Source organism: Phallusia mammillata, chromosome 2 (assembly GCF_965637545.1).
Source record: "Phallusia mammillata chromosome 2, kaPhaMamm4.hap1.1, whole genome shotgun sequence".
Lineage (NCBI taxonomy): Eukaryota > Metazoa > Chordata > Ascidiacea > Phlebobranchia > Ascidiidae > Phallusia > Phallusia mammillata.
In genome coordinates this window covers 7,542,329-7,683,623 of record NC_137253.1, presented here as the reverse complement: position 1 = coordinate 7,683,623, position 141,295 = coordinate 7,542,329, and the positions used below count along the sequence as shown (strand labels likewise).

General features: G+C 36.9%; 14 protein-coding genes across 15 annotated transcripts; 7 read left to right on the top strand and 7 right to left on the bottom strand.

Moving 5' to 3' along the window:
• Positions 1-9,396: 9,396 nt before the first annotated feature.
• Positions 9,397-14,060, bottom strand: LOC145214264 (leucine-rich repeat-containing protein 61-like). 2 transcript variants are annotated; one of them, XM_080082761.1, is made up of 6 exons: positions 13,995-14,060; positions 12,071-12,313; positions 11,462-11,674; positions 11,112-11,180; positions 10,681-10,737; positions 9,397-9,989 (listed from the first exon to the last, which is right to left on the bottom strand). In XM_080082761.1, the coding sequence occupies exons 1-6, from the start codon at positions 14,020-14,022 to the stop codon at positions 9,784-9,786; spliced, it is 816 nt and encodes a 271-aa protein (XP_079938887.1). In that variant the 5' UTR covers positions 14,023-14,060; the 3' UTR covers positions 9,397-9,783. The 2 variants fall into 2 exon arrangements, with proteins under 2 accessions (XP_079938887.1, XP_079938888.1); XM_080082762.1 differs by lacking the exon at positions 10,681-10,737.
• On the bottom strand, positions 14,061-17,983 carry LOC145214263 (transcription initiation factor TFIID subunit 2-like). Its single transcript, XM_080082760.1, has one exon. It carries the CDS (start codon positions 17,893-17,895, stop codon positions 14,401-14,403), a length of 3,495 nt encoding a protein of 1,164 aa, XP_079938886.1. The 5' UTR covers positions 17,896-17,983; the 3' UTR covers positions 14,061-14,400.
• Positions 17,984-19,306: 1,323 nt separating this feature from the next.
• On the top strand, positions 19,307-23,436 carry LOC145212903 (beta-1,3-glucan-binding protein-like). The gene is made up of 9 exons (XM_080081148.1): positions 19,307-19,362; positions 19,813-20,039; positions 20,367-20,524; positions 20,918-21,022; positions 21,230-21,288; positions 21,614-21,731; positions 22,248-22,455; positions 23,145-23,284; positions 23,355-23,436. The coding sequence occupies exons 1-9, from the start codon at positions 19,308-19,310 to the stop codon at positions 23,434-23,436; spliced, it is 1,152 nt and encodes a 383-aa protein (XP_079937274.1). The 5' UTR covers position 19,307.
• Positions 23,437-24,690: 1,254 nt separating this feature from the next.
• LOC145212902 (beta-1,3-glucan-binding protein-like) lies at positions 24,691-33,009 on the bottom strand. The gene is made up of 14 exons (XM_080081147.1): positions 32,929-33,009; positions 32,085-32,258; positions 29,853-29,982; positions 29,149-29,250; positions 28,529-28,654; positions 28,134-28,262; positions 27,509-27,771; positions 26,957-27,114; positions 26,563-26,667; positions 26,313-26,371; positions 25,879-25,996; positions 25,194-25,401; positions 24,842-24,981; positions 24,691-24,772 (listed from the first exon to the last, which is right to left on the bottom strand). The coding sequence occupies exons 1-14, from the start codon at positions 33,007-33,009 to the stop codon at positions 24,691-24,693; spliced, it is 1,875 nt and encodes a 624-aa protein (XP_079937273.1).
• Positions 33,010-41,671: 8,662 nt separating this feature from the next.
• LOC145213695 (ribosome biogenesis protein NOP53-like) lies at positions 41,672-43,173 on the top strand. Its single transcript, XM_080082062.1, has one exon. The coding sequence runs from the start codon at positions 41,692-41,694 to the stop codon at positions 42,982-42,984; it is 1,293 nt and encodes a 430-aa protein (XP_079938188.1). The 5' UTR covers positions 41,672-41,691; the 3' UTR covers positions 42,985-43,173.
• LOC145213694 (alpha-1,6-mannosyl-glycoprotein 2-beta-N-acetylglucosaminyltransferase-like) lies at positions 43,158-45,692 on the top strand. The gene has a single exon (XM_080082061.1). The coding sequence runs from the start codon at positions 43,224-43,226 to the stop codon at positions 44,550-44,552; it is 1,329 nt and encodes a 442-aa protein (XP_079938187.1). The 5' UTR covers positions 43,158-43,223; the 3' UTR covers positions 44,553-45,692.
• Positions 45,693-46,284: 592 nt separating this feature from the next.
• LOC145213696 (ER membrane protein complex subunit 10-like) lies at positions 46,285-48,756 on the bottom strand. The gene is made up of 6 exons (XM_080082063.1): positions 48,740-48,756; positions 48,373-48,559; positions 47,829-48,043; positions 47,036-47,205; positions 46,875-46,968; positions 46,285-46,498 (listed from the first exon to the last, which is right to left on the bottom strand). The coding sequence occupies exons 2-6, from the start codon at positions 48,476-48,478 to the stop codon at positions 46,433-46,435; spliced, it is 651 nt and encodes a 216-aa protein (XP_079938189.1). The 5' UTR covers positions 48,479-48,559; positions 48,740-48,756; the 3' UTR covers positions 46,285-46,432.
• Positions 48,757-49,211: 455 nt separating this feature from the next.
• LOC145213697 (glutamine amidotransferase-like class 1 domain-containing protein 1) lies at positions 49,212-51,216 on the bottom strand. Its single transcript, XM_080082064.1, has 5 exons — positions 51,049-51,216; positions 50,731-50,807; positions 50,267-50,480; positions 49,746-49,934; positions 49,212-49,686 (listed from the first exon to the last, which is right to left on the bottom strand). The coding sequence occupies exons 1-5, from the start codon at positions 51,098-51,100 to the stop codon at positions 49,571-49,573; spliced, it is 648 nt and encodes a 215-aa protein (XP_079938190.1). The 5' UTR covers positions 51,101-51,216; the 3' UTR covers positions 49,212-49,570.
• A 501-nt stretch (positions 51,217-51,717) lies between these two features.
• LOC145212546 (calcium uptake protein 1, mitochondrial-like) lies at positions 51,718-62,171 on the bottom strand. The gene is made up of 8 exons (XM_080080707.1): positions 61,727-62,171; positions 61,356-61,550; positions 61,147-61,296; positions 57,496-57,652; positions 55,668-55,786; positions 55,245-55,376; positions 54,523-54,690; positions 51,718-52,560 (listed from the first exon to the last, which is right to left on the bottom strand). The coding sequence occupies exons 1-8, from the start codon at positions 62,003-62,005 to the stop codon at positions 52,318-52,320; spliced, it is 1,443 nt and encodes a 480-aa protein (XP_079936833.1). The 5' UTR covers positions 62,006-62,171; the 3' UTR covers positions 51,718-52,317.
• A 1,114-nt stretch (positions 62,172-63,285) lies between these two features.
• Positions 63,286-73,667, top strand: LOC145212545 (flotillin-2-like). Its single transcript, XM_080080706.1, has 10 exons — positions 63,286-63,430; positions 63,720-63,801; positions 64,175-64,265; positions 64,805-64,928; positions 65,398-65,630; positions 66,117-66,236; positions 66,835-67,049; positions 71,241-71,424; positions 71,938-72,087; positions 72,669-73,667. Exons 1-10 carry the CDS (start codon positions 63,382-63,384, stop codon positions 72,696-72,698), a joined length of 1,278 nt encoding a protein of 425 aa, XP_079936832.1. The 5' UTR covers positions 63,286-63,381; the 3' UTR covers positions 72,699-73,667.
• Positions 73,668-73,932: 265 nt separating this feature from the next.
• LOC145213472 (sperm-associated antigen 17-like) lies at positions 73,933-111,950 on the bottom strand. The gene is made up of 44 exons (XM_080081758.1): positions 111,798-111,950; positions 111,556-111,696; positions 110,987-111,212; positions 110,194-110,325; positions 109,186-109,368; positions 108,590-108,777; positions 108,040-108,226; positions 107,295-107,473; positions 106,719-106,856; positions 106,306-106,499; positions 105,255-105,475; positions 103,926-104,006; positions 103,075-103,202; positions 102,220-102,374; positions 101,223-101,410; positions 100,474-100,725; positions 99,118-99,250; positions 98,804-98,907; positions 98,158-98,331; positions 97,629-97,793; positions 96,703-96,920; positions 95,947-96,091; positions 88,806-88,987; positions 87,830-87,989; positions 87,417-87,534; positions 86,589-86,730; positions 86,037-86,184; positions 85,373-85,512; positions 84,968-85,237; positions 84,356-84,483; positions 83,518-83,657; positions 83,067-83,187; positions 82,830-82,984; positions 82,014-82,174; positions 80,710-80,912; positions 80,363-80,568; positions 78,856-79,041; positions 78,412-78,516; positions 77,357-77,562; positions 76,726-76,842; positions 76,440-76,580; positions 75,643-75,787; positions 74,098-74,240; positions 73,933-74,036 (listed from the first exon to the last, which is right to left on the bottom strand). Exons 1-43 carry the CDS (start codon positions 111,879-111,881, stop codon positions 74,101-74,103), a joined length of 6,930 nt encoding a protein of 2,309 aa, XP_079937884.1. The 5' UTR covers positions 111,882-111,950; the 3' UTR covers positions 73,933-74,036; positions 74,098-74,100.
• Positions 90,175-92,036, top strand: LOC145213473 (uncharacterized). The gene is made up of 2 exons (XM_080081759.1): positions 90,175-90,389; positions 90,813-92,036. Exons 1-2 carry the CDS (start codon positions 90,218-90,220, stop codon positions 91,871-91,873), a joined length of 1,233 nt encoding a protein of 410 aa, XP_079937885.1. The 5' UTR covers positions 90,175-90,217; the 3' UTR covers positions 91,874-92,036.
• Positions 93,440-95,560, top strand: LOC145213474 (uncharacterized). Its single transcript, XM_080081760.1, has 4 exons — positions 93,440-93,722; positions 94,012-94,139; positions 94,456-94,636; positions 94,926-95,560. The coding sequence occupies exons 1-4, from the start codon at positions 93,588-93,590 to the stop codon at positions 95,442-95,444; spliced, it is 963 nt and encodes a 320-aa protein (XP_079937886.1). The 5' UTR covers positions 93,440-93,587; the 3' UTR covers positions 95,445-95,560.
• Positions 111,951-112,436: 486 nt separating the features above from the next.
• Positions 112,437-140,701, top strand: LOC145213427 (cytosolic carboxypeptidase 1-like). The gene is made up of 25 exons (XM_080081697.1): positions 112,437-113,256; positions 114,349-114,464; positions 115,035-115,096; positions 115,444-115,645; positions 116,232-116,372; positions 118,044-118,140; positions 118,479-118,519; positions 120,735-120,884; positions 123,814-123,888; positions 125,417-125,590; positions 126,682-126,809; positions 127,291-127,404; positions 127,870-128,136; positions 128,571-128,736; positions 129,440-129,520; positions 130,126-130,288; positions 130,778-131,243; positions 131,865-132,021; positions 132,588-132,820; positions 133,113-133,278; positions 133,904-134,132; positions 134,959-135,080; positions 135,285-135,421; positions 135,883-136,187; positions 136,894-140,701. Exons 1-25 carry the CDS (start codon positions 113,216-113,218, stop codon positions 137,501-137,503), a joined length of 4,443 nt encoding a protein of 1,480 aa, XP_079937823.1. The 5' UTR covers positions 112,437-113,215; the 3' UTR covers positions 137,504-140,701.
• The last annotated feature ends 594 nt before the right edge of the window (positions 140,702-141,295 follow it).

The window sequence follows — 141,295 nt, the reverse complement described above, 5'->3', positions numbered from 1 at the left end:
GAAAGTTGTCTGCACAAAAGTTACAAACTACTGAGGTATTTGTTTTTGCCGCGACGCCCCAAGTAAGTCGGCCAGTCATGCCACGACCTCATAGATGGAAAAACAGATTAAATAGTCAAGACAGATCAAGACTACAAATCGCTGATCAATCGAGGAAACAAAATTCTGCAATCGGTCAACTGCCCACTGCTGCGGTGGAATTGGAAACTAAAAATTCTCTCAAGCAACCGACAAAAGAAAAAGACACATTAACGCCAAAGATTGGAAACGAGAATCAATCGAGTTGGCCCATTGCACAGCTGTCAGTTGTAGATTCCAAACCTCAGGCTAAAGAACCTAAATCAACTGTTCCTCTTGAAGATAGAGTCCTTGCAAATAAGCACATAGACGAGAAACCTACTAAAGATGTCGAAAAGGCATCGCAAGGCAAAGTCGAGAAAGATTCTCTAATTCAATCAATGGACGTTACTCCGGAGCAAGATCAAAATGGCACACTGAAAGATGCTTCCGACAGCAAAAAGCCTAAACGTAAAAAACGAAAGCGATTTAGGATTAATTGCTGTGTATCGTAAACGGATTCAACGGAACTTGTTCGTCACAGGCTGCCTTGACGAGTTAGAAGGCTCTGACCCGATTCAACTGGATTTTTTTCAAACACTACAATTTCCAAACAAGGAAAAAATGATTTTTCTTGTTGTATTACTATCTCACCACTGCTGTTTTGCTCTTTTTTTTCCTTTTTGCATCATTTTTTATCCTGTGTCTTTGTATCGTAATAAAAAATACACTCGGGCTTTTTTTGTAGAAATTCTTGTTACTATTTGACTGAGATCCATAATATGCGCAGTATTTATTCGAATCCAATTCGCATAACTTCTGACTCTTGTTGCTAGATGTCATTTGTAATGCTAAATAACTTGACAACATGTCAAATGTAGTGCTAAAAAATGATAAATTGGCAACAGTGCTGTGGAATCATTATTTCTCAAGAGTTAACGGTATCACGTACGCAAGATATTGTTGATATTTTAGGTTAAGAGTTGATGTCTTTTACAGACTTGGAATTCACAAAACGAAAAGGAAATTAAATACACTGACGGCCGTGCGCAAGTGAAACGGTGCAGCACCGTGCGGTGAAACCCCGTTTCACTGAAAATAGAAATCTGGAAGAACCCAATCTCGTCATAATTCGTCGTCCGTAGAGATGGCAAGTTGAAATCGCGCGGCGGAACTCGGCAGATGCGCGCAATAACCGGCTTTTCACTAAACTTAATGGTAACACAGTTCTGACATCACAATACGAGCATCTTGTTTCAGGATTGCCTTGATTCCGTATTTTTAGTAACTTCATAGAAACATGAAGTAATTAGTTTTTGCTGCCTACGAACAATTCACACAATGTTCTTTGTTCCGTCAAAAAAGATACAAAACCCTAGTTACAAACGTACAGTGTTTTTCTATTTAGCAAAAAAAATGCTACTTATAAGCGACAAAAGATCCGTAAAGTTTGACGAAAACGAATATTTCTATACTTCAAAGGACCTTCGTCGAACCCCTGAATCAGCGTTGCCGAATCCCTGGAGTTCCCAGGTTAAGAACCACTGCTCTAATGCCAGTACTTAACACACAACAAACTGATGCTTGCAAACATTTGTCAGCCAAAATTTGTCATAAATGCGGCAATGTGACGTCACACTGCCTCCTACCTAATAATCGGTTTCATGGTAACTTTTAACTTTTTGAGTATTTTTCTGAAAATGGAAATAAAAACCAGACGTGCATTTATATGCTCTGTCAAAATGGCGAATTTATATCCGTATTGGACAAAATGTGGCAACGAGGAGGGCATTTTTATACCTGTACCTACAGTGCGGTTAGAGAAAGAGAGGTAAGAGATAGCAGAAAGTGTGTTGTTGGGTAATGTATGCATTAATCTGCAACTGTGCTTTTTACAGGTGTCTTGACCTAAGAGTTTGGTCCTTATCGATGCAGGTAATCAAGGGTTGATGACATATCTTACTAATTCGTTAACTGAGAGTACAAAAACTATAGGCCTACCCACTCGTTAATGTTTTCAAATGAATTTTAATCATGCCAGTTGGGATTGTATAATACATAACTAACTAACCCATGTAATTTCCCATATAGGATCTTGGATCAGATGTAAATCGAATTTTCAACTTTCCTGTTTCGCTCAACTCCACTATAGGTATGTTTTCTTAAGAAGATTTACAAAACACTTACTTCGTAGTATGCCAAAATTTAGTATTTCACTTTGTTACATAGAAACCAATTTGGAGGATCCAACAAACGCAGTTGGGCGTAGTCCTTTATCCTCTCCCGAAAAGAAAAACATAAAAGGTACAACACAGTTAGAAAAATATTCTCAGAAATAAGAAGCAGATCCCTAAACTAACATTTATATTTATATTTGATTATTATAATAATTTAACTCGAAAAACAATGTTTCTCAACAGGTTGCATCATAGCGAGTCATAATCAAGGAAGCTGGTTCTTGACACAGACGGTTGACAGAAGATATATAAAGTTGCACCCGAGAGATGTAGTGCTGTTCCAAACAGGGCGTCCAATTCGCCCGCTTTCAGCCCACATCGAATCCGGTCTTTACGGGAAAGAGATTGCAGCAGTTTGGAAAATAATTTTCAAAGCTCGAATATCTTCTGTAGTAAAACCGGAATGGATGCAAAATATGTATTCAGTTCTTTCAAATGACACGGGATGGACGCGGGTCAATTACTTACTCAGTAGCAATCAAACGCAGTTCATTATCGGTCTCACAGCTGTTATTGTAAGGGATTCGACTACCCAAACCCCGCGATTGAAGCCTCAAGGGGATAAACTTCAACAAAGTGAAGTTGTTCAAGTTACTGCTATACCCTTACCAAGCAAACCGTATCGAAGGGTTCTAAGGTGGCCTGATCCCTGGAAGCCATACGCTGCTACGACTAAAACATCCACCAGCTTGAGAACAGAAATACAATGTGTTCCAGAATGCCCTGTGCACAACCAATCTACAATCGTTGACCCAGATGTATTAAGAGGTGCAACCTTAGTGACATGGGGCAAACCACAGTTGTCTGAACGTGGACAAACTCATAGAGGACCACCGATACGCTGTGATCAAGATACAGCTTCGGCGCCCTCTGCTGTTATTTCCACCTACATTCGCCCTATTGTCAAGTTTACGAAACAATTTAACCTAAACAGATTTCAAGATATTCCACGTTCCGTCTTACCACTGGCAGAAAACGTCAAAGTGCGGAATTCCAGCACACAAACTCCACCACCAAAACCACGCAGACGAAAGTTGTCTGCACAAAAGTTACAAACTACTGAGGTATTTGTTTTTGCCGCGACGCCCCAAGTAAGTCGGCCAGTCATGCCACGACCTCATAGATGGAAAAACAGATTAAATAGTCAAGACAGATCAAGACTACAAATCGCTGATCAATCGAGGAAACAAAATTCTGCAATCGGTCAACTGCCCACTGCTGCGGTGGAATTGGAAACTAAAAATTCTCTCAAGCAACCGACAAAAGAAAAAGACACATTAACGCCAAAGATTGGAAACGAGAATCAATCGAGTTGGCCCATTGCACAGCTGTCAGTTGTAGATTCCAAACCTCAGGCTAAAGAACCTAAATCAACTGTTCCTCTTGAAGATAGAGTCCTTGCAAATAAGCACATAGACGAGAAACCTACTAAAGATGTCGAAAAGGCATCGCAAGGCAAAGTCGAGAAAGATTCTCTAATTCAATCAATGGACGTTACTCCGGAGCAAGATCAAAATGGCACACTGAAAGATGCTTCCGACAGCAAAAAGCCTAAACGTAAAAAACGAAAGCGATTTAGGATTAATTGCTGTGTATCGTAAACGGATTCAACGGAACTTGTTCGTCACAGGCTGCCTTGACGAGTTAGAAGGCTCTGACCCGATTCAACTGGATTTTTTTCAAACACTACAATTTCCAAACAAGGAAAAAATGATTTTTCTTGTTGTATTACTATCTCACCACTGCTGTTTTGCTCTTTTTTTTCCTTTTTGCATCATTTTTTATCCTGTGTCTTTGTATCGTAATAAAAAATACACTCGGGCTTTTTTTGTAGAAATTCTTGTTACTATTTGACTGAGATCCATAATATGCGCAGTATTTATTCGAATCCAATTCGCATAACTTCTGACTCTTGTTGCTAGATGTCATTTGTAATGCTAAATAACTTGACAACATGTCAAATGTAGTGCTAAAAAATGATAAATTGGCAACAGTGCTGTGGAATCATTATTTCTCAAGAGTTAACGGTATCACGTACGCAAGATATTGTTGATATTTTAGGTTAAGAGTTGATGTCTTTTACAGACTTGGAATTCACAAAACGAAAAGGAAATTAAATACACTGACGGCCGTGCGCAAGTGAAACGGTGCAGCACCGTGCGGTGAAACCCCGTTTCACTGAAAATAGAAATCTGGAAGAACCCAATCTCGTCATAATTCGTCGTCCGTAGAGATGGCAAGTTGAAATCGCGCGGCGGAACTCGGCAGATGCGCGCAATAACCGGCTTTTCACTAAACTTAATGGTAACACAGTTCTGACATCACAATACGAGCATCTTGTTTCAGGATTGCCTTGATTCCGTATTTTTAGTAACTTCATAGAAACATGAAGTAATTAGTTTTTGCTGCCTACGAACAATTCACACAATGTTCTTTGTTCCGTCAAAAAAGATACAAAACCCTAGTTACAAACGTACAGTGTTTTTCTATTTAGCAAAAAAAATGCTACTTATAAGCGACAAAAGATCCGTAAAGTTTGACGAAAACGAATATTTCTATACTTCAAAGGACCTTCGTCGAACCCCTGAATCAGCGTTGCCGAATCCCTGGAGTTCCCAGGTTAAGAACCACTGCTCTAATGCCAGTACTTAACACACAACAAACTGATGCTTGCAAACATTTGTCAGCCAAAATTTGTCATAAATGCGGCAATGTGACGTCACACTGCCTCCTACCCAATAATCGGTTTCATTATTGTTTGTCCAGTGTTTTTGAATCGTAATAAAAAATACACTTAGGCTTTTTGTGTTGAAATTATTGTTAATAGTTGAATGAGATCCATAATATGCGCAGTATTGATTCGCATCCAATTCGCATAACTTCTGACTCTTTTTGCTAGATGTCATTTGTAATGCTAAATAACTTGACAACATGTCAAATGTAGTGCTAAAAATGGTAAATTGGCAACAGTGCTGTGGAATCATTATGTTTTAAGAGTTAATGGTATTACTTACATACGGTATTGTTGATATTTTAGGTAAAGAGTTGATGTCTTTTAAGGTAATAGAATAAACTGATAGAACATGTCATGCCATGTGGTTACGTAGGGACTAGGACATAAAAAATACACACTAAAGTTCGTTTCTGGTTCAGTCATCGATTAAAACAGGACCGAAACAGATGTGAAAACGAAATGGGATACGGTCATGCAATATACAACAAATTTCACCATTAGTGACACAACTCGTATTACAACATGTTCACAGGTAAAAATAGTACGCTCGTTATGATAGCAGTAGCTATGTTTGACCCAAACGCGCTGACTAATTTTGTAAATTTAAAACAAGTACAGGCAAATTTTAATCACGGACTAGTGGTGAAACTATATTAGTTTAAGTAGTGCAGAGTAGTGTTAAGATTTTGACATTAATTGATAACTTTGTTTCAAGTTTATAGAGTTCTTCTGGCAATTGTATTTTTCTATGACGTATCGACGTCCTACACAGGACGCCTTCATCAGGCTAAATAACACTGAATGCGCGAAGCCGTAGTACAATGCACGATAAATAGCTTATATAAAACCTGGCTAAAGCTTACACACAACTTTGTTTGTTATAGAAGGGCAATTCCTGGTCTTGAACATTTGTATAAGTCAGTGCCCGTCAATTTATAATTTACGGCTTCCTTACAAGAGTTCTGCCGCTCGAAATGTTAAAGATTATGTTAGAAGTTGAGCACTAACTATAATCACGGTTAATTTATTGCAGATTAAAGCCTGTTAAAAACAAGTGTTGTGAAAACGCTGAAAGCCACCTTATAATGAATGGCAATTTCACCACAACCTTCTTCACCACAGAAGAAACAAATATCACTTCTGATGGGTTTGGCTCTCGTCTTTACGAAAGAATCATGATTCCACCTCTGCTACTCGCATCCCTCTATATTTGTTCATGTTCTTTGATTTATCAACAACGAGGTAATGAAAGGACGGATGTTCTGAAACTAACCAACCGTCTTGTATCAACAGCAGCTTGCTTGTCCTTCTTTGGCTCCGTTGTCATTGCAGTGGACACATTCCCTTTCAAAGTTAACTGGCGTTGGTGTGTAGGATCCAACATCCTGAGAAACGTATTTCTGGCTGCTGGTAAAATAACAGTGTTTACTGTGCTTTGGCTCCGACAAGCAACCCTGAACAATTCCATCACTTTCAACAGCAAGTTTATGAAACGCGCCATCGTTGTTATCAGATATGTAACCTTGATTTTAGTGGTAGTCAGCCAGGTGACTTTCCTTATTGTGACAATTTTTCGAGGGAAAGCTGCGACCATCCGGGGATGCGAATTTACTGGCCAATCTATGTTGACTCCCGTGGCCATTTCCAAATTTATATTCACTTTGAGTCAGGTTAGCGCCTTGGGTCTTTCCATTGCCCCCCTGACATTGCGAATCAGAGATCAACAAGTGCGCAAAACCATTGTACGAATCAGTGTGAGCACAGCAGCAGTTTTTATTTCTGATATTATTTTTCTTAATGTTGTGTCGTTGTTTTGGAAACAAATTGGCCACTGGGCGTCTCTTGAGTTTTTTCCTCTCATTTACCATTACATTCAGGTTTTTCACGTTTTGTGCTTAATTTTGACTTTCCGCGACTATCACATGCGTTTATATCCCTTGCATGCAAATAACAAGGTAGCAAATAAAGATAATTCAACTCCAACAACTGATAGCCACCGAAATATTTCAAATCCTGTCGTAACAAAAAGTTATATTTTAACTGACAATGTGGAAACGAGTGACAAAAATTCAGTCTATCTAGAAGAAATATCGTAAATGTATTGCAAAAGGAAACAAAATATCAGTGAAATAGGTCTACAAATGATTATTGACCGGGGCCCGAACTTATTACACTCAGACGATGGACACTAATTTAATGGAGCAAGGTTTTAGACCTTACATTGCATAAAAGTTTTTTTTGTTTTTTACGGTTGCATTGCACACATTTTGGGTTGTTTTTTGTGCTGTATCGTTTGTTTCTCATATTTGATGCCATTTGTGGAAATGTGTTATCACCTGTTTCGTCCGTTTGCAACAAAAAAAAACCTATAAATAATACATTTTGTAAAAATAGAATAAAAAAGATTAGTCGTAACGTATAACAAAGCAATCGATTAATTCGCTTAAATGTTCATGCTGTATGAGGTACAAACTAACCAAATCCAATTCAATTTAGACATATTTTTAATTTTGACTCAATTTAATTGGGAAAAAAGTGGGGTTGTGAAAAAAATACACCACCGAAAAATAAATAAATTATAATATGCAAACTGTCCAAATTTAATCTTATTTGGACATTGGTTACATATTACAAGTTGTTGGCAAGTTGCCAAGCAAATTTTAAGTTGGCAAGTTGCGTAATTACCCGGAGTTTTTATATCTCAACTAATTAAATATCAACCGTAATGGTCCAACATACAATTCATACTTTAACCTGTTAACACCACCTTATTCGGGACATTTTTAAGTAGGCTACACATGCCACTGAAGTAGAGTAGCTTTACTAAACACGGAACTGCCAGTGATGTAAACAAAACGTGACAACCGCAAACCATAAGAGTGGCGTTGAAAAAAACGACATGGACTTCAAGCAAGAGGACAAACTTTTGTAGCAATTTTATTTTAATATATAACACTACAGTTTGTCTCGAAAACGTTGTTTTTAAGTTGTTCTGGATTGGTGACATCAAAGTTAATTGGCACCAAAACTTTATTTAACTTATTTAGGTTATGGTGTTAAACAAAGCAGAGAACCTACAAAAGACCAAACCTTTGATCGATAAACAAATAAAAAACTGGAATATTCTTGTGAAAACCCACCTAAAACCGGATTTTTCTTCAATTTTTGACGACCAAAAATCGAAAAAAAAACAGAAAGGATATATAGCCTTAGGAAAGGTTCTAGTCCAAAATCCGGAAAACAAAGGAAAATCCTCGAGTTTTTCTAAAAATTTGGTATGCTCCTCTTTAACGAAGTGAAACTCGCAGCAACAACTTATCACCTCAATAACTTGCGGATAATGGTTTAAAGTTTAAACTTTAAACCAGTTACAATAAGCGAAACACTTTACACAAAGTGTTTGAGTATTGGGAAAGTAGATATACTAAAATTCTGCAGGTTAAACAAATCAATGCACGTGCGCTAAAAACGTTTTATTTCTAACATCAGGTGGCAAGGAGGGACGGTCAATGTAAACGACAGGTAACGCACGAGAGTACCTCAAACACAGCCTCTTTTTCAACCAGGTGCTTTCCAAGAAGCCATTTCAACTACAATGTAATTTGCTTAGCTGCCAAAAGCGTTTACGAGAAAATCTGCGCAACACTTGTCCATTTGAGCAACACATAATCACAACACAGCGTTGTAAGTTCGGGCTTGAATAAATTTTAAATTTAATTAGCTAGTTCCTGACCTAATGTGTAACAGCCCTAAAACGCCTTGTTCAAGTTCAATTGTCTATTGTGTTTGTTGCCTTGGTCTTTCCTGAGGCTTTAATGTATAGGCCTGTCAATCAAACTTTCGGGCCCAAACTGGTTTCCCAAAAACGATTTAGGTTCGGGCTCCAATTTCAGGCACGTTTAAAACTTATGTTCTAAATTTTGGTTTTAGTTTCAGAGGCTAAAACCAGTTAAAAATAAAACAATCTAAAATAAGTTTTCCATTTCGTCCTAAACAGTAAGGAAAAATTAAAGTCTTCAGCCTATTATTTTAAAATTAGGATCAACAATGTATGTTCCCATTTTAGGCTTGGTTATGCGGTAAAGCAACTGACTCAAAAGCTCGCACAAGAAAAGTTTGTCAAAAACCTGTACTGGAAGCGTAAAGAGCGCAGTTAATAGGAATTAAGTTTTTAGGTAGATTTTATTGTTATTATTGTAAAACCTCGCCCCAGCCCCTATAGCTGTCAGCAGTTTTACACAAATTGCTTTTGAAATATTCGCGAAAGCTCTTTGCGCCACCCAACGGAATTTAGCAAATTTGTCTGTTGTGATTTCTTGTGTTAGTACAATTCCTGATTATGTTTGAAAGTTTGGCAAAATGCAGAAACCGACTAAAACCAGTTTAAACCGGCTTCACTGTTTTCTTTCTGATCGTAGCAAAGTGTAAGTTTTCAAAACGTGCAACATTCTCGTACTAAAACAGAGTAAAACGTAGAATCACAGTGAAAGCAAAAAACGAACAATACGCAAATAAATTTCGCAAAGATAGATCTCCCTAAAGGCGTAAAAATATAAAATAGAGGTTTTATGCAATTAAGATATTATATATGAAGATAAAAAATAGTACAAACAGATTTAAGATCAATTGCAAAAAATACAAATCAATTCATAGTTGTTAAAAATCTTTCAAAGCCTTTTTAACCAATTTTAATCACACATGTACTAACCTAACAAACCATTATTTATAAAAGAGTATTAAACATTTTTTACACTTTCATGCATTCGTATTTTCAACTCGTTTGAATCGCTCTAGCCTCAAAGCAGCCTGGTCCACGACCCGCTTGCAGTCTTTCACCAATTCGGAAAATGCTTGAGACGACTCATCGGCGCCCACTGGCGGCTCTTTGATTGCGAAGTATCCTGGTTTTATCCATGGTTCTGCTAGGGGGCGATGAGCAACGGGACCGAACGTGCGTCCAGCTGTATAATACGTTGTGTGGTTATTAATTAAAAACTACGTAGTACAATAACTTAATCTAGATGAACCTTTTCATTGTTGAGATTATAATTTTTCATCCCTTTTAAAAATAAAAAATATTTAAAAAAAATATTATAGATACAAACTATAACGACATGTAACTAAAAAATGATCATCCTACTTCCCCTCTCAAAAAATTCAATTTGTCCCTAGGTTTAGAATCACTGTATTTAACCAAAGATCTATCAACTTTTTGACATTGAAACGCAGAAATTTAGCACAAGTAGAAAACTGGAATGAAATTTCAAACTTAAGTTGTTAGTTGTTTAAATTGTGATTTCCAAAAATTCACATATTATTCTAACATAAAAAAGACGTAATCGAAATGTATATATTACAGTTAAACACTTTTGGTCTGATTGCTAGTTTGCCATTACCAGTATAGCAAACACAAACATACAAACACCACAGTACTACAAACAAAAATAAAACAGGTATTTTGAAATCATACCACCCGTGATCAAGGCAAACTAGAAATCTTAAAATAATCACTTCATTTGAATACTATATTCCATACACAGCACATAAAAACACTTTTTTCAGTGAAAGAAATAAAGGAGCTACCAAAAAATTGTTTTCGAAGGAAATTGATTGGCAACATAAAACTTGAACACACCAAAGCAAATGTCTTACCATCCGTTGTTTCTGCAGCACAATTATCACATGGGCATGCATCACTGTGACGCAATGCTGCACAATCATTGCAAGAAATAAAGTACCTCATATTTTTGTCATTTTACTGTACATATGGTCATGTATATATGTTTGCTTGAATTTTATACGGTAAATGTTAGATCTTGGTTATGCTTCTAAATAGTTTTTAGCTTTGTCCTATTCTTTAGGAAGTCTGTACGTGAAATCCAAAGAATAACACACTTAAATTTTGTAGTGGAATTTACAAGTTACACATAAAGATGGACGTAATTGCTGTTACTTAAAATATTTATGATTACCAGTATCGGTAGAGTATAAGTGTAGCAATTAGCTAACTTAGTACTGCAGGTATCGATATATATATACCATATGTGGGTTGGGAAATTAAAAATAAAACTAAGAAAACTTACATTCAATTTGTTCGTCAAGTTCACAGCACATCTTGTATAATTCACTTCCTCTGCCATTCACTCTTTCACCTACAAAACAAAAACTACTTTTCAAGTGTAGGAATTCAATCAAATTAGGGTGGTTTAGTATTTGTTGAATATGGTGGATTCTAAAACAGCATTAAAGCCAAACTCTTAGGATAATGTCAGCTAACAATTTTTAGGAATGCATTTATGTAATAGAATGTTGTGTGAAAAAACTTAAAGAAATGTGAACAAATATAATAAACTTGTGTCTATGCCCACTTCCAAAAAATAATTAAAGGAAACATTATAGATCAGTTCTAGAAAATAAAGATTGATATTCATACCATCAAACACTATCAGTGAAGGTAGAAGTTGAAGTACAGACTTGTGATAGTTTTGCATCTTGCAGATAGGATTGGTCAGTTTGTTGATGTTATCGTTAAGTCTGAGTTGTTTTAGTGATAACAATCCCATGAGACATTTGATTCGCTCAGTGTTTGAAAGGAGATTACCAGCTGCTGAAAGCTCTTCAAGACTCTCCGAACCAGCAAGGCAGTCTGAAACATTGTAAAAATTAATTGTAGTTCCAAAATAGAGTAAAATGAGTTTACAGGACAGCACGCAAACAATAATCCCAAATAACAAGCAATTTTTCTTTAAATGTCGCATATACATAAAGTGTTCTTTTTTTAGTTAGTTAGTAGTAAAACATAAAAAAATGTAAAAATGTTTTTAGCTTTTTTGTTTTTAATTGGAAATTAGGCTTTTGTATAAGTTATAAACTAAAAATCCTATTTATAATGACCAATATTGCTAAATAGGTTTGTGGTAATGTTGAAAAAAGTTATTTACTTTAATTGTCCCATAGCTTAGAAATAAAAAAAATGTGGTTAGTTTTATTGTTTTAACTTATTAGACTTCAAGTTATGAATAAAAAACTTATGTACATGTACCAATATTTGTGATTTGGTTTGCAGTGATATTGAGAAAAGTAATCGATTTTAATTGTCCGATGGCTTCAATATTTGAAAGTCGATTGTGTGAAATATCTAATCGGGTAATGTTCTTGGATTCGCGAAGCACTGAGATGTCGAAAAGGTCCATGTTTGACAGTTTAAGGAAATGGACACTTTCAATATCAAATTCACCAGCGTACTGCAGCAATTTTCTGCGAGAAATCCTTCCTTCACCATCACCTAAAAACATTTGGTGCCTGAAGTTTTGCCTAGAAGGATTTTAATACCATAGGGCAGGGGTGCACAACCTTTTCTCTATAACGGTCGCGTTGCAGGTCATTATTTCAATTTCTAACTTGGTGCATAGGTTTACCTGAACAGAGCTAATTGATTATGACATCATAATCTGCATTGTGATGATTGCTGTGGCTGTTTTTTCTCATTGTTTGCACAGAATAAGCGGATAAAAAAGCCTGGTGCATATGGTTACCACAGGCTGGTAACCATGGGCGGATCTAGACGGGGGTGTTTGGTGTTATGACACCCCCCTCAGAAAATTGGTAAAATTTGCCGAACTCCCATTTTAAAAAAGTTGTGCGTAAATTGAATAGACCAAACATTTCGTTTACCGCTGCATGATTACAGAGAGTCATTATTTTAAAGCCTTGCGCCTCTATCGTTTTGTATTGGGTGTGACAAGTCTATTGTGACGTAACAAGGGTTTTATGAAGGACGCGGAAGTCAAAAGTGCTGACTGCACTAAATGGAATGTATTAAATTGTTTTCGCAGTTAAACAATATTAAATCCGACTAAACTGATTTAAAACGTTCAATGCTAAATAGTTTATGACCCACCAAACACGTAGTTGTTTGTCACCAATATTCGATTGGTGTACTTTGAACCATGTTGTTAAGGTACATGTAATTGGTAACTTGTCAATGCTTGGCATTATTTATGCCTTGCATAGTAACCAATTTTGTTGCATTTCTTAACTTTGCGCAACTTTAAATGTGAACCATCCTTTCAAAAAAGCGTTCAGTCCTTCAAATGTTTTTTGAGAAACTGGCGTATTTTGGTTGCCTGACAGTCACGTTTATCATGCAACAGCCGTTTTGCTGAGTAAGCTAGATAGTGGAGCCGTAATTGGAAATTTTAACGATTTTGCAAAAAATCAATAGTTGTTTTTCTTTTTTTGTCTTTTGGTTAACAGGTAATAAGAGATATGCTGCTCGCCTTTGCGGCATGACGAAGTTGCAATTTAGGTTGAGGTCTTGTACTTTCTGGTTTGGACTTGCTTGCAATTCTGGACAAAGTACTCTGCCGCTTAACGCGAAACGCGTTGAATTTTTTGTAGCAAACATCAGAACAGAGCGACTTCAAAGGTGCATCGGGCTAATAATACTCAGGTCTCAAAACGTGGATACGATTAAACAGCAAATTCCGGGTTTAGTACCCGAATTGTATCATACAACGTCAGTATCGCATCAGGCAATTTCGCAACTAATTGTTGGACACCCCCCTCAATTTTTTTCTAGATCCGCCCCTGCTGGTAACCATCTCGCGAATCATCTGTTTACAGCAGTATGAAAATCAAAATATTTAGCTAAATAGTTTTAGTTGTGTCATGGCCGCCAGTACATGTATTTTAGCATACATGGTCCTGACCGCACAAACTTGTCTCAGCGGCCACATGCGACCTGACCGCCGCAGGTTGTGCACCCCTGCCACAGGGTTACCCTACAAGCCTATGTTGGATAAAAATATGTTAAAAAAACATTTCATACCTTTAAAGCAAGAAAAATACTTCTTACATTGATAACCAGTTTACCAGAGCCATGAATAAAAAGTGTGTATAAATTAAAGATATAGTGTGAAATTATATTTTGTGATGAGATTTTTTGAGAAAACCATTATGCTTACCTGAAGCATCTTCACTTTTTGATGTCATTTTATCAACAAAACGAAATTTTTAGTAAATTCTTACAACTAGAAAAAAAGTCAGTTTTTAGGTGGAAAACAATGGGTACTGGAACATCACAATATACATCCCCAAAATACTTCAACAGCAGTTAATCATATTGAAAACGAATTTGAATAGGCAGTGTTCACACTATCACTTTGGAAAACGAATACATATATAACATTTTAGTCAACAAAGTGAAAAAAATTTTCACTATTTTTAAAATTTTAGCAAAGTTAAATTTTAAATTTTAGCAAAGTCATCCTGGTTTTACCAAACAACAAGAAAAAGAAAAACTGTGACATACCATGAATTGGAACCAAAATACACTGTTTTTATCAACAATAGCAAAAACAATGTTCACACTTAGTCAAAGTTAAGGGGAGAATTCACAGATGCAAAGGGTGAGTTTACTGAGCTGGCAGGAGTTGCCGGGGACGACCAATCGCTGTCGCCACGGTGACGATGCTTGTGCTTATGTTTGTGCTTGCGCTTTTTCTTTTTGTCTTTGCTTCCAGTCAAAGGCTGTGGCATTTGAATTGTGTCCTGTTTCATAACTGGAGTCGGCCCATGCGAAAAGTCCTCGTGTAAATGACTAGGTGGCGAGTTCCAAGATCCTGAGTGCTCCTGAGCTCCACCAGGTGTGGAAGGTCGTGAAGGCATGTCAACATGAGATAGTGAAAGCAGGCTTTGAGCAGCTAAAACGTCATCTGTATCTAACACACTGTGGCTGCGTGATGTGCTGCCAAACTTGATCTTCATTTTAAGTTTTGAAGGCTGCTCTGCGGACTGAGATGTTACAACAGGCATTGATGTTGGTCGTTTGAGTTTACTGGTCCCAGGAGAGTCAACATAATCATAAGGACGCTTTTCTGGCCTTTCATTGGCAGGGTTTATTTGTGTTTTACCCTTTTTCAGATTTACCACAACCCCATACTGTGGAGCAGGAAGACAGTTGGGTCTACTTTTTCCAAAGAGTGTGTAATACAAGTCAACTGCTTCACATCGCAGCTTAGGGTCATAAAATGTTTCATGGTTTACATAATTCCACAATTTTTCAACAAGATTGGACTTGTTCAAAGGTGATTTTGAGTCCTTGGTAAATGGTGGGTTCCTTACTAATGCATTCAATATGCCAATCTTAATTTCTGATACAGAATCATGAATTGCTAGATCCAGCAGCCAATATAATTCATCACTGTTTAAAGTCACCTTGATTAAATCAACAAGGCACTCAACTGCAACTAGCCTGACGTCACGGAAAAAGCCATGCACTGCATAGCTCTTAAAGATTTCAAAATCAGCTGGGAGATGGCCATTGCGCTGCATGTTCCTGATTGCTCGTAGACAACTAACAGTAATGGTGTGACGATATGAAGGCAAGTGCTTCTCCAGATTCAAAAAACGTGTAACCTCATCAATGATTGCTCTTACATCAGCTGAAAGCGATTCAGCAGTTATTTTCTGTTCAGCGGAAACTGTCACCGCTGGTGTAATGGTGTTACTGAGCGATGTCACTAATGCAGCTCGATAGTAGTTATCCGAATACTTGTTGTTTGAATTGTCGTTAAACTTGACGAGATCCAAAAGGTACTGCAGAATCTCCTTAGGACAAACTGCATTCATGTTTCTAAGCATCGACATGGCAACTGGAAGGTTTTTCTGAATAAAATACTGCTGAAAGTTGCTGAAGTTGTTCATTCGCACAATTGGTGGTGAAGTCTCACAGCAGAAGAACCTGGTAAAAATGTTCAGCATTGCAGGGGGACCAGTCCATGTGCTAACCAAAGCATTAGCAATTTTTGCAAGGCACATACAGGCTTCAATGCGGACTTTGTAGTAGTATAGCTTGTTCTCAATGATATCAGTCAAGGCAGTGCTCGTAGGTATGGAAGGTAACAGCTGTAATACTTTCAGCGCTTCAGATTGGCCGATAACATCGCGTTCAAAGCGGACTTGATACTGCCACATGTAATCTGGTTGCTGAAACTGAACAATTCGAGGCATGGTTACATCTGGGTCAATTCTAATCCATAGAACAGGAGATTCCGGGTCCATTGCATTGATATCAATGTCAGCTTCATCCCCATTAAGGAGTGGTATCTTTTTTCGTTTGTTTCTTCGACTTTTTGAGTGACAAGGCAAGTCGTGTTTGGTTGTGTTCTCTTCAATTTGAATTGTATGGTTAAAAGATCCATCAAGTTCTTGTACCCGAACCATTAAAGGCCCAACATACTTTTGTGTGCCTTTACCAAGCAAATCCTGTTTGATATCTAGCTCTACAGCATTGCGTTTTCGATTAAAGACAAAACTGCCACGAAAGCACACGATCCCACCTTTCTTTACCCACTGGTCTGTCAAATTTGAAATATCCTTTCCAGAAACCGAATACGTTGATTTAAGAAAACCAGCAGTAGACAATAACATGGTTGACCACGAGGAACTTAGAACTTTTTGCTGGGCTGAAGTATTAGCCAATGACAGAAGCTTGTTAAAAGCTTGCAAGAGCAGTTGTGCACCGATTCGGTTTTCGATTTGCCTCATAACAAGATGTGCCTTGCATCTGAGCATCTTGTAGTGCTGCAGTGACATAGTGTGGGGATGTTGGTGAGGAAAATGCCTTGTAAATGAAGATTCTTTTATATTGTGATGTAGGATAACAGAACCATATGTGGTTTCATATTGACATAGTTTTTCCACTTCACTAGCAATCCAGTGTCGGTATTCGCTATTTCCAAAAGTGCTTCTTAACCACAGGCCATATAGATAACCAGATATACCAGCTGGGACCCAGTAATCATTCCAGGATTCTCGAGCCATGAAACATCCAAAGAACTGTTCAGCCAGCGCCCTAGCCATGTGCTTTCTAGTAATTGGTGTCTGATCCAATACAATTTTACTGTAAAGCAAATTCACACTGAACAGGCCAACAGAGGCATAAGGTATTGCCTCCTGATATGCCTCACTGACAAAAACTTGCTTGTAGCATGAATAAGGAAACCTAAAACTGAGAACCTCTTCAAAGAACTCAATGATTTCATGACAGGTTTCAGTTGTATGCTCCAGCAATGGCATAAGTTTCGGCAAACAAAAGTGTGTTACTTCATGCATATGAGGGTCCACAAGAATTTCAAAAGGTCCAACAGCCAAAGTGATGTTTGGTGCAGCTGTTGGAATGCTTAGAATGTAGTGAAATGTCTTGCGCTTTCGATCTGGAGTAAAAACTGTTTCCACAAGATCACCACAAGATACAGCAGTCATTGTCTCATCGACTGTAAACTCTAATTTCCAAGTGCACGGCTCTGAATAGGTATCGATGCATGGAAACCATAAGCGTGCAGAGTTTTCATGTCGGTATGTAAACAAATGAGCACCAGTTTCTTTGTATGAGCCTTCACCTTTCGGTACAACAAAATGAATTCCGCCCTTTGGGTCTTCGAGAGTAAAATCCATGCTTACACAAATCGGCTTTTGGTCTTTTACAGTTTTATGCACCTCCGAGGGCAGTTTTATTGTCACCTCACCATGGTAACCAGAATCTTGGTCCACACTCTCTACTGCTGTCAAGTGGCAGGAGCTTAAAAACTCCAGGTTTCTTGATTTTGGGTCACGCTGTGTAAGATCTAGTGATGGATCTTGGTACTGAAATGATGCTTCATGTCCGTCCACACAAACACGATGAATCCTTGCCTGCTTGCAGTTCACTTTTACTGACTTCATGTCCCCTTTTCTTGGTTGTAGCATCAATTCAACACATCCCATCAGCGCTTTTCTTTGAAAGTTGATTGAAGTAATGCATAACAGCTGGTGGCTAAGCTTAAATGGACGTTGGAAATCGTTTTTCTTCCCCTTTCTGTCCATTTTCTCACACAGTGTTGTTCAATTCTTAAAAACAACCATGTAAAGATTTACACCTAGTTCATTGTTTTCTGAATAAAAAACAAATTGATAAACTCAACATTAAAGGAGCAAATGTTTTACTGGTATACTGGTACATATGGGTAGTTATTTTTTTATCTGGGTTTGAAGAAATTGACTTGTCAGTTTTGTTGCTAAAGCTGCTTTTCTCAAGTCTGCAATTTATTGTCTATTCTAGTTGTAGCAGCATTATTGTTGAAATGAATGATGTTCTTCAAAAAAAGCATACAAACTCATGTATTGTAAATTGAAATGAATGCTGACAATAATAAAATATAAGAACAATTTCATTTCAAAATTTCAGATCTTTTTTAGTTTGGAAATATTGGGAATTGGGATTCTTGACCGGCTTCTTTCTGATCACACTTCACGATTTCAAGAACATGTGCACAACTGCGATTTTTGAACACTTATCATTTTCGGCACAGATTTTGGACAAACCTATTTGACAAATCTCCTAAAACTGTTTTCTTACGAGTGTATTGTGTGCCACACGCTTAAACCCTATGCTCAATCTCAATTTAGTTAAATACAAAATTACAAACATGAATAAAAGTGAAAAAAAACTTGCAACTTGCAAAAAATGGAAATGCCGGCAACACATGACTCATTGGATTTTTAAAATTTTTTTCATAGAAATCAGTTTTTTATGCGTTACGCGTTTTATGCGAAAATTTACCGTGAGCGTGCAATGAAGGATAATGGCTCCAAATTACTGGTCAAGACAGGTGCAGTTTTGTAGACGTGACTTGGCAATTATTTAAACTTTGCAAGTAAAGTTCATACATCTAATTCGGTAGGCCCCGTTAGTAGTTTCTCTTCAAGTTGCAAACAGACACAACAATAGACAAACATAGACAAGAATATATCAACGTCAATCATAGGCAATGTTTGTTTTTTATTAGCAACGTATCATATTATGACGGTCTTGTAGCGTGACTGAGCACTGTTTTAACTTTGTCATGGTATAGCCACATTAAATATTGCCTTATCTAATGACGTACATCGACAGGTGCCATCTTTCCCATTTATCAAGTAACTGTAATATATTGGCTATATAATCCACCTTCAACAGACTACAACTAGGTAATAGAAACAAAGGTAATAAAAAACTATGAACGGAAAAGCCAATTATAGTTATGTCTTAAATATGGGGTATAGTTTTTTAGCTTAGCTAATTGTTGTTTGACGTTGATTTTAAATTTACTTTTTTTAGAATTGGTTATCTTTGGACTGAGGCAAAAATGTAAAGACGTTTCTATTTAGCACTTTTTTGTTGTGCTTATTCGAGATAAAATCAATTTTATGCCACCTTTTCAGGTTATTTTGATTAGTTTTGGTTACAGATCTACACCATGAACTTCACACTGCTGCTGTCAATCCTGTATTGCCTTGCAGCAACATGCTCAGGTATTTTTGACGATATTTCTTTACTAAACCAAGTACTACGCTTTTATTTGTGATATTTTGAAGAGACGTACTCAATACAAATATGCTTTAGTTACTTTGAAAAGACACGGCTTAAGAAATGCTTCTTTTTATTCTTTATAGTTTAAAGACCCTTTCGCAAAGTACGATTTTAGAAAAACACAAAGTTTAACATCGGTGTTTTTAAGAACAATATCAAATAAACTTGTAAAATTAGCAAAACCGAATCTTTTTTTCATTGGGTTCGAACCCTGGACGCTCCCGGGGACGAATCCCGATCAAGTTATTTTTATGTCTGTATATGGGTCAGGTGTGCCGGACCATTAGGGTAATGTTTTTATGTCTGTATATGGGTCAGGCGCCCTGGAACATTCGGCCAAGTTCCTTCCCCGGATGAATCTATTAGAAACAAACAAATATTACAATTATCAGGCGCTCCATCTAGTGGGTGCTCCTCCTATCCCTGCGATAGCTCCGTGTGTGATATGAAAGTAGCCCCATGCAATGGGCTCATCTTCGAAGAGACCTGGGACGATTTTGACTTGGAACGCTGGCAACACGAGCTCACTATGTCTGGAGGTGGAAACTGGGAATTTCAGATTTACACCAACAACAGGAGCAACAGTTACGTCAGGGATAACACTCTGTTCATTAAACCGGTTAGTTGCGACATGTGGTAATCGGATTTGGAGTGAAATTTTGTCATAAAATTAAGGACGGTTTCAGCTTAAGGATAAATATTCATTTTCAAGTTAAAGATTACTCGATTCACGAAAGATTTTTTACATTAGGTTCGTTTTCTCAAATTATTCGAACAAAACTGCTTTCAACGCAATAAAAGTACATTATGGAATGTCACAAGATAAAGCGGCTACCCAATAGAGTTTAGGCGTAACTTATTGACTTTTCTGACGCAGGTATATTTTGACACTGTTAATCTTAAATGTGACTGCACCACTATGTCAAATCTGTAAACATTTCCTCAGACACTGACCGCTGACCAATACGGGGAGTCGTTCTTGTCATCTGGAACAGTCGATCTTTGGGGCGGTTCACCGGCCGATCTCTGCACAGCCAACTCTTTCTGGGGATGCATGAGAACTGGAAGTGGGTCCAACTACCTCAATCCAGCCAAATCGGCAAGGTAATGACCTAAAACCAGTGGTGGGATTCAGCCGGTTCGCACTGATTCTATAGAACCGTTTCACGAAATTTTATGAGATCAGCGAACAGATAAGAATTACTGGTTACTCCCAATGGACTTTTTGTAACAGAAACGGCTGAAAAATATGACTTTGTGATAGAACCGACTGACAAAAAATTTGAATCCCACCACTGACAAAAACGTTTGGGCATTGCAACGAAAACGAAAATGGCACAATTAAGTCAACATTTGTAATAAATCACAAATAAGATGCTGTACGATTTACTTAGCATTGTGAAATTCCTTACAATTTGTTTCCGTTTAAGACCCCCTGGCTTATGGTATTCGTGTTAGCGGGGTCTGTCGTGTAATTTTACTTTCGTTTTCATACAGAATTCGCACAGTGAACTCGTTCAGCTTCAAGTACGGCCGTGTTGACGTTGAAGCCAAAATGCCGACAGGGGATTGGCTCTGGCCCGCAATCTGGATGCTTCCCAAGTGAGCAAAACAAATACTAACTATAAAGTTGCAAATTATACAACCGTTGGAAAATCAGATAAAACCAAACAATGTAAAGAATAACTTACTGTATTGTCAAATGTTATTTTCCGTAGCTGATTCTTTGCAAGTTTTGAATTTGTTTTATATATTGCCTATTAGTTTTAAGTGAAAAGGTAATTATTATTGTTTCTCTGTACATTTTAGAACCAACCAATACGGACAATGGCCAGCATCTGGTGAATTTGACATCCTTGAATCAAGAGGTAACATTTTTTACCTAACAGACCATCATTAAGCTGTGAATAAAGACAAGTGAAAAAATCACAATCGTGCAGAAGTTTCGTACTTTCTCATTTGTACAGAGATGGTGCAAACTTCTGGCACATAAACTTTGTCTCAAAATAACGCTAAATTCGTACCGCCGCCTAAAATGCAATGGCTTACAGAATATTTGGTGCTGGGTTTTAGTTTTGGGATGGGGCTGTATATCCTGCTCATTATGGCTAAGTTTAAACAGCTGGTGTTCAAAAAGATACAAACTAAACGAGAACACTGTAATAAATGCACTAATGTTCTGTTTTGTTATAGGCAACTCCAACCTCAAGGACAGCTCAGGTGTTTCGCATGGAAATGACGCAATGGGATCCACAATGCACTGGGGCCCGTACTGGCCATTGAACGGTTACACCAAGACCACTTCCGAGTAGTGAGTTCACTTAACACATTATGCCTGTAGTTTATCTAAATGCTAAGTGAACATACGAATAAATTGACAAGCACTAAACAGTTTTTTTTTATTTAGTTTCTTGACCTATTCACTCCAACTTTCACGTTTTTTACATGATAAGAAATCCATGAAAACAATTTATTGTATGACAAAGACACTTCTATTATTTTTCTCTAACTTACAGAAAGATAAAAGAAATTTTATGATGTCGTCCACATATTTGGATCGAAACACAAACTTACATATGAATTGTATATACCCATTTTGATGCTTTGCAATACTGTCCATCCTTTGCCAAAGCATTTCAAATTTAAAAATTGGTTATTATGGTAATATTATAATGTACGGTGCGCCAAACTTACTCTTTTGTGAGCTCTTGTCACTTAATGATACAGCTATAGCGCGTTTAGTCACGATACCCCAAGTTGACGACACGCTTTTACATAGTTAACGTAACCTACTAACCCTGTTAACGTAATCTACTACCCGTTTTAGCCATGGAACTCTCGCCAGCGAGTTCCACAAATACTCTGTTGACTGGAACCAGGACTCCGTTACCTTTTACGTTGATGATGTCGAGATCATGAAGGTCGATCCTGGTGAGGATGGTTTCTGGGGGTTCGGTGATTTTGATTCTCAGGCCCCTGGTGCATTTAACCCATGGGAAAATACAAACAACAAACTGACGCCCTTTGATCAAGAGGTAATTAGGTGTTTTATGAATTTTGCATTGGCAAATGTTAGTCATTACAGCAGAGTTGTAAGATTCGGGCTGGGCTTTTCGAGCCGGGTTCGGGTTCGGGCCGGTTTCTTTAAACAAACGGGCCTGATTTGGGCCTGACTTTACACTCTGTGTCAGTATGTTTTTGCAAAAAAATTAATTAGCTAAGAAACCGGTTGCTGGACCTGATCTAATGTCAGACAGCCCTAAAACGCCTTGTTCAAGACCAACTGTATATTATTGTTTAATGTATTTATTGTCTTGGTCTTTTCCGAGGCTTCAATGTATATGCCTGTCAATCAAACTTTCGGGCCTAACCGGGTTTCTTAAAATCGACATGAATGGGGCCGGGTTCGTACTTTCGGGTTCGGGCTCCATCACAGTGACATATCTGTACATTTTTATTACAGTCTTTTTTATTACAACCATACAAAAATTGCTTTAATCGCCTTTCAAAAAAGTTTGAAGTCACAGCAGAAATATGAAGTCACGGAAGTAAACGTTATGATCTAATTGTCATCTAAAAAATATAAAATTCCCTTTTTGACAGTAATTACTCACGGGTTAAGATATTTATAACAAAACCGGTTAAAAATAAAAACGCATTAAATTTATTTGTTACGATTATCAGAATTGAAAAGTTTGTCTCACTACCTTGGCATTTTTTGTAGTTTTACTTGATTATCAACTTGGCTGTCGGAGGCACAAACGGTTTCTTCCCAGATGAATGGATAAATGGGAACGGGGCAAAACCATGGAACAACGCATCACCAACAGCTATGAAGGACTTCTGGGATGGAAAGGACTCATGGTACATTGATTTGATTTGTTACAAAAACTTCATTTTTATGTTTTGGTAACCTGAAAATTTTTGTTTGCAGGTATCCAACATGGCAACCTGATGTAAACAATGGTGAAAACGCAGCTCTTCAAGTGAAGACCATTCGCGTTTGGGCAAACTAATCGCCGTAATAAAAGCGAAACCTGCCTAAAAGTTGTCATTTTTGACGATACAGTTGCAACAGAGACAGACGCTAAACACTATGGCATATAGCCCGAGAAAGTTAAACAGCGTATAAAGCATGAGCATGAATTAGATTTCTTTGCGAAAAGAAAAAAGAGCTGCATGGCACCAAAGAAGAAATATCTTCCAGTTTAAAAAAACGATTTATTTGGTCGCAACATTTTTACAACAACTCAACTGAAAAGATTTTTGGAACTTACCTTTACCTAATATAATTCATAGCCGAGAAATTAGCAACCAATTCTCCTACCGTGTTCTTTATTTTCACGAAAGTAACTATAATCCCAAACCGTAACTATTCAGCATTCTCGCATACCCTATAAACATCTCACCCTTCTGGTTGGAAACATTGATCTGAAGCTCAATCAAAGCAAAATAGGTTTAAATAGTTTAAACGAACTGCAACATTTTTTGTTGTTTCACACCGTACTTTTTTCACAGCGGCTATTTTCTTGTTTTTACGAGTCGATTTTTTTCCAGAGCAGGCTAATTGTAAGAATCTAAACCACAAGCCTGAATCTAAATGTTTGTTGAAAAAAAAGCCCGAATTAGCCCCAAAAGTTATTAAAAACACGACAAACATGATGCCGAGTGTAAATTTAAACCCGATTTAATCCCGTTGTATTTAAAATCAATCCCGAATTCGGCGCTAAAAGGGCCTTCAGAGTTGCAACTCTGCTTTCCAACCATAAAATAAAATGGAATTGGATACACAAATCCACCTCCCAAAAACACCTGCATCACAAACTTATTTTAGTCTGAGACATCGATATAACACTATCTGCTATACGATGCTCCCCTAGAGGCCCCAATATCGCCCATGTTAAAGAACCCTGCTTCAGGGGACACCTTTCTCTTGGAATTTAAAAAAATCACATTATCGATTTTACGTGTTGTTTTTCAAAAATTAAATAAAAATAATTTAGGAATTGTCATCATTACAAGTGCTTGGATTTGTTGCCACATTTTTAAAGGTTTTTCAGGTTTCTTCAATTGATAACGCGTTAGGAGTATTTGAAGATGTTTGGTGTGCTGATAAAAACTTGCTACATAGAGGGTCAACAGTTGCAAAGACTCCAGCTAATAAACACGCGACTTTTCTGAATTTTTGCAATAGAAATTATTTTGAGAATCAACTGATTCTTGTATGACAAATAACAACTTTCAGGCTGGTTTCGCTTTTATTACGGCGATTAGTTTGCCCAAACGCGAATGGTCTTCACTTGAAGAGCTGCGTTTTCACCATTGTTTACATCAGGTTGCCATGTTGGATACCTGTAAACAAAAATTTCCCGGTCACAAAAGCAATGAAAACACTTTTTTAAGAGAATAAAGTATTCATGCCATGAGTTCTTTCCATTCCAAAAGTCTCTCATAGCTGTTGGTGAAGCGTTGTTCCATGGTTTTGCCCCGTTGCCATTTATCCATTCATCTGGGAAGAAACCGTTTGTACCTCCGACAGCCAAGTTGATAATCAAGTAAAACTACAAAGAAAATAATGGCACAGGTAGTGAGGCAAATTAATCATAATTCTTTAATGCTCAAATTACCAGCTAAAACGAATATTCAAACCGGTTTTGTTCGAAATTGAAAAAAAAACATTTCGATACACTTTGGAACGCATTATGTCCCTGCGATGCCCAACAGTTCTACCATTTCGTACTCTAAGGGAAGAATTTATTAACGATCTTGTTACCTCTTGATCAAATGGTGTCATTTTGTTGTTAGTGCCCTCCCACGGATTAAATGAACCTGGAGCCTCGGTATCAAAGTCACCGAACTCCCAGAAACCGGCATCACCAGGATCGACCTTTAGGATCTCATTATCGTCAATGTAAAACGCAATAGAGTCCTTCTTCCAATCAACCGAGTACTTGTGGAACTCACTGGCATAAGTACCATGTCTAAAAAGCGAAACTAGTGTAGTTAAGTCATACCTTTTGAAGGACTGTTAAAAGACGATCAATGTACAACAGAACTGTGATAGTTACATTACCACACGAGATTTGGTGGTGGAGGATATGACTTAATCAGCACCAACTATAAAATTTAAATATATTTAAATATATAAGCAATGTATATGCTACAAAATAACTAAAAGAACTTGCAACTATTTAGCAACGTTAGTGCACTAAAGAAAGACTGGTCCGAGGTACTTAAGTTATATTTTTTAAGTTTTGTTCAAAGAATCTATGAAAAGCTTGTTCAAAGAGCAAATAGTACAGTATTTGTCTATTTTTTACGAAACGTTAAAGCAGGCAATGGGATAGATATGTACTGTCACAAGTGGTCATGAGCATGACAATGACTCTAGGATAGGATATTACGAGATTCCGGACGCTGTAGGCAACTAAAATCAAATCTAAACCAAATCTACTTACTGTTCAGTGGTAGTCTTGGTGTAACCATTCAATGGCCAGTACGGGCCCCAGTGCATTGTGGATCCCATTGCGTCATTTCCGTGCGAAACACCTGAGCTGTCCTTAAGGTTGGAGTTGCCTGTGGAAAAAACAGAATACACTTTATTGAGAAAGTAACTGGCCCGTTGTGAATTTAACAGATCAATTTTCCAGGAAAACACTCAACGAGAACGAAAGGGCTTGTAAAAGTATATTCGGTACACATAAACACATTGTGTTAGCTACTTAGAAGGGTGAGTGATTTCAGAAAAATATGTTTATTAAAAATTAATGTAGAATCTTGTCGTATTTTGGCTACCAAAATTATCTCTCCTACTTGTGTTTGACCCCGTGCTAGCAACATGTAGGGCAAGAATTGTAATTTAGTTTCTTTTGGAGAAAGTTTATAACTTTACCTCTTGATTCGATGATGTCCATTTCACCAGAAGCGGGCCATTGACCGTAACGGTTGGTTCTAATAAGTACAGTGAAATATATAAACATTTTAGTTCCAAAATTTAACACATAGAATAACACACCTAAAAGTTTTTCAGTTGGTAATAGCTAAATGTAAATTTTCGAGTATTTCCTTTCGAATACCAAGTTTTCGCTTTGTCGAGTTTTTGTATCATACATCAAAACTTTGTTATTATTTATTTTGCTCACTTGGGAAGCATCCAGATTGCAGGCCAGAGCCAATCCCCTGTCGGCATTTTGGCTTCAACATCAACACGACCGTACTTGAAGCTGAACGAGTTCACTGTGCGAATTCTAAGTGAAAGAAAGGGTAAAATTACACGACTGAACCTTAAAAAAGTCTTTACAGAATTGGGCCTAAATTAGCATAAAACGGGCTGTTTTCGAGCCTGACTTGACACTCAACAACATTTTAACAACTTCTACAGGCTTGATGCGAGCTTTGTTAATACAATCGGATATTAAAATCCTAGTCATTGAGGCTTTATCAATCCATCATGTACAAAAAATTTTGGGTTTTGAATTAGGATTTTGTCAGTGAACGTTTTTGTTTTTGTTTATATCGTTAGTGTTCTCATTGCACCTTGCTGATTTGGCTGGGTTGATGTAGTTAGTGCCAGTTCCAGTTCTCATGCATCCCCAGAAAGAGTTGGCTGTGCAGAAATCGGCCGGTGTGCTTCCCCACATATCAACTGTTCCCGTTGAGAGGAAGGCCTCCCCGAAGTTGTCGGCAGTCAATGTCTAAAAATTTTGGACATCTAGCGGTAAGAGTGGTCGCGACTTATGATACTCTGAAGAAAAATTGTTTCGAAATTGCGAGAAACACTCAAAAGTAGATATGTGCTCAAACCTTTATACTCCAAACTTTTATTTTAGGTTTGAGTACCCTAACTTAAGTCATGTTCTCAAGTGACACAAGTCAGCTAAAGTCGTCTATATTTCATTTACTGAGATTGAGTGTTGTCAAACAGCAAATTCCAAATCTCACAACACACTCTTTGTTTAAATATGTTGCTTTGCAGGAGTATTAATAATTAGTAACCATACATGAAAACGAAAACTAGACTCTACCGACCATAAATGCAAAATTCAGTAGTCAAAATTTGCACTGCACCAATTGAAAAAAGAAACGTACCGGTTTAATGAACAGAGTGTTATCCCTGACATAACTGTTGCTCCTGTTGTTAGTGTACATCTGGAATTCCCAGTTTCCACCTCCAGACATAGTAAGCTCATGCTGCCATCGTTCTAAGTTGAAGGTGTCCCAAGTCTCTTCAAATATGAGTCCGTTGCATGGAGCTTGGTTCATGTCACATACGGAACTATCGCATGGATAGGAGGAGCACCCATCAACGATAACTGTTCCTCCTCCGCTTCCAGTACCTCCTCCAGTTCCTCCTTAAACATCAATCAAATTTTTGGTTGTTGTATATCTGATAAAATAATGTCCTGATAGGACTTAACGTATACCTTTGTTTGTTTGAAAAAATGGCTCAGAGTTCAAGTTATTAAATCATTGTCGAAATAAACAACACATTTGAATGCAAGTTCGGCATAGACAGCTTTACGGAGAAAATATGTTCACATGCATGAATACGCAAGTCGACCTCTTAAACTTTACAAAGTTTTTACGAGGTTTTGTTTTATAAAATCATCATTCCAATGCTCATTTTCATTCCAGCAAAGAATAAACGAGACAACCCGTCATTTTTAAACCGATATCCTTTGCGCGAGATCCCAATTAAAACAGCACGCATCACCTGACGAAGTTGTGGTAGAAGGAGTTGGTGGTTCGTTGGTTACAGGTGGTTCGGTGTCTGGTTGCTGAGTGGTTGATGGTGGTTGTGTGGTTGATGGTGGTTGTGTCGGTGGTACAGTAGTGGTGGGGTCTAACAACAAGAAAATCTTATTCAGCATTGTCAAGAGCAGTGGTTCATAACCCATGGGTAATTACCCCTATGGGTTATTTTAACATTTTGCAGATGGGGTAATTACATTGTCATAGTTTAGTTCCGTGACGTCATCCTTTTATGACGTCATGGTTGGTACTTTTAGTTTTTTGAAAAAGGGTTGTTATCAGAAATTACAATAATTTAAAGGTTAAGAGCCGTTAGTTTAGACTTTAGAGGTTTGCATTTGTAGTCAGAACTCTTACATGGTGCCACCCATATTTGGTCAGTCAAATCGTAACCTCCGCCAGAAGCGATGACGTTGATCCAGTAACTCACAGTATCACCGGGTACAAGATTCACGTTCGTGTTTTCCCAAACAAAGTAACCACCTGGACACAACATCAATGCATTGCAAACACGTTACGGTATAATTGGCACCAAACATGTGACGAAAAAAGCAATTTAAAAGGTGTTTTGGGTGGGGGGTTATAAAGGTGTGAAATACGAATGTCAAAATTTTTGTACTTGAACGATTCGTCTTGGGTTTTTGTATATGTACAAATTACTCTATTTTTTAAATCATTCATTTAGTTATGTTTTAAGGGGGCATCTTAACTTAAAAACTGAAAGGTTAATACGATTCCTTCCAACCATCATGTTTATTTTCTATTTAAAATTGGCCTTCGCTGTTAAAAAAACGACGATTGATCACCCAAACTCATGCTACTGGAAAAGTGGCACAAAAGAGCAAAGTAGTAAGCAGACCCGAGACTGTATTACAGCAAATGATGCAATACAATGCTAAAGAGCGCATTTCCTAGCAAGTGAGTTAATCATAAGCAACAATACCACAACAGGAACAATGCTTTCAATCATCCTATACCTTGTGCAGAGTTGACGTCAGCGGCATAGTCACTACCTGCTACACCAGCCAGGGGTTTATTGATGTTGTAGTGATAAGAGACTTGACTTACGCCACCGTCATCTGTTTAAAATAAATGGTTTGGGTCAAGTGTCAATTAAGCTACATTACAACTGTAGGAAGAGAAGAGATTCTCTATAGTTGACAAAATTAACTCGTTTGTGGTCTAGAGAGTAACAGACTGTATGATACAGTAGTGCAAAAATGTGATTAAAGACAAACAAGCAGATGTTCATACGAACTTAAATTATATTGGCTGTTACCAGTGGTGGGATTCAAATTTTTGTCAGCCGGTTCTATCCCAAACGTCATATTTTTTCAGCCGGTTCTGTTACAAAAGTCCATTGACAGTAACCAGTTATGCTAACCGGCTCGCTGATCTCATAAAATTTCGTGAGACGGTTCTATAGAACCGGTGCGAACCGGCTGAATCCCACCACTGACTGTATGTCTCTTTACTTTTCCGATAAAATCGATATTCAATAAAACTGTTTGTTTTATATTTATGTTCCAGTTACATTAGTTCCAATATTGTTTACTTGTTGTTTTTCAACTGTTATTATTTCAAATTTGTTTCTGTCGGTTTTGTGACCGAGGCAAGATTGGAACCACCGACCTTCCGAAATTGTAACTTACATTAAAGCTGAGGAAGTCATAAAACTCACCCGGATAAGCGAAACGAAGTCCTTGTGGCTCCATCAGCGAAATCTCTGGTTGCACGACGGTGTAACCATGACACCACGTTGCTAGGCAACACAAAAGTGACAACAACAATGTTAAGTTCATTGTGTAGACCTGCAAAAAACAACAGTTTGAACTAGAAATGTAACGAATCGGATAATTTTCGGTTCGGCCGAAATGGAATCAAATAATTTAAGGCGTCACGCGAAGTCGTACACTACGCGTTTGATATGAAAACGCGTTTGTACCGGGCGAATAGTGCAGAATACTTGTGTTTCGTCATAATTTGAGTTCTGTGGGGTTTAACATTGCCTCAGGTATGATAGCCAGCCTGCGAATGAATTGCAAAAAACGATAAACAAATGCATTATAATACATAATACTTGACGCGGTTTACTTATGGCGTAGTTTGATTGCGTGGTACCTTACTAAGCAGAAAAGACACCTTAAACGTTTTTAGTTTGTGTTCGCAAAAGATTCGGTTTTGGCCAAATCGCAACAAATTATTCAGCCGAAACCGAATCTTAGTAACATGGCCGATTCGGCTGAATAAATTCAGCAAACCGAATATTCGGTACATCTCTATTTTGAAACAAACGAAACGTATGGAATAATGGTGCTAAAATATAAATATGAAACCATAAACCAGGCGACAATATAAAACAATCTTATTGTTGAATTCACCAGAAGAAAACACCTTTCTTTAAAAAAATAGAGCTATATTATTCTTAACAAAAATTTCCTTTCCATTATGGACTTAGCCTGTTGCAGACTGGTAGAGCGGTAGACGATATAACTTGTTAGAATGGGTGGGAAATGTAGCACATGTTGTTGACGTCAGTATTAGCAACGTAATGTTTGACATGGCTTACCATGACAAAGTTTAAAAAGTACATATTCTTTATTCTTTGTTGCTTTGGACACAGAATGTATGTGCTTGAAAAACACTTAGTATGTATACACGTCATTAGCTGTCTCGTCTTTGTTTGGTTATTGCTGTGTCTGTAAGAATCGTGCAGCAAGGTGAGGTATAAAAAGCAACTAAATTGACAATATATGTTTGTGTAACCTTTAACAGACTTATGTACCATTATGTACCTGCTAAGTTACATACACCCACCCGTACATATATTCACAGCAACGCTTCAAAAACATTTTTAATTACAAAGATCCGTTCCACATATCTCTCATAATCAGGATCGACATGAAACCAAAAATAAGGACAACCGAAAAATTAACTTTTCATACGAAACGAAACAAACGTTTTCGAACGAATTTTTGCATTTCTACGAGCCTTGACATATCACATGCAATATTTGGACCAGAAAAATCTGTTCCAGCAACTCCTTGTTTATAAAGAATACTTCGTGCATCTGATGACAGCTCAGGTCTAGGTTTACTTTTACTTATAGCAGGGATTTGACTGTCATTTCACTAAGTTTATTCCTTGTAATTGTTGAAAATAAGACAAAAAAAGGACGCAAGTCAAAAATAAGGACAAATCTTAGAAATAAGGACGGTATGGCAACCCTGCTCATAATGGGCAAGGAGTTTAACGAATATATTTTACCATCATATTTACCAACAGAAATTCCCCAAAATGTACAAATCTAAAATATGTTTAGGAGTAAAAAAAATCGTTTAGACAATTTATTGTAAAACACACCGGTTTTTATCATTAAAGCGTTTGTAAAAAACCTTTTTGACATTTGTGTCAGTTAAAATGTAATTATTTTTTTCTGGAGATTAATTGATCGAATCAATAAAGCTAAAGTTTTAATCGCTTGACAAAGTGGTCCAAAAGTAGAAGTATTTTATTGCTTAGCAAAACCGTAGCATAAACCAAACCAAACAAAGAATAAACTGTTCCTGCCGGGCATAATGTAACTGCGTTTTGTATGTGTGTTTTACCGCCCTGGTTGCTTTGTGTTTTCAATTTGTGTCAATACCCTGATGAAGATGTCTTGTATGGGACATCGAAACGTCGGCATATTATAATATACAGCTGCTGGAAGAGCTAAAAATGGTGTTGATAAAATAAACAAATATAAGACGACCAAAATCACATGTTCAAAGAATCATTTTTTTTAATACACATCTTTCTACTCTTCGAAAGGGGGACGACATTTTTCTTCCAGTAAACCGTTCAATGAAATCACGAATGGCTTCTGCAAGGCTCTCTCGAAGATATAGTGGCCGTGACAAGTGCAAAGTACCTCGGTGCGGTTTACGCTACTTGACAGATCGTTGTAGGAAGCGGACGACAGGGAAGAGTCGACGAAACAAAGAGCTGTTACGTGAGATGGCTGTGTCTTTGCAGAGCTGTGGTTGGAAACAGGACACACGTATCTGATGTTGTTAGTGATCATGTACTTGTAGGGAAGTTGTGTCTGAAGTGAAAAGCTGTTTTGGGAAAGTTAGTTTTGTAAAGTTTACAAATGCTTGTCAGATGTTATATTTATCGATCACTGTTTTACAAGTAAATCTTTTTTGGCAATGTTTATTCAGTTATGAGTGCATTACACATAACATAATGCTACGTTGTACATATTCATAAAATATTGTTATAAAATCTATACTGTATAGATAAATTGATCATATTAAATGCAACTGTGGAGACAAAATGAAAATCCAACAGTGATTTTGTGCAACGTTTATTTCAACATAGCTGTACTAACGAAGTTGGCTCTGTTTTGGCAGTATAGTCATTAATAAATTAAACTGATGCGAAAAGGTAAAATTACTGAAAACAATCTATGTAAAACATACTTTAAACGTTTTTTAGAGTTTATCTACTAAATACATGTTTTTACAGGTTTAAATTTTTCAGCAAAAACAAATTGTGTTTAGTTACTTCAGTTAAACAAAATCATCAAAACATATTTCGCAGACCACCTTTTAGCTCCTGAGTTGCACTATTTGTCCACATCACATGGCATCACACATTCCGATACCAGCAGTATTCCTGAACAATTCTTTGTACAATTCCACCATAAGTGGAGTAATTCCTATCTTACAATGCATTGGACCCGGGTTCTGCTCACAAGGATCAGGACTTACTTGTGCTAATACAACATTTGCCAACTGTCCCACTTGCAGTCCCGTTGGAGCGGGATTCTTCATCACTGTAGCGATTATCATTATGTTGATTATTTGCGTCGGAAACCTGTCAATCATGACGTCAATCGTACGTGGAGGAAAATCGACGAAAAACAACATAAATTATATCCGATTTTCGATGTGTATTTCTGACTTAACAGTAGGTAAGTAGTAGGAGTACCTTTATCGCAAAATTCGTAAGTCATAGATACAGGGTCGTCATACCTTATTTTAAAGGGCAATGTCTCAGAAAAAAACTATTGTCCTTATTTCTAAGAAATGTCCTTGTTTTTGACTTGAGTCGTTTTTGTCTTATTTTCGACAATTGCAAAACGTCTATCTTCTTCCTCTAGCATCCGGTGTTTCGTAACAAACCAACGTATGTTTTTGCGCCGAGATTTTGTGGAATTATAAAAGAGAATGTGAAAAATATATGACATGTGATATGTCATGGCTCCTATAAATGCAAAGATTTGTTCGAAACGTTTGTTTTGTTTCGTATGTGAGATTTCAATTTTTCGGTAGTTTATCTTGGGGTCTATAGATACTAGAATAGGGGCCAAGGTACTTTTCCAAGGTACAACATCACTAGATTTTCGACTTGTCATCGTTTTTTTTTTATGGCTCAGTTGGTTGCTACAAATTAGGCTACGCTATATAGTACAGTAAAATTGAACAAAATCAAGGTCAGGGTAGTAAGTTTCTCCACATAACAAGTCAGCTATTTTTTATTCAGGTATAGTAATTGGGGCTGCACTCGTTCCAAACGTCTGGGCAACCTTGCATCAAACCGCGGTAGACCATGCCATAAGAACAGCATCGTCGAAGAACAAACCAACGTCGTATCTCTTCGGATTTCTATTCTCCTTCGGTTACACCAGTTCAATGTATCACCTTCTGTTGCTCAGCTCCTACCGGTTTGTGGCTATCAATTGGCCCTTGTGGTACAGGGCGAATGGGATTCGTCATTTATGGGTCTCGTTTTTGCTTATATGGAGCGTGTCACTCATGTCTGCGTGTCTTCCTGGTAAGTTGGTTTTTCCAGCATAGGCGCCGAGTTTTACAAAAATGCAAGGTGGCGGACATAAGACATGACGTCACTTTATGTGACGTCGCTAATGCGTGCAACCACAAGAACTCAAATTCAAAGTCAAACAAACTTCCTATAGAATGCAACGTTCGTCAAAATCTGTTTAGTTCGCAAAAATAATGTTTAGTTCGCAATTGCAACACGTTGCTGTGACGTTTATCTTTGGCTTAGCAACGTTTAAGAAATGTTTTGTCAAGTTTAACCATTTATTAAATCACATTGTACACAACAATGGCCCAACATTCACTGGCAGACAATTGTGTGTTAGACGTCATAAACAAAGCACTAACCAAAACAGGTTGCAGTTTTAAGGTACGTTTTGTGGCTGTATCACCAGAACGTTTGTTTTAAAGCAAAATTGTTCCTAATTTTTTTCAGATTTGACGATATTTCGTACGTTACCGCTACAAACTAACCAAAATATCCACGGTGGCCGCCACCGTGCTTTAAAAACCCAAAGTGGCGGCGCCACCCCGCCACCGCCTACTCGGCGCCTATGTCTTCCAGTGCACCTCATGACCAATAAAGCTACTAACACAGAGTAGTAAAGGTTTGCTAAATACCGATAGATGGCGTAAAGACCACATTTATTTAAACTAACCGTGATACTGGTATAGGGTTAAGAACCAAATTTAACCTAAAGAACAGGGTTTGTAGGTTGATTTTATTTTGTTGTTACTATTGTTATGAAACCTCAGACCAACCATAATGCCCCTAAGCGTCAGCATTTTCTTTGTGTACAGCATTTTTTTCACGGGGTTCGAACCTAGGACACTCCCGGGGACGAATCCCGATCAGGTTTTTATGACTGCTGTTTTACACAAATGACATTTAAAGTATTTGCGTGCGCTACCTTACCGGAATTTAGCAAACCTGTGTACTGTGAGTTTCTGCGTTAGCTCTACCCGCATAACTATGCACATAAAAATATATAAACCATTTTGGTCAAATCAGAAAACACAAAACCTAAAAGTAAGGCACCATAACTTTTAACTGATGCTACTTCAAATAAAGTTCATGAAATTCTGTGTACAAAATTATAACCTACAAATTGTTTAGAAAATCAGACCACACTATTGTTTTGCTGCTTAAATTTTTTGGCGCTTGTATACCGGAATTCACATAAGTAAAATAGCAATTGATTTGTCTGTTCCATAAGTTGAAGGGGTGTAAGAAGTGTAACTATAAACCTGCCAAAACTTTTGCAAACTTGACGAACTGTTTTTAGAGCAAACATTACCCAAAACATGTCATCTATAGTCAACCATACCACTTGTTGCGCTGTCTTTTGTTATCGGAAGGCGTGACTCCATGCGGCTCCAGACAGCACAGCAGGGGCGACCGCTTGTCCTAAAACTGTCTTTAACGCGCCTTTCCTTGCGCTCAAACTTCAAGAGCTATATAACGAACTCCTTTATTTACAATATGGCCGAGTGATGGCGCTCGAAAGTACGGCAGCACGACGAACAAGGGTCAAAAGGCGGTTTCTGCAAACATGTTCAAATTAAGACAAGGCAACAGACAGAATTTCAATGACATTACGCTTAACAAACTATTAAAGGACTGGAGTCGTTTAAATACAAGCGATCAGTTTTTAAACAGCATAATTTTCCTGTTCGTTACACAAAAAACAAACATAATTGACCAGTTAAAAAACGCATACAGACGCTGTAAGTTCCAGTCACTAATAAACACGAGGCGGTCTCCCTTACAAGAAGTGATACCAATAAACAATGCCATAGTTGTGACATCACAATCACCGATAGTGTGACAGACAATGTATCAGGTTGCACAACACTGCGTCATACACAGGAATCAAGGCTACTGGCGGGAAACACAGAAAACATAAACATATGTACAAGGCGATATAACACCACTTGTTTACCTTACAGAAGTACAATTACCAAAACATTTTTTGAAGTCATTTGAGAAGATTCATTTAGCTGTTAATATATTTTATGGGGCCTTGCAAAACATTTTTAATCCTGTTTGAATGTTTTATAGCTCTCATTGGGAAGAACGTGGTATACACTTACCACCAGGCCAACTTCTTGTATTTACCCACTCTGCATTTTAAACATCTTTCGTCTGTTGCGCTCAAAGCTCAAAAATTGGCGGCTGTTATTATTTCAACTTTCTTCATTCCATACATTCTGGTGGTAAGTAAAAAAAATAATCATTTATTTATCATAAAAATAGTCTGAAGTCTGTATTAAGAATAAACTACAAATGAATAGGCTACAACTTGAAATCGCCACTTTTAAATTTAGGAAGACATTCTAAAACAGCGGTTCCCAAACTGGGGTCCGCGGTCCTTTAGGGGTCCGTGAGGCAATTTTGTGGGGACCGCAAAGCGGTTGAAGTAATTCTATAATCTTATTTGGCGTCAGTTTGTGCCTTTAAATAAGTTTAAATCAAAGTAGAATTGAGAATCGACTGTCTCCATTGCTAAACAATGGCCTTTATTGAATGACAACTATCAAAAATGCAATTGTTCGCGCACAATTGTAATGTTTTGTCCTGTTTGTGATGTCACATGCTGTCTTTGGATGATTGTTATGCGCAAATTTTGCATAACTAAGTTAGCTAAAATAGTGCAATCAACTTTCGTTTTTATGTGATACACATTTAGGCTTAACGACCGCGAGCCCTCGAAATAATGGCAAAGGGACCGTTTTTTAAAAAATATGAAAAAGTTTGAGAACCACTGTTCTAAAACAACCTGAACTAAAAAGCACATATTTTTAACTCCTGCAACTGTGAATGCCGTACTGTTGGGGTCGGCAACCTTTCTTCTACTGCGGACCGTTTTTGAAACCGAAATTTTGTCGCGGACCGGCCCTCAAGAAGCTACAAATATTTAACAATGAAAACACATAAATTAGTTTATCATCCCTGAGATACATGGGCAAACTGTTTTAGCATTTAACCTGAAAAAATATACGGCCCGGTAACGAACTCGTCGCGGACCGGCACTGCTGTACTGTAAAAGTGTTATTGTACCGAACGTTGGAAAATGCGAGTTCCGTAGGCGTCTGATTCCCTGACCATATCGAATCAGCTATGCGGTCCAATAGCCGCGGATCGCTCAGGCAATCGCTCCAATATAAGTTGTTGGAAAACAAAACATTCCTTTGCATCGCCAAGTAATGCAAGCATGTCATCCATTAAAGCGGATGACATTTTGTCGCCCAAAGGAGGCATGTGAAGTAACCGCATGGCCCTCTGTGGGCGCGAAAACAAAAGGTTTCTACCAAACGTGTCTTGGTTGCCTCGTATTTGTCGGCGTTTGGCGGGTTTTCTATAGGTCGATAAGACCATTTGCTGTGTCCTGATCCAGAGCCGAAACGACATAATAGTACTTCGTTAGATCTCCTGTAATGCTTTTTAGAGCGAACTGTGCCTCCGCTTGCTGAAACCAAACTCGTGGCTGAGCTGTCCAAAACGTAGGTAACGTTACTGCTACAGCATTCTCTGGGTTCGTAGCTTCTGTCATATCGCAAAAATAAGGTTTTTGGACGCTTGGTGTCACCAATGTAGCGAGGTGTTTTTTCGAGGTACCAGATTTGGTTCAATCTGTCTACATCAGCGGTTCCCAAACTGGGGTCCGCGGTCCTTTAGGGGTCCGTGAGGCAATTTTGGGGGGACCGCGAAGCGGTTGAAGTAATTCTATAATCTTATTTGGCGTCAGTTTGTGCCACTAAATAAGTTTAAATCTAAGTAGAATTTAGAATCGACTGTCTCCATTGCTAAACAATTGCCTTTATTGAATGACAACTATCAAAAAATGCAATTGTTTGCGCACAATCGTAATGTTTTTTTACTGTTTGTGATGTCACATGCTGTCTTTGGATGATTGTTATGCGCAATTTTGCATAACTAGCTAAAATCCTGCAATCAACATTCGTTTGTGTGAAATACACATTTAGGCTTAAGGACCGCGAGCCCTCGAAATAATAGCAAAGGGACCGTTTTGAAAAAAATATGAAAAAGTTTGGGAACCACTGGACTACATACATAAAACACGGCTATGAAAGTTTCGGTAATTCGACTGTTTTCACAATTAGGAAAGCCACATTCAGAGTTCCACAAATTATCAAATTTGTGGTTAAAAAAATGTGGTTGTACATTCGGGTTTAATTAGACAACTCTGCGCAGGAATGTAATGCGCCACGTTGGGTTCGAATCCCGCAGCAAACACGATTTGTTACACGCTAGTTTGGAGTTTGTTTTTCAAATTAAAATAGACCTATTTGAAGTTTTCGGTATTTCTGATCAGAAACAAATTTACATTTGTAGACAACTGTCCTCGTGGTTACTGTGATACAAGTCCGCCGTCAACTTGAGAAGTCTCAGAAGAGTTTGCATGCAAACGCGAAAGGACATTTGAAGAAAGAGCTTGCGATTATCAAAACGATTGCTATGATGTTTGCAAGTTTCAGTGTAACTATATGTAAGTACAATTTTGCTGCTTTAAAGCATTATTTGTGTAATTAAAATAGAGCAATAAATAAATTTTATTTGTGTAATGATGCAAGTGCATTTATCTAAATTTTTGACCGTAAGTCATTTCGTATTGTATGTAGTGATGGGGTTTACATTTTTGTCAGCCAGTTCTATCACAAAGGCCATATTTTTTAGCCGGTTCTGTTACCAAAAGTCCATTGAGAGTAACCAGTATAGAATTGCAAGCGGGCCCGAAATCTGAGCCCGAACCCGGCCCGAACCCGAACCCGGCCCGAAAAGCCCGGCCCGACTTGCAACTCTGAACCAGTAATGCTAACCGGTTCGTTGATTTCATAAAATTTCGTGAGACGGTTCTGTAGAACCGGTGCGAACCGGCTGAATCCCATCACTGGCTGTATTTATATTGTGTAATTGGTCATGGGCATCGTCTTGCAATAAAAAAACTCTGTGTTTTGCAAAAAAACTATCAATCTATTTTACAGGTCCTCTTACTGTCTGTTTGTTCTTCCTGTATGGGCCATTGACCAATTGCAACTTCTTATCCACAGCCTCCATGATTTGTACCCTACTGGCAATGTCCAACAGGTATAGGCTACAACTTTATTTGCTCACGTTTAAAAAGGTATTGCTTGTTCAAACCCCTTTAATCTTGCCACCTTTTTTCAGTGCCGTGAATGTGATTGTGTACGGTATAAGAGAGAAATCATTTAGGAAGGTGGTTAAAGCACGCTTCAAGCGACTCAACAGAAAAAAGGAGTCAATTTTGTGACAGAAAAATATTTTTTACATTGCAATTTGATTTTTCTGCTTCAAAAAGCGTATATCGATTATGTATTTTGTGCGTTTCTTATGGGAACAAAAAAAAAAAGCAGTCTAGTGTGACAAAAAAACAACCGTTAGAGGCCAAGTAAGATAACCGTTTTGAAAGCACGAAAGATATGTGGCGCTCCACAACGTTTCAATGTTACGCAGCCATTTCCCGCTAGGTGATTGTTTTAGTACAATTGTGTCGCTATGTGTCCACCAAGCGAAGTAAACTCAATTCAATAACTGAAATTCTACTACAATTCAGCGGTTCTCAAACTGGGGTCCGCCAAGCGATTTAAGAGGGACTGCGAGGAGTCTAAGATGTGTAAAATTGACAGACTTTTTTTAAATTAGATAAACATATGAGTATTCTGTGACAAGAAGTGGCCCATTACTTCATTTTCAAGTAATAAACAAAGGCGATTGTTTGCCTACATATTGAAGAAAAATTTCCACGATAACATGCAAAAACACAGGTTGAAATAGATTGAACGGGCGTTTTTACATTGGAAAATTGCAGTAGGGCCGCCCAGCTTGCTACCAAGTGTAAATACAACCGAACCAAAAAATCCATTTGCGTGTTCAGACTAGCTTAGGGTTACCATATTTTATGACACAATCCCTGACAAAATTTATCATAGTACACAATCGCTGACAAAATTTATCATAGTTGCGTTAGCCTTTTTTGCGATCCAAACAATTTTATTACGGAATAAATTTAGAATATTTGAAAGTCACACGGACGGCGACATGAGAAAACGTTAGATATGATGCTCTGATCCTTGTCAATTAACTTTCTGCGGAGGATTCTGTTTAGTTTTACTAAACTTCTGTTTACTTTATTAGGCTAAGGTCACTACTTTTACTATCCTTGAAACAATATAAGCACATATATCAGGGGTCGTCAATCTTTTGGACCAATTTCACACAGAAAAAAACACTGGGAGCCACAAAAGCTCTTTTTAAATTTGAAATAAAATGCCGCTGTAAAAACGTTTTTATGTCTCACGACCCTTGACTTTTTGTTGTTAGTTAGTTCCTTGCATATTAGGTACACTTGACAAACCATTTTCGTCAGCAGTTAAAGCAAATGAAATTTCCCACTTTCCCACGTAGCATCGAATGCTGTGTTTTCTTGAGACGCGGATTTGTATTTGTGTATATAACGCGTATTGTTAGAGAACTAGTAACTAACAGGTATTGTGACGCGCGCACACCCACTGCAAAACGAAACAGTAACCTTGTTTGTTAACCTGCGCGCCGCCAGTTAACCTCTTTACGTTTCATGGTATAGACGCGGTTGTAGTTAAATACTAGAAACTTTTACCGTTGGTACATTCATTTTCATAGTACCGTATTTACTCGATTGTAAGCCGCGGCTTATATTGTTTTTTACCTGCCGTTTGAGCGGCTTATAATCGAGGGCGGCTTACATTTTAATTTTATACCAATATAATTTCTACACTTCAACTTTTTAACGTATTTTGGGTTCAAAACTTGTATGCAAGTACAGATTATACGTCTATATACGTTCTGTAGGGCAGGGGTCGGCAAACTTTTTTGCGCTGCGGACCGTTTTTGAAAGTGAAATTTTATTGCGGACCGGTTATTAAAAAACTACAAATATTTAGCAATAAAAACACTTAAATTAGTTTATCATCCCCGGGAAATATAGGCAAAAGTTTTATAGCATTTAACCTGAAAAATTATACGGACCTGTAACGAACTCCTCGCGGACCGGTACCGGGCCGCGGACCGGCGGTTGCCGACCACTGCTGTAGGGTACAATTATCAACGTAACTAACAAATATGAGCACATAGTTACACTATGTAATAACACAAAGATGTATTATGAAACAATAGTATCTAAATTCCAGTGTGCGGCTTACAAGCGAGGGCGGCTTACATTATTTTTTTAACACCTCAACATGCGGTTTATAATCGAGGGCGGCTTATAAACGAGGGCGGCTTACAATCGAGTAAATACGGTATATAAATATTTTTCTGTTTAATTTCGGACTTTTAAGTACATTTTAACATTTCTCCCTAAAGCAGATTTAAACACTAAATTCCCTGACATGTGAGAGAAAATCCTAACGGATGGCAACCCTAGAGCTCACTAGCAACAAATGTGCTGGCGAAAGCCGAAGAAAATTCATTGCTCACCCCTTGTTTCAAATATTTTCTAAACGAACGCGTTGGCTGATACGCATTTATCGCTGTAGCGAATTCAAAACGCATACTTTGCCTCGGGGTTTACGTGGCTTGCGTGGTTGTTTATGAATGAAAGTTTTTCTAAATAACGCGTGGTAATTGCGTTTGTAAAGACATACAGTTATTTTATCGCCTAATATTTGTTTATGTTTTTTCAATTAGTGACCCTTTATTTGAATAGAATGACTGCCCAAGATAAATCTGACAAAACGCGAAAGCCACGTTGGAGCAAAAATAAAAAACGAAATTGGAGAAGACGCATTGACATTAGCGAAGTCGAAGATGGACTTGATAAATCTCGTCTTGAGCAAAGAACTGGGGGTCTTGTAAAAAACAAAGCTAACCATGAGTTGTTTTTTATTGAGAAAAAGTCCGGAGACACTGGTTTGACGCACAGGCAACGCAGAAAAGAGAAGAGACTGACCGCTGATAAAATAATTAGACCCAATCCTGATGAAGTTCTTCCGTCTTCAAGACGCAACATTGCCAAACTCAGAAGAAAGGAAAAGCATTTAAATTTAATGACAAAATTACAAATTTATCCAAGGAAAAGAAAAACACAGGTCAATAAGAGTGTAAAAAAATCGAACGACATGGATATTTGGAGTTACAATCCTCGAGAATTAACATGCAATCTGTTTGGTAAGAATGATGTTACAGTGCATACTGAAACGATCATAGGTGAAGCTCAAGTAAAACGACCAAAACATCTGTTTTCAAAACCTGCAACTGATGCGAAAGCTGTGGAAGTTGCTCATGCTGGGGCTTCCTATAACCCAACATTTGAAGACCATCAAAATCTTTTACTCGCTGAGCATAAAAGCGAACTTGCAAAATGTCGTGAAACAGAAAGAATTGAAAGATCGGTCATGGTGGATGCATCAACTATTGCAACTGCGGAATCAAAAGAAAAAGAACTGACTGAGGGGCTTTTTATTGATGGAAATGACAGTGGTGTGCATGAAGATGAAACTGATGAGGATGATGATCTAAATAATATAAATATTTCTGTTGGCAAACCTATGACCAAAAAGCAAAGAAAAGAACTAGCTAGAAAACAAATCGAGGACAAAGAAAAATCTAAAGATTGGGCGGACAAATTACGACAAAACGAGGTTTACAGAATCAAAACTTTTCTGTCTGAAATCCAAGAAAAAGAAAGACAGATAGAGGCTAAAAAGAAAAGAAAGATGGAAAGGAAAAAGCAGCCAATGTTGTCAAGCACAAAGTTTGTAGAACCTGACCATGACTTACAACTGAGTTCGGAAATTCGAGGCTCACTAAGGCAGCTCAAACCTGAGGGCAATTTAATGGTTGACCGCTACAAGAGTTTACAAAAGCGCTGTATCATTGAACCGAAACAGCGCTTTAAGCCACCCAGGCGAAAGTACAAAGTTAAATACCAAGAAAAACGGACCTTTCGAGAGATTGAAATTTGAAACAAAAATGTCATTAAAAAATGTGCAAATTTTTTTTACTGCTTGGCAAAATCAATGTGTCACAATTTGAATTAGTAAACTTCATGAAAACAATGTAAAAAAGTTCACTGCTTTGTAAAGTCGTTTTAATGATTGATACGGTATGCTTGTTTTGGACTCTCGATTAACCCATGTTAACTTTCATTGCAGGTTTAATTTTGTGTAGTTGTTTTTTAAACACATATTGAACTATGATCTAAATGGAAACAATGGCATTTCGGCGCTCAAAGCTAAAGATTCTTGTGCTATGTGCAATAGGAATCACATTGTTTGCATTGTACCAGAGATATGGTAATTCCAATAATAGCACTGTGAGGGAAACCAAAAAGCAACAAGACAAAGTTGTCAAAGACGAAAAAATCAAAGTTCCATCACCTGTGGAAGTTGCACCTGATGATGAAATTGTGGAAAAATCAGACAATACTATGCCGTATGATAAAATGCCTGAGGAAATGAGACAATATGTTTTAAGCCAAAATTTTGTACAGGACTTTCATAATACAGAAAAATATGGGAAACATACGCAGGACAGCATTATAATTGTTGTACAAGTACATGATAGAGTGGACTTTTTTGAACAGCTTCTTGATTCATTAAAGAATGCTCGTGGTATAGAAAAAGCCACGTTGGTTTTAAGCATGGATAAGTTTACCAGGCAAAATGAAGAGGCAATCAAAAAGATTGATTTTTGTCGGTATATAAATATTTTCTTTCCTTACTCAATGCAGTTTTATCCAAAATCATTTCCAGGCGAGGATCCAAATGACTGTCAGAGGGACTGGTCAAAGGCTGAAGCTTTAAAGAGAAACTGCAATAATGCAGAATATCCAGACTTGTATGGTCATTACAGGGAGGTCAAGTTTGTGCAGATTAAACATCACTGGATGTGGAAACTTCACATGGCATTTAGTGGCATAAGAGCCTTCGCTGGCAACACAGCTCCTGTGTTACTGCTTGAAGAGGATTATTATGTTGCACCTGATGTATTGTTCTCTTTAACTGCAGCACTTGAAATAAAGGAACAAAGGTGCAGCAAATGCCAGACTATCTCGTTGGGTAACTACAATCCACCTAACTATTCAAACGAGGGAAACCACTTGGAGATTAAGTCGTGGACAAGCAGTTCACATAACATGGGAATGGTTATCACTCGAGCCTTTTACAACAAGCTGGTTGACTGCACTGACAAAATGTGTGATTACGATGACTACAATTGGGACTGGTCTTTGCAGGCAGCAGCATCAACTTGCATAGCAGATGGCCTTAAAACCATGCTGTTCAAAGCCACCCGTGTGTTTCACATCGGTTCATGTGGGACCCATCATAAAAGTGATTGTAATGCTAGGGAAGAGGCTCAAAGTGCGATTGGTCAATTTCGAAATGCTCAACTCTTTCCGGACAGCTTGCATATCGCCTTGGACAGTTCTGCAGCTGCCTCATCGCCTAAACCTAATGGTGGCTGGGGGGATTTAAGGGACCATACTTTATGCAAGCAGTACAAGAGCTTATGTGAAACAACAAGGGGATAGTAGCTTATTCAATTAAATACTTGGTTCAACCAGTGCAATTTTCTGGCCCTACTGGGTAATTTGTATTTACTCAACTTTCACTCTTCAGATATACCAATTGGTCAAGGTTACATTTACCAAGCAACCCCTTTTTTAATTATTGCACATACTTATAATTGGTTGAAGAGATTATGTGTGAACTAAATGCGCAACTGAGCATTTAATTGGGTTTTAAGCACTTGAGTTGCACGATGAACAAAGTTGACATGCCTTAGTATGTGTTTTTTTTTGCTGTAATGAGTTTATTGCCTATGTTAAGATTTTGTGGCCAGTATTCTAGTGCCTTAAATAGTTTATTTTCTGTTTATAAATGGCATAGAAAAACTTTCCATGTTATATGAACAACTTTTGACCAGGCCTTGGCGTTTTAGTATTTTTCATGACTAACAGTGGTTCTCAAACTGTGCACCCTGGAAATTGGCCAAGTGCACCCAAAAAGATTACTTTGTCAAGCATTAATAGATTAAAAAATTTTTTTTTTTGAAATCAGTGTAACTAGCTGCATGGACATATGAAATTTGATGAAAATCTGAGGGGGTGGGTTAACTGGCCTAGGCTAGGCAGTTGACATGAAATGACCCGTTATCAATGGAATTCCTCAAAAATGTGTTTGTTTTATGGGTGCGCCATGGTTTCAAAACAGTTGAGAAACACACATATAAATAATGGAATTTAAACACTGCATATGGCTCTAATACTGACAATGTTGAAATTGGAATATTTTGGTTGCTGTTAAGTCATGGCTGGTGCTCACACCGGTTGTTATAATAGATTGATGTCTTCCATTATTTGTGGTAAAAGGTATCATTGCTTTCAAAACTGTTACTCCAATCTCAACAATTTAATAATTTATTGTACTGTACCTGCAAATTAAGGGTAGTTGAATTTTACCTTTGCAGGCATTTAACAGTTTTTTACCAAAAATACAACTGGTTGAATGTGTGACGTCAGCGATTGTATTATCAACTTGTTTGTCAATAATACGTTTTTCTTGTAAATATTATATCATACCAAGTAAATTTATCTCTGTTGTATCGTACTAGGTGTGATATTATGCACCCTCGTTATCGCGTCATAATAAAAAATTCGCAATAACTGAAATTTGTTTGTCACAATGAGTAGGGTATTGTTTATTTTCAAGCAGTCCTTTTAAATACATTATACAAACCAATAAATATTCTGACTTTATACTTGACATTTGTCAAAGTTTTAAACAACAATGTGTCAAAACTAAAAAACTGTGCCAGGTTGCCTAAAACGTGGTGAGCATACAACACAGTTCGAAATTCTTAGTGCCTTTACACTTGGAATGATTAACACTTGCATACAACTGATGTACCATTGTTAAAATGCCCTTTCAGAAATATGCAAGTGTTGTGTTTCTCTCCCTGAATAACTACAGACCTTTCCAATCTTTATGGATTTTTTTTGACAACCCTTAATAATATTATGGATTTTTTTTAACAACCCTTAATAATATTACAAGTCTTGAGGTGATCTGGGTTGTCAAACCTATGCGCAGGGAGTGTTTATTGACTCCACTCTTAAAAAATTCAAATCCAAGCTGAATGTGAATTCATTGTGGGTAAAAAATATCATAACTCAGACTCCACCCTAAAAAGTGTAACTCCACTAAATCTGAAGTTTGGTGTCACAACCCTGCATGAAAGAGGGGTAATACCTCAAAATTCAATCAAAGTTTTTGTCACGTTTATTTCATATCTTTGTAAAATTGCAAAGCATTTTGAAGATCAGTTCTATGCATTAGTGACATTCCAACATCAGTTATCCACTGTTCAGAAGATCCAACTCAACAAAGGCAGAATTTGAAGTTTTGTAAGTTATTGCTGTTGTTGTGCTGCATTTGAGACCATCATGAAAAACACCACTGGAACTATGAACATCCACTGAAATAAAAAACCATGTTAGATGTTGTAAAAAGAGATCAATTAACTGCACAATAAACCTGCAAGTACAATTCCTATGAAAGCTATCAGCAGATTTCATAAATAATTCCTAAACTAAACCTTTTGTGCAAAAACTTGCATACCACATAATCTTTTAAACTGCATGATAACAAACATCTAGTTAAGTAATACATTTTTTGAAGCATTGTAATTATGTCCTCTCCAGACAAATTACATCAAATCTTTTGCTGCAACCAAAAAACTCATGCGATTATGTCACAAGCACAATGTTCGACTTAAGGTGATGTAACAATTGGTTAAGTCCAATCTATAGAACCTATAGATGATTCTGTGCAGCAATGCTAATTATACTTACATATTTTCCAAAGAATGACTGTGGTTCATTTGCTTGTTTTTCTTTTTTCCGTTTTTCCTCCTCAATTTTAGTTAAAAATCCTGCAGTGTCCGGCCTGTTTATTATAATTTTAATAATGCAATTTATGAAGCTGTAAATATTTTAAATACATTATTTCTTACGACTGAGCTTGAATAGGAACGGTCACAATCACGTTGGTGTCAAAATCAAATGTATCGTCATGCCTGCAATCGATACAAGGCACTGGTACTATACTGATAGAAATTATACTTCCCAATCCATCAGTGTGAATGTTCAATGCATGATGCAAGTCAGTACCTAACAACTGATTCTGTAGACAGAAAACAAAAACATTTCACAGTATCATATTTTATTTTTTCAAGAAACCCAGTAGGACCTGTGGCCCTGTTAAAAATGTAAATGACAATCTCGTTGGAATTTGGTACTAATTTCGGCTTTAAACAGGTCGAATAGATTAAACAAGAATCCGTAATCATTAGAAACATCACTATAGACAAATATTATGTGAAATAGTCAATTAAATTACGGAATAATGTTAAAAAGAAAATAGCTTTTAGTGGGGGTTTCTGGTGAATCCACACCCGTAGCCCCCCGGAAGAAGCTCAGGGCCCCCTTGGAGGGCCATGGGCCCTGGTTGAGAACCACTAGTCTAATGCATAGAGGTCACATTTTTGCAGGCTTTCTGTCATGCAATATTAATTCTGCAATTGTTTTTTTACAAATTTGTCCCATCTCAAATTTGTCTCAACAGTTTTTGTCATTTTTACGTTGGTCTAACACTATTTTAAAGAAAAAATAGCGCGCAACTCAATAAGGTTAATTCAAATGTATTTGCATGAAATACAAGCCAAGTAATTATCTAAAGTTGGTATAATCTCAAATTCAAATCAATTCGAAGTATAATTTGTGTGCTTTTAATAAATAGGACCTTACTGCATATGTAAAGGTTGAAACCCATGATGAATCCTCAGTTTTGCTTGAAACTTCCTGTAGTTTGGTGGACATTCGAATTTTGTACATGCCATCTTGTTTCGCTATTTTTTCCAATTCCCTTACTTCACTGGGTGAAAGTTGAACAGGGTTTTTAAATGAAGCCTCATCACCTTTCAGATTTGAAAAAAGTATTTCACCCCGCTTCTGAAATTCTCCTTTAAGAAATTATATCAAATTTGTAAGTCATTCTTTTGACAGTTATTAGGACAAAACTCCCTATTAATAGTATAAACTGTTATTTAGAACTTTATTGTTACTTACAACATACATGCTTGAGTTGCTAAATATAACATACCGGATCGGCCAAAAATATATTAAAAAACACAAAATTGTTTGTCAAAAAATAATTGAATATAATAGCATATAATAGAAGCATTTCAAAAAAGTTTTAGCCTAGTTAATTACGAACTTATTTATAAATTAAGTTATATAATTAATTACCTATTTAAAAGTTAAGTTTTTTTAAAGTTACAAGCGAACCCACCTTCTCCAAACGCATGTTCCACGATTAGGCTGTATCCGCTTTCGTGGGCTGTTGCACGAATCCAAACACAACTAACAATTACGAGTAAATAAAACACATTGCACATAATTCTACGGTTCAGTCCCGTGTTTCTAACGACGTTCCTTTACTAACTTTTCACTTGGTCAACTCACAAATTTCCGCGCTGCTGTTGTTGATGGGGAATTTTCATGTAACATAGAAATCAAGTTTCCGGTCAGTCGGTGTCTACAAAACTTGATTACCGCAGTACTGGTGTCGTATCGATATCGACATACGCCCAATATGTCATTAATTATGTACCGGTAATATATCTTACAAATAAGAAAACAATTTGACAAAAACTTACCAGATATTCCATAAAAGTACGTTAAAATTGAAACAACTACAACGTCAAACAAGGCTTATTAAACAAATGTATAAACAACAAACGTACAGGTATAACGTTGACGATAACTTAGGTACCTAGGTCTAGGTCTCAGCGTATAAAGCGCGTAGTCGGAGTTAAGTTCCGAGTAAGTCCTATTTTTGTTCCTTTGCCTTGGACTAGCAAACGCAAATATACAGTCAAGCGACAACGTGCTCCGAAACAAAAAATAAGTACTGTACGAGGAAGGCGGATACAAGAAACCGTTTTACGATTGCATAAGGGCGTGTGGTTTTAAAAAACGCAACATCTAAGTCCGCTAGACTTTCAAGGCAAGAAAAAATTGCCTTAATGTGTCTGATACGGCGCTAAAAAGAAAATACACAAAAATATAAAATACCTCATTGCTACACAATCATTAGTTTCTTCTTCGCCTCAAATGCCAGCACAGCTATGCAATATTACTGTTTATTACGAAAATGAGCATGTAAATCATAATTAGAACAATATTTGCTTTTAAAATCATTAACCATTTAACCACTAGTTGTGTTTTTTTTGATTAGTGAAAGAATTGCCAACAAATGTCTGAAAAAATAGGGTTTCCATCAAAATGTATTTATCTAGCCAATAATTTGTATTCATTAATTTCATTTTCTGGTTTTGCTACCACATGCAATTGCACAAATTATGGTAAAAGTTAGAAAATGAAATTGCATACAAATGAAGAACTTAAGAAGTTGAATCATTATACATGGAATAAAAAAATCGACAAGATGAAAATGTAAACAACACTTTACTACATTTTTAGCTTGGTCATCTTGCATTTGTGGCCAGTATAAGGTTTTGTACAGCAGTAAGTGTGGATTGGGAATTTTGTCCAGTAATCAAATGCCTGTCAACAACAACATGGACAGCTCCTGGTTCACTTGCTGTGGAAAAAAAAGTTTTTGAAAAAAACAACCAAGACACACAAAAAAAACAGTAATACCTGTATATGATGCAAAATTGTCTTTGGCAAAATCTTCAAATATGATTGGCAATGTCGAAAAATCTTTGCGCTGGATGAGTTCATAGACCGATGGGCCTGTTAAACTGTAGCCCTTGCAACACCACTCATTGTTTTCAAGTTTTCCAGCTGCAAGAACCACTGTTCCAAACCCAACTGCACAAATTGGCTCTTAAACAGAAAAAATGTCTAAATAGGGATCTTTGACACAGAAAAATGCAAATCGTAACTTTGAATAGATGGCTTATGTACAAACAAATGATTTAAAGTACAATATACAATAAACTTTGGTTAAACTGGATTTGGTTAATCCAGATCTTCACCCAATCTGGACATAATTTTTTTAGTCCAAACAGAATAAAGGTTTACTGTACATTGATGTTTGATATTATTTAAACATGTAATCTAGTTTATTTTGAGAACAAATTTTGGGATTGTAATCAATTAGCCAACAAAAACATTATTATTGACGAAAAAATGGTTTTAATTGCAGGATAACTTACTTTTATCATTAGTGAAAGCCCTTAAAATGTGTTTGACAGAATCATGCTTGACGAGGTCATACAGGGCACCAGGTGAATTTGGAATTAACAATGCATTGTACTGTGATGCTTCGACAGATTCAAGTTTCATAGGTGATGCATAACTTTTCGTCCGGAATTCAGAAACCCACCTCCGACTGTTGTCATCAACATTTACAAAATCAACTGGTATTCCCTAATAAAAAATGCAAATAGCAACTTTTAAGGTAGACAAAAACTGTTTTTTAGGGTGGACATTTCTAAATAATATATATCCAATAAAAAATATTATGCAAGATTTGAAATTTTTCTGTAAAAAGTGGAAGCAGAATACAATAAGTTATTTAAGCCTAAAATAAGCCTACATTTGGTTAGATGTTTTACAGTGTTATTAAAGCAAAAAAAAAAAACTGCAGATTTTTTGAATTTAACTTAAAGTTCCCAACCTGTGGTGTTGCTATTGACAGAGTAAATGCAGAATTTGTCAGAGTGAAGGCATGGATGAAGGACTGAGCACACACACCTGCAAAAACAGTTCCATAAAATTAATTTAAAAAAATGCAATGAACAGAAAAACACCATTTAAAGTTGAAACAAAACTATAGAATTTGGAACAAAATAATTAACAATTTTCAATCCACCACTTGTACCAAAAAGGTTTTCTTTGACAAAAATTATAAGGATCAAAGAATGAACAACAATTAATAAGGTTAATTTACAGCGGCAAAAAAAAACTTGTCAAAAGAGATCGAAAAACAACTAACCTTCTTTGTGGCTGCTGCAAATTACTAGACATGAAGGCTTTCTATCTCCCATTGCGTCGAGTGTAAAAAATATCAGTTAATAACAAATAACAAGATGAAGAAAAGACGTTACTAGTTCAGTTTTTTTGGACTAAGATTTAGGGAGAACACCGCGAAGCGAGTGCGTTTATTCAGGCGTAACAATAATGACAACTTTTTTCTGCTTTTTCCGGAGAAATATTTAATAAAATTTTCTTTTAATAAAAATGAGCAAACTCTGCCTACAAAGGCTACTTTATGTTCCACTTAAAATAGTCATAACTGTGTGTCGACTGAGGGTGCTTACGTAGACTGCAGCTGAAGCCAAATTATTTGCTATTTAATTTGCAGCCACGGCAATACAATGATGTTGAGTACATGCAACTGATTATATTTCAACAACATGGCGCTAATTGAGGCCTTTGGTACTCTTTAACAAGATAAACTATTTAAGCTACAGATTCAAAGAAGATTTGTCAATTCTCTTCACATTTTAGAAATTTAGATCGATCGACCCGCTGGTAGCAAACAGCCACCTTCCGGTTCGAATTTATCACATCCAATACCGCTATGTTTTTTCGCTTATCCAAAATAGAAAGTCACTGTCATGTAACTATAGCATATATGCTCCAGTATGAAATGACAAAGTGCCAATGGTGAGACGTTTTATTTCAAGAGTGTCAAAAGAAACACATTTAAGTGCGGAATACACATCGATAAGGACAATACAACACGAACCGACCGATAAACTATTTTGTCAAATCAAAGTGTTACAGTAGCCTATATTCTCCTAATTTAAAGTAATCCAGTAGCGTTGGTTAGGCTACTACAATTAAAACAATCTAAAAACCAAAAAATAAAACATTATTTAGGAACACTATACACGGACTTGAAAAGTAGTTTAATCACAAACATTACTGCCAAGGTAGTGGTGTATATAGAATACATCGTTCAGACGTTTCGACAATCTCTGTTGTCATCATCAGTGCATGTTTTCAAATGTTTGAATGTTCATCGTCTGAACGATGTATTCTATATACACTACTACCTTGGCAGTAATGTTTGTGATTAAAACATTATTTATATGCAACAATATATAAAACAGTCTTGCAAAAATAAAGCAGCAGCCTAAAAGCGACTACAAGACGTTTACACTACGTTACGGTATTAACAAGATGCAGATAAGCATGTATATAGGACTTCCGTTCGTATTGTGACATCACAGTAGGGTTTATGACGTAAACAATTGTATCAGTTGTCTGCGCTGTCTTTTGAATTCATCCAAGACGTTTCCTTCGCACATTTCCAAGCGGCATCAACCAATCTGAACAGTCCAGTATCTTTTGGCTTTTCAAGACCTCTCATTAGTCTGCGCTTCATGACTGCCACAAATTCTTTGTTGCTTAATGTTCCATTACCGTCATCGTCAAATGCAGTGAACACAACATCAATTGTGTGATCAGACAGTTCCTGTTTTGCAACCGTTCTAGCAACCTTCAAGAAAAAAATGCTTGTTTTTAATTAAAAGAGAATGATATGCAAACAATATGTTTTTGTCAGTGGTGGGATTCAAATTTTTTGTTAGCCGGTTCTATCACAAAAGCCATATTTTTTAGCCGGTTTTGTTACAAAAAGTCCATTGACAGTAACCAGTAATGCTAACCGGTTCGCTGATACAATTTCATGAGACGGTTCTATAGAACCGGTGCGAACCAGCTAAATCCCACAACTGTGCATAACCTATGGCCGCAGAGACGAGTTTATGCGGCTGTGAAATGTACTGGCGGCCGTGACGTAACTAAAACACTTTTGCTAAATATTTCAAAAATGCTCTAACCATTTTGTGGTGCTGAAAAGAGTATTACCAGGCTAGAAGCCATGTGCGTCAGACTTTTTGTACGCCTCTTGTGTGCAAACAATGCAAAAAAGTCACTCTTAGCGCCACAATATACATAATGACGTTACAAACAATTAAGACTGATCACCAGACTGTTCAACCCGATATGTGCATTAAGTTAGAAATCAATCTGGGCTTTTGAAGCATATATATATACATACAACTATACATATATAACCTATTGCTTTACATCAGTAATTTTGAAACAAAAAGAAACAGACATTTGGTGGTGAAATAAAGATCTGCAATGCGGGCATCATAGCAAAAAGGTTGTGCACCCTAGGTTTATTTGTAAAGCATCAATTATAAAGTTGGAAATTAAATTAAAATATGGTGAAAAAGTTAAAGGCAACCTTAACAGTTGTGGATGGCACTAAGAACTAAACATTTTGGCATCACTGGCCATGATACCCCACTTTACGCAGGTTTACTGGGTTGTTTATGTAAGTCCCAAATACTAATTGGTAGGGATGTGCCAAAATTGCAAATGTTCTGTTTGGTCGAGCACCGAGCATCTCACGTTAATGCTCGGTGCTCGGCCGAGCACGCTCGGTGCATTATGACGTCACAAAAATCCCCTTTCTACATTTTAGCTCTACAAGGCCTCTTACGTCACTAGCGGTGTATTAAGCTGTTACAGGCCTCAGAAGAACACGTTTTTCCACAATCTAATACATTTGAAAAATCATTTGTCTTTGTTCATAGACACCATTTCGAACACTAGTTACCTATGTCAGCAGGGCATGGATATGCAAATTTAACGCTCGGGTCAGTTTGTGCAACTGCTCGGCCGAGCACCGAGCAGCAAAAACAGCGATGCTCGGTACCGAGTACTCGGGTGCTGGCTCGGCTCGGCGCATCCCTACTAATTGGTTATAGAAGGAAATTTCCTTTTAAAATTAAAATTTTCTGGTGCATAAATTATGTTTTAAAAACATTCATTCAAGTTATATGTGTACACAATCACTAAAAAGATTGACATGTATTGTCATGCAAATGGCACTGAGGAAAGATCTTTTAATGGACTCTGTGGTTATTGATTTTTTAATGAATTGATTCTTTGTCGCTTAATTCGTAGGCTTTCAGTGCAACACAATGCAGCAATTACCCAAGACAGAATATATTTTGCATGAAATCTTTTCTACATAAAGCTCACACCCCTAATTATCCACATTATAAGTATGACAGCACTGACAAAAGTTCTAGGAAAAAAATGGCCACAAGTTAACAATTGTATTGTGTCTTTAGTTAACTTATGAGGTCAGACACGTTTATATAACTTTTGTCATATCTTTAAAGTGGCATGAATGGTTAACAATGAAATGGTTCATAAAAGTCGCTCAGTTGGTGTGACATATTGCCTGTGTAAAAAAACATGAATTCATAAAATTACAGAAACTAGTAACTGATTTCTGTAATAGTAAAAAAACAGCCTCTAGTATAAGTTTAATACAGCCTTAGAACCAAGGGTGATAAAATATTCAAAATGCTTAATCCATGATTACTGGCTGAAGAGTGCTACATCTTTGTGATAAATATTTAATTGACAACATTGTTACCTGTTTCATGGTATGCTTATCAATGTCTGCTCCAACCACATGGTAAAAATCAAAAGCAACATCTACATCATTGATGTGTTTTAGAAAGTGGAAAAACGCCTTTGTTTCTTCGAATGAAATTCCTTTGACTGACTCACCTTCTTCAGTATTGTAAGTTTGTTTGACTCGCTGTAAATAAAAGATCTGGTTTTAAAATGCATTTTGACATTACATCATACACACTTAGGCTCAAGCATAGGTACAGAAAACTAAAAGTACATGGTAAAATATGGTAAATGGTAAAAAACATACCATTCAGTGCACCAAACGCAACCATATTTTATGTTAATGCATGAAAAACAATGGTCAAGAAACATAACCCACTGTCTGTAGACACAAAGTGTAATGAGTGTTTGTAGACACATATTCCAACTTTTAAGGTCTGTTTTTGCCCTACTTTACCACAATTGTAATAAATTTTCTGTCATAAACATGGCAGGTTTTCTTTGAAAATCATACAAAAACTACAGGTATTGTTTGTAAAATGCTTTAAAAATTTCTACACTATTTAGTGGCAGCAGTGTATATTTGGTATCCTCAGTATAATATTCATCATAGATTTACCATGTGGAGGAAATACCTTGATAAACAATACCAAGGACTAGCGATGATGAATGATGGTGATCGAAACTCTCGTTCGTACTATTTTTTTTAATAGAGGAAGTTTAGGTTTCATCACTTGCCTTAATAATGGCCTTTTGTTTCTTTTCTCCGAGGCCTGAGTAGGCCAAAAGCATCCGCACAAATTTCGTTTCTTTGATCAATCCCGACTCATTAGGGTCAAGCTTATTAAATTCCAGTTTCAAAATGTCATCCTGTGTGCAACAAACGATATGTCATGTGTAACATATTAATGTCAAATATGACTGTTGAGTTTAAAGCAAAATAACAAAAAAGGTACTGCTACCAAATGATGCAAAATGACTTGACAAAAATGATTCAAAAACATGTGATGTTATTTTTCTAATTTTTTTAACCTACACATTTTAGCACCTTGTTTAGGGTAATACCCTATTATTGTTGGTTTGACAACAAGACTTAAACTATTAGCATGGAAAACATACATACATGAACATACATTTTATTGTGAAAAAAGGTAGTCTAACCTGCAATCGTTGTTGAAATGCAATAAACTTTTTGACGGTCAGTTTTTGTGATCCGTCCTCTCCAAAGAAATATGAAGTGATAGCAGACTTTGATTCCTTAAAGGGCTTTACAACATTGCCTAAAAATATATATAGTCAAATGGGGTAAAAAAAAATTTTGCTGAAGTTGGGGTAAAAAAAAACAATACCCTCACAGCTAAACCAAAATTTTTTTTTAAATGGTTTCTTTTTCATAGGATGTATTTATTCTCTACCATTAAAATAAGCCATAAACCATTCTCAAATTTTGTTTGTAGGCAATGTTCTGCAGGTTGAAACAACAGTAGTAAAATTCGTATGCTAAAAAGTCTTCAACAACCTTTAGAAACTTTCCTGCAGATTTTTTATTACAAGTTTGGTGTCAATGACCTTTGTTCTGTGTTGTGTCATAACTATGACCTATTAAACAAAAAAGACTCTACTTGGCTAGCTTCTAAATTTTTTCAGATATCTTGTTGTTCGTTTTTACCCCAAACGGTTCTATAGGAATGGGGTAATAAAAAACTATGTATTTTTTGCACCCCCAAAATTTTTTTTTCCCAAACATTTTCATTTGTCACCTGGAAGTTTAGAAAATAAAAAAGAAAGCCTATAAAACATGTACTTAAACCAAACTTGTATAAAATTTCTTTGGGGCCCAGTTTTGGAGAAATTTTTACCAAAAAGTATACCTGCATGGCTAAAAGTACAAATTGGGATCCAGGCCTAAAGAAAAATGCTACAAAGTAAGAAAAAGAGGTTATCAAATCATTATGTGGTAATTCAAGCTGTTTGGGGTAGAAAATTAAACTTTATTTTAATAAGGTTTTAGGTTACATGACCAGTCAGCAAGTGGGTGAGCTCTATTTAAACCTAGATGCATACCAACAAAAGACTGGTAAATGACAAAAAAGACCAAATCAAAGGCAATAAATGCAGTGCAATAAAGGTACAAAGCCATGAAAAGTCTTAGCACCAATTTGAAAGCATTTTAATAATTTACAAACAGTTTACTAACTGCTGTAAGTTTGGTTTGTAAAATTTCGAAAAAAAAGAATTTTATGTGGCTCATGTTTTTTTGGCTTATTGATTGTAACAGAGTTGTTAATGAAATTTCTGTCTTATGTTTGACTTCAAGATGGTTGATTAAGTTCATATAATTGAATTGAAGTTCCAACAGCCACTTAATTTTTTTTTAAATGGTCCTAATGTCCACTTGTTTTTTTTTACCCCGACATTGTTTTTTTTTGTACCTTTTTCGGGTTAAAAAAGAACAACAGTTTTTGTCAAATATTTTTTTTGTTTTTTAGTAAAATCAAAAACTGGTCACATAACTATAAAAGTAGTCCTATCAGCTTTATTGGGAAGAAAAACTGACCTTTTGTTGCCTAAAATAAAAGTTTGGCAACGAAGTTTCAAAAAATTGTTTTTTTTTACCCCACTTGACTATATATATTTCTTTCATGAAAAACTTGTCTACAATCGTTGTCATACAACCAATTCGTCTGTGAAAATGTGTTTTATTACTATAAACTCAAATTAAATTGGTCTTTTTATTCAACAAAAACTTATTTGCTTGATTCACTACAATATGTTGCAATAAATCATACAAAACTATTATACAAAAATATCTACCATTTGTTACACCAACCAGGTGTATGATATACATATACTTCATTAAAGAGTTCCAAAAGGGTGCAAAACAATTAAGCACATCCCATAACAATTATTTGTAAGGTAAACCATAATTAATGGGCACAATAGCATTAATCTAATAATGGCCTATTATAAACAAAGGTGGATTTGTAACCTGTAGTTTTGTGGTCTCTATGCCTCATTCCAATAGATGTTTGTGACCTTGCTGTGTTAGTGACTTGCTGAAATTCCTCTACGTCAACTTCACCATCACCATTGAGATCAAACATTTGGAAAGCAATTTCAAAGTTTCGCTGAGGCGTTGATAAAACCTGTAACAAAAAGGCAGTAGACATTAAAATGTTAATTTGCCTGTTTGTTAGATTGTCATATGTCCAGCAACACCAATACCAATTTTACACTCTTAACACAATGACAATTATATACACATTTGCAATCAATGTATGTTTTATTTTTAACAATTATTTTACATGTTTATTGCCAAAACCTTCTATTTAACACAGTGGTTCCCAAACTTTTTGAAGAATTTCTTCCTTAACAATTCAAAAAATTTCATTTCTCCCCAATTACTAAATAGTTCAATCTAAACAATACAAAGATCATTTAAAATTGCGTCTTTCATCAACTTCACTTCATGTGTTTCCAGAATTAAAGTGTCTTATTAGTAGGGTTGGCAAGCCTGTCATTTGACCGGTCAAATACGGTCAATTGACCGCACTTTATTTAAGCGGTCAAATACTCATATTGGAAGCAAATGTTGTAAATTTTTTCAAGCTTGTTTTGTGATTTAAAATTTGAATAATCTTGGTTGCAACATTTTTAATGAATTCAAATATAAAATGGTAGGGTTTACCTGATGCAAACACATGTGCTGTGGTATAAACTAAGTTTTTGTAATAGCAAAGTAGATTTATTTTGTTGAGTTTAGTATAACATGCATTTCAACTTTTTGAGTCTCCCAGTCTGTCTTTCTTTTTTTCACACAGTGTAAACTCACTGGATTTCTTTTACTGTGACATCACAAAACGGATGAATTGTGTTTGTCATGAAAGGAATGGAAGGGAGGTAATAGAATAATTGGCTTTGCAGTTTAGATTTGATTTAAACTCAGCTTTGCAGTGCAGCAACCTTTTGTCAGTAGCTTAGGAGTAAATGTTAACCGGGAAATATGGTTGTAACTTATTGGTTATTCTGAGCATTTATATTCTTTTATCTGTACAGAATTTTGTAATTGCTAAAGTTATGGGTAAGCCAAAGAACTTGATTTGGAAATTTTACAACACAATTAAAAGAGGCAGCAAAGTTAAAGCGCAGTGTCGGTTTTGTGCTAAAGAGTATGTCACCCATGTGGACAGGATGGTAAATCATTTACTGTCACAATGCAGTTCCTGTCCAACTACTGTGAAGGAAACCATTATGCAACATCAAACAGCAAAACCAGGATCTACACAAGATATAGCCAGTACTAGCAGCAATGAAATAAGTATCAATTTATGTGAAGATGAAGAAAGTGATAAGATGTCAGTGTCTTCTGAATCTGCAGCTTCATATCAAAGTAGTATCAAAGGATTTATAGATCGTATGACACCACAATTAAAACTGCATCTAGACCAATTATTTGCAAGGGCAGTGTATGCAAGTAACATACCATTTCACATTGTAGAAAATCCATATGTAAAGGAGTTTTTTGAAAAGCTAAGACCTGTGTACAGTTTACCATCTCGCAAGCTCCTGTCTGGGCATTTTTTAGATGAGGAAGCAGATAAAATAAAGAAAAAGGTTCAGGGTATTTTGCATGAGGCTGCATTTGTCTCAATTGTATCAGATGGCTGGAGTAACATGCGGAATGAGGGAATAATTAATTTCATGGTTACAACACCCAACCCTATCTTTTATTCTTTTCAAAACACTACAGAGCATCGCCATACAGCTACATATATTGCAGAACAATTCAAAAATTATACATGAGATTGGTTCTGAAAAGGTTATGTCTATTGTAACAGACAATGCAGTGAACATGAAAGCTGATTGGCATATTATAAGGGAAGAGCTTCCACATATCCAATGCTATGGATGTTCTGCACACACTTTGCAACTTTTTATACAGGATCTGGAAAATTTCACAACAGTGTCAGCCCATACTTCAAGTGTCAATAAAATTGTGAGGTTTTTCAAAAACAAGCAAGTTCCAGCAGCAATCTTCAAACAACAGTTAATGCAGCACTCTATATCTTCCACACTCAGTAGAATTTGTAACACACGTTGGGCATCTATGATAACCTGTATTCAAAATGTACAAACATGTAAAAAGGCCCTGCAATCTGCCATTGTAGAAGATGAAGTATCCAGTGTATGTTCCAAAGATGTAAGGAACAATATTTTGGATAATGATGTATTTTGGACCAAAAACGCAAAACTTTTAGAATTACTTAAGCCAATTGCAGATTCCATTTATAAACTGGAAAGTGACGTAACTACAATGTCTGATGTTAGACAAGAGTTTTTAAATATCCAAAAACACATTGATGAAGCTGTACATTCCAGTCCATTGAGATGCTTAGAAGAGGAAAATGTAAAGGCAAGAATTTTGTTCCGTAAAAATCAAGTAGTGACACCGACACACAATGCTGCATACTTACTTGACCCCAGATTTCAAGGCCAGGAGCTTACAGATGTGGAGTTTGATGAAGCATGTGATGTTATTACCTCTATTGCAAATTTCAAAGGAAGCTCATGCAATGATGAAGTAATTGCACAAATTGGAAATTTTAGAGCAAGAAGTGGCGTATTTGCCAGAAAAATAATGTGGAACGCAATTTCTTCAGTTCAAGCAAACCGCCTCAAACCTAGCTCATGGTGGAAAGGCCTTGCCCCTTCTTGTATTTTGAGTAAAGTAGCTGAAATACTACTCTCACTTGCAAGCTCTTCTGCTTGTGCTGAGCGCAACTGGTCTGTCTGGGGAAATATACACACACAAAATCGCAACAGACTTAAAACATCAACAGTTGGCAAACTGGTTGATGTATACCACAATCTTAGGCTACTTAGAAATTTCGAAGAACCAAATCCATTGTCTCCAGAGGATCCTGAGCCTGAGTCAGATACTGGTGATGACTTTGAGAATTCAGATAGTGACAAAAGTTGTGATCAGGAGTAAAAATATATATTTTTGCTGATACATTTACTTGCTGTTAAACTTCGTTAATAAACTTGTTGGCTTGACTTGGTGGTGAAAGTGATGTTTGGTGGTTGTAGTAGCAGTAAAAATGACTACTGCTAAATAGTAATGCTTGCAATATGGGTATGATTTTGTAAAGATTCTTATTGATGGACAAAAAATAATTGTTTTGTTTTACAAACCATTGTACTTGAGCTAAAATGCTCATATCTTTCATTTAAGGTTTATTTTCAACTTAAATTGCATTTTGATGGTGTGTATAGTATTTGACCGATATTTGACCTATTTGACGAGTATTTGACCGGATTTTATTTGACCGGTCAAATGCCCAACCCTACTTATTACAAACCACATAAAATTTTTATTTAATTCCTCCTCAGGTCTCAAGTTAGGAACCACAAATTTAACAAAACAAAAACACTCTTCCATAGAACTATTAGATGCAGTCAGTAGATGAGTTATTGTTTTCTAGCAATCTTTTTGTGCAAAACTTTGACCTTCTATACAAGTAGTTTTTTTGTAGACATGTAGTAAATTTCCTAACACTCATTGGAACAGTGAGTGAAATACAATATTCAGAAAACACTCCCTACAAAAAACACACACACTCAATGGTTCGACACTTACAGTTAAAAGGAAAATGTAATCACTGAAACTGATGAAGCCGCACTCTCCTAAAGCGTGAAAAATACTCTTTTCTTCTAATGAATCCATCTTTTGCATCTCTTTCAGCAGTTGAGAACCTTTTTCAATTTGGTTTGCAGACAATTTTCTGACCTTAAAAACAAAAATATTGTTGGTATAGGGTTAAAAAAACAAAAAAATACTGTTAATACCTTAAATTGATCAAGGCCCAGTTTTTCAGGTTGTTTTTCACCAGGAGTTATGGAGCGAAGAAAATCCGCTGGTGTCATATACGTTTCACTATCACCATTTTCGTACACAATTTTATAGGTAGCAAAATATCGGAAAATTTTGTCTGGTGTTGAATATGCTCTTATTCTGTTCTCATATTCAATAAACCGACGATCCTGCAAAAAAGCAAATTTATTAATGATAATGTTATAGTACAATTCTTTGTTTGTTTCTTGAAGCATATATGGATATGTTGTAAAACACAATAAATTGAAGATAAGGTCGTGTAAAACTTCATAGTAAGTTTTATATGTTAAAGAAAAACTGTAAAACAGTAATTGCAAAAAAATACCTTAAATCCGACTCTAGTTTTCTTTGGGCTTTTATCTTCCAAATCTGCTTCCACAAGTTCATCATTTGGAGCTTCATTACTATTTTCTGCAGCAGTTACTGCTTTGCAAAAAGTGACTTGCTGTAGGTTTGCCAAGCCAGAAAATACAGGCTGTTGTTTGCAAGGCTTTTGACAGTTCAAACAGCCATCTTTTGCCAACTTGTTTTCTTTTGATAAGCTTGAACAGGCATAAAACGACGAGCAAGCAGCCGTAACAGCTGCTACATTACGATAAAACATCACCAATGTATTATCCAAACAACGTTTTGCACGTTCAACTATACTTACACCATTTTAATATACACCTACAAAAATCGATACAATTTGCCAACGTTTTGCGACATGGCAGAGCGACCGTGTTTGCTCTTTCGCTATCCTGAAAAATCTATTGTAAGCTAATTTTAATTTCTTTCCATCATGCTAGCACAATAGTGACAAATGACAACATAAAAAATATTTTGCAGCTGTTTTCTATTTAGTTTTGTGTAGCGCAGGTTGTGCAGTGAAGCGACGCGTCTGAAAGTGTGTCTTGCTTGTGCCACTGCACTTGTGTACATTTTAGCTGTACAAACTGCAAGTCTGTAACCGACGTAAACACACACAAAAGCAAATGGCACTTCTCTGAACGTGGCATAATTTTGTGTATCTTGACATATACTTGCATTCTGAAGCGCATTAGGACAAGGTCCTTGTCCTAGTCGTGTGTCTTGTCGCCCTTTCCCGAAATCATGAAAAAAAAGAATTATACGATGTACAATTGTCAAAAGTATCAAGCCTAAAATGCTCGTTATGGCAGAGATTTTGTCGTGTGTTTGGAAAATATTTTACATTGAACAGGCGTGTAATAAGTTTACAGAAAGAACAAACCACACTTCTGTCATGTGCAGCAAGTTTTATTTTTGTCAGAATGGCCCAGGGCTGTTTCAAGATCAAAACAATTCACAGACAACTTCAGTAACCGACCAAGAAAAGCATGATTCAATGGAAAAGAGTCTGAAAAAATCTAAAAAAATTCCGCTCCACAATCATGCGTAACCGTCACGTGATATTTACGATGCTCCAGCCACAACCCACTTTAAATTCACTCGAACTGAAACCCATCTTAATAAATGAATTGGAGACCACGATCTGAACGTTGTGAAGATTCAGCTCTTGCAGAAAGTTTAAGTTTTGGTTCGTGCAGCTCAAATGGTTGTCATGTCATGCCCGCTGTGGCATGTGATTCGCGAAACTAATAAGTGTTTAATGTCGTTATTTTGTATGTCAGTTTGTATTGCCAGTTCAGTCCTAGGTTTTAGGATAATTGCTGTTTTGTCAACTTGTCATAAAATCGTTAAAACTGTTCAAATACTATTGCTATCAAATAACATGTTTGCTGTGTTTTGTTGTTTACCAATTACACGTTTTACGGTTTTGCTTAGTTCTAAGGCGGTTTGAGGATTTTTTTGGATATTATGTAAGCTTGTTATTGTAATGCAACTCTTAACATCTTCAAAATCGTTATGTATGTAAAACATTAAAACTTATTTATTTTGCTTGCACAGCAGCAAACTTGTTCTGTCTACTTTTATAAAGTATATATACTTCTGTGAAGATTGTTAGACTTGGAACTAAAAATGGGAAATTGTCACACAACTGGACCAAATCAGGCTTTAGTTGTTTCTGGTAATTTATTGTTTGTTCACTATAAAATATTCCCAATAATGTCCACTGATGTCATAAAAATAAAAATAAAAATTATTACAAAATTGTCTGCAGACTCTTTAATGTTACCATAATTATCAATATTTATTGCAACATTTTTTTATCACTCAACTTGCAGTATTTTTAGTTTTATGATTTAATTTCAACAAAAATACATGTAAAAAAAACATGTATACATCTAATACTTTTCTTTTTTCTGTGTACCATATATATATCAAACACATGAATTAAAAAAAGTTGTGATTTTTAGGTGGATGTTGTGGTGCTGATGGAAAGAAATATGTCATTGGAGGTTGGGCATGGGCTTGGTGCTGCGTTACTGAAGTTCAACAGTAAGAAATGCTTAAATGCTATAAACAAACACATTCTGTTCCTTTGTTTATGTTAAATATGTGTCAAAAGATACAACTGCCTACTCCGTCTTAAATTTGTCTGAAATCAATTGTTTATTGTGTGAAACTAATGGTATTTTTATGACTAAACCGTTAAAATGTAATCATTCTAAATTAAGTGTCCCAACAAAATTTCAGCTATTTGTTTAAAAAAATCCTAATTGGTCCATTTTGTGCATCTATATGTGTGCATATTATAATAGGTTTAGTTTAATATTTCCATTACATTATTTTGGATAAGTGTTTCTGTTCTGTATGGTTGCCTTTGCTTCTAATTACTTAGCAATGATATTCAATACAATGTATATTTCAGTATCTCATTGGAAGTCATGACTTTGAACCCAACTTGTGAAAATGTGGAAACTGCAGAGGGTGTCCCTCTTACTGTAACCGGAGTCGCACAGGTAACATTTGTTTTTGGTTATTCCACATTTGTTTAATGACAAAACAATCAAAGTAAATATTATTTGAAAAGGCAACACTTGGTGTATTTCTATTATTTAGGGTAGAAATATAGTTTTGTAGTATTTAACTGTGTTGTATACGTTCCTGTTCACTGTGAAAAGTTATTAGATAGTGAAAACACTTGACATATCTAATTGTTCCTATTTTACTGAAAGCTAATGAGATAGCAAAATTTTAATGGACATTCCAAGCTTTAAATCAAATATATACTGCCTATAAAAGCTACATACTGGCAGATGTAAGCAAATTAATACACAAGTGCTACACTTTACAATACCAGGTATCTAGTTTTGTGTGGTGGAAGTGAGGGGGTTCTTTCCGACAGCAGTTGTTCGTATTAAAATTTGATCCTAAAGTAACAATGAAGATGAACTTGACACTGCACATAGCTATAAAATCGGCTATTACCTTTGCGAAATACAATTGTTATATTACTACCTTGAAAGATTGCAACAAAATTTGTGTATTTCTTTTGTAGGTAAAAGTAATGACAGAAAAGGACCTGCTTTCATCAGCTTGTGAACAGTTCCTCGGCAAAACAGTCCAACAAATTGAAGACATTCTGCTGCAAACATTGGAAGGTCATCTTCGTGCAATTTTAGGTGCGAAAATATGAAGCAGTTGAAAACAAGATTCTATAAACTTACTTTTACAACTATATTTATATATAATCCTGTTACCTACCCTATTAGGTTTAGATTTCATAGTATGTTAGGCCTGTTGAAAGCATTAGACCCTAAAAATTAATCAATAACGATCCATTAGAGCAGTCTCTATGGAAATAATGTGCGAAAGTACAAAAATAATGTGTCCTAATTTCATCTAACTGGACTTTTCTGGGCAAAAAACAACAACATAAATAGTAGATAGGGCTTGTTGGTTGATAATATTAAAAAAATGTCATTTGCCTATCTAAGATGTCATCTTGTTAAACAGTTTTACCATTATCACTGAAGATGATGGCATGAGCATTAGCCAAATAGTTTGAAAAATAGAGCATGTCGCTTTTTACGTCTATTTGGGCCATTATTTTTACCATAAAGTTTTAACATTGTAATGTACATTTTAAAGGTACACTGACAGTGGAGCAGATCTATCAAGATCGTGAGACCTTTGCAAGTCTTGTCAGGGAGGTTGCATCACCAGATGTGGGCAGAATGGGGATCGAAATTCTCAGTTTCGTGATCAAGGATGTTGTTGACAAAGTGGACTACTTGAGCTCGATTGGTCGTGCACAGACTGCTCAAGTTAAACGAGATGCTAAAATTGGTGTTGCTGAATCAGAAAGGGATTCTGGCATGGTGGTATGTGCAATAAGTTTTTTTTGAACCCCTGACTTTTTTGGCTGTATCTATGGCCTATTTTTGTAAATTCTATGTAGAGAGCATAGTTATATGGGATATTTTTTTACAATTAACACTCACTACTTGTTTTACTATTAATGTAGATAAATTGGATTTTCCGTCTTTTGTATGGGCTGGTTTGGTTTGCCATAAGCGTTAGCTCAAGCATTATTTAGTGGATGTTGGTCACATCAAAAGCTAAATTGTAAAACAGTTGGGAAAAATGCGATAAATCCAAAAATATTTCATGCAAAATGGTTGACATTTTAGATTAAAACGATTGAATATACATTTTTTTAATGGGAGCATCACAATGGTGGTAAATTCAAATATAAATGCAGTGCATCTGTCTCCAGACAATTATACTGCTGCGGATGCTATTTCGTTCACACAATACAAATTCAATCCATCTGCCGTATAAGCAAGTAGTTTTTGTTTTTATTGCAGGAAGCTCGTTGTGACAGGGCACTAATGGATGTGAAATTCGATTCCGACACCAAAATAGCTGATTCTGAACGAGCGTTCAAAATGTCGCAAGCTGCTTACCAAAAGGAAGTTAACACTTCGGTAAGAAAATAGAAATATCACATCTTTGAGCATTTTTTGTCCATTTTTTTAAAAAAAGGTTGTGCTTTTGCTGGTAGTTAAGTATTGGCTGATTAATTATGGTCAATGTCTTGTCACCAGCTGCACTGAGGAAGCCTTATATGCAGGGTTGCCATACCATCCTTATTTCTAAAATTTGTCCTTTTTTGAAGGGCAATGTGTAAAAAAAATGATTGTCCTAAGTTCTATAAAATGTCCTTGTTTTGACTTGAGTCCTTATCTTGTCTTATTTTTAACAATTACAGAACTTATATCTTTTCCGCAGGCATCCAGCATTGCATAATATACATGTTTTTGCGCAAAAGTTTTGAGTCATTACAAATAAAAATGTAAAGAATTTTTTTTATTTGATATCTCATGGCTTGTATAAATGTCAGGATTTTTTTTTAAATTGTTTTTTCAGCCCCCTTATCTTTGGGTCCATGTCTATGGCAACCCTGCTTATAGGTCAAAACAGTCTGCACTGTCTTTAGCTAACTTATAAGTTTAAATGAAAAAAAGCTTCAGTGCAACTTTCATTTTTTACGCTGCAAACATATGTTTACACGATCTTGTGTAGCAAGCGGAGGCCCAGCTAGCTTACCAACTTCAGGCTGCCAAGGAAAAGCAAAAGATTAGGAAAGAAGAAATTGAGATTGAAGTTGTTCAACGCCGCAAGCAAATTGACGTGGAAGCAAAAGAAATTGAACGTAAAGATCGTGAACTGGAAGCCACCGTCAGACGACCAACAGAAGCGGAAGCATACAAAGTTAAAACACTTGCTGAAGGAAAAAGGTGATTATTGTTTTATACAATATTTTAGTATCCAAGATGCTCTTGATTAACCAAGATTTAGTGTATTTTGCAGTTTAATTTTAAAGTTTTGAAATAATTATAACATGACATGTTTTGACACTTTTTAATTACTGTCTCGATAAAAGATATTTAGCGTTACCTTATGGTGTGAGTAATATGACTAGATTGTTAGAACTGCCTAGTTCATTTTTCCATGTGAAAGCAAGTTGGCAATATGCCAGAAATCAACCCACACTTTTCCCACATCCTTGAAGCGCCCACTGAAAAAACAACTAGGCTATTTCTGAAGAGGGCTTTTACTTTGTTTGTTCTGTTCAATGATGGGCAATAAAATAGCCCACATTGACATGAAAAGTTGGTACACTTGTTAGGTATATAAATAGGTTACTTTTAGTTGAATGTATTAATATTGACATGAGGCTTTCAACATTACAGTACCTTTTTTGTACCCATTTTTGTACAACCATGTTTTTTTTCTTTTGAGGGTGCTATGTATGTATGTATGTATGTGATGTTTAACTGCAAACCTTCATCAAAAGATTAAATGGTTGGCTATCCTAATGAATGATTTTTAGTGGTAGTACCAAAATTCCGCATGGGACCGTATGTGATTACAAAGTAGGCAATGACATGAATGTGCTTTTGTTAAAATTATATTTTTGCAGACTTTTGCAAGCACTGACAGTTAGAGCTATTCAGGTTTGCAATTGAAATAACACTAGAATCTGAAATTTATCCTTGTTGGTGCTTGTATTATCACATTTCACACCATGCAGTATTCTAAGCAGTCTAACATGCGGCATTCTAAGTACTCTAACATGCAGTATTCAGTACCACCCCTTTTTAGCATTGTTTTTTATGTTTCAGTGTCTTTGTAGTATAGGGTTGCCATACGTCAGGATTTTCCCTGACATGTCAGGGAATTTAGTGTTTAAATCTGCGTCAGGGAGAAATGTTAAAATCTACTTAGAAGTCAGGAATTTTAAGAAAAAAAAATGTATATATATATACTATGAAATTAATGTACAAACGAAGAAAGTTTCTAGTAGTTAGCTACAACCGCGTCTTATATGCCTGTTTCGTTTTGCATTGTGTGTGCACGCATAACAGTACCTGTTTGTTACAGTCTAACAATACGCGTTATATATACACAAATAAAAATCTGCATTTCAAGAAAACACAGCATTCGATGCTACGTGGGAAAGTGGGAAATTTCATTTGCTGTGTACCTAATATGCAAGGAACTAACTAACAACGAAAAGTCGAATGTTGTGAGACATAAAAACGTTTTTTCAGTGGCATTTTATTTCAAATTTGAAAAGGTCTTTGTGGCTCCCGTTGTAGTGTTTTTCTGTGTAAAATTGGTCAGAATGGTTTTTAGAGCGGGAAAGGTTGGAGACCCCTGATATATGTGCTTATTGTTTTTTTTTTAGGATAGTAAGATTAACTAAACGGAAGCCTACACAGAAAGGTAATTGACAAGGATCAGAGCACCGTATCTAACGTTTTCTCATGTCGCCGTCCGTGTGACTTCCGAATATTACAAATTTATTCCGGAATATAAGTGTTTGGATTTCAAAAATGGTTAACGCAGCGGTTCTCAAACTGGGATCCGTGGACCTTTAGGTTGGTAGAGCTACTAACACCATAATGCAAATGACATCCAAAGTCGATTAGGGGGCGTAAATAGCTGAATTTTGTATTTAGCGGCTATAAATGGGTTGGGTTGGGAAATAAGTTTTTAAAATTTTTACATTAGTAACTAATTTTTTGGGTTAGTTTTATTGAATTTTAAGTGCTAATACCTTACCCCGACCCTAATAGCCCCAACTGTGAGCATTTTTTGAGATATAACGTATCGACTTTGGTTGTCATTTGCGTTATGGTGTTAGTAGCTCTACCCTTTAGGTTTAGGGTATTTTGCGGGGACCGCAAAAAGGTGGAAGTAATTCTATATTTATATTTGGCGTCAGTTTGTGCAACTGAATAAATTATGGATCCCCTTCTGTGAAGGGGACACATAATGTTTTTGTCCGTATTCTTTTTTCTGTCTAACTCTGGTTTGTTAAACGCGTTTGGTCAAGAAGGAATGCTTCAAATTTATTAAAATTTGCACAGATGTTACATATTAATCCAAATTTGATCCTCCTGAAGTTTGACCCCCAATGACCCAGCGGTTCACCCACAGGCCCCCAAAACGTAAAATTTTTAAAACGGCTGTACTGACTAAAGTACATCATCTAGGAGTTATGTGCTCTGTTGGTTGGTGCAATGTGATGTTTTCTAAAGAATTTTCTAACTTTTAACAGGATTTCCCATTTTTACCCCCTAAACCCCAAAATATTCGTTTCTGTCTAACGATGGTTTGTCAAACGCGTTTGGTCAAGAATGAGTGCTTTAAATTTATTCAAATTGACACAGATGTTAGCTATTGTTTAAAACCTGATCCTCCTAAAGTTTGACCCCAAATGACCCAGCGGTTCACCCACAAGCCCCCAAAACGTTTCATGCTTTGTTGGTTGGTGCAATGTAAGGTATTCTAAATACTTTTCTAATTTTTTATTGGATTTACCCATTTTTTACCCCTTTAACCCCGAAATAATCGTCACCCCTTAAATCCTGAAATAATCTTATTTGGTTTCAGGCCAGAAATACAAGCCCTAATGTGCTAAAATTTTAAACAATTGTTTGCAGTAGGTTACTGGTTTAGTATTCAAAAATTTGCCTTAATCGGCCAAATAATGACTTTCACAGCCCATAGTTTGTGTACACTGTCAGTCAGACAGAAGTCCCAAGGGAGTCATTCACTGGTTTACGATTAAAACGGTTTTGTGCAGAGCGGGAGTGCTCAGCTTGACGTCCGGACAGACGTTTTAAGAGACAGTCTTTTCAGTGATTAGAAATCAGCTGTTTTTGTGCAGCAATGCCATGTCGTTTTATAAGTTATCACTCGCACTTTCAGCGAACGTTTTACACCTAAGACGCAATTTAAATTCGATAAAAGTGCTTCGGTTTTGATCAACATAAAAGTGAAAAAATAAACATAATTTCTTTTTATCGCCGTGATAAATAGTCTTTAAATTCTCGTTGTCAGCTTGGCCGCCACATGACCAGAGGTCACTAAAGGTCAACTTGTAGGTATTACAAACACAGTTAAGATCGAATTTTCGTCACAACGTAGCTTCATTATTTTTGACAAATCAATACTCAAATATAAATTAGGCAAACCGGTATTGTTTTACACTAAGTCTGCTTGCTATTGAAAAAGGTTTCAAAAGAGGTTACTAAAGGTCAGTGAGAGGTTACTAAAGCTCAATGGTAGTCGTTTTGCGAAACAAAGTTAAGTAAAAAACAATTTGTTATGTATACCTGTGCAGCAAATGGCTGTTTAATTTATAGTGTCTGTAATATAACTATTAAGGTTTTGTAGGAAAATTTGTTTAAAACCCGACGTTGGACGACAATATATGGGTCGAAGCTAGAGATTAAATTGAAATATTTGTATCGTTTTTTTAAAGTTTTTGTAATTTTATGACAATAATCTAAAAATCACCGCAACATTTGTTTACCGTAAATCCGCACAAACACGCGTGTGGGGACCCATCAGTTTTTGTTTACAAAAACAATCATATGTGTAGATCAATTGATGTGTATAGTAAATTGGTAAATATCGTATAGAATATATAAAATGGAAGTATATCAGAAAGCCACTCTTCTAGTTTAAATTATAGTGAAAATGAGGATCGACGGTCTCCATTACTAAACAATAGGCTTTATTGCATGACAACCCACAAAAATGCAATTGTTGGCCCACAATTGTAATTCTTTTATCTTGTTTGTGATGTCAGATTTGGATGATTGTTGTGCTCAATTTAGCATAACTAGCTAAAATCCTGCAATGAACTTTCGTTTTTCTGAAATACACATTCAGGCTTGCCAACCGCGAGCCCTCGAAATAATGGTAAATGGACCGTTTAGAAAAAATAACAAAAATGTTTGAGAAAAACTGGGTTAATGCAAGCGAGATAAATTTTGTCAGGGATTGTGTATCATAAAATATGGCAACCCTATTGTAGTATAAAATTATGCTATTTTGAGGTCAAACTATTGGCCAACAGCTTGCATTCCTAACTTCTATTAACTTTTGAATGAACTAAAAATTCTCTTCAGAACAAAAGTAGTTGAGGCAGCTCGTGCCGATGCAGAAAGAATCAAACAAGTGGGCGGTGCAGAGGCGTCGTCTATTGAAGCTATCGGCAAAGCTGAAGCAGAAAGCATGAGACAAAAAGCAGCAGCATATAAACAATATGGAGATGCTGCCTTGATGTCACTCGTCTTGGAATCACTGCCCAAGGTATGTAACATTTTAGAAGTATTTTTTCTCTGAACAGTTTTTAAAAGTCTTGTGGATGTATGCTCCACAAAGCAACAATTAATTAACCTGTATTACTTGAAGTTTAACCCAATTTACCTACCTTGAATATTTAAGAATTGTACTGTTTTGGATGCCATTGCTAATATTTACCTTTGCTAAATATTCGAATAAAAAAATTTGCCAGTATTTACTTAAATAATTAGGGTTCCAAAAGGTATTACGGCCAACTGCTAAGGTTTTTAAATACATAATAAAAATGTTTCTGGTTTTAAACGATTTGAAAAAGATATGCATACCCACAACAATTTACAACATTCTGTCTCTTGTGTATAATAGCTTATTAGTTGTTAAAATAGTTTATAGATGGGCCTTACTACCCGAAGAATAAAAAAAAACTGAATACAAAACTTACGTTTAAAAGGTAAAAGTGAACTAATTTTTTCGATTGAGTATCTCTAAAACATATTTTTCTCATGTGGGTTGTTATTTTAGATTGCAGCAGAGGTATCTGCTCCTCTGTCAAGAGTGGATGAGATTGTTTTGCTGGGAGGCGACAATGACAGAACAACAAGCGAAGTGACAAAATTATTGGCAGAACTGCCACCAGCAGTGCAAGCTGTTACTGGGGTTGACATCTCAAAGGTAATACAGTTTTTTTACATGTTTGGATGTTGATAGGAGGGGTACTTAAATTTATGTTTTTCATGGCTAGGTTTTTGTTTTAATTTACATGGGTTTGAGGTGTTAATAGGGGTAGTTCGTAAATTTATGTTTTTGTGCCATTTAAATATCAAGCGCATACAAAAAATTTAAGTCATTCTTTCCTAAGAATTTACGTTTGGCCTTTACAGCACCATTGGTATCTATAAGCAAGCATAATGAGCATCATCAAATATAAGTGGCATATTGGTGAAACAGTACACATCAAATGTTTTAAATATCAAGAAGAAATTTGTCTTAAAAAATAGCCCAACTTTTAGTTATACATGTTAAAAAATATTGTTTAATTTTAAATTGAAAAAAGTCTTTACTTAATAACTGGTCAGCCATTTTATTAGTCTTGTTTACTTGTGCTTACTGTAGCACAAATTTATTTCCTGCTCTATATCATAACTCAAAAAATCAAACATTTTGTTTAAGAATATTAAAACATTGTAAAAGCATTCAACGCAGCTTAATAAAACATTATTCTTCAACTTTTTTAACTGGCGTTTATTTTACAGGTCTTGAAACAAATGCCTGGAGCTAAGTAGTGCTTGCACGATATTAGCTGAAATATTGCATGAATGAAGAATAACACTGCTTGGCCCTCAGTGAGTTCACATTTACCTCACTATGGCCGACAGACTAATCAAGTCTAATAATAATGCAAATATCTGGTAGTGTTGATGTTTTTGTGTATGACTTTATTTTACGGTAGATATGTGTATAAAAACCTATGTTAGTTTATTTTCATGGTTTTACAAAGTGTGAAACTGTATGAAAAATACTACTTATATTGTTAAACCCTTCATATTGCAACCATAGGGCTGTTACATAATGTCGTTTCACATATTCAGTCTTTGCAAGGAAACATAGTGTTGTTTTGTAATTGTTTGCGTCAACAATATTCCATCCAGCATTGCACTGAAAAACCTGCCTACGGTATTTGACTTTTGTTCCAATAAGCATGTGCCTAAACTCACTAATTTTTACGGCATTTAATAACTGAAAATGAAACGTTTTCTGTGTGTGTATTTTGTTGTGCCTTTCATATTGTTTAGCTACAAAAAGATATTCAACATTCTTAATCAACCATTTTTGTTGAGCAGTGTAGAATACAGTTTAAAGACTACTTAGTGGAACTGTAAATAACTGTGTTACTTTAAAACATTTTTGTCAACGTTTTTTTTCTTTTTCAGCTTTGATTCAAATAATTTGTGTTTAAAATACTCGTATTCGTGGTACCTAGCCACATAATATCAGTCTTTCCAGATTTTACCATAGAAATAGGTGTAAATGTGTTGATACATGTTTTAACCAATGCATGGTGATCCTATTTTGTCTTTTAAGCTTGTTATGGTCCATTAGCTTGTAAGTATGCAACAAAATATGGGTGCTGCAACAAGAAAGATAAAATATTGCTGTTTAAACAAAGTAGTTTGCCCTTTCTTCAGACGTGGTGTACACACTAATTCGCTAACTGTTTTTATGAAACTGTCAATAAACATGTAACCGAAATATCTCCTGGGCTATTTTAGCAGTTGTATAAACAGTGCTTACCTATCATACACCACAGGACAGATGTTGCTATTTCATTGCCATGCAAGAACTTGTAAATATAAAGTAACATATTTAGGTGAAGAAAAAAAAAATATCGAAATGGTGCTGCATAGGCAATCATACAACACTAACTTTTACAGCTATGGTAAAACCCCTAACTAGATCTATCTGTACCTGTGTACCCTGTTTGAGTAACGCTAGAATAAACTATAAAATATACATTGGTTTGACACAGCCATAAAACCTTTATTGAAAAAATAAATTCAAATACATTTTTGCAACTTCAAAACTTCATAGTAATGGAAAAAACACTTGCGAGAACACAGGACCTAAAAATACAACACAACAATTAGTGTAAAAAAGCACACTATATGTGTCCAACCTATTTACCAATTAACTTGCAGTCATTTTGATTGGTCGAACAATTCCTTCCCGGGAAGGTGGCTTGTGCGAACACAGTTTCACGCCAGGGGCTTTCCCGCCAGAAGGCATCGCTTCGGTCCTGTTGTCGTAGTCATAAGCAGTCAGGACAAGTGAGAAGCAAAAGATCAAAGTCAAGGAAATGGTTACAAAGTGCTTTTTTGTCCTTTTTGCACTATGGCCAAGACGGCCGAGTGGTTAACGCAGCCGCCTTGTGCTCGTAAGGTTGGGATTCAAGTTTCAAACTTTAGGGGAATTGCTTTACACCGGTGGAATCTTATGGGTTAAATTAAATTGATTTAAACAAGTCAAAAAATCAAACCAAATGTGATGCAATGGACTTTCATCAGCTTGGCCCAACTTCCGCAGGTACACTCTCAAACAATTCAACATTTCATTACATGCGCACTTTTCCGGGACAGTTTCTAACTTAACAAACATGGCATTTAAAATCAGTTTTTATTTTGTGAAGCAAACTGGTGCATTCCACTGAAACTTGAAAGTCACCCAGATGGTAGAGTGGTTAGCCTTATGTTCACACGGTTGTGCGTTCTAATCTTATCTTAGCGGCATAGCTCCAACCCAGTGGTTCCCGATGAACTAAATTGGAGTCGCCAGCTGCCTAATTCCAAAAAATCAAATAAAAATGATTTAATGGACTTGCAATAAAACAGACAGCTTAACGGCAGACTCATTGTGAGCATAATGCATTCAGGACTAATACGTAACAAACAAGTTTATAGAGCTCTTCTGGCAAGTATTTTTATTCCGACGTTTCGACATCCTATGCAGGTCGCCTTCACCAGGGTAAAAAAGGGACGTCGAAACGTCGGGATCAAAATACATTTGCCAGAAGAGCTCTATAAATTTGATATCATGCCTGGCAGCAATAGCCTACATACGCCATAAACAAAGCCATTCTGGGCCAGAAATGGATACCAAGTGTGTTATAAACAGGGAGTCGAACCGCTTGTCATATGGGTTCAGGTTTACTTGGTTTTGTTTTTAAGGGTTCGGGTTCGGTTCCGGTTTTTAAAAATGCATATCCGAACCGGTTTGCGGTTTTTAAACCGGTTCACATTTTTATTCGTTTAAATTTAATTCTACCCATCATCTACCTGGCCTTGTCACACTCAAAAGAATTTTGCCCGTGCACTGTTATTTTTGACATGCCCTATAAGTGTTATGTCGTGTATTCTTCAGTGCGCTGTTTTGAAAAAAATCACAAAATACAAAACAGACTGCATTTTTTACTGGTTCGGTTCCGGTTCCGGTCCAACGCCAAACAAAATATGGGGTTCAACTCCGGTTCGGGTTTTTAGAAAATCGTAATTGGCGGTTCGGGTTCGGTTCGGGTTTAATGAAATTAACCGCTCAAACGGGTTCGCGGGTTCGGGTTCAGTTCCGGTTCGACTCCCTGTTTATAAAGGCTTTACACAGTTATGTTATTGCGCAAGTTAAGTGTGCCTCAAACTTTAGGTATATCTGTGACAAGATCAAGGCATCAAAGGATATTTGCTGTGACTGGAAGATGGAGAATATCGGTTTCGGTGACGATCTCCAACATATGGTTGATCGTTCCCACACCAGAATCGCCTTCAACTCCAACAGCGATGGCGTAAATCTCAAGGTTTACCACAGTCTCCATACCTGCAGCTACCTAAATATGGAAAGCAAGTTATACGTGTCTGCTGGTCAGTTTAAATTTTAAACCATTAGAAATCAACACAAAGCATGACTATAGATACAGCGTTATATCGAATGAATTTGGTCTCCCAAGCATTGCCACATATGGCAAGACAAAGACTTGAAAAATCCACCCTGCGGTGTGATTAGAACCCACGATGGAAGCTTCGGTGCTTGTGATTCGACTTTCGACGGGGTTGCCACTGAGCCTGTGTAGCTCAGTTGGTAAAACGCGAATACCGGAATGGCTCCTGTCGTGGGTTCGAGTCCCACTGCAGGCATCAGATTACTGGTTAATATAGCGATTCCCTACTACGAAGCTGACATGTGCATCATAGGAGGTTGGCAACGGTGCTTGTGATTCGACCGAGCCTGTGTAGCTCAGTTGGTAGAACGCGAATACCGGAAAGACTCCTGTACAAAGTTCGAACCCCACCGCAGGCTAGATTTTTCTAGCCTATGCTAAGCCGCATGGGAATGCTTGGTGAACGGCAGATATATGCAAGTGTGACGTGATCGCTGGTCGGCATTGAAGCTTCAGAGCTGATTCCAGTTGTGAAGGTATGTTTATCTCAAATCATACATAAGACATTGAGATTCGACTTATGTCTATAGACGGGACGTACCGGGCCAGGGGTGTACTGAACTCGGATCCCAGTACCGGGAGGCGGTTGCTTGACCTTGAAGCGACAAAGGTCAATGCCAGTGTTCTTCAGTTTCACCGAATAGCTGTAAGTGCTTCCTTCCCGCAATACACCGAACACAACCTGAAATGCTTGCTTTTAGAGACTATTTGTTTCAACACTGATTATAATCAGTATAATTATAGAAACTAAGATTATCCAGTTTTAGGTCGTTGAGTGTGCTTCAAACAGAAACGGATTTGAAAATCTAAGATAGCTTGTTATTGACCTCTGGTGGCAAAAGTTGGAAGCCACGATCCGCAACTTTGGTGTTGCCTAGCGACAATCCACCAGCGACAGATGAAGTGTTCACTTTCCTCCGAACTGGGTCCTCCACCTCCATAAACTGCAAAATACAATACAAAACTCAAATAGTTTCGAAATCTACAACAAAAATGAGATATGGTATGAAGCCATAGACATGTCAACGTAGAAAGATGCGTCGTATGTAACACAAAGTCAACGTTGCCTTCTTATCTTGTCCTGTTTCCCTTCATTGTGGTACGCGTACTTGCTATTGAGGTTTGTCACGAAACTTCTGATAGTTCCGATAGCTGCAATGAGTCAACCTTAATGCACAATTGCGGTGCTACGTTCTTGCACGTACTTATTTAGTTGTTTTTGGCTGGGTGAAACTAAAGTACTGCAAGGATATCTGAGACCAGATATTAGTGTTATTTCAATTACAAAGCCTCACTTCAACCAGAACTGGATGACAAAATACTTGAATCCCACAACTGTCTATAACCCAATTGGGGCTTATATTTTCAGATACGGCATACCTTGTGGTACCATACGGCATTTAGTACCAATCTGTTCATTTACCAACCGAAATCAACTTAACGGAATACAATCTCTACCTTCTTATTGGGCAAGGCGCCGGGTTTGTCGCTCATAATTGAGGTGGGAAGTCTAACCCTGTCCCGGCGTGGTTGGCCAGATGCGTCGTACATAAGACTGCGGGTCAAGACCAGGTCGGACGGCTCTGTTTCCAATGGCAACACGTTGTTTTGACGACTGTTGTCGCTCGACTCTGAGCTCTGCTGAGGTGGCGTAAAGTGTGCAGCTGAAGGGGAAAAACATATTGGTTTGATTGTTGCGAAGATATCAGGGAAAAAATAGAGACATTCAAAATTGATGAACCTTAAAAAGTAAGGAAATTTTAAAGTAAAAAACACTAAATCAGTGGCTGTATTTTTGCTGCTAAGTATATCCCTTTTTTGTAGTTGTTTATGCAGGCTTACTTGGTGTTGGAATTCCACCATGGGGTCATAAGTACTAAATTCTCATGACTGCAGGAAATTTGAAAGGTAAAACACTAAATCAATCGCGTATTGCAGTCTTGAAGTAATGGCCCTGAATCGTTGCGGTCCTTACAAGGAGATTTTATTAATAAGGAAGATTTACTATCTTTAAAAGTAAATTATAGTATGATGGGCCTATCAAAGGCGTTGTCCTAAATAAAGTCTGTTTTGAGTAATGGCAAATATGGCAAAACAAAGGTTAGAAAAATCTAGCCCACGATGGGACTCGAACCCACGAAAGAAGCCTTTTAGGGGCTGAACGTTTCAGGGCTTCTCTCACCAGTGAATGTATGTTTTGAAAAAGTATGTTTTTTCTTGAGAAACATAATTTGAAACATCTGAAGTTTTTAAGGTTCAAGCGCAGTTGTTCCTGGGGGTGAAACAAATTTACGTGCTTTTTTCAATTCCTATTTGTAACACATCTTGTTGTACCCAATTTCACATTATTAAAAAAGCTCAAAAAAAAGAAAAACATTTAAAAACAATTTTCCCATTTTGGTACTAGTAAAAGTGAAAACATGACGCCAATGATGACAGATTGTTTTTATGTTTTTTTGTTGGCAGATTTATCTGATGGCATTACATAGTGCAGTTATTTTCAAACTTCTCACCTTCACGTTTTTGCGCCGACGTCGGATTTTCAGGTATAGGTGAAGGCTGATATTGTTGAGTGAGATATGGAGCATCAGATGCTGTTTTGCTCGGGGTAGGGTTGCCTTGTTGAAAAATTGTGATAATATTGATGTACGCGAGCATGTGTAGTAACTTTAGGTAAAAATCAAAACCAAACAAACTGTTTCCAAAATTCTGGGCCTAAATGAAGTGAAATTAAGGAAAAGACCCGACCCCCTTGTAATTGACCATAACCACCGCATTAATAACTACCAATAGAAACATTTTGCCATAATTTGCGGAAAACAATTGCTAAAACTATTTTCATAATCAGGTTAAACAAGTTTAAAAATAGTTTCGGAAACACTGGTATGAAACCCAACTATAAAAATACTGTATTTTTTATTTATATATATATATATTTATACATATTTTTTACTCACTCGGTCGAACGTTTCTCTGTTGAGCAGCCGCGGCGATGGGAGTGGGGTTTTCGGGTCTAACTTTAGTGGGAGTCCCCCCTCCGCTAGCATGTGCGGGAGTGGGGTTGGTGGGGCGCATCTTGGAGGGGGTGTCGGACACGATACCAGCTCCCGAGCCACGTTGGCGCGAAGAATCTGACCCAGAATCTAACCAAGAAAATTAACAATTTGAAAAAAAGCAGTCTGTGGGAACGAAGTCTACATAAAACACAAGTTGTACAATCCATTGTTACGCGATAGAGCCTCATGGAGCCATTTTGTGTCCAAAGTAATACAGCAGGTTAAAGAAAAACACATAATTTGTCTGCAATTTTGTCTAAATCTGGAGAGTTTTAACTAAAATTGATTGAACCTTTGAAGTTCTGACATTTAAGCGTAAAATTAAAAGCCAATTTGGTATTTTTCATGTAATTTTGCCCGCTTATTTTTCCTGTAAATTTTAATAATTGCATTCAGCTAACATTTTACTCTAAAACAGTGGTTCTTAACCTTTTTATAACGGCCGAACCCCTACGATATTCTTCAGCCTTAGGTCGAACCCCAAAGTTACATCCTAGGTTTTTAGCCCATTTTGTTCGGTGGGTCATAATTAGAACGTATAGTGCCAACAGTTACTGTTTGTCATTTTGTTAAATTCTGACATAATACTATAAGCAACTTGTTTCATGATTGCTTTAATTCCGGCAATTTTTAGTTTTTACCAAAATGAAGCATTGTATTTTTGGCATCTGTACACAAACATGAGAAAGATGAAGTAATAAGTGTTTTCTGCCAACAAAATTTCGTTGTGTTTCTGCTTACGAACAACGCGAACAATGCTCTTTGTTACATCAAAAATAAAACCTTAGTGCAGAGGTGCACAATCTTTTTGCTAGGACGGCCGAATCGCAGATTCTTATTTCATCAATGGCCGTCATTTACCTGCTTATTTTTGTTTTAAAATACTTGGTTTATATCATGTATTTACCATCTAATAGCGCCCAAAAAGCCCAGATTAATTTCTAGCTCGGTGCACAGATTGAGCTGCACAGCGAGGAGATCAGTCTTCAGTGTTTATGATGTCATAATCTATATTGTGATGCTTGTGGTACCTGTTTTGTTCGCATTGTTGCCACACAATAGGCGTACAAAAGTCTGACACATATGGCTATTAGGCTGGTAATACTCTTTTTACTAGAAAAATACCTTCGTCGAACCCCTGATTCGGCGTTGCCGAACCCCCGGGGTTCTATCGAACCCCGGTTAAGAACCACTGCTCTAAAATGTTAGAACCCAAAATTTCAATCAATTTGGCAAATCAAATTTTCGGTAAAGTTTCCCAGCCTGTAACGATTAGACAATATATGTGTTTTTTCTGATACCAACTGTATTAATTTGGACACAAAATGGCTCTATAATGCTCTATAGCTTAACAATGGGTTGGACAACTTGTGTTTTATATAGACTTCGTAAGAAATTATAAACTCACCTTGTTGGGGGGAAGCCCCTCGGTTGAGAAACATCTTAGCTTCGGTGCCGTCCCGCCTGGGGTCGCTAGAGAGCTGTCGAGAAGCGGCTTTCATGTCAGGAGCTTGATTGAGGAGCCAAGCTCTACCAGCTTCACTATCGAAATACTCAGGGACATCTCGGTTCTTCAAAGCTTTACGCCCTGTCTTTTCCTCTTCTATGCCGCGCCTAAGAAGATGGTATGATTTTTAACTCAGATTTTGAGAGGTTGGGTCCAGAAGGGAAATGTCCTGGTTTCATACAAGCAAAAAGCTACACTTGAAACGGCCTGATAAGAAAAAAGACGTGCAAATTTCTATGGCAACCTACCTAATTCGCTCCCAGTCGGCTTGGGTGAGTTTCTCCCTTGGCGGGGGGATTTTAGGGGGCGGCGGTGGCGCGACGGCCGCCTCGTATTTGACCTTGACCAGGAGCGAAAACTCGTTGCTGAGGCCACCAGCATCAGGGGGCGCCACAGATACTCGTTTCATTCCTGATGGTTCTGGAACCGCGTCCGGCGATCGTGGAGTCCCCTGATGTAAAACACAATTTCGTTACAACTGACAACAAAACGGGATTTCTCTTTTTTTTCTTTTTTTTTTCTAACACGGGATTTCTCCATGGAAGCTTTACAGACAAGCTGTAAGGGCTAATCAGTGCACCTTGTGACGAGAGATCGGCCGTATTGGCTAGTGTAGCCGTCCAACGGCACTCCAGTTTGTTGGGAGTAACAGGGTAAAGCCCTTTACACTACAGACTTATCATCAATTATTCAAGTAGGTAGAATTGTATTATGACGTCACATGTTAGTGACGTAACAGTCTTTAGAATTATTAGTTTTCATACAGTTATGAAATACAGACGAAACTGGCCAATCGGGATTGCAATTTAACAAGCGTTTTGTCCCGATTAACCGGTTTTCCTGATTAAGTGGATTGCATTAACCCGACTTTTTTCAGAACAAATAATATGCAGCGGTTAGCTATTAGCAAAACCGTCCCGATTAACCGTTTGTTTCTAACTAACCGACTTGCGATTAACCAGACAGTAACGGCACCCTTTGGTGACGGCACATGTTGCCATAATCTATAATGTTGTACAGAATTATTAAGTTTGTAGGCATCAGTATTAGGGATGTGCCAAAATTGCAAATGTTCTGTTTGGTCGAGCACCGAGCATCTCACGTTAATGCTCGGTGCTCGGCCGAGCACGCTCGGTGCATTATGACGTCACAAAAAATCCCCTTTCTACCTTTTAGCTCTACAAGGCCTCTTCCGTCACTAGCGGTGTATTAAGTTGTTACAGGCCTCAGAAATACACGTTTTTCCACAATCTAATACATTTGAAAAATCATTTGTTTTTGTTTATAGACACCCTTTCGAACACTAGTTACCTATGTTAGCAGGGCATGAATATGCAAATATAATGCTCGGGTCAGTTTGTGCTCGGCCGAGCACCGAGCATCAAAAATAGCGATGCTCGGTACCGAGTACTCGGGTTCTGGCTCGGCTCGGCGCATCCCTAATCAGTATGCTAGAATCCAAGACAGTGTTTCAAAAGATGGCGATCCATTACTATAACAACGATACTTTGGCATCATCAGATGTCTTCGGAAGTTAGAAAAATCCACTCACCTCGTCATCAAACTCGAGAACGAGACTGAGGAGGTCACTAGCTCTCATCTGCTCCTCATCAGTTCTTGGATCTTGTACTTGCACTGCACTCCTCTGTAACTCATGCTCGTATGCGGTTTTGCTGAATTCGATCAACTTTGTCTTTAGATGCTGCCGGATTTCTGCAAAGAAAAGTCAAGAGTAAGACATAGCTCTTTAACCTGATACTCTCAACAAACTGAGCGCAGTAAGGTGGCTAAAGTAGCCAATACGACTTATAGTTCTTGTCATCAGCTGCGATGATGAGACCTTATGAGTCAAAACTTAAATTTAAGAGCTATATAGTAAGCAAAATATTTAAGTCTCCATAAACACCTCAAAAACTTGTAAAAATTAAATTAAAAAACTTTTGAAGGTGTTTTTCAAATCGTCCTAAAGTGGGGCATTAAAAGACATTTTTTAGCTTCGCAGACATTAAACATATTTTTAGATTTGCAAAGTTTAGAAAAAATTACAAATGTTTGTTGCTTTTACTGATAACGGCTAAAAATGGTTGGTGTTTGAGAATTTTAATTCAGAAAACTTTCCATTGGATGAATAATTAAAACGAATAATTGAATTCTGGTATTTACAGACCTAAGTTTGAGACTTACGATGCAATAAAACGGTATTTGTGGTAGTCATCTTGTATACATACATAACAAACTAAGTTAAAAACCTGATTTAAAAAAAGAGATTGTGTCAGAGTTCTAAATTGAGCCAAATATCTCACTCTTAGTTAATATTATTTTACGCTTGCTCAAGCATGATTTGCTTCCAGTTAAAAGTTGTTCTTACCGTTGGACAGCGGTTCACGTTGTATGAGCTGCCTCAGTTCTAAAGCTGTTGGACAAGCAGGTGCTGGCGGAGGTACGAAAGGCAGCGGAGCGGAACCGATCGCTAAACCTTTGCCAAGTGTTGTTGCAAACGGAGGGCCCGGTTTTTTAACCTCCCTGCACAGAAAAAGGGTAGTTTTTAGAAATGAGGAAAAAGTGTATGTGTGTAACTGTCTAAGAAAGCAATGGTAAAACTCACTTTGGTGGGAAGTGTGTAAGATCCCTTGTCCTGATATTTCGTGGTACGATATTCTCCTCTTCTTTATGGAGGAGCCAAGCGTCACCACTGTTTCCATAGTGAGGCCGCATTACAGTTATACCTGTCAACCAAAAAATCATTTAAAAAAACGTTTGAAAAAACTACAAACCAATCCGTTTAATTGCATGGACATCATGAGACCTTAGACATGAGGTAAATTGGATTTGTCAGTAGTAATATATATGGAAAATAAAGCCATACAACTCTCAGCGGTAAATATTTCTTGATCAATGCACCATATATTGATAGGCTGTAATCGTGGGTTCAAGCTCACTAAATACTACGTGGTTTAGCCTACGGTTTGCACAGAAAGGCAAAGGTTTAGACTAAAACTCAGCATTTGGACATGTAAATTGCAAAGGTTCGAACAACGTGATGAGGTCGAACTCACCTATGACTTTCGAGTCTTCTGGCACTTCTTCCTTGATAACAGCGGTGGTTGGATCAAGGTGGGCATCTCCTATGTATTCCTGCACGTCCTTCAACCTCAGCAGTTCTGTCCCAGACCCGTCGCTGTTCACCACGAACATTCTGACACAAATATCGCTGGTTTAAAAAAAGGCACTTGGAAAAAGCAAGGCTACACAATTAAAAAAAATACAGTCCAATACAAGGCAATGTAGTTGTGAAACGCATAACGTTTCGCTGTAACCCCGGCTTTCATTTGTCCCTTTTTTACATTATTATTGGTTTTACCTAATTTAAGTCCATGAAAAACATAGATCTTATTTCAATAAGATACCAATGGTGCTGTAAAGGTGAAATATGCATATCTTAAAATTCTGACGACGAATCACTTAATATATTCAATAAACCCTGAAATAAAAATTGTCGAAATTTTATATTTTGCACGAATACATGTAGGCTTATATGTTCCGCATTTGGGGATAGTGTATTAAACTTTACCGAACAAGCGCTGGTAAGACACTAAACAGGTGGCTTGATTTTCATAAGTGCGAAAGTTAACTTTATAGCATTTCACATCCAAACAACGGATTTGTTCACATCAAGTCGGAACCTTGCAAGAACCTGAGACTGGAACCCAATTTAATACGTTTAAACACAAACTTGCATCTGCGCTTACAGGTTGACATTCTAATAGAAGTTTATCCCTTAGCTTGTTGTATTTTCGGAAAACTCCAAACAATTTGCGGTCACGAAATTGGCTCCGACACTTAAAATGGTTGAGAACCACTGAAGAAATATTTTTCAACTCCGGTGTACTCTACCGTGGAGGATGATGGTCCATTGGGTCAAGTCTGGACGATTTCAAGCTCGTTGATTGGTTGTCGTCCTCGTTTTGAGTTTGCGCGGGGTTACTCGGGTTCATCACACTCACTTCGCCAGTTTTCTTCACCTAAAAGTAAATGATCGTTTAATTTCCAATCAGTCAACATTTCGTACTTTTTGATTTATGGTAAGCAGATCAGTTGGTGGGCTAACTTTGAAATAGTCTCCAACATAACGGTTACTTAAAAAACTTTGGGTCACCATTTATAAAAGAAAATGGATTTCCGAAATTTGTAACGTCAGTAGTAAGAACTCCGGGCTCTGCTAAGTGCTGTATTGGTCTTAAACATTTACACTCCTACTCAAACTTTACCCCTATGCTTTGCACAACGTAACCCAAGCTTCTCTAGTGTTGCCTTTATTTGTGCTAAACTTTTATAAGCAAATCAACAAAATTGTTTTTTCAAGAAATTGTTCGGATTTTGTACAGTTTTTTTTCCTAATTTGGATATTTGACATTTACAATATGTACGCAAATAATTGTAGTTTGTCAATAATCCAAATCGTTTGCGGTAAGAAAGGACTCCAAATTTTGATCATAACATTCCCACCTGGAATACATTGCCTTCTTGGTCCACCGCTTCACAGCAAATCTCCGCATCATGTCGCATCAAATAAGATCCGAGGGATACGGGTTCAGATCCAGGCAGAGGTAGGTTCCCGTACAACGATCCTCCGTCTTCTTCTTCGCCTTCCTTCTGAGCTCCTCCCACCTCTGCGGCCGACAATGCAGCCATTATAACATCATTGTCGGGTCTGGGGGTGTAAACGACCGCTCCTTCGTTGCTTATGTCAATTCGCCCACCGTTCCAGTGCGACAACTGCAAAAACACCGGTTCAATAGCATTCGTGGTTCATGTCCTTGACCACAATGTTCTAATATATTCTTAAATTTCTTAGCCCCTCAGAGTAGTTTGTGACAATGTATTGTTCGACAAATAGAACGATTAGTATACCTGGTACGTTCCGTCGATGTTTGTGAGCAAACTCGTTCCACTACCGAAGCTTGTCAAGCACGAATCATTGTCATGACAAAACGTAACCGTTGCAAAACCGGGACATTCCACTTTAACGTACCACACAGGTCCCGATGTGCCTGCCAAGTAGAAAAATTTCCATTTTTTTTGGCTGATTTTTCTTTGCTACAGATGGTTGTAGGATTTTTAGCATGAAATGATATGTATTTTCACAACAGTGCCTCTTAGCTTTAAAGGTCTTCGAAATATACCAGATGATTTTGTTTGACAATATGTTACGTTATATTCGCGTAAAACAGTTATCTTTTTACACCAAAGGCCTATTGCAAGTACACGTGTTTAATTTAAATATTTTTAATTGGTGGTACTAATTACATGTTACCGCATGGTATACCGAACGTTATCACAAGGTAGGAAATTGTGATGGACTTGAACATGCTTTTACAAAAATTATAATTCTCCGTATTCGTGTCGGGTGACGGTTTGTAATTGAAATAATACTAGAATCTGGTCTAATTTATCCTTGTTGTGACTTGTATTCTCACATTTCACACATCATGCGGTGTTCTAAGCCATATACCGTAACATGCGGTATTTAGTACCGCCGTTTTATATGTCCTGGAATTGTTTTTGGTTGTTGTACCTTGTTCGTCTTCTTCCTCTTCTCCTTCGGATTTTCCTCTTCCGCGACAGTACCTTGTGATTCTGGTTCCGTCAATGTGATCGCAAACCGAACCACCACTGTCCGGTCGGTCCACACGAATCACTTTGTCTTCACGCGAAAACATTATCTGCAAAATTAAAAGAATGTGTATATAAGTTGAAACAAACTGTAAACTTTGCAATCGCATTTAGTCACTAAATCCACTATAATATTTTTGTCATATAATCAAACTTCTGTTAAAGTCCACGTTTTGTGTGTCCACAAACTAATTTCACTACCACTTTTCATTCCGTAAATAATTTCCGAAAAGCTAACAAAAGTTGTAATGTGCAATTTCTCGAGCTTTATGCAAGAAATGAGCCAGTTAATGTGGCAACAAAACAGTGATTCTAAACGAATTAACTTAAATGAACCACACAAGATTTTAAGAACGTCATGTTACCGACAAATGACCTCATGTTCTCTTATGTCACAAACAAATTTTGCCACCATTGGAATGCCTACTATGCAATACCCCCAAGTAATACTGACCTCTCCAGTAACGGGATCAGTGGCCACGTAACACAACAGAGGATCAAGTTCCTGTACAACACCATTTGGTTTAGTGACAGTCGATTCGCCGGAGATATAAGTCGTAAACCAAGACGCTGCTTTCTCCTGCTCCATTTCCGACCTGGAATTAACAGGACAAACATAAGACATCGAAAATTATAGCTTCACTGTTGGTGTCAACGTCTATAACAGCGGCTTCCAACCTTCATCGGCAAATTCCTCACGTAGCAATTCAAAAATATTATTCGACCCCAGATGATTAGTAGATAGCAGATGCTAAACTCATTTAAAATTTGGTGTTTTATCAACTTTAAATGTTATATTCCCAGAGCTAAAGTGTCTATTAACAACCCCATGTAAAAATTAAAGTAAATTCCCCCCCCCCCCCAAGTTTAAAAAATGCCTTCCCGTTTGGGAACCACTAGTCTAATCATTAGACTCTAATGTAATTAGGGCTGTTACCTCGGGAAATCCCGATCTCCAAATCCAGGGATTTAGGTCTCTTGATGATAAAATTTGGATCTGAATTTAGTTTTGCGCCTTTGCGGTCAACATACACATTAAGGTTTCCTAAAATGGGGTGTGAGATTCTCCAGGGGTCCACAAAAAGCCGTTTAAATAAAGAACAGAAAGGCTTAGTAGTTGTAAGTCGCGTCTGGCTTTTCGTGTCAGGTTCGGGCTTAAATTGAATAAAACGGGCTTGATTTGAATTTCCTCAACTTTCAGTCTTAATTCGGACTCTATTTTTAAAAGAATTTTAGGTTGAGGTCCGCTTTCAATTCTGAAAATCTTGCAACAAAAACTTACTTTGCACCAGCTTCAACTTCCAGCCCAGCCATGTGACCAGTGGTTGTCCCGGCAACCGAGGGTTCGGTGATCGTCGCTTCTGGGTTCGTTTTCCCGCTCGATTTTCGCCCACGTGACCCTGATGCAAAGTAATGTATAATGCAAATAGGCTGAGGTGAATATACACACTGAAGCGTTCATGCAGACTAGCGATCACGATATGCTCATTTTTAAATCATAGTGCGCCAGGTCCGTTGAAGGCGTTTTACCGAATCGAGTCGGTCTCCAAGCATTCCCAGTAGGCAATGTATAATATTGCAAAAAAGGTTTTAGGTTTTGTTGTATTTTGTGGGACAGGATAGTGGCCCTAAATCCTACTTGAAATACTATTTTAGAACGGGCTCAAGATAATTTGTCGCGTGTAGGGCTTTTACCTTTCTTGCTTCCAGCTGAGGCCGCTGTTCGCTGTTCTTCAGCAATACCCGGAGCTTGTTGACTGACAGCTGATGGAAGACTGTGTGCTGTGTTGGGCATCTTCGGGTCCAGTGGACCAAAACCAGGGTTGTAACAAACTGTGCCATTGCAAAACAACACCTGCGACATAAAGAAATCACGTGGTTTACTGATGGTGGTCAAATACATGGGTCCATTAAAACTACCCTACTGGCTTTTTTGTTGAGTCATTCAACGTCCCCTAGATGGCGTATGGCGACCGGTTTGTATATTTTACATCCTGACAACTTATCCAAATAGAGCAGTAGTTTTCGAACTGTGCGTCGCGACGCCCTGGTGCGTCGTTTCAATTTTCCAAGGGCGTCGCAGAATAGTTCCGTTTCGTGGCTTTTTGTTGTTGTATCAATAAACACAACTTTTATAATAAGTTTCCTCATTAACATTTATTTGCTGGTGCGTCGCAAGTCCTGAAAACTTTTCCAGAGGCGTCGCAAAAAAAAAGTTTCAGAACCACTGAAATAGGGGCAGGAACTTGGCCGAATGTTCCGGTGCACCTGACCCACATAAAAACCCTGATCGGGATTCGTCCCCTGGAGTGTCCTGGTTCGAACTCCGTAAAGAAAGACAACTTGTCCAAATAAACTATGTCGCTTAAACTAACCGACGGATGAATCTTTTAACAAAATCCTCATAAAGAAACATTTTTTTATTTGATCTCCCGGTATGGATGTCTTAATTTTGTCAACACCACTTTACAGCACTTTGTGTAACATTTACACTATATTTAAAATTATTGCACTCATTTTTAATCTATCTGCTATAAAAACTTTAGTTTCAATTAGCTTTACTCACAAACCTGATAACATTTGACATTATGATGCAAAGGGACACAAAAACAAGGTCAATGTTGTACAATAAGCTACAATTCCTAGACAAATTTCACAAGTTGTCACCCACCTTGGTACTTCCATCTCTCATGACTTTGACGACAGTTCCATCTGATAGAATTGTCCTTGAAACTTCATCCATAGCTGGTGTGGATCGAGCCTGTTCGGTGTTTTGTCGTCCCAATGTTTTGTAAGGATAGTTCTGCCTCACCATTAGTTTGTATTCATCCTTTGATGACTCCGGATGTAAAACTGTTCAAATTAGGAAATGGAAGAATTACTTTAGTGCACAAAACCTCCAAAAATGTTTCAATGTTTTAAAAGTAGCATTGTTGTGACTAAACTGTTTTGCTACTAGGCACAATATGTTCACAGTTTTTTATTGTAATAAACTAATAAAAGTGCAAGAAATATGAACATTGTGATGCCATCTTTCAACATTTCTCAGTAGAACCCATCTAAAAGTTTTGTTGGCATTTGATTTAACAAACACAATTGAAATGGATGACATGATCTGTAATTAATTTTAGACAAACTTATTTGGTAAATCATTAGCTTCATTACTTATTTTCATTTTTTATTTTGAGACCTTATAGGTCGAAACAGTGTGCACTGTCTGCAGCTTATCATTTATTGGCTCTATGCTTTTACATTTTTCATTTTATTCTATACAACTAAAACACAAAAATATTAATAAACACAGTTGAAAAAGTTCACAGTTGAAAAACACTTTGAAATACACTTACAACAAATAGGGTAATTACATAGCACATGGTACAAATACTCAAGATTCAAATGTGCGTTCTTGTAGGGCCCAAATAAGGAGGCTGGTGGCATTTTCAACACTTCACCACCTGTTTTGAGGGTATTGATTTCTTGAAGGGCCAGTCATTGGTTCAACAACTCCAGCTCCAAATTAAAATCAAAGCTAAGACTCCGTTGTGGAGTACCAAAGTGTGTTGAGGTTACTTCAATACAAGCACAACTTGAAACACAGAGAAAAGTTGGACTAACTTTGTGTGATTTAGTCATAGCTAAGGCGATTAGGGATATATTTTAGGAAACTTAAAAAAATAAATGACAATCATTTCATGAGAGTTTGTAGTTCATTTTTTGTGGCTTTTAAGTCTTTTTATTAGGGTTAAAAAGAATAATCTGGGCAATGAGGTCTAAATTGTAGAAATTTGGTAATAAAATGTAGATTTAATATTAGGATTAAAACAGAGATAAAGCAAGGTTGTCATAGTATAATTTTCAGTGAGTATTAAGTAGTAAATTTGACCAAACAGATGCTTTACTTTTAGTGGCATTCATTACGCAAAAAGTTTACAAATTAAAATAGCTTTTTCCAAAGGTTTATATATTTTTTTAATTTTTGTACTTGGCATATTCAAAACGTTTGTTGTACTAAACATAATTGTTTTACTTTTTCAGTTCAAAACAAAAACATGCAAACATTGCAAATGTCAATGGATAGGCGGAATGAACAAGAAAGTTTGTTGTGGAATTTTGATCTTTGTTCTGTTTAAAGTTGTTCTTTCCAAATCTGTCCACAACATTGATACCAAACTAAAAAAGTCATTACAAGAACTTGAAAGTAATTTTCTTGATACGGAAACAAGTACAAGGAAGATTCGATCAGTCGAACCAAAAAGTAATCAAAACTAGATAAAAAGTTTTTAAATACTTTTACCTTAAATCTCATTGAATTAAATTTTGGTATAAGCGAGTATTGGTTATCCAGCAGTTTTATTATAAATAATCAACGTTCCGACGTCCTATATCAGGGTAATGGCATATCTTGCAAGACAAATTTGTTATAAACTGCAGGATGAGCAATACTCGCTTATACATTATGCCTGGCAGCAATAGCTTATTTAAATTTTGGTATGTTTGATTTCACATGTAAAGGTTTTACATTTTGTTTCCATAAACAAACACATTGATATACTCATCTATCATGGTGGTGCTTTTAGACCTAAATGCATTTCTTTGGGCATTAATAAAAAGTGTGATTATATGTTTACCACCAAGCATTCGTCCACAAAATAAGTATGTTTGTTTTTGTTTTCACCAGAGACCAAGAATTTAGAGCTGACACCACAGAAACCATACACAAACAAATTGTCACCAGAAAAGCTTAATTTGGAGAATGTCTTGAATCAAGTCAAAGCAAACAGACAACCTGGTTACTATGGCAAAATCACCATCCGCCACACCTTCTACATCCAGAATGGGACACAAAATGCTACCAATGCTACTGAATCACCAACAGACACAAGCAATACAAGTTTTGCTGTCATGGAAACTGACAGTCCAACAACATTGCCTGATGTGACCACTGAATACAACACAACATATGTAACAACGTCTAAAACGACAGTTCCCGATCTTAAATCTGTTGTTACCACACATCCTGGATCAGGGGACAAACAACAATCACCCTTCTTTATTCACACAAATAGAGTAAGAGTCCTTGTCACTAAAAAGCCAAGGCCAAAGCACAAACCTACAGTAAGAAATGTACAAGAAAATGATAATAAAGCAAAGAAAGAAGATGATAATATAGAAGACCATGTCACAAGACAAGAGTATATAGCTGGTTTGGTGTCTGCTGTACAAGGGGGAATTGTTGTGACTCTCTTATTATGCATCTTATTGTTTGGAGTCTTATGTACCAGAGGTATTATCACTACAGGCCCTGCAATGCCACAACACACATCGACTATTAACCCTGAGCTGATGGCTGCAGCAATGCAGAGGAGACAAGCATGGGATAGAAATACAACTCAAAACCATAGAAATCATAGACACAGAGCTGTTGCTCCGCACAAAATGAAATCATCACGACACAGGCCAAAACATGGCCGACAGAGTAATATAAGAGAATATGCAAAACCCAATGTGCCTAAACCAGTGCCGCAAATTCGAACCATATCGAGGAACCAAGAGAAACTGTTTTTATCACCCTGTAAATCTGCCACAAGGAAGCCTTGCACTAAACAAAAGTCTGCTACTCGAACTGGCAATCAGCAGAGGAAGCAAAACAGGCTCTTGAGGCTTCTGGAAAATGTTGTGAACACCAGAGAAAGACAACAAGCTGTACGAAGACAAGCTTATGCAACTTACACTGTGTAAATTGTTTTTGATTTTGCTATTGTTTTTTTTTGTCATGTTGATTTTGAAATATTCAAATAACATTTTTGGCTATGGTGGATTTGGCTATTATTATAATATCTATTTGCTTTAAGATTTTGGGTTTAAATGCAAGAATAATACAAAATCATTATCCTTTATTACCTCGTGGAATTTTAATCATTTTAATTCTCTGTTCTAAACAAAGTAGATTGATATTTTTTTAATTCACTGCACCAAAACTGTATTCAAAAAGAAAAACTACCATAAAATATGTCTTGTTTTGTAATTTTTCTGATTTGTGCAGAGTTTTTTAATTAGCAAACTAAATGAAATATTTTAACACCCAACTTAGAGTTGGTTTTCTTAACCATAGGTCTGCAAAACATTTTTCATTAGTTTACAACCAGTTTATTACCTAAAACTTTTTTCCTCTTACAATTGCTTCATATGGTCAACAATTGTGGCCAAGATGGCCGACTGGTTTCGCAACTGCCTTATTTTCACAAGGTTGCAGGTTCTAATCCTACATTGGTTACTTGTGTTTCTTTGAGCAAGAAACTTGAGCCACAATACTGCAACCCAATGCTTCCCGATTGGTCCCAATTTTCTAAGTAAAAAAATCAAAAAAAAAATCGATCAACAGACTACTAATAAACAGCCTTGACCATGGATTCAATGTGAGCATAACACATTCAGGCGATGCCCACCCAGTGAAAATAAAAAAAGCAAACAAACAAACAAGATCATTGGCAGTTATGCTAACGCAAAGTCTCAGACACCTTTAAAGGTCGAACGCATTATAAAAATCAAGTCCTAAGAAAAAAGAATAAACTTTGGAGGAATGAGCTGGAGAGTTGTGGTTTGGCATAACTTGTCACCAGTGCTGGGGGAAAAATCAAATTCATTGACAAAAATCACTTTCCAACCCACACAGATATCTTAGTTTCAAATCCCACCTGTTCAACCGACCTTGTTGTGATTGCTGCTAATAAATTGTTGTCATCTACTTTCGTTTGTTGACACAACACCACTTAAACAAGTGCCTTGAAATGACAGACTCTTTTGAGAGTTACTTACCAACCACTTGAGATGTCAGACCAGCATGTAATACAAGTTGTTGTTGACAATGTAAATGTACTTGACAAATCTGCTTGCCACACCAGAGTAAAACACTTTTGTTTTGCAACAAAGTGCATAGTTTGAAGGTCTTCAAACCCGCTTTAGTAAAAATTCCCAAAAGCGATTGTGTGAAAATATAGAATAACTTTGATGATATTTTGGAAACAAAATTTAAAGCAAGAAATTCATTTGTGAAGAAATCTTTTTTCCTTAAATCTAAAAATTTTAAGCCAAAAATATATTGACAATATTCATCACAGGCCAACCGAAAGTTGTTGCTTTTAAGTAGTTTGAGTATCAAGTAATTGTCTCCTGTTGTGATGACAACAATGGTTGGTCAAACGGGCCGGACTTGTGTCCAAGACCCCATTTACCACGCTGAAGCCCCTTGATACCCGACAAGTGTTTACACAAGCAGCTGGACAAGCAAAACAAACTTTCTCCCTCAAGAAAGGGCGAGTAACAACAAAAAAGCTTCAAGTGAGTCACCGATGGGTGGAAGGGCTTGTATTACAAGCAAAAAGAATGTCGCTGGAAGTTTTAGGTTTGAATGATGGGGTTTAGTTAGTGAGGATATGTTAAAGACAGAATAAAGATGTCTGAAGCAAATATGGGGATAAATGTAATGTTTAGGATCTTTTTGCTGTGTGTCTTGGTTCAATGCTGTTTTGGGGATTGTTCATTTCATTGTGAAGCACTTTCTTGTCCTTGCCAATGTTACCGACATGATGTAAGTGTAATGTGTGCTTAACTTATGAGAATGTCAATTTAAACAAAAGACAGACATGTAAATTTAAACAAATATTTTTTGATAGCTCAATTCAACAAGCTGTGTCTTTATAACATAATTTATAACTAAATTTAACACATTTAACACACAAATAATGTGTTAAATTAACTTGTACATTATTTAATTTCACTAAATACAATACAAACTGTAATATTTTGCAATGATAAAGTTTTGAAATTGTATGCAACTTCGGTTTGTAATGGATTTTTGTTATTTAATGAAATTGTAGTTAAGATGCTTCAACAAAAGTTTGACAACTATTGGCAAATATCCAACCCATGAGAGCTTCAAGTATCTTGATTTTGCTTACAACAAAATTACCACACTGAAGAAACATCAGTTTCGACTTCCTTATTTGTAAGTGTTTCGTTTCTTGTACATTTCTAACAAATTTCACACTTTGATTTTAATTTTTTGCCTTAACTTGAAAATTACAATAAGTTATGCATCTATGCACTGAGCAAATTTGACATTTAAATAGGTTTAAAACTTTACCCAATTTATGAAATCAAATAAAACCAATATTTTTGCATAGTTACATACTAATTGACTAAAAAAATGTCATTTGACATCAGAAAAATATTGTGTAAGATAAATTAGTAAAAAAACAAAATTAAATATTTCATCAAAAAATTCAAATATATTTGTGTGAAAATTGTGGGTTTATTTTCAGCAAAGAAGCAACTGCCCTTCAACTTTCAGCCAACAAAATTCAAATAATAGAAGATGGTGCATTTGAAGGATTGATCCATCTGCATTCATTGTTTCTTAGTTCAAACAAAATCCAAAGCATTAATGCTGAAACTTTTCGAGGACTTAAAGCAGTGAAACGAGTTTATCTGGATAACAATGAGGTAAGAATTTATATTTATAGTTTGAATTAGTAAGCAGCCACCTTGTTCAAAAAAACGACATATCTTTGACAGTTTTTTGTGCAGAGTCATTGATTTTGAAAATTAAGTACAAATGATAGCTATACCATCAGGCATACTCCACTGTGCCCATTTCTTTTACAATTTCTGTTAAGAATGATTTGTTTAAATTTTGCAAAACAAACTTGTTATGTTTCCAATAAAGTTGTACTGATGAAATATAAACAAGCTGAAACTACCTGAAAGCTAGCTAAACATTTTTTTTTGACAGTTGAAAAGACTTCACCACCACACATTCAAGCATGTACACAAGACTTTGAAACTGCTCTACTTGCAAGAAAACCAGATTCACCACATAGATGCCTCCACATTTAACAACTTTCCTCAGCTTCGAACACTGGACTTAAGCAGCAACCATCTTAAAACCATAGATGGAAGCTTCATTAATAAACTCCCAAGTCTGGCACACATATTTTTGGCGCAAAATCGTTGGTCATGTGACAGTTCAGCCCTCTGTAGCACACTAGGCCACATTGAAGAACTAGAAAATGAAAGGAATGTTCTGCTTGACACAATGATGTGCTCATCTCCCGAGATACATGTTGGAAAAGATGCTGTTGATGTTTTGAAGACAATTGACTGCACTGATGTATTTGTAAAGCAAAGTCAAGTAAAAGACAATGGTGATAATAGTAAGGGAAATGTGAATTGGTTAAATGCTTTGCTTGTGACAGTGTGTTTGTTTTTAAGCATTATGTTTCAGTTTGTTTTGTTTCTGAAATTACAGTGAATAGTGTTTTTTAAATTTTGAAGTGAAATTTACATGTTTTTCAATTTGGAGCATTTTTGTGTGACTTGTAAGAACAGATTTTTATTCGGGTTTGCAATAAACGCTGTCTCAATAAACATGACCAAATCAAGAGAAATCAAATTGTCATTTCAATGTGTTAAATCACAATTCAAGCAGTTTAGTTGAATGAAAAAAGAATACCATTTTAGCCCTTTTATCCTTCAATGACAGTGTACCAGTTTGGTTTCCAAAAAAATGTTTAAAAATGCCATGTTCTTCAAAGTTAAAAAGTGCCCTGAAAAAAGTGTAATGAAATGTAAAATTAGGAACGGGCCTAACTGAGCTAAAACCCAAGTACTTGATACTGAGTATCACCATTTTCAATGCTTGGTGCTCTGCCGATCAATCGCATAAACCAAGCCATAGTGAGATGCTCAGTGCTTGGCCAAACAGAACACCTGTAGTTTTGGCCCATCCCTAGTTAAAATGCTGAAGAGTTTACCTGCTGAAGTTGGGTCAAGCTCATATCTCACATTCAACCCATCAGGGCATGAAATATAAAGTTGTTGGAATGACGGCATTCGTTGTCTCTTTCTCATAGCCTCTGCTGCCTCTTCAGCTTCCTGTAACTTTCTTTCAAGCTCTTCCTAAAAAAATACAAGTTGTGTTCTGCACAGTTATAGAGCCTAGATTTTATTTTTTTGGATATTTGGGGATGTAGCCATTTGCCAAAAAATCCAGTATATATAAGAAGGGAAGGGCCATACTGTCTACCTAATTCTGCAAAAAGTCCAGAGTGGTGTACCCTACATTGAGTCGCCTATGCCTACCCATTCATATTTCTTCTTTCAGACAATTTTCTACTGTGTGTAGTATTTTATATTATTACAAGTCACCAAAGACTCAGTACAAGAGATGGAGACAACATTCCCATATAACAACAGACAAAACACTGTTTGAGTCTGAAGGCATGCACCATTATTTAAGATTTATATAAATATTTCACATAAAGGGCATTATCAGTATCAAAAAACAACAAGCAGCGCTAAGGAATCCAGGATAAACAGTTAAGCATAAACAGAGTAGCAAAAAAACTGCTGGCAAGAGGTTTAATATGGACCTTCTGTTTGCACAGTCAAAATGTGAAGTAAAAGAGGCATATTATAAATTTAAAGATCTACCACTTCCATTTAATCTTTGACAAACCATTGTGGTTTAAATAAACCCAGGTTAACAATCACTGATAAAAATTACACACCTGTGCTCTTTGTTCCTCTAGTTTCTGAGCTTCTGCCTCCTTTTCAGCAGCATCACTCTTCTTCTTTCCTCCCTTGGGGCTTTTGCCTCTAGGGGACTTAGACCTGGGTGACCGCTTACCACCTTTCTTTGGGGTTTCCATACCTGGGGGGACTGGGGTGGGGGTGCTTGCTGGAGGGATTTCCCCAAGCAGTTTCATGAGCTTTGTGTTAGCTCGAGCTGCAGAAACGAAGTATTCTATTGTTGGCGAACAGATACATAATTTGGGTGATGTATGTGCATTAGAAAACCAACTTACATTGTATTAGTAAACTTCAAAACAACAACCTAGAATAAGTTTAAGCCCAGTTTGTTTATTGCGTAAAAAAAATCATGTAAACAAAACCAAAAATTGTGCTAGTCAAGTACACAATAATTTCTCTATCATTTCCCCTACTAACAAATTAATTTGCTACATATTTTGTCATATTATTTCACTTAAAACCTAGCAAAATGTATTAAATGGTTTGAACAATTGAACTTGTTAAGACTTGATGATTTTAACTGATGGCATTTAAGTTGTTTTGCATTAAATGACTGTCTGAAAAAGTTATTCTGTAGGTTAGTTCTGGCAGAAATGTGCAACATTTCTTTACCATGGTCCACCAAGATAGATTAATGGTTAGCATAACCGACCTCATGTTCACAAGGTTGTGGGTTATAATCCTCAGTCACTTGTGTTTCCATGAGCAAAAAACTTGCTCCTGACATGAGAAAGCCAAAGAGTTAAACTAAATTAAAGTCAGCAACTCAAGAAAAGCAACAAAAAATGTTTCAATTCATTGCACTAAAAAATGCATGCACCTGACAGGAGACTCATTGTCAGCATGCCACATTGTCTATTGCCCGCTCACTAAGGATAAAAACAAAATAGACAAGGACACATACTTGCAGCTTTGCAGACTCCGTCAGGTCCATATCCACTGAGCGATAAGTTCATCCCATCACACAGCGTGGCTGACCATGAACCAAACAAACTTTGACCTTCGACATGGTCACTTTCCTTCTTGCCTTGCAGCAACTCTGCACTGGTTGGTCGGTTAGAATCTGGTGCTAAACAAAGAGTTGTGGTAACGTAAAAATTCTACAAATATAAAAAATAGCAAAACAATGATACAAATAAAATTGATTTATTAAGTCAAAGCGTTTTTTGTCATGTTAAGTTTTCAGCCAACAAATCTTAGTGACATATTATGAATGCTACATTTTTTCAGTTACAAACTTTATTTGTACAATTTTGCAATAAAAAACACATAGTACAAAGTTTGCACTTTTCATTACAGAAAATGACCAGCCACTATTAGTAAAGTAGGTAAACTTCACTTCAAACAACTTTTACTCCAAAAACTTCCTGAAACCAATACTTGAAATGCATGGGTCCAAAATTCAAGCTGAAACCTTCATGTAACAATTGTACCTTTTTCTGGAGCTTCTGTTTCTGCCTTTTCAACCTGTTCCTCCGGTTTCTCCTGAGAAGGCTCCTTCAGTAGTTCATCCATCTCTGATTCTTCTGACAAATCCTTGGGGTCTATGATGTGAAGAACTAAGACGTGTCCATCTTTGTACATAGATGTCTTCACTGATACCTGACCTGCATATAAAAAATTATCTAGAATTTAGATACAAAAAACACATAAATGATAACCTGTACATTGAGAAAATAAAGTAGACAGTAAAATAGATACAAAAGCTGTAAGAAACATGACAAAATAAAGTGAAAGAATAATTGCCTATTTAAAATTTTTTTGGGAGCCTGTGGGTAACCCACGGGGTCATGAGGGGTCAAAATTAAGATCAACTTTGGATAAAAGACTAACATGTGTGAAAATTTAAAAAAGTTTAAAGCACTCTTTCGTGACCAAATGGTTGGAACAAACCAGCGTTGGACCGGGGAAAGGAAAAAAATACACATGAAAACAATATGTGAAAAGCTTGCACAACTTTTGACTGTTGAACAAAGTAAGGCAATACGATGAATATGTGGTGTCAGTTATGCAACAGTTACAAAACAACTGTGCATTCACAAATAACTTGATAAAATCCTAAGGACCGCATCTACCTACCTTGTTCATATTGAATTCTTTCGCTTTTAATTGTTCCACCATCACATGGGTAGAGAAACGACGCATTTCCGCGAATGTTTATAAGATTGTTGCCCACATCATATCTGCATGCAAACATACAAAATGTAATTGGCTACATCAACCCCTTAGATTCCACTTGGTTGCAGCAATGCCATTTGAGTTTCTTCATGAGGTAAATTAAACATACTCTGTATTTGTTTTCTGGTGCATTTCACAAAAAGTTAAAACACAACAATGTTTTGTGTAATTTGCAAAAATCTAAACTGCTACATGAAAAAAAAACAATTCTGTACCCTGTAAATGGTAACTCGGGTATCTTGGGTGCCTCTTCTGTTACTTCAGGTTTTGCAAGTCGTTCTCTACTGCTTGACCTTGATCTCGACCTTGATTTTGATTTTCTTCCAGACCTTGGCCGTTTCCCTGATCCTGCAAAAGTTAAAATACTGAATAAGAAATTCTAAAATATTTGGAAAAGGATAAATTTAACAAGTCAAACCTTACACAGACAAGGCAAGATGATACCTACACAAACAAAAACACTTCACTTGTCCTAAAACAGCAATCACCAAGATCTACACTTTTCTTGAGTCCATTTGGTGAATGACAAAGCTCAACTTATGACTTAAGTAGCAGGAAAGAATAGCAAAAAATAAGTATTAAATTTATCAGTGAAGCAATTATCTCCAATATGTGCTGCATGTGAGTCAGGCGATGGTGCTTGTGATTCAACTTTCGACGGGTTCACCATTAAGCCTGTGTAGCTCAGTTGGTAGAGCATGAACTACGGAAAGATTTCCTAGTATGAATGTATTCATCTTATTCTATCTTCTTTAATTCCACAAAATCAGTGGTTCCCAACCTTTTTAGTCCTGTGCACCCTTATAGTCGATATTCAAATCTAATTCCTCCCTTCAAATCACAGTATGCCAGGCCCATTGAAGGTGCCATACCGGATCAGCCGGTCACCAAGCATTCACCACCATATGGCAAGGTGTAGACTAGAAAAATCTAGCCTGCGGTGGAATTCGAACCCACAACAGAGTCTTTCTGGGACTCGCGCTCTACCAACTGGGCTACGCCATATAGTGGTGAATGCTTGGTGACTGGCTGATCCAGTATGGCGCCTTCAATGGGTCTGGTGTACTGTGATTTATATATGAGTGTGCCGTGATCGCTGGTCTGCATAGCTGCTTCAGGGCTGATCCCAGTTATGAATTTATGTTCATCTTAACTGATACTGGTCAATCTGGCGATCCCCTGCTACGAAGCTGACATGTGCAGCATACGAGGCAGGCAATGGTGCTTGTGATTTAACTTTTAACTTTTGGCAGGTTCATTGCTGAGCCTGTGTAGCTCAGTTGGTAGAACGTGAATCTGGAAAGACTCTTGTCGTGGGTTCGAATCCCACAGCATGCTAGATTTTTCTAGTCTGTTGCTTGCCTTAAAGGAATGCTTAGGAGACCAGCTTACTGCAGTACACTGCTTGAATAAGCCTGGTGCACTATGGTTTATGGATAAGTATACCGTGGTCACTGCTTCAGGGCTGATCCCAGTATGAATGTATTCATCTCTTATTGTTGCACAAGATAATGTAGAACCGGCTCCACCAAAAAATCTTAAAACTAGTAGAAATATTTAATGTTACCCACCAGGTCGTTTTCCATCTTGTGAAGTTTTGCTTGCAGCAGACTTAGCTTGTTTTCCGCGATCAACAGATTTCTTTCTCTGCGATTGTTTTGACTCTTTCTCTCGTTTCTGTCTTTCCTCTTCTTCCTTCAGCTTATTCTGCAACTCAGTTTCAGCTTTTAAACTTCCGGCATGAATGAACGGAGAACTGAACTGCTGACTTTCTTCGCTGGCCCCAATCTTGCTTGATGACCTTGATGCACTGCCACGACGACCTTGAACCAACAAACAATATATAAATGAAGAAACTATGCTTTGCCCTATTTGAATAAGATGAAAATTAACACTCAATATATTTAAAACTATGGTCAAAGCATTCTATGATCAGTATATTAATGTGCAAAAAGCTAAATTTTTATCATAGTTCTTTTGCACATTTTAGCACCATAGGAAAATAAGTAGTATTTTGTTAGCTGAACATGTCTCTTATGTTAAAAATTTATAATAAAGCTATTACTTCACACTGTATTCAATGTAATGTTCATTTTCCCCTAAAATTATACTGTTTTTACCAGATTTTGTCCATATTAAGCATGACTTAAAGGCTAAACTATGACAAATTGCATTGAAAAACTTCCGAGATGAACATGTGTTAACAGAAAAAAGCTTGTGACATCACATCCACATAGAAACAAAAAAAATCTCTATTGTGTGATGCAAAAAGCTTTTTACTGATAAAAATAAAAACAAAGCTGATTTTTGAACTACATACTTCCTTTCTTTGGACTTTTCGACCTTGGCCTTTTAGCTGTAGGTGGGGGAGTGCTTTCCCCAGCTGCAAGTGCATCTGCAACTTGCTTTGCTCTTTCCATCTCCATGGCAACAAGGTCAGCTTGATATTTGTCCTCTTCAACCTTGGTCCAACTTTCAATCGGCCCAGCGACATGTTCCAGGTAATTTCTAACACAGTGCATGAAGAAGCATTTCAAGAACTTTGTTATGTGAATTTGGTGGGGAATTCAAAAAAGGTCATTTAGTCATCAAAATAAACCGTTCAACTAAAAGTTATACTAAGCTGCAGACAGTGCATACTGTTAGTGCACCTGGTGAGAACAGATGGGCTGTATTGGCTAGTGTAGCCATCCAATGGCACTTTGGCTTTTTATACTGTTACTCACAGCAAACAGGAGCATCGTTGGATGGCTACTGTCTGCAGTTTATTATTTATTTGCTTCATGTTTTTACAAATCAATAGTAGTCCGTAACATTATAATCTGTTGTAGTATGTTTGTTTGTCCGTTGAAACAGATTCTGGCAGCACAGGTGTGCTTAAATATTCATCAAGCTGAAAAAGCTGTGCAACTTATGTAAGCACACTAAGCACTTGGCCTTGAAATCTCACCACAAACATGACTGTAACTTTTTCGGAAGTTGAAACGAATAACTTAAATTTGGAGAATATTACCCATCACACTAATACTAAAATCAAATTTACCGCTCATACATTTGATACACAAACTGTAATATGGTAAAAACAGCATAAAATGCTGTTAGAACAGTAAACTTCAATTAAACTGGATTCGTTTAATCCAGATCTTTGCCTAATTTAAACAAAACTCAAGGTACAAATGATTTGTAATGGGGTAAGGCTTAAAACGAATCGACATCGGTTAATCCGGGTCTTCGCCTTAACCAAGCAAAATTTTTGGTCAAAAGGGCCCAGATTACCCGGGGTTTACTGTACAAGGCAAGATATAGTGAATACAAACCTAAATCCAACATCAGAATGCAAACTTGCTTCCCATTGAATTGTTCCCCTTAGATCTTCAGTCATTGGGTTGTGGAAAACAACCAACATTGAATTGTCGCGCTTGTGGTAATATGTGTCCATGCATGGATACGTCTGTCGAGCTTCCTCCAAAACCTGTATCAATTAAAATGTTATTTTGGAAATGACAAGTGATTTATGTCAAAAGCAAAGTAATATACAAACACAGAAAGTATAAACCTTAATTAGAACATTATATGCCAGGCCCATCAAAAGCGTTGTGACAAATATTTCCATACAGCAAGGCACAGGCTAGAAAAATCTATGGGAATGTTTGAGAAATTGGGTGATTTGGTATGACGCCTTTAATGGGCCTGGCATACTATCATTTATAAATAAGTGCACCATGATCACTGGTCTAGATCGTTGCCTCATGGCTGATCCCAGTATAAATGTATTTATTTTTGGCCAAATTAGAACATGTCACAAAAAAGTTCCATAAATATAAACTATTTAAAATACTCAAAAAAACATGTTTGGTGAAAGAAAATAATCTTAACAGTACTTGACAATTAAGATGAACATAAATTCATAACTGGGATCAGCCCTGAAGCGTCTATGCAGACCAGCGATCACGGCACACTCATATATAAATCACAGTACGCCAGGCCCATTGTCATAACTCGGATCAGCCCTGAAGCGTCTATGCAGACCAGCGATCACGGCACACAGTACTTGACAAGTTTCAATTGTCAATTTTTACAGTAAAGTATGTCACTGAACCAAGTGTGGCTGTGCTATAAATTTGTAAAATTTGTGATATGCATGTGTGGAATTCAATAAATTTGATTTATACCTGTAGCAGAACAGTTTTCTTAAAAGCTTCTGAGAAACAGTAGCTGTCCAAACCTCTTTTCGGTTCAACAAAATCATCCACTTCACTCTGCAGCTTGGAAGTGTCAACTTTTGGAGGTTCAGATGAATCTGAAATATTTGTAAGCAGAAAACATTAAAAAAAACAGCAAACAAAGTTTAGCGGCAAATTCAAACACAAATTTTATGGTGAAAAAAATGCATCTTTATCTTAACCCTTTTTTTCTCATTTAACATTGTGGCAAATTTCAACTTTCACTCTAATGTTTGATTTTTATCCACAAATGCACCTAAACAATGTACAGGCTTATAGTTATCCTAAAAGTAAACAAAATTTAACACTTAGTTTGATTGTTTCATTTTTATCCTAGGTCGGCGGACAAAGCTGCAGCGTGTTTAATCATGATCCACCAATTGTGCCCTCCACTTTTTCTGCGCCCCGTAACGTCTCAACATTGCACAGCCATTTTCAGCTTGGTGTTTGTTTTTAGTGCAATTGTGTCGCTATGTTTTCTTTCACCAAGCGAAATAAACTCAACTCAACTCAATAGTGAGTCCGCTGTCAAACTGCCTAGATTATTGCCATATTTTTTTTCAACTTAGGCAGTTGGTGATTTCAATTTCTTTCAACCCATCGGGTTCCACTGGGTTGAAGCAATGCTGCACACGTTTCTTGCTCAGGGAAACACAAAAGACCAAGATAGAATTAAAACCCATAACCTTGTGATCACAAAGCAGTCACACTAAACACTCGGCCATCTTTGCAAATAATGTGTACCTCTGTTTTACAATATTATATTGATGAAGGTTTAGCGTTGTCCCTAGTTTACTGACCGTCTGTGGTTTGGCACAATTTTGAATCCATCGACTTTAGCTTGTTGACAAGTTCCATGTAAGGATCATCCCACAAGTTGACTGCAAAATAGTTGTAACAAGAATATTTTAAGATGTTTGAATATATCCGGCCTGTTATTTTTGTTTACCTTTGAACAAATCCACTTTGTATTTATAACACAAATTGGCATTACAAAGGCGATACTAAACAAAAAATGTGATTTGTTTTTTTCTTGAACCTAAGTATTATTAGCTTGAAGAAGTGTAAAAACACCCGATTTTTAAATGGGTTAGATCAGGGGTCAGCAACCTTTTAGGTGACACATGCTAATTTACTTGTTATTTCCATGTGTTAATGACCTCGCGTACCAGCGTTTTTCTAAATAATAGTGGTTGGTGCCAGCAGATATCAATAATAAAGAGAAATCAGAGTGTTTTGAGCATGTAAAATTTTAAGACAATGCCATTACAAAAACTATAAACAAGCAGTGTAACAGGTTAAATTGTTACTTCAATATAAACACGCAAACCGTTTGGCGTGCCATGAAAAACCACCTCATGTGCCAACTTTGGCATGCGTGCCAGGGGTTGCCCACCCCTGGGTTAGATGTTGAAAAGATGTGTACTTCACGGCTTTCTGGCTGGCAACATAAGGGTCATTGGAAAGCTACAAAACTATCATGGCATTGGAAATAATGTGATGTCACAATGTCCCAAACAAGCTTGACGAGCAGTGAGCAATAATAAGAAATGCTCGGGGTTTGACCAAACAGAATATTGACAGTTTTGGCCCATCTGACAGTGAGAAAATTTTACACTCAGGAATAAAGTTTCACATTAAATAATAGGGATGGGACAAGTACCCGGTACTCGGTATCGAACGATTTCAGTGGTATCGATACTCATACTCGGTATCAAAATATTTTGTCTCATTTTTCAATACCAATGTGCGAGTACCAAATGCCGGTTTACACCATAAGAATATGGGCAACTTTATGCTAATATTTGCTTCGGACAGCATAAAATTGGAAAAAAGTTCCGCCAGTTCGTTTTGTACGTTTTTTCGCTATCACGATGGTGAATACATTTTTCGGCATGTGTGTGTGCACGCCTGTACCCCGACCATGTCACATAAATTTGTCAGTGATATACAACTAAGTACAACACTACACTTAAGTACTCGGTAACCATACTCGGTATCGAAGGTATATACATGTGGTACTCATACTCAGTATCGGTACTCGCTTCAAAACCTGGTATCGTCCCATCACTACTAAATAAAGCTATGTATTTGAAATGACTCCAGATGGGCACTCTCCTATGTCTTACCATTCTTGTTTACTGGAGCTTTAATGACGCCAGCTTTATCCACAGCGGACAATTCCATGTTCTCGAACACAAACTGCCTTAGTGCTTGGTCAATTTCAGTGTTGCTTACTGATTGCAATTTATCTGATTTGTCATTTGTGGCTGTAAACTGAAGCAATTCGTGGAGACGGGCTTGTCTCTCACTCAAAGTGTTTGCTGATGCATTTATATTGCTGGACAATCTAAACACAAATTCTTGGATAAGGATTAAATTATTGTTGCATTTAAGTGCAATACACAGAAATCCAGATAATTGCATAGAGATTGTGAAACCATTGCCTATAACTTAACATTAAAATCAATCGCATAATCCAGTTATTCGCACAAAAAAGTTTGCCGAAATGGACAAACAATTAATTTAATATGGTCTGTACATTTTAAGTAAAATTAATTGTAGTAGTTAGTTCAAACTGATATATGAGATGTTTTTTAAAAGTAGTAAAATTCTTTCAGCAATCTAATCAAGCTTTTCAATGTTTAAAAGTTATTTATTGTTTTTAAAAGTTAAAAATACTCAATGTAAGTCCATTGAGAACTCAATCTCAATTTGAGATCACATTCTGCAATATATTATAGTTTCGTTGCAAAGTATTTAGTTATAATACCACAATTTAATAGGGATGTGTCTAGCCAGGCCAGAACCAGAGTACTCGGTACTGAGCATCACTGTTTTTGATACTCAGGGCTTGGGCTGGCAGATGCACAAACTGACCCGAGCATAAAATTTGCATATTCATGCCCTGCTAACATACAAAACTAGTGTTCAAAAGGGTTTCCAAAAAAAAAAACTGACTGTTTTTGTAAATGCGTTAGATGGTGGAAAAACATGTACATTTTTGGCCTTTACAACTAAATACTCTACCCTGCTGGTGATGTAAGGGACCTTGGAGAGCTATAAAACTAAGGTGGAATTGGGAATGTTTGCGACGTCAGAATGCACTGAGCATTACATGAGCTTGGTGTGCACCAAACAAAACAATTGCAGTTTTGGTCCATCCCTAAAATTTAATACCTAGATGATGGTAGTTGAGCCAATACTGATTCTTCAGCAACTATTGGTTTGAATCCATCGAACTCTTTAAGATGGTGAGTCCTTACAGCTGCATCGTCACCAAATTGTAACAGAATTGGACCTTCCTGTTTTTTGTTCTTTTCAAGAAAAGCCTCTTTCTTCTTCTTATAAGATGGAAAGTCTTTTTCAACAACCTAAAAAAATGCATTGTTTTCCCTATAGGCTGCCTAAAACCTTTTTGAAAGTTGTAAGAAATTGTCTTTAATAATTTACCAATAGCTACTTAATACAATACATAAAATATTTCAGAGTTTACAATAAATCTCAAATGTGGTGGCATAAGCATCTGCCGAAAAGTTTGAATAACAAAGCATGCATGTCCGTCAAAATCTGTTAATATGCAACCAGGTTACCATTTCGTCTTCTTCAGACAAGCACAAGCCTTCCAAAGCATCAGCAATGCATTCAGCAAGAGCAAGGTGAATTCCGTCAGACCGAGTTTCAGGTTCCTTCTCACTAGGTGGCACTTTGTCAGTCTCTGTTGCCACAACCTGAAATGAAACATAAGTTATTGCTAAAAATTCTACCAAATTTAAATTTATTTGTACTGAAAATGCAACATTAGTACCACATTTAAAGTTAATCAAAAAAGAAGTTAGGTTTAAATAGAAAATGTCACACAAAATTTGAAAGAAATTATCCAAACTACATAGATTTTACAAAATCTGTTCACAATGTGTTTTTCCTCTTTTATATTAAAAACCGTTCAAAATCTTTTATTGTCAAATGTATGTTTTTATCAACACTGTGAAAGCATTTGCTCTATTCGCCATTTTTTTGACTTTTTTTATGAGCATTTTTTATTCAATAAAACTATCTGATTGTATTAAATTTGCCTATCTGCTTTATTAAAACATCCAAGGGTGGACACTGCTGCTATAAAAGTTTTTTTAAGTGCAATTTGATCACATAATGATTACAAGTCTTACCTGTTCTAGCATACAGTGCATCATAAGTGAAACACTAACGGACTCCATCGGAACACAATTCATCAAATCTTTATAATATCTCATGTCAACTTCCTGACGTAAGGGGGGCACAACTGGGGGTGCAACTTCCTCTGCTGCACCCGGTGGTTCCAATGTCGCTTTGGTTTTCTCACGCTTTCCTGTTGCATAAACAACATAATATTTTTTTTTATTGTTTTAAACCAGTGTTTTGTAACCTACTGAAATATGCAACTGAAAATTTGTAGGCTAGCATTTTTCAACTGGGGACCATGAATAACCTTTAATAAATGGACAGTACGCATGGGGAAGGGGGCACAAGTTGGGTTTCAAATTACTTTCAGGATGCCAGGGACTATAAAATATTTGGAACAACTGCCTAAAGATAACTGTAGGAAATGTTTTTTTTTGTAAGAAATGCTTGGTGTGGCCATTGCTTGAGTGTTTTGTTGGTACATAACAAATTAGTTTTTAAGCAATTGGTTGCTTAGTATTTAAGACCAAAAAATGTAAAACTACGAAAGTATATTAAAACTCCAAATAGTAAACAGTATTTAATCAAATCCAACAGGTGACAACAGTTTTAAAAATTTTGATTGCTTAGCAAAATGATGACGAATCATTTTTCAAACTAAAAGACATATTAAGAAAACAAAATCTAAATCACAACTCATTTATAAAATGTTCAAAAAGTAATAACACAAAAAAGAACAAAATAGTTACAAACCAGTTGCTGATGGGACATTTCTGTGTTCTGGTTGAGTGACTTCTTGCTCAGAAGGTGGCTTCTCTCCATAAACAGGTACATGAAGCAGCTTGAGATTTTTCAGATAGTGCAAGTATTGCCGCTGTGCATCTAGCGAGTCGTATACTTTGCAAGCAAGCTCTTCGAACAAAGTTGTCCCAAATCCAATCTGTAATAAAACACATGTTTAGCAACTAAATCAAAAAACACACATTTAATAAAATGTAACAAATTGGCTTAAAAGGGCTTGCTTAGGCTTTAGAAATAAAAAGGGCTTTGTTTTGGCTTTAAAATGTGTGATATGTTGTATTTTTTTAATTCAAATAGTAATTAAGGTAAACTTCAAAACATTAAAATTGTTTAGCAATTCTTTAAAAACAAATTACAAATACGAACAATGTTCGCAGTGTTGAATATTCACTAACTTAGTAAAATACACAGAGCTTAATCCTTGTTTCTGTGCTTTATTCCAAATTATGCAGCAAATTGACGACTGTAGGGCTATTTCACTTTCCTGTGCAAATATGCATACCATATTATCTTGATCTTCCCAGTCTGTTGGAAGAATAGAATCGGTGACAACGTGTTTGTGGATGCCAAGATCCTGTAGTCTCGATGTGGGTGGAGCGCGATCTAAAACAACTGGTAGAAGCTTCCAGAAGAGAGCAAGCTCCTTGTATGCAGACTCTTGTTTTATTCTAGCTGCAGATTGGGCTTCCTCTGTAAAGACAAAAAGCATGTAACTAAAACGATTAGTCAGTTACCTGAAAAAGGTTTGATCTGCATGTAACAAAAAAGGTACAGTTTATTACAACAGTTTGTGGTAAAAAAGTTGAGTTTAGTGGTGTAAATAAGCGATGTTCAATCTACATGGTCACATTTTGCTATTTCTTAGCACTGCAATGGCCTGTGTTGCTTTATTTAGGGCTAAAAACAAATATTGTCACACAGAAAGTAACAGCACTAACTTTGGCTCACCTAACTTATTAAGTCTTACATTTAACTCATTCATAATACAGCAAAAACCCCACAATAGGTTACAACCTTGTTTGTCTTGATAAATGCTTAAGCTTGAAATTGCACCAATAAAAATAAAAAAATGTGACAATTAAAAACACATTTACAAACCATCAAGATTTAATGATGATTTGTGAGTTTCATCAACATTTTTCAAAACATCATAAGATTCCGACTCGATTCTAATGATGCCATTAATGTTGATTCCAAGCTCAACAAGAATAGGCAGAAGTTGAGCCCTCTTGAAGCCACTGACGAATATGTAATGTTGTGGGCCATCATCTGGTTCATCATCTGTATAAGAAAATCATTTCAGTTACACATTCTCAGTATTCTTGCTTTGTAATTAGTACTTAGGTTAGTTGAGTTTAGTTTTTTCGCCTGGTGAAGCAAATTGTAGCAGCACAATTGCACTAAAGGGGGGGTTCCCAACAGGTGGTACGCGAAGGCTTTTTAGGTGGTACGCGAGTAGCTTCTGTTTTGTTTACAAAAACCTCGATTTGCAACTTTATGGTTTTGTTCAAAAAAACATTACCCAGGCCTATTGTCATTGTTACGTAACTATTCCTGTTGTTTCGTATCATTGCGATCTTCAAAATACAGGTTCTCAACAAAAAGCATAGTTGCTATGAAAAGCCGAACAACGCTGTGGCACAGTGGGCGTTAATTATGTCCAATGATTGCTCTTGATAGATATCATCTACCGTTTTGTAGCTTAAGCTAGCGTTGAATGAAATATGATTCGAACAAATTAATTAGTTGATACAATGAAGGCATAGAGCACATTAGTGCTTTATGGTGGGACGCGTGGCAGTGCAGAGCATCCAAGTGGTACAGGATCGTAAAAAGGTTGGGAACCCCTGCACTAAAATATTCAACAAGCTGTAAATAGCTGAGCCACGTTGAGACGTTATAAAGTGCAACAAAGTGGAGGGGACAGTTAAATGGAAGTAAGTAAGTCAAAAACTCTTCGGTACTATACTTATAAAAAGTCTAAAAAAACTGATAGTTTCAAGTAACTTTATCGTTTCATGCAAAAACCATTCTATATCAGCACTTTATCTAAATAGTGTTACACTGAAAACTCATTTGTTTGTAGAACATGTTAACAAATCGTGCCTATAAACTTATTGTCATCATCATCATCTCCTCTCTTCTTCAATGTGCTCCAATCTTTCTTTGGAAGTTGTGGTTCTGGGGTCTTCTTGCCTTTTGATTTTCCAGGTGATTTGCTTCGTGGCCTTTTCTTGCCTTCAGATAAAATTAAACAAGTTTTTATCAAATATCTATAAAACACAATTTTTGTTAATCTTAAATGCAATTTAATAGCTTGTATTTATATGCAACTAGCTACAATATATAACTATCTTGAATCAGTGACAAAAAGAAACAGTAACAAAATGGCATGTTGAAAGTACAATATGACATACAGCCTTTAAATTGCGCTTTACATTATTATTATGTTTTGTAATTTTAGGAAAGCCCTGCACCAAGCCACAAATGACAAAATAGCTGTGACATTTATTTTTAAGGTTTAAACCTCATTAAACTATAATTAAGTGCTCCAAATAAACTTGCAGTTTTTGATTTTACTATAAAATTTGATAAACATTGCAAAATATATGCTGCAGACAATGCACACTGTTTCAACCTATAAGGTCAGTTCAGTGCAACTGGTGACAAGAGGTGGCAATATTGGCTAGTATAACCATTTGAAGGCACCCTTTGTTGGGAGCAATATGAGGACTGTGTGCACTGTCTGACGCTTATTGTTTATTAGCTTGTTGGAAGTTGTTGCTCTAACATTACAAATGTGACTATTTTACAGCAAAATTGTAACCTGTAAGTATGCTTGAGACATATAGCAACAATAAAACAGAAAGCTTGGTAAAATACAAAACAAAATCTAAACCTGATCCTTTTCCAGTCTTTTCTTTGTCTTCTTTGTTTTTCATTTCCTCTCTTCGGTGAAGGTCATTGTCTTTAATATTTACAAGACCAAACTTGATAAGTTTTGCCCAGAGTGGAAGCGGAATATCTTGCCCCGCGTTTTGAAGACCAAATATGATCTCTGTGATCTCATAAAACTGAGGAAGTTTTGGTGGCTTCTTGTTCTTAGGGTTGCCCAGCTCATTAACCTAAAAATTGAGTTAAGTATATCTTGCTTGGAGAAAAGAAGTCATAGCAACACAATGGCACTATAACAATCACTAAGGCAAAAAACTCTGCATTATTAAAACATTATCAAAACAGTAAAGGGTACAATTCATTAATAATGGCTGATCGAACTGTAGTAATTATTGAAATCTCCCTCCAAGTAAAACAACCGCGACAATTCAGGGTCATTAAAATCAGACTGAATTTTCCCAATGCAACTGTTACCAAAAGGCACCTCTGCGGTAAAAATACCAATTTTTTTTCAATAGTTTGCAGTCAAGAACATTTGGCAATGTTAAAAAAACAAAACATAAAATTAATTACCATGGTCATTAAGTCATCTTTGTGAAGATAACTAAACAACCTTCTCTGTGGAATTTTCACAACATTTGTCAAAGCTTTAATGTGAGCTTCATCCAGCAAGTCTCCTTCCACAACAAACTGAATATTTGCTTTCCAAGTTTCCTAAAAAAGCAATAAAATTAAAGCAAAATGCACTGTTATATAATGTTTACTGGACATCAGCAAAAATATTGATTGCAGTCAAAAACAAATTATTCATGCACCTCTTCAAACGTATAGTTCATAAGACCAGCCTCCCAGCGTCCTTGTCCGGCAGCTGACGAGCTTTTCCCTCGTTTCTTAGACATTTTGAAACCTAAAATGTGAGAAATCAAGGCTACTGAACAATAACCTGAAAATAGCACTTTTAAGTTTATGCAGTTGTCGGAATTGTTGATTATCTCTGATCCGTTGCTACAGAATATGGTAAAATATAATTTGTATTGAACGTTTTTAAGGCAATAAGATATAAAAATGTGTGTAATTGGTACTATTTTTTCTAAATAATTTAAAAATGTTTTCATTTTTGAACGTAACAGTTTAATTTGTAAAATTTGGTCGTAAAACATAAATAAATGTGCTGTGTTATCAAGGATATTTCATTTCCATGACAACTAAGTCTTGCCGCTAAGTGACGCTAAAGGTAAAATATTTTTTTATTCACACAAAATACTCAAAACAACAATTATTTTTATCAAATAACAAGAGTTGATGTTTGAGTAAAAATAAAATCAAGGTATACTTATAAAACTACATGTATTGATTTAAGCCACATTGGTCGATATGAAAAAAGGCATTTGACAAACAACAAAACGGTTCTGGTTCGCTAAACCTACAATTGTTTTCTTTTGCCGGCGAGTTTCGTAATAGACTGAGTTGTCCATAGCAAGTTTAGAGTGAAAGCAAATCTGTTTGTGTTTTCCTTACACTGTTTGTTTTGCTAAAGTATTCATTATGAGAGTAAATTTTGTTGTTTTAGTTATGCGTTTAGCGTGTTCTTTATTGTCTCCACTGTAATGGAATTAAACATAAACTTTGCTGTCACTTTTAATGTAATTTTGTGACCAGTATGTGTTTTTCTGTCGATTTAATTGTTAGTTCTGTTGCAAGGGTGGTTATGTGTAAAATCTTGGTTAGCAAAAATGTATTTATGATGATTTTGAACCCCTTAGCAGATTTTCTGCTGATTGTTAGTCATACTCAGTTAGCATAATCTGGCAATCATATGACCATTATGCCAGCTTGCTTATGTGAGTAATGATTTTCTCAACAAACGGCTATGGTTTAGATTACAATTCTTATGCCACTATAAGCCTCACTCAAATGAATGTTCATCTCATTGTTGTGCAAAAAGTGGCAAAGTGTATTCAAAACTGTTTTAACTGTATGACATAAAATAAGTATTAAAATTACTTGAAATCTTGATTAGACTGTAAAAAAGCATTTTATGTACGGTAACTTTTGCTCCGTCATGAGAAGATGAAATGCATCGATATATGTTTGACACACTTTATCGCAATTAGACTTTCAGCAACTTGTATACAATTAATGTAACCAGTTGTGTCAAGAAAATTTTAACAATTTGCTAAATTGCAGAAGGTAATAAATGACTGAAAGGTGTCTAATGTAATGGATAAAAATAATGTCTTCAACAAAGTCAAGCAAAGGATCTACTGAAGTGAAGTAAGTGTTTTGTTGTTGATTGTTTTTCGGCAGGGATTTTGTTTGTTGTTTACAGACACTCTACACACATTGATTATTTCAATGACTACCTGGGCAATACTGTACTACAAAACAAAGTGTCTGTGTGTTAAACATATTTTTAGATCTTTTACTAACATTAAAACATAATGAAAGCCAAGTAACTTTGCCTCCATGAAAACAGCACCAGTTTAATAATAAAGAATGCAAGTATCAAGTGCTAAGCATCATAGCTGTTGCTACAATGTGTATGGTTTCATCTAATTATGGCAACTACCTTTATTGTACATTATGTGCAGTTTTAAACAGTTATACAGTAAATTGGATGTATTAAATATTTAGTTTGGTAACTAACATGCACTTAAGCCTATTATTCATTAAATTTGTAGACAAAGACATTATTTTCAAAAATAGTTTTTGTTTAGTTAGACAATGTAAGTAGTGTTTGTACAGCTTTTTTGTCAAAGGTAATCCCTTTTCACATGTGAGCCACACAGTTTATTTGTAACTCCCAACTGGACATGTCTGTACACAACCAAATCTCACCGCCCCAAATGCCCAATTCATTGCTGACAATGGTCAATGCCCTTCTGGCCTGCTCAGCCTTGTTGTAACAGTGTTTTCACCGGTGTTTTCTTTGTTGCTGTTTGGAATCTGATATGTTGGGTGGTTACTAAATGCTGACACTGCCTTTATCCCAGGTTTCTACTAAAAGCGATTTTGTGAACAGTTACTGTTGATAGTTGGTGTCTTTTATTGGAACCAAATGTTTATGTCAATCTTGGGTAATAGTTAAGTATTTTTCCCAAGGCTGTTAAGTGATGCCACAACACACACATTAGGCCAATTTTCTGCTTTTTCTATTTACTGTTTGACTAATGCTTCTTTTACATGCAGATTTTTCTAACACGCTAACACTCCAACCTATTTTTTTATGTATATGACACCTATGTCTTCTATTTTAAACTGTATTTTTTTTGCAATGTTTTCTTATGTTATGGTGTCAAATAAAATATATATATTACTAGTGTTTGCTTAAACCAACCAACAAAAATGTTTATTTATTATGTGCAGATCTCGGGCCAAAGTTGTGTTATCTTCTTTGGAAAAACTCGGCATATCAAGCAATCCAGATCGCGAACAAACAAGATATCTATGTCACAAACTACTTCAACTTGTCAATAACCAAGGTACAACACGCTTAACCTCTGTATAAAACCTTTTATGTGTGTATAAACTACTGTACTTTAAGGCATTTTGAGTGTTTTCAAGTGCTTATAAGCTATTGTGGGCACACTTCTGTCTAGACAGGCTGCAGTGGTCATATTTGGCAATGCGTCTGATTTGTTATGTTTGGCTCATTAGGCCTAGCGTTCATTTGCAGTTAATCTGTTGTTGCTTGTGCTAGAGTAAACAACATGTGGAAAAGGTCTCTTCGTAAGTCTATGTGCATGATAATATTGTGGTATATGTTGCATTTAAATGCACTAATATTTTTTTCACAGTTTTTGGTATAACACCCTTTTGGGTTACAACTTTTTCTTTAACATACTGTACATTGTTTTCATGGTATACTTTTCATGCTTTCTATTTTCATATCTAACATTCAGTTGGATTTGTTATTATCAACATTTATATAATTACTTTTTTTACAGCTTTGAGATAAAAGCTGTGACACAAACAGGCAGTGCTGCATGTGTCATGTGTTTTTTAGAATTGTTGTTTTGATTGGCCAATAATACTCCACTGCTGTTTTACAGAGGCAACCAAAAAAGATGTAACAAGCAAGGCAGGGCTGGACATTATTTTGTCAACATTGGAAGTAGGCTTAATTACATGTTTGTGATTTTTCAAATGTTTTTTCAATGGTTTGTTTGTAAAGATAAAGTCAATTATATATATATGTTTTGTAAATACATTTTTTATTGTAGTTGGTACAGTATGTTGTTTTATATACTGTTTAATTTGAACATACAATACTGTTTTAGAACATACAATATTGTTTAATGGTATGTTTCTATTTATACACGTGTATGAATATTTAAGATTGAAAGACTACTAAAAACCTATTCATTTTGCCTATTACAACAATAGTTATAAACCTGGCACATTAGCCATTTAAAAACTGACTACAATTATCTATATATAAACCCACTTACTAAATTTTAGAGTTGCAATGACCAAGGCGCATGTCTAGCCCTTGTAAGCACACTAGCTCAACTTGCAAATGAGGGAAACACAGCTATGAAGAGGTTGATATCGCATGATGCAACTCGAGTTCTGCTTCACACTTTGTCCTATTTGGGAGCAGACTTGGATTGGCGACTTATGTCTGCCATTATTACCCTCCTGGCAAAACTGGGACAAAAGGGTAAATCAAAAATTTAATTGATATGTGTAATGTAAGGCCCAAAGTAATGTAAGGACTAGCTAAAATATGATTATATGAAATACACTATTATTTATCAAGGCTTGGAGTGTAAGATGCTTTAGTATACAAGTCATGATATGTTTAAATTGAATGTTTCAGCACTGCATTTTTTTTAATCTGTTTTTATGATACAATTATCTGTTACTAGGTTGTTTGAAATGTTCTAAAAATATCAATAAATTGCTGAAATAGTTGAATCTAGATTTGCATTATTTTTATCATACTTAAGTGCAAACTTAAATGGAATGTTACTGTACCAGATTTGTAAAATGTGTGACCATTGAAATCAAATAAAATCATTAGTGGCGAACTGTTTGTTGGGTTAAAAATGATTCTACATAGTTTGATGTATGAGTTGCTAACCTTTGGCAATTCTCAAAACAAATGGTTTAATTCTGTAAAGGTTTAACACCTACAGCTGTGTGTTATTAGTATATTCAATCCATTGTAAATATTCACTGTAAACATTAACTGCACACTTCAGTTGACAGACGCCTTGATGACTCCTCACCTTTATTTACCTTAGATCGTCGCTTTGCATTGCGAGCTAGGTTGACTGGGTCTCTACCCATGCTACTCACAGCTGTAAGATCATCCCACAACCACCATTCCCATCTTCGAATGCTTCCTGCAGCACTGGGCGTTCTCAAGCTATGCGTCAACAATTGTAAGTCCTCTCTTTCACCTTCTCTTATGTTTTTCATGATAACACAGACATTTGTAGTTCGTATACATACACTTTTGCTCTGGGAATATAACCTAGGAAGTTGTTAAAAGACCCACTTTGAAATGATCTTTGTATTGTATGGTTTATATTTAGAAGATACTGTATAGTCTATTTGGGTGGAATGAAAATGTTTTGAATGGTTAATTATGGGTCCCCTTCTAGAAGGGGACACATATTGTTTTTGTCCGTATTTTTTTTTCTTTTTTTCTTTTTTCTTTTTTCTGTCTAACGCTGGTTTGTTAAATGCGTTTGGTCAAGAAAGAGTGCTTTAAATGTATTCAAATTTGGACAGATGTTAGTTATTAATCCAAATTTGATCCTCCTGAAGTTTGACCCCAAACGACCCAGCGGTTCACCCACAGGCCCCCAAAATGAAAAAAATTAAAAACGGCTGTACTGACCAATGTAAGCTATTCTAAAGAATTTTGTAACTTTTTATTGGATTCACCCATTTTACCCTTTAAACCCCAAAATAATAAGTTTTAGGCCCAAAATACAAGACCTAATGTGCGGAAATGTTAAACAATTGTTTGCAGTAGGTTAATCGTTCAGTATTTAAAATTTTGCCTTAATCGGCCAAATAGTTACTTTTATAGCCCATAATATGTGTACACTGTCAGTCAGATAGACGTATCAACTCTCAAGGGAGTAATTCGCTTGTTTACGATAAAGGCGGGTGAATGCAGCGGGAGTGCTCAGCTTGACGTCCGGACGGACGTTTTACGACACAGTCTGTGTCGGTAACTAGAAATCAGCTGTTTTTGCACAGCATGCTATGTCGTTATATTACGTTATCAAGCACATTTTCAGTTTTGGAAAATTGTGTTTAAAAACTAACCTTGAACGACAATATCAAGGACAAAGATTAAATTAAAAGTCTTTTTCCCGTTCTTATTTACTGTTTTTTTTTGTAATTATATAACAATAATGATGCAAAAAGAATACGGACAAAACTTTTAAAGTTGGGTTATTGCCAAAGTTGATTAGGTTTTTCCTTAAAAATCTTAAAATAACCAGGATGTTTGTTCACTGTAAATCCGCACAAACACGCGTGTGGGGACCCATTCGTTTTTGCTTGCAAAAACAATCATATGTGTAGATCAAATGATGTGTATAGTAAATTGGTAAATATCGTATAGAATATATAAAATGGAAGTATATCAGAAAGCCACCTTTCTAGTTAAGTGATAAATTTGTCAATAAAGATTGGGAACCACTTGTCCTAATGAGTAGTCGCGCCGTTTTGGATGTTCAGTGATCTGTTGAAAGTAATGAAATTCTGCTTCTAGTAGAAAAAAAATGCAACTGATCAAAAGATTGAAAAGAAGAAACGTTCTGTAATTGCCAAGCAAATGGAACGCGGCGATTGTTTATTGTCACGTCACATACCTATGACGTCATAATCAATTAAGCTTGCTCATGCATTAACTAAACCTTAACCCTGCCGAAAACGCAACCTTTGCAGTTTTTTATCATTTATTTCCTTACATGTTGTAAACTTAAGTATTGCCTTACAATTGATCTTAAAACTGTTGTGTTTTGAAATGTGTGATGAATTTTATGACAACATTAGTATGAAAAATTAGGGTAATAATTCTATTTTTTTTCAAGCTTCGTCGAATGCCAGCTTACTTGGACGGGCGGGAGCTGTCAATGTTCTATTTAAAGTAGCAACAAGCTTGACTAGAAAGCATCCAATACCTTTGAAGTATGTACACATTAATGAGTTCCATAGTCGTATGTCGGGCTGGATTTGGGCTTAGGATTGTTTAACAAACGGACTTGATTCGGGCCGAACTTTACATCACGGACATGTCCGTAATTAAAATAAATAAAATTACCTAGCTAAAGAGTTAGTTGCTGGATGGTCCATCAGCCATAAAACGTCGTGCGTAAGCCGTTGTCCATTGTGTATGTCTGCTTTATTAATAGGCTGTCAATCAAACTTTTGGAGCCGATTCGGTTTTGGGCTTGTACTTTTGGGTTCCGTACAATTCTAAAGATTTGATCTGTTTTACACAAAAATGAACAACATTTTTATTGCAGAACCTCCTTAGCTGCCTTGAATCTACTAATTCGTCATTCAAGTAAGTTCATATTTACTGTTTTTGACTACAACTTTCGTAAAGATTGCACCCGTCCCCCGGAGGCGCATAAAATGGCAAACATAAAGGGTTTGAAATATCATTTCAACACAACATTGCTGTGATCTTGGCATTATTTCCTTATGGTCTGAAAACCGAATAGCTATTTCCTGTTGGGTGTTTGTGCCAGTGCATTGGGTGACCACAATGTCTTTCATCATGTGCTTAGCCATTTAGGAAATACTGGTTTTAGTCATTACTTGTTTCTTGGTTGGCATTTTCTTTCCTTTATTATTAAACATACACCATTAGTTATGGGTCCCCTTCCCTGAAGGGGACACATATTGATTTTACTCGAATTGTTTTTGTTTTTTTTGTTTTTCTTTCTTCTTTTTTTTTTCTACCCAAAGTTTGTCCGACTCGTTTTTCCATCAAATGTTTGATGGATTTGGCTGAAATTTACACAGATGGTAGATATAGTTATGTAGATGTGCATCCCACTTTGTTTTTGTTGATAACCCCAGTATTTACCCCGCTCGCCCCCTAAAATGGGTGTTTTTACCCAAAGTTTGTCCGACTCGTTTTTCCATCAAATGTTTGATGGATTTGGCTGAAATTTACACAGATGGTAGATATATTCATGTAGATGTGCATCCCACTTTGTTTTTGTTGATAACCCCAGTATTTACCCCGCTCGCCCCCTAAAATGGGTGTTTTTACCCAAAGTTTGTCCGACTCGTTTTTCCATCAAATGTTTGATGGATTTGGCTGAAATTTACACAGATGGTAGATATATTCATGTAGATGTGCATCCCACTTTGTTTTTGTTGATAACCCCAGTATTTACCCCGCTAGCCCCCTAAAATGGGTGAGGTTTCAAACAGTGTCAGAATTGGCTGAAATTTGGATTTCTTGTATAGTATGCCATTTATAGGTGTCGATTGTTGTGTTCAACCCTGTAGTCCTAACATTTACCCCACAAGCCCCTAAAGTGTAAAACGTATTTGTATGTTACTGGGCACCACAAACGAAAGATTTCTTTGGAGCAATACTGTTACAAGGGCAACCAGTTGTATGTTGCTTGGTGGTCGTTTTTGCGCCATGTCAGTTAGGGGCTTGTTAACAGCCTTATGACGTCAGAAACATTAACGGTTGTTGCTCAAAACACCTCTAGTGGTCGAAATTTTTAACATTGGCGGATTGGGCTGAAATTTTGCAGTACTATTGATTGAGTCATTGTGGTTTTTATATATTTTTTAGTTTGTGTGTCGAACCCAATTAGTTGCCCTACTAGCCCCCTAAAATGGATCAGTTTTTTAAAACGTTAAATAGGACATACTTCAAACAATATCTGGGGTAAATCTAATTTTATAGTATTATTATTTAAGCCCAGTGCCGATCACTGTGTTTTACCTGACAACACCCAACTTTCTCATGGTTATCTCTTGAATTGCAATATTTTCAACTTTGCATGTGTGGGGACCCATGAGTTTTTGCCTGCAGAAACGACTAAAGTAATAAAAGAAGATGGCTAATATGGGACCCAATACAAAATAAGCATAGGAAATATATTTATGTTTTAAAATAGGTTATAGTGTAAATGCAAGGGCAATATGTGCTAAGCCACCCTTCTAGTTTCTAATTGGTATGAACCAAAAAAGTTTCAAACGCATGCATAACTAGAAACACTAGAGCAGGGGTTCTTAACCAGGGGTGCACGCACCCCCAAGGGGTGCGAGAACTGTTCCTAGGGGGTGCGGGGATGCTGAATCATTAAGGTTGGTTAGGTCTATTCTATTTAAGCAATTACAGAAGGGGGAGCGAAAATTGGTTGGTGATTTAAAAGGGGGTGCGAAAATTGGTTGCTGAATTGAATGGGGTGCAGCAAGGAAAAAAGGTTAAGAACCACTGCACTAGAGTCTAGTGTCTAGTGACTAGACCCCTAAAAATTAAGAATAAAGTTGTTTAAATATTTTACAATGTAATTTAGTAGCTTCTTGCAATGTAATATATGATGTAAATGGGAGTTATACTTGTACAGCATTTACACACGTTTTTATTTATCTTTAAACCCCATTTCGTAAAGATAGATGTTGTCTTTCCGTAAACCAAGTTATTTCACATTTTTGTCACCTTTACATTAAATGAATCCAAATGTATCTTTTCTGAACATGCCATATTCTTTGGTATACAAGTGCTATGTGTTTTTTGGTTGCAGAAGCCAACGCGTCTCGTGCTGTGGCCCTCAGTATCACCCCGCATATGCTTTCCATGCATCGGGAATATCACAAAGTCGATTTTCGAGCCAACCGTCATGTTGCTGTGAGGAAATCCCTACTCAACATCGTCAAGAATACCGCAGTGCTAAGTAAGTTCGACCCATCCGGAAGTAAATGCCCAATTATATATATACAGTAAACTTAGGTTCCAAATTATGTTTTAATCCACACTTATCAAACTTGATGCACGACGAACCCCTGGGTGCACCATCATAGGCGTCGATTCCCGGGGTGGCAGGGGTGGCGTGCCTCCCCACTGAAAATCGCTGGGGTGGCAGCCATTATAAAAAAGCTATGCTGCCACCCCAGAAATTGTTTGGCCGTGTTTATATTCGTGCATTGCAGATATGCGTTTCTTACATTTACATGCGCTCTTTCAAATGGTCGGTATATTTCGAGCATGTGCAAAGCAAGCTACGCAAAACCTTTGTTGTTTTTGAACAACGCATGGGGGAAACCCACTTTGCGCTACTCGCTCCAGTGATTTTCGTCAAATTTGCTCCTCCGTAGCAAGTCTGCACAAAACTTATGACGTAACAATGGCAATTTTCACGTTTTCGTGTAGTCTGGATGTTAATTGGCAGTTTGGGAGTATATTGTTACACAGTGTTCCATTTCTAAGCGCGGGAAATAGAATTGCTCATGTGCGCAAATTTCGTGTCGAACTGCAATGCCGATTCGATACTTTTGCAAACTTGAACATGTGAAATAAATTTACATTTCCCTATTTAAGTATTCCACGTTTGCGTTTTGTGCGTTATGTTACGTTTTGAAACACACTACTTTTTACGAATTAATAACGCTGCCCAGTTCGAACCGGTGTACGCTGCTGTGATTACATCACTAACGTATTGTGACACCATAACTTCCCAACTAGATGGACGATTTGTGAATGTGAAGTAACTTTATAGGTGTTATATCCAAGTTAAGCAAGATTGCGTGCAGAGTAATGTACGTGTTTATTCCTTGCCAATAACCGCAAACACCGTCTACAAATCCTAACGTGTAACCTAGAGTGTTTTGATCACGTAAAAACGACTTTACTGAATTTCGCCACCCCACAAAGGAAAATTTATGCTAAAAAATCGACGCCTATGTGCACCATATCAGTCACAGGGGTACCAAGAGGTATATATGGGTTGACCAAAGTTGAAAAAGTGTGATAAGATTCTTACCACCACTTAATCGGTTTTTTTTATGAAAAACATTAGTTTCGCATTTTTAGCCCAACAAAACTATCAAGTTCATTTTTAAACTCGCTAGGTTTTTGGTTTTTCGCGTTTAGAAATTAATATTCATTACTGGTGAAAATAACGGCCCAAATAGACGTTAAAAGCGACATGCTTTATTGTTCAAACGTTTCGGCAAATGCTCATGCCATCATCAGTGATATGAAGGCCACATCAATTGCACCCAGTTATTTGAATAAGTAGAACATTTCCTTTTTGACATCGGATAAAATAACACAGTAAACATGCGATCTATTTTTATCCTGCTTTTGGTCAATTTCTGTCTGGTTGCCGAAACGTTTGAACAATAAAGCATGTCGCTTTTAACGTCTATTTGGGCCGTTATTTTCACCATTAAACTTATGAACAGATCCGTATATAGTGTTCCAAAATATTCATTACTTTTGCGTAAAACATAATAAAAGATTGGTTGAGGCCAGATATGTAAATTGTATAGATGTACAAATGTTTGAAACATCCTAACGACCAGAAGAAACGTTACCAAATCGTCGGCATACATTGTTGGATGTCACGCCCATAATAAACATGCTGTGACTCTGTGCCAATTAGGCTTGCGCTGGCTCTTAAAAAAGCAACATGTGGTCTGTAATTCAGCTATTGGAACGCTTTTCTCGGATAAGCTTCTTTCGGGGATTCGAATGCCGCCGTAGGCTTTGCAGCTTGCACTGTGTACAGCACTTAAACGATAAAATGACCAGTTTTTTTTACTTTTGGTCAAGGGTCATTAGACGAGATTTAAATCGTTTTTGTGGCGGATGTGCGTGCTTAAAACTTATGATAATAATCGCAAGGCTTATACAGACGCATATACCCTTTGCTAAAACAACATAACTATTTTATGCTTAGCGCAAATTACAACAGCATAACCGAAAACAGTTATCTTATTTCCTGCTTGGTTTCCCCCAGCGTGCTAATAATAGCCCACAGATCAACAGTTCTGTTCTGAAAAACTCTTTCGGTCATTGCTTCCGACCAGACAAATGCAATCCAGCTTATACGTTAACATCGTAAATCAGTCGCCAGTCTTTGAAACACAAACAAGGTTATGAACCGAAGACTTTTCGCATAAACAAGAGTATTGAATCATAATAAATAGGGCCGCAATTCGGGCTTAAGTTTGAATAAAACAAGCATCTTTCGGGTCTAGTTTGGACCATAGGCCGCGTTTTTATCGTAATTGCGCCTTAAGAAATCTAACTTTTGAGATTTACATCAAAAAAATACGGGTTTGACCCCCGGTTTTGGGTTTGCTTACCATTATGGTTGAAACCCAGTTTTTATCCCAAGCATTTTGAGGCGGAAAGGCGTAGACCAGGGGTGTCCAAATGCGGCCCCAGGCGGCATTTCACGTGGCCCTCGGCTGTTTGTTCAAACTGTGTTGGGTATGTACTGCCATAGTTTGGATTACGTTTTGGGGTTTTTGGCGACTTCACGCCAAAACTTTTCATGGAACTTTATTTACCGGTTAAAAAGAAAGTGTACATGGTGATGACGCAACAATACCCCACAGTTTCCTTAAATCCCGTATATTTGTGTTCTGATTCTAAAAAAACGTTGGCTCGCGGGCGTCTTCATCTGGTAAAAATTGGCCCCTATCAAAAAAAGTTTGGACACCCCTGGCGTAGACCCAAACACCAGGTTAATAAGAGATTCGAACCCACGACTGGAGCTCGGTAAAGCCACAAATGCAAACCACTGTATCACACAGCCACGGCCTAACGTGCAAAAGGAAATGTTTCGTTAATTTTAAAGTTTTTTTATCATTTAGAATCTGGAAGACGCTCGTTTATCGAAGCAGGTGGAATTGAAGTTCTCTACGCTTCGTGCAAGGATTATTTGGCTGGTAAGTTGTTCAAACTGTAAAAAATGACCTTTTAAATGGAGGTTGCTTTTGTTGTAAACTGTTTTGCAGAGTTGCCAGGGTGGCGATTTACCCGCCAAATTTGACTGGTTTCTGGCCTCAAATTGCGGGTTGCGTTTTTTTTTGGCGGCTTTTCTAAAACGCGATGTTTTTTTTGTTTTTTTTTACCTTTATCCGTCTATACAAGCAATTGAATGATGATCACATTAGGCTTGTTTTTGGCTTGTTGTAGCATAAATTAGCAGTTGCGGTTTTATAAGGCGAGTTTTGACAGGCAGCCTGGCGTTTTTTAAGAATCTGGCAACACTGCAGTTTTTATTGCCTTTACTTGGTTCTATACATAGCTGCTTACTGCACATATATACACATGTCAGAATACTTGTATTTGCATGCGTTTGCGCAGTCTTTTCGCGAAGACATGTTTACACAGATACATTATGCATGTTAACATTAGCACCTCTCGTTTCAACGCACGTCATTCCTGTGTAAAATATGCATAAGGAAGCGTTCCCTTGGCTAAACCACAGGTGTGAAATAGGATCACAGAATTTTATACTTGATTTAGGCTGAAACTGACTGGCATAACTCTTAATGATTTTATGTACGTATTTTTTTGTTTGTTTGTTAGTTTTCGGCCCCTCTCATTAAGTCATGAAGTAAGATTTTGATTTTTTGCAGTGGTCATACTGATAATCCTCTGGCACCTAAAATGTGAAATTTATTTATTTGGTTTAACTAAAAGCATCGAGATATTGCATAATAGTTAAGCTGCAGACAATGCACCAGCTTCTCATGTGGTTTATGCCTGTTTGTGGCATGGAACAGATTTGGTGAGACATGACTTTTCAGCTTGCTATTCCCAACAAGCTGGAGGGACGTTTACATTAGCCCATAAGAAAATGTCTTAACACCAGCTGCACTCAGTGTTGTTTAAGGTGTTCAAATTTCTCCAGCGGTTTCCCAAAAGCAAATATGGCTATTTTTTGATATTTAAATGAAACACTTGCGGTCTCTTAAAACTACTTAGCGGTCACCCAAACCAAACCTTAAAAAACCCTGGCTGCACTAATGAGAAGACAGTGTGCACTGTCTTTAGTTTACGAATTATATGGTGTTTTGCATTTAATCATATGCTTTTGTTTGGTACTAACTCCATTATATATTATGGCAAAACCAAAATCAACTTTGCTAAACAAGAATATATCAATCATAGCTTTTTGCCGCTAATTTCCCTACCTTGCGTTGCAAATAATGACTTCCCATTTCTGTGTGTCGCAGCAGACCAAATTAAAATGCTTCTGCAATATCCCCTAACGTTTTATCCGGAAAACGTGATTTCAAATATAGCCTACATGATTATAAGCAATCAATGTGTGCCATAAACCTATAATGTAACCCTGCATGCATGACACATCAATTTACAAACCAACTGCATGTAGCACATAAGCAATCGGTATCACTTTTGAGTACACAGTGATTGAATGCATGCTACACTGTATTTCCTATACAGTGAGCGGCTCAGCAACTAATAAATCGGTCGAATCCCTACTTTCTGTTGCTACTCTCATACTTCGACGTTGCCAGAAGAAATGTCGCCTCCCTGTCACCAACTCGCATTGTACTTTCCGCTTTCGACTTCCTGGGAGACGTAGATCAGAGTCCACCAGCTCAACGGAGTGCTTCGGTTTGTATAAGCCCTAAGGCATTGGTTCTCAACTGGTGATCCATGATGATTTTTGGGTGGTCCACAGGACGTCCACTAAGTTTGGTGATAAACTAGAGATGATTGCATATTACATTTTGAAAGAGTATTAAAATGTTAGCTAAAATAATTGTATCTCACTTCTTGAAAATCGGTTTTAAACAACTATGTTTCAAGTCCAAATAGAAGTTTTGTGTTCGTAATTCGATCTTGCTCATAAATAATATGGTCCACGATATTATTTTTTCTGGACCAGTGGTCCATGGCCTGAAACGAGTTGAGAACCACTGCTTTAAGGCTCCAGAAAACTTAAATGAGCTTCTTGTTTTATAAGTACTGGTAGTAATGTCGATTTCGCCGTTATATATGGCAGTGGCACCCTCAGTTCTGTACAAGATGTTCCATTTATTCCCATCGCTTATAAAGCTGTGTAGGAGGTGTTAAGATCGTTGTTTTTTCATGAAAGTACGTTATATTAAAAACTTAAATCTTGGTCTCTTATACAGAATTCCAAAGATTTCTTTTCGTCCAGGGCCCAATATACTATCTTTTGTGCAAAACTTGAGTTTTATTGAAAGTACGTCGTTAAAACAATTAAAATCTTGGGGCCAAAATTAAAACTTTTTTTTCAGAATTGATAACATAAATTATATTTTGTGCCAAAGTCACTTGTTTGAACAGTCCGTTGTTGAAAGTTTTTTTTATTTAAGGTATAATATATAAAATTCCAAGGTTAGTTGAGATTGGTGAGCCCACGCTGGACAAAAGTTTTTAAATTTGAACATATTGTATCTGATACACAAATGTGTTTTTTGTATCTGAGTATTGGCTATCCAGAAGTTTTGTAAACAACCGTCGTTTACACGTCCCATAAGAGACGCCTTCATCAATATAATCGCATGTTGTAAAACACAAAGAAACGTCGGTTGATTATTCAAAATTTGCCGGAAGAGCAATACTCGTTTGCATTATGCCTGGTAGCAACAGCTGACTTACACTAATGGATGTTACGCAAGCCACTGCCAATCTTGTTTTTTCTTTGAAAATTTTTACCAATTTTTGTCCACTGTCAGATGACGAAAGCGAGGATGATGACGCGTTTGATGACGATGAGGAAGAAGGGAATCTTTCTCACACCCCACAGGAGCAGGAAGATGCTGAGGACACTGCTCCATGCAAGAGAAGAGATTCTACCTACTCAGTAAGACTTTACCTTAACGGGCGTAGCTGAAGATGCTTAGTTGAAATGCACTCTAGCTGGTTTTCGACTGTTGGGCCATGCATTGTCTTGCGAGCGGCATACAATTTTAGCTTTTATGGTGTTGGGATTAAATTTAAAGTGTGTATTACGTTTTTTTTTTTTTTTCGTTTGTCGTTTAGACCTGCAAAGGGTCGCATTGTATTATTCCTGATACCAATTCGTATATACACCTATTTGGGGACCCTTTCGTTTCCGCTTGCGTATAAGTACCCAATTGTAAGTGTGCCGAAGTGTGTATGTTATTAATCATGAAACAAAGAATATCACACAAAAATTGACAATGTATTCAAAAGCCACATTTCCGATTTATTGCATTATTGTTGACGCCCTAATGTTCCCTTATAATTTTACGAAGAACATAAGAAGCGAAAACGTTTTCAGTAGTTTTGTTGCAGCATGTCCAATTTGCATTACGCTACAGATTTCGAAGTTGTCACAAGCAAGTGACAAGGAAACGGGTGCTTTCCCCAAACAGCGAACGCACGAGGACTTGAAAATGTACGAGAAATACTTTCCCGAACTTCAAGAGTTTCCAGTAAGTTACAAAGTGCTATAATCCAAGTTTTATCAAGTTTTTATCTGCTAAATGAATTTATAAGTGTACCGCAAACCAGTTTTCCCATAAAATATATTTTTTTTTTACCTTTTTGTTGGCATTCTGAAAACTTTGTGGTAATATGAACCACAAATTTTGTAAAGTAATGTTAATATTTGTTGATGATTTTGACCAAAGAGCTTGCATACAGTAAATACATTTCATTCCAAGCATTTTTTACAATCGCTATTATTCATATTGTACAAAATTGTAAAAGAATTTAAACCACATAATACATGGGCACCTACTGAAAAAATTCTTATCAATCTACTTTTTAAGTCCGTCTTTAGTGTTTTTGATTGTTTGTGACGTCACCACCTGATGACGTCATGATTTTCAAACCTTGGTCAATTTGTAATTGCGTCCCTCTCGGTTGAAACTCAATCTCACATATTGCTTCTGCAGTTGACACCAGATGCTGCAAATTGGATTGACATGGATTCGTCCCACCGTCCGCACTCCAGCGGTGAAGTCGGTAAACCAACCATTGTGAAGCAGAGGCAGTTCGGACATTACAGTGATCCTAACCTCAGTGCACTCGGCACGTTGCTACCCTTGCTTAACAACAGCGACAATTGTAACCCGTGGGAGCTGCCTTGTGACGTCACCAACGTATCGACCGCTCTTCAGACCCTAGGTGTCGCTGATAGACAGAAGATGGCCCAGCGAGAGGTAGGTGTTTTGCCTAAAAAAAATAGGTGTTTTTTCCCTAATTTAATCCACTAAAATGCTTATGCAGTAAATACTAGAGATGTACTGAATCGGCTTCGTTTCGGTTCGGCCCAAACCGAATACTGTGAAGTTTTGCAGAATAAATTTGTCCGAATCAACCGAATCGTTTATGACGTCACGCGAAGTCGTACGCTACGCATTTGACATGAAACGTTTAGTTGTGGCGTAGTTTGAAAAATTGTGGGATTTCTTATTAAACAGAAATGACACGTTTTACGCTTTAAATTTGTGTTTGTAAAATATTCAGTTTGTTTTATCGCAACAAATTGTTTGGCCGAAACCGAATCTTTGTGAAAAAGCGGAAAGTGAAGAAAAGAAAAGTTTTTTAGTCGTAAACAAAATATTTTTTTTATTTTAGTGTCTTTTTGTTTTAGACAAGTTCTTATCATCAAAACACAAACTCTTCGTCGGCAAGTTACGTTGCTAAGCAACCGACGTCGCTTAGAAACGGACAACAACACCAGCAAGTGAACATGAGTTGCGGAGATGAGAGATTAGCGCGCCCTCTACCGACGATGGCCTGGGAAAAGAATCAGACAGGTTCGTTTATGGCCAAATTCTTATGGTTGATAACTTGCAAATTGCTGTCATGGGTTCGAATCCCACCAGAGGGCAGTACTTCTATTTTTAACGAATCGTTGTCAATGGTTCCCAACCTAAGATTTGATCAAATTTTACATCGGTGCACGCAGACGTGAAGAATTTATGAGGGATTTGCTAACACAAACTAAACGGGCCTGCTGTTGTTTTAATTGATTAAAAAGGTTAATGCAGATGTATGAGTGGGTATAAGTACTCATGAGCCAGGTTTTTTTAAAGGTTTGGTTTGGGTGACCGCTAAGTAGTTTTAAGAGACCGCAAGTACTGTAGTTGTAGTTGTAGTAGTTCTACTGTAGTTGCAAGTCCAAATTTTGAGAAACCGCTGGAGAAATTTGCCTTAAAAAGAAAAAAAAAAAACTTTTGCCTTAAAAAAAACTCTGCTCATGAGGCTCTAACCTGAAAGTACAAGCCCAAATCCCTAAAACTTTTTAAAACAACTTCTCAATTAGGTCTGATATGTGTTAAAATTGCAGCACAAATAAACCCGATTGTGAAGACAGGCACGATTCTAGCACATTGTTTTACTTTAAACCCGTACCTGAAAAGCGCAGCCCGTCCTATAGTTTTTTGTGAAGTGTTTTAAAAAAATTCATGTGAGCTTGTGTTGTGATTCATAAAAGTTTGCACTTATTTTTGTTTTTAGATGTGCAGAAACAAGTGAACTTGCCTCATATTTCCAACGGATTTCAACGTGACGATTACGAACTCGAACGATTCCAAGACGGTTAATATGATATTGCCCCTTTTTTCGCGTTTCAGATGACATAATGTGACCTGTTTTGACTTGAGACGACTCTTAACTCTGAAATTATTACCATTGAATTTGTTAACTGGGGTTATAGGCAGTGGTGGGATTCAGCCGGTTCGCATCGGTGCTATAGAACCGTCTCACGAAATTTAATGCAATCAGCGAACCGGTTAGCATTACTGGTTACTGTCAATGATCTGTTTGTAATGGAACGGGCTGAAAAATATGACTTTTGTAATAGAACCGGCTGACAAAAAGATTGAATCCCACCACTGATTATATTCAAACTTGACTTAAGTAAGAATATAAGATTGACTTGAGTGAAATTCAAAATCACTTATGACTTCAGTTAAGATTTAACCACTTTAGACCTGACCTGAGTTTAGACTTTACCCACTTTGGGCGTTACTTAAGTTGATACTCAAGTCCCTTAAGACTTGCATTGTTAAAATTCCATGTTATTTAAAATTGAATAAAAATGATTTTTTTTTCTAACACAACAAAACAGTACTGCACTTTAATTTTTTCTGCTGATCAAACCAAATGAATTTCGTAAACGCAAAAACAACAACATTTTCCAGGTCTCAACGCTGAACACGCTGAACTGATTCGCAACATTTGCCAACTTGCTACTGAAACGGTTTCAGTAAAAGAAGATAGAAACCGATTATCTCTTGCCGATCAGTGGGGGAATCTCCCTCCATCGAAACCCGAACCCCAAGCCAACAAGAGAAATGTGCAGAGGTAAAAACGACAGTTTAACCCAGAAAATACTGCAATTACTGTAATTGGACATGAACGAATTATTTGACCTTTATTGAGTCAAAACTCGAAATGGTAAATATTCTGTGGTTGGAGTCGATTTTGTTTAAAAAAAACTGCAATAAATTGTCAAACATGAAAGTAGGCTACTGTTTTTGGTTTAAGCCGGAGTCAGAGTAATGAATTTAATCCAAATTTTGAACTAACTGTGCATGCAGTTGTATGTGTTGCTTTTTGCTGGACATTATACATCTGTACTCTTAGGCTCATCAACTTGAGTACATTTATTTTATTTGTTTCAAGATTATAAAATCTTAAACTCACCGAGGCGTTAAAAACAATGCAAAAATTAAGTTCGACGAGGCTTAAAAAGCAGAAGAAAATCAATTTTAATTACTATATTTTACCAATTCAATAATTCCATAACTAACTGCGTGCAAAATTCAACACATTTTTTTGTCATTTGAACAGACTAATCAAAAGCAAAGTTCTGGAAGACGTGGCTCGTTTCCTCAATCCAGAGCAGCTCATAAATCGGGCTGTTTACCCGGAACCGCAACAGCACCAAAATCACCAACAACACTCTACCCTAAATACTGAGTTTACCAACGGTCGTATCTACAAATGCGACGTGCGTGCGCCCTCCGACGGCTATCCTGAAACGCACGTAACCATACCCACTGGACTGGAACCAGTACCAAAACACAAAGATGCCCTTGAAGTTGAATCAACGTCTACAACAGTTTCTGATGATACGTGGCCAGCTGCCATTGGTCGAAGTGCTGAAGGCGTTGAGAAATTGCCGCATCTCACTAATGGGGATGCTCCGGAAGAGCAGGAGGTGAAAGAGGAGTGGGAGACGGCGGAGGAAAATTCTTCTCCCTCGCTGAAGTTCGATTCCAAATTTGAAAGCGGGAATTTGCGTACTGCTGTCAGGGTAAGTGCTGCTTTTTAAATTTGATTGTAGCGTTTTCCGTTTGCAAGCGTGTACTGCTGGACTATCATAACATGCATTTTAAACCCTCAATTTGTTTTATGCCGAAAAGCCGTGTCGTGCTTTGTAGTGTTGAAATATTTAAACCATGATAAGGGAAAGCTTTACCATAAGAACCCGTAACCATAAGAGCACTGACATTAACGTTAATCGTTTGTCACTGCACACATGGTATTATCGGCTGGTCCCACCCCAGGCGAGTTTACTCACAATGCGCCAAACTTGTTTTCTCGTGAGCCCCAGTCAGATAAGTATCGATGCAGTTACAGCGCGTTCAGCCATTATCCAGAAAAAGTGTCATTCCCTGTTTTGCATTTCATAACATTTTAACGTTGTGTATCTATTTCCGACTTTTTTATGCCTATAGTGTCGCTATGGTTTCTTTCACCAAGCAAAATAAACTTAACTCCATATAAAGCTATAGTTAACAAGGTACCGAGATCTTGTAGGCCCGGTACCGACTTTTACAGAAAAATGAATTTCTACTCCTTGAATTTAAAACTGTTACAACTTCATGAAACATGCATTTGTTTGTACCCTTCATGAAAAGTTTTTCATTTCAAGGTTCGTGAATTCGAATACGACCTCGTACTAAACTCGGATTGCAACTGCACCAATCACCACCAGTGGTTTTACTTCCAAGTGTCCCGGATGTTGCCAAACCAAGCGTACAGATTCAACATCGTCAACTGCGAGAAGAAAGGCAGTGTGTTCAACGAAGGTTGGTTTTCGACCTGCCTTACCTTAAGTGGTTTTTAATACTGCTTCATTGGTCCAGTAAGCCCTGTGGTTGGTGGTTGAAGTCTTGACGCCGTTGGTATCTTTGTAAGTTTATATCGCTTTAGCTCGATTGTTCCCCCAACGAATCAACTCAAAAAATAGCAATTTGGCATTTAAGGGACTTGTAACAATTGTTTTGACTTTAATCTGTATATTTGGCCAGATTTAACCCTTTTTGAGCCATTTTATTAATTGGAAACATTTATTTAGCAGCTAGGTTTAAAACAGTTTTACAATTACAAACTTTAACCAAAGTGATTTTGAGATATGACATATGTAGCACCCTAAACAGACAACGTTGCTTAATTCAACTTTCGAGCCTATGTTTCTCAATTACTAGAGCGCTGGCCCCTTCTCAATTAGTTTCTCAATTAGTAGAGCGCGGGTTCCGGTCGTGGGTTCGAATCCCACCTCGGGTTAGATTTTCCTAGCCTGTGCCTTGCCTTCAGTATCAAACCTTTTAATAGTTTTGGCACACTCGAAAACTCCTATACTTGTTGTTCTCAGGCATGCAACCTGTCATGTACTCGATGATCGAAGCCAACAACGGGCGTCCGTGCTGGCGTCGCGCGGGAAAAGAGACGTGTTATTACCGCAACCACTTTCTCCGACACTCAGTCTCGGCCGGTGGTACTCGAAACCGAACGTATTTCACTCTGACCTTCACCGTGACCTTCCAATACGAGAATGACGTTTGCTACTTTGCCTATCACTACCCTTATACGTACACAAGTCTGCAGGTAGGAAACCTTTCAAAATAAAATTAGGAAAGCATTTTTTTCACCCACGAAACATAGACAGGAATAGGATCATGTGGCGATGTTGTTACGTCACATATTGATGGCGTCATTAAAAAAGTTTTTTATATGTTTGGTAAACAACTCATGAAAAAAAACATTATGTTTCAAAACAACCTGATCATCATGTCATAGAAATTGTGACGTCATTCGTCCAGCGAAACGTCATCAATACGAATTGAGCTGTTTTCTTAAACTAACGCGCTATTCGTAAACCGACCTACCTGTCATCCAGATGGATTTACGCAATTTGCTGCAGCGAGTGGATGAGAGCACGATGTTCGTCCGGCGGCAGAATTTCTGTCACACACTCTCGGGGAACCCCCTTCCACTTCTCACTATTACGTCACAGCCGAGGTCAGGAGAGTTCACCACACACCGGCAAGCAGTTGAAGAACTGAGTGAGTGATTTTATAGCTGGAACTTAAGCTGGGATATTTAAGTGGGTCGAAGTGGTTTAAATACAAAATGAAACTGTATTGGTTCGGTTGGACAAAAAAAGTAAACCACTGAAAATTTACTAATATCTTTAGGCCAACTTGTGTTTTTTTACGAATGTGTAAAGGCCAATTTGATTAACTAAGGTTGTATTACTGTCTAATCTACATTTGTCGATTTTTAATTTTTTTTTTTTTACTTTTCACATAGAAACAAATAATCAAGTTGTCATTTAACATAAATATGAAACATATGCAAGGTATTTCAAATAGGCAAGTCACATAAGTCGAACTAACAACTACTGAACTAAACATACTGAGTGAGAGGTCAACCAAGTTGCCACATATACAAAATCACTTAACATTGAAATCAGTCATCTGTAATAAATACATAATAAATAAATTTTATTGGAATACAAAGTTAACACAAAGAACGCGTGTTACGGGGAAATAATTTTGCCACATTAGTGGGACGTCACATTTTGAAAAAAAAAGTTTTTATTTTTAGGTAAATAAATACCAGTATGTTTGCTCCATTATCAAGAAATTGACGCTGTTCATTTCAAAAATCATATTTTTTATTTTCCAGGATCTCGTCCTTACATTTTCCTAACCGCTCGCGTTCATCCTGGAGAGTCAAACGCCTCATGGACAATGCGAGGAACTCTCAAACTTCTGCTTACTCCTCCTCCAGGAGAGGATGCAGGATTAGATGAGGGTGCAGGGAGCACGCTAGCGGCGGTTGCAGATGAACTGAGGAGGTCGTATATATTCAAGATCGTCCCTATGCTGAACCCCGATGGAGTCATTAACGGACAGTAAGACATTTGCTTGTTTATAAGACCATAAATAATGTATACAAATTTTTTGACACTGCCATACTTACGTATAAAACTTTTATCTAAGTTGCAATTAATCTCTTGCTGCGTCATAAATGCATGACGTCAGAGCACAGACACTTGGGATTCAAATGTACTGGCAAACGAGCCCAATTGTTGTACTTTTTTGAACAGATTGGTGCGTCCGGTGGTATTTTTCTGCGACCTGACAATATGCTGCTAGAATCAAATGCGAATTTTACTTAGTAGTAAGGCATTTTGGTATGCAACGAAGTAAAGTCACCTTGTGGTATATAAAGGTGCGGCCTGTGATCTACAGTGACAAAGGTTGCCCAACCTTCCTACATGTTGCAGCGTTTTAATTAGTTCGTCCGTTTTAATGTTCATGGTGTCGCAACATTGGTGAACGTTCCATGACACTGGAGTCTTTAATAAGTTTTTTGGTGCCATACTTAATAGTAAAACTCTAAATACGCTTTTGTCATGACCTTAGGTGAACTCTGACGTTGCCATCAATCTATTGCTACGTCACAGCTCTTTTGTGCATATAGCTAACCACCAACGATTAACAACTGAAAATAAGTTATTTTAAGTAAACAGTCACGTTTTAATATGTTTTATTCTGTGTTTTGTGGGAAGCAAAGATGCCATTTAAACGGTGATGGTAAATGACTTTGCTGATTGTTGGGGGATCTGATATTGCTCAGTATAATCACTCTTAAGCTAAGATTAACAATTGAGACTTGGCATCACTGTGTCGTTTAATGCTTTGAAATACTAATCAACCTCTTCTATTTTTTCCCAGTCATCGGTGTTCTTTGAGTGGTGATGACTTGAACCGGACGTGGAACGACCCACATCCCCAACTCTTTCCTACAATCTTTCACACCAAAGGCCTCCTTCAGTATCTGTACTCAATACATAAATGTAAGCAGACTGACATATTTATTGTTTATCTGTCTTTCCCAACTTATAACGGCCGACTTTAAGAAGTCAAGGTGAAGGTGTAGTCTGGAATTTAATAAACAGCTGCAAACTATTCCCGATAAAGCACTGTATTAAATATGCATTTGAGTTACAGTATATAATAAATATATTTATCTATAGAATAGAATATTTCCGTTTTTACAGCGCCACTGGTTTATTGTGATTACCACGGTCACTCTCGTAAGATGAACGTATTTTTGTACGGTTGCTCGCATAAGGATTCAATAGCATCAGGTGAAGCTTCAACTGTTTTGGATGGTCCCGATGACTCTGGCTGCAAGGTGAATTCTTAACTTTATTGATTTTAAATGCTGAACAATAGGCCAAAGAATACGGCTTGTATTAGCAACGTTTGTCTTTACACAAAGTCATAATACTTACGCAGTTTTGTCACAACTAAGTGTGTTACCTAAAAATATGCTGCAAAAATTTTATTTTGTACAGCTATTAAAATAAACAATTTACAAGAAAATTTTAAGATAAACTTTCATTACCTGTAATATTCTTTAAACTAACTTTTAAACGCTAATATAACCGAATTCTAGGGTTTGCGGATAGATGGTCCAAATATCAACGTAATAAATGGGTGTCCAATTGTACAAACTGGTTATATTCTTGCCATTATATTTTTTTCTATTATTGTTAATTGATTTTTTTCTTAGTTGAAATTTAAATGTTTATTATTTCTACTTAAATCTTTTGTGTAATTTTGTTCCTATATTTTGTTACAAATATCTCTCAGGCCTTACCCCGTCTCCTCAACCATTTTGCTCCAACTTTCTCAATGAAGAACTGCAATTTTGTGGTGGAAAAGGCCAAAGCGTCCACAGCACGTGTTGTTGTGTGGCGTGAAATGGGCGTGGCGCGCAGTTATACAATGGAAAGTACTTACTGTGGGTGCGACCAAGGTATGCTAAGGGGAAAACAGCTTTCAACCAAGGACCTGGAACAAATGGGAAGCAAGTTTTGCGAAGTTCTTTTACACTTAAAAGCGAGGAACAAAACCAGAGGATTGCCTGTGTTTGATATTGACGATGATGGGATATGGTAAGTCTTGTTTCTATTGGTGTGAATAAAAGGTAATTTTTTGATACGAACATAGTACACCAGGCCTATTAAAGGCGTTGTACCGAATCAACCGGCCAGCAAGCTACATAGCAAGACGTGGGTTCTTTTTTGTTGTACGATTTTTGTGTATTGTACTGAAATTTGGAACCCTCAAGTGTTAGTTCTTGATCATTTCTCCCCCAACATTTAACCCGTGAACTTGGATTTTTTGAACCCGTCTGTTTTCCATTTTTGTCTTTGTGTTTTTATTCTCGGCTTTGAATTCAAACTGTAAACTAAACGAGCCTGAAATTGGAGCCTGAATCCGTCCCGAACCCAAAAGCACAAGCCCGAAACCCGGCCCGAATCAAAATCGTTTTTATGAAGCCCTTTATGTCCGAAAGTTTGTTTGACAGGCCTATAGGCTACATTTAAGCACCAGGAAAGGCCAAGACAACAAACACAATAGATAGTTATAGACAATTGGTCTTGAACAAGGCGTTTTAGGTCTGTTTGAGCAGGTCCAACAACTAGCTACTTACCTAGTTAAATTCATTCAAAAAATTACTGACATAGTGTCAAGCCCGAATCAGGCCTGTTTTTTATTTTTTATTAGAAGCCCGAACTCGGCCCGACTTACAACTCGGCTGTATACAAGTGCCTACGACTTGAAGCAACCTTATAACAGTCTGTGCTTTTTTACCAGCCGCCATGAAAACAATGAGGACGGAATAAAAAACCCTGGTCAGATCCCGGGTTGTCCGGCCAACTCCGACGCTGAACTTACGCCGGACGAGGACGACCTTTCTCCCGTCGACACTTCCTACTTTCTCCCGGGGTTTGAAGACGACCCTTCCTACAACCACGCAAGTGGCTTCAACTATTCCAACGACGAACCAAGTTCCAGCAAAACCGATCTTGCTTTTTGGAGGTACGACCCCAAAGACCCAACTTTGACCGCAAGTAACCCCAGAGCGAATCCCAAGGTCAGCGACCCCGTCCGTATTAGCATGACCTCTGGTGACCCCGTGACGTGTAAGCACCGAACTGAGCTGCCAGTAATCACCGCCAAGATTTCGCCAGACACCGGGCGTTTGATTTGCTACGAATACTCCAGGCCTGAACCAGAGGAGGTAACTATCGCCACCGCCCCGCGTCCCTTTGAGTCCGGCTTGGTGCTACGGCGGGATTTGGGAGTTTGCAAGCCCGCCGAAATGCCAAGTCAGATCACAGTAACATCCCTTGTGGCGGCGGCCAGAGCAGAAGGTAAAACTGCTCGGAGCAGGCGGCGATCACTCAAGCGTGGCCAGTCGTGACGAAGGTTGTCACGTGAGTTAGTAGGTAACCGTGGCAACGCATGCTAACCTCATGTAGCAAATTTCACCGTCTCATGAGGAATTTGACATGGTGCTATATGGGCAAAAAAGAAATGCCCGCTGTGCTGCTAAATGGAAAGAACCAACGGATTATGTTACGACTCTATTGCAAAATCCGAATAAAATTAATCCACACATTTCGTTTTGGACTTCAGGCTACGATTGATTAAAAAGTTGTTTAATTGGATTAATGAGGAGCCATTAGCAATATCTCAATGGTGTTTATTTATTTGTAAACTGGCTGCAACCATTCAACGGCTTGTCTACGTTATTATGGGTCCCCTTCCCTGAAGGGGACGCATCTTGATTTCACTATGTTTTTTTTTTTTTTTTTTTTTTCTTTTTTTTTTCTTTTTTTTTTCTTTTTTCCGCCGTGAAGTTTGTCCATGCACTTTTGGCAACAAATCTTTGTTGGATTTGGATGAAACTTTCACAGATTGAAGATATGGTTATGTAGATGTGCCTTTTGGTTTGTTTGACTTAATCACCCCAGTATTTACCCCACCAGCCCCCTAAAATGGGTAAAATTTTAAACAATGTCCGAATTGGATAAAATTTGGACAGTTTGTTCTTTGTGCCATAATTAGGTATCGATTGTTGTGTTTTACCCTGCACCCCCAATATTTACCCCACCAGCCCCCTAAAATGGGTAAAATTTTAAACAATGTCCGAATTGGATGAAATTTGGACAGTTTGTTCTTTGTGCCATAATTAGGTGTCGATTGTTGTGTTTCACCCTGCAGCCCCAATATTTACCCCACCAGCCCCCTAAAATGGGTAAAATTTTAAACAATGTCCGAATTGGATGAAACTCGGACAGTTTGTTCTTTGTGCCATAATTAGGTGTCGATTGTTGTGTTTCACCCTGCAGCCCCAATATTTGCCCCACCAGCAGCCCAAAACGGGTGATTTTTAAACAATGTCCGAATTGGATGAAATTTGGACAGTTTGTTCATTTTGCCGTAATTAGGTGTCTACTGTTGTGTTTCACCCTGCAGCCCCAATATTTACCCAACTGGCCCCCTAAAAACGTTTAATTTTTTAAACAAAGTCTGAATTGCAAAAAGTATTGACAGTTTGTTCAGTTTGCCATAATTAGGTGTCGATTGTTGTGTTTCATCCTGCAGCCCCAATATTTACCCTACTGGCCCGCTAATATTGGTGAATTTCTTAAACAATGTCCGAATTCGATGAAATTTTGACAGTTTGCCATAATTAGGTGTTAATTGCAGTTTTTCACACTGCATCCCCAAGATTAATGCCACTGGCCCCCTATAATGAGTGAATTTTATAAACAATGTCTAAATTTAATGAAATATAGATGGTTTATAAAATACATCATCCATTGATCTTTTTTACCCTGTGAGTCCCACCTTCACCCCAGTAACCCCTAAGTGGGTGTGATTTTTAAACATTGACCATGTTGCATTCTTAGGTGTCAAATTTGACGTTTTACCCTGTAGTCCGATCAATTACCCCATTAGCCCCTTAAAAAGGGTTAACTTTTTAAACAATGTCATGAAATTTAGAAATTGTTTATTATATTCTATTTTGAGATGTTGATTGTTGAGTTTTGCTCTGCAGTCCCACCATTTACCCCATTAACCCCTGCAATGGTTAAATTTTGCAAACAATTGCCGAATTGAATGTGACTTGAATAGCTGTACCTCATATAGCATGATTATGTCTGCAGACTTTATATCGCCTTGTTTAAACAGATAGCACCAAAATTTTTCATAGTTTTTTTTTGCAAAATGCATTATTTACAACTTTGCATGTGTGGGGGACCCATGAGTTTCTGCTTGCAGAAACAACTAAGGCTATAAAAGACAGTGGCTGATATGGGACCTATTTAATAAAGTGTACGTAGTGTATGTGCAATGGCAATATGTGCTGAGCCACCCTTCTAGTTTATTTTAACTATATTTCCACTTGGTTATATACTGGATATTGACAGTTCGCGCTGTACAAACCAACGCATTGGTGCATTATCATTGGGTACATATACATGAACATGCAACACGCAGACTAACTCCTGTATGATATATGATACACACAGCAGCAGTATTGAACTCCCATATAAAGTTTCAATGTATAAAACATGCATAGCATTTTTATTTCTTCTTCGTCTAAAAACAACAGCATTGTGAAATCTGCGTTTATGCAAAATTTTAAGAGCCAATTCTAAATCCCATATACAATCCTTTTAATGTTAAGTTATGTCGAATATTTGTCTTTTGATGTAAAGCTTGGGCATTCCTTCGCTTATTTGCAATGAGCTTGTGGTTCCAGCTGTCGATGAAATTGTTGTTTACATAAAATTGGTTTGTTTACATGCTTTCATTTATTCCTACAAGCCGATATTTTAGCTTATTGCAGATTTTTTGGAACCTGTCCAACACTTATCAAATCAGTAAAACAACATCTTTAGAAAGAATGTCAAGTGGTAAAAAAGTCAATTCGCGGAAAAAACTGCACACTAAAAGCAAAAAAGTGAAGTAAAAATTGAGGCTGGTCACTTTATTACCACGTACAAAGGGATCGTGTAGAACTGAAAAATGTAGGCCAATTTTAGCTTTAAAACTAAAAAGGCTATTACCCATTTTGACCTTCAATTTTTTTTCATATTTGCTCCTACTACATTCAACCAATTTTGACAACGGCAAGTGCTTGGCCTACTACCGAGTATCTAAAAGCTAGTGTTGGGTTCGACACATCCCTAATATCAGTTTGACATGAGATTTCGCCCCTTTCATTACAACTGTGCTACTTCATTACCTATCACATTTTCATGTTATATCATACATTTTTCCACGTATATATTTGTTCTTCACATCGCTCGTCTCATTGTTACCTCTCATCGTCACTGTGCGCCACCCAGCGGCGACAAAATTGTCTGAAAAGGAAATTTATTCCCCCAGAAAAGCCGGATTTCAGCAAAACCAACTCTAATCTCATTATAATTTCAACAAGCTCATCCTTTGCTTACATGTCTCGTTTTGTTTCATTCCAATATGTTCCATGTACTCGCTATGTGTGTTTGGTGGCAAATGTACCCGTTCTAATTTGCTGTTATGTCGAACTTGGTGAAAATAAATGCTCATAAACGCCATTTTCATTACAATGAAGCTGACTGACTATGGTGTTCCATTTTTCACCCACGAGAATTGTTGATTTTAGAACGGTTAGAATCCAGTTTGAAACTTTAAATGCCGTCAAACGCGTAAGTTACCTAGTGTATCAATTTTGCTGCAAGTATATTGTAAGTCACCAGAGACCCAGTGCGAGAGATGAAAACAGTGTTTTTAGTCAGTTTTGCTGCAAAGATTTCAGCTATCGATGTTGGCATTACGAGCATAAGGTATTCACCACATACGCGACAACTACGTTTTTATTGAAAGTCATAAATAATGTTCGAAAAAATGTTAACAAAATTGATGTTCAATAAAATCTAATACCGTATAGTTACTACGCAACCGCTTTGTACTCGAGAGTTTAAAAGATCGAATCCCACGTACCTTTTGTCTGTTTTACAGCCTTACAGCCTTCGTGGTTCTAACTAGTGATGCACCGAAGTTTCGGTTGGCCGAAACATTTCGGCCGAATCCGCTGTTTTCCAATGTTTCGGTTTCGGCCCGAACTTTTTTGAAAATTCGGTCGAAACCGAACTTTTTTATTGCATGGAATTAAGGCCTTAAATTTCATTTACGCCCATACGAAACATCATTAATT

What these genes read in the sequence shown, in the direction of transcription:
- LOC145213472 (XM_080081758.1), bottom strand. Translation starts at nt 111,881, where the DNA reads ATGTCTAAGAAACGAGGGAAAAGCTCGTCAGCTGCCGGACAAGGACGC. An exon ending in ACAAGATGGAAAACGACCTG is followed by an intron (nt 99,251 to 100,473) that starts GTGGGTAACATT and finishes TAACTTTTGCAG; the next exon opens with GATCAGGGAAACGGCCAAGG. An exon ending in ACATCGACGGAACGTACCAG is followed by an intron (nt 85,238 to 85,372) that starts GTATACTAATCG and finishes GTGTTTTTGCAG; the next exon opens with TTGTCGCACTGGAACGGTGG.
- LOC145213473 (XM_080081759.1), top strand. Translation starts at nt 90,218, where the DNA reads ATGAACAAGAAAGTTTGTTGTGGAATTTTGATCTTTGTTCTGTTTAAA. An exon ending in TCGATCAGTCGAACCAAAAA is followed by an intron (nt 90,390 to 90,812) that starts GTAATCAAAACT and finishes TGTTTTCACCAG; the next exon opens with AGACCAAGAATTTAGAGCTG.
- LOC145213697 (XM_080082064.1), bottom strand. Translation starts at nt 51,100, where the DNA reads ATGGGAGATAGAAAGCCTTCATGTCTAGTAATTTGCAGCAGCCACAAA. An exon ending in TTGCAGCAGCCACAAAGAAG is followed by an intron (nt 50,808 to 51,048) that starts GTTAGTTGTTTT and finishes CTGTTTTTGCAG; the next exon opens with GTGTGTGTGCTCAGTCCTTC. An exon ending in CAATTTTGCATCATATACAG is followed by an intron (nt 49,687 to 49,745) that starts GTATTACTGTTT and finishes TTTTTTCCACAG; the next exon opens with CAAGTGAACCAGGAGCTGTC.
- LOC145213696 (XM_080082063.1), bottom strand. Translation starts at nt 48,478, where the DNA reads ATGTGCAATGTGTTTTATTTACTCGTAATTGTTAGTTGTGTTTGGATT. An exon ending in TTTCAACCTTTACATATGCA is followed by an intron (nt 47,206 to 47,828) that starts GTAAGGTCCTAT and finishes TTCTGTCTACAG; the next exon opens with AATCAGTTGTTAGGTACTGA. An exon ending in AGTCATTCTTTGGAAAATAT is followed by an intron (nt 46,499 to 46,874) that starts GTAAGTATAATT and finishes TTTTTATTTCAG; the next exon opens with TGGATGTTCATAGTTCCAGT.
- LOC145213427 (XM_080081697.1), top strand. Translation starts at nt 113,216, where the DNA reads ATGTCTTCAACAAAGTCAAGCAAAGGATCTACTGAAGTGAA. An exon ending in TCAACTTGTCAATAACCAAG is followed by an intron (nt 114,465 to 115,034) that starts GTACAACACGCT and finishes GCTGTTTTACAG; the next exon opens with AGGCAACCAAAAAAGATGTA. An exon ending in GCAAGCAGTTGAAGAACTGA is followed by an intron (nt 133,279 to 133,903) that starts GTGAGTGATTTT and finishes TTTATTTTCCAG; the next exon opens with GATCTCGTCCTTACATTTTC.
- LOC145213474 (XM_080081760.1), top strand. Translation starts at nt 93,588, where the DNA reads ATGTCTGAAGCAAATATGGGGATAAATGTAATGTTTAGGATCTTTTTG. An exon ending in CAGTTTCGACTTCCTTATTT is followed by an intron (nt 94,140 to 94,455) that starts GTAAGTGTTTCG and finishes GTTTATTTTCAG; the next exon opens with CAAAGAAGCAACTGCCCTTC. An exon ending in TTTATCTGGATAACAATGAG is followed by an intron (nt 94,637 to 94,925) that starts GTAAGAATTTAT and finishes TTTTTTTGACAG; the next exon opens with TTGAAAAGACTTCACCACCA.
- LOC145213694 (XM_080082061.1), top strand. Translation starts at nt 43,224, where the DNA reads ATGGAAACAATGGCATTTCGGCGCTCAAAGCTAAAGATTCTTGTGCTA.
- LOC145214263 (XM_080082760.1), bottom strand. Translation starts at nt 17,895, where the DNA reads ATGGACAGAAAGGGGAAGAAAAACGATTTCCAACGTCCATTTAAGCTT.
- LOC145212902 (XM_080081147.1), bottom strand. Translation starts at nt 33,009, where the DNA reads ATGATAATCGCTACAGTGATGAAGAATCCCGCTCCAACGGGACTGCAA. An exon ending in ACACTCTGTTCATTAAACCG is followed by an intron (nt 27,115 to 27,508) that starts GTACGTTTCTTT and finishes CAAAATTTTTAG; the next exon opens with ACATTGACTGCCGACAACTT. An exon ending in GCAATCTGGATGCTTCCCAA is followed by an intron (nt 26,372 to 26,562) that starts GTGAGCAAAATA and finishes TGTACTTATTAG; the next exon opens with AACCAACCGTTACGGTCAAT.
- LOC145214264 (XM_080082761.1), bottom strand. Translation starts at nt 14,022, where the DNA reads ATGACATCAAAAAGTGAAGATGCTTCAG. An exon ending in AAAAAGTGAAGATGCTTCAG is followed by an intron (nt 12,314 to 13,994) that starts GTAAGCATAATG and finishes AAATGTTTTTAG; the next exon opens with GTGATGGTGAAGGAAGGATT. An exon ending in ACTTGACGAACAAATTGAAT is followed by an intron (nt 10,738 to 11,111) that starts GTAAGTTTTCTT and finishes ATGATTGTGCAG; the next exon opens with CATTGCGTCACAGTGATGCA.
- LOC145212903 (XM_080081148.1), top strand. Translation starts at nt 19,308, where the DNA reads ATGAACTTCACACTGCTGCTGTCAATCCTGTATTGCCTTGCAGCAACA. An exon ending in ACACTCTGTTCATTAAACCG is followed by an intron (nt 20,040 to 20,366) that starts GTTAGTTGCGAC and finishes ACATTTCCTCAG; the next exon opens with ACACTGACCGCTGACCAATA. An exon ending in ACCAAGACCACTTCCGAGTA is followed by an intron (nt 21,732 to 22,247) that starts GTGAGTTCACTT and finishes TACCCGTTTTAG; the next exon opens with CCATGGAACTCTCGCCAGCG.
- LOC145212546 (XM_080080707.1), bottom strand. Translation starts at nt 62,005, where the DNA reads ATGTTTTATCGTAATGTAGCAGCTGTTACGGCTGCTTGCTCGTCGTTT. An exon ending in TGGGCCTTGATCAATTTAAG is followed by an intron (nt 61,297 to 61,355) that starts GTATTAACAGTA and finishes TTTGTTTTTAAG; the next exon opens with GTCAGAAAATTGTCTGCAAA. An exon ending in ATAAGCATACCATGAAACAG is followed by an intron (nt 52,561 to 54,522) that starts GTAACAATGTTG and finishes TTTTTCTTGAAG; the next exon opens with GTTGCTAGAACGGTTGCAAA.
- LOC145213695 (XM_080082062.1), top strand. Translation starts at nt 41,692, where the DNA reads ATGTTTTTTCAATTAGTGACCCTTTATTTGAATAGAATGACTGCCCAA.
- LOC145212545 (XM_080080706.1), top strand. Translation starts at nt 63,382, where the DNA reads ATGGGAAATTGTCACACAACTGGACCAAATCAGGCTTTAGTTGTTTCT. An exon ending in TCAGGCTTTAGTTGTTTCTG is followed by an intron (nt 63,431 to 63,719) that starts GTAATTTATTGT and finishes TGTGATTTTTAG; the next exon opens with GTGGATGTTGTGGTGCTGAT. An exon ending in CTGGGGTTGACATCTCAAAG is followed by an intron (nt 72,088 to 72,668) that starts GTAATACAGTTT and finishes TTTATTTTACAG; the next exon opens with GTCTTGAAACAAATGCCTGG.